Here is a 142016-nt window from a genome sequence, read left to right as displayed (position 1 = left end):
ACCTCTGGGCATTCAAAAGGAACAACAGAAAACTCCAACCTCTTACCTCCCACCACACACTGGGGACAGAGTTTCATGGCGTACAGTCTCTGAAAGAGACCAGGAGGGTCCAGAGCCGGCTGGGCCTCTGGCTGGTAAACCAAGCCCACGGTGGTCCTGGCAGGCGGTGGGTCAGCTGCTGTCACCTCCCCCACCTGCTGCAGCATCATGACACCCGCTGGATCCAGAGGATGAGTTTTCCCTAGTCTTCAAACACTGCTCAGTAGCTTAGACCAGATGCTAGGCTGCCTCCTTTCATCTCTCTATGTCTGTCTCATTTTCTATTTTATTTATTTATTTTTGGCTTTTGGAGGCAGGGTTTCATGTAGCCCAGGTTCACAGTGGACAGCGGGTGACAAGGCCGACTCAGAGGCTGGTTCTGGGGTTGGGTAAGAGGCCCAGGTGTCAGGAGCAGACCCAGAAGGGAAGCAGGAAGGAGGCAGAGAAGGGGAGCCGGCCCTTTCACAAGACACTGGTGTAGCAGTCACGAGAGAGGTATGGGTGGGGGCGCAGGAGATGCTGGAACCCACAGAACCTGCAGGACCAGAGGTGTCTCCTTGATAGGGAGGAAACAGCGCTGGCCCCATCTAGTGGCGAGTGGGGCTTTGGAGGAAGGCAGTGGGGGCGTTCCTGGGGCCACAGGTGGAGAGAGCATCGCATTCCCAGGCTCAGTCTGCCCCCTGCTGGCCATGTTTGGGGGACGTGGAAAATGAGCCTCCACCAAAGGTGGTCGTGGGAGGTTCACAGACTGCTTGAGACCCACACTCGTAAACCAGGAGGGGCAACTTGAAAAATCACTAGCAGGGTGCCTCATGAACCCGTGGCATCCATTGTGGCTACTCATTGAAACAGAGGACTTTATTTTCCTGTCACAAAGTCACTGCATGTCTGGAATAAAGTCACAGCTGGAGTCAGGGAGGGAAGTGTCAGGGACAGGAAATGAACAAACTGGAGTCCAGGTCCACCATCCAAGTATCGTCAGAAGGCAGGTCCCTTGACCATACTCCAGCAGCACCACAGTGGGGTCCTGTGGTGTGGAATGGGGTTCAGGGTCCAGATACAGAGGACATGCCATTTGGAATCTGACACTCAAAAAGACTAGGTGCCCAAAACTTTTGACTGAACAATTCAGAACAGAGTGCCTCAGCCTGTTCTCTAAGAACATTTGGCTAATTTAACTGGAATGTTCCCCTTCTGTTAGCTTCATTAAGTCCACCCAGGTATTTTTTTTAATTATTAGTTTTTGAGAAAAAAAATATTATTTTTATTTTGAGAGAGAATGGGTGTGCCAGGGCCTTCACCCTGCTGCAAACTCCAAATGCACGGCCCCCCTTGTGTGCATGTGTGACATTGCATGCTTGTGTCACTGTGTGTCTGCCTGTGTGGGGCCTGGAGATTGGAACATGAGTTCTTGGGCTTCACAGACAAGTGCCTTAATAGCTAAGCCATTTCTCCAGGTCCACCACCCAGGTGTTTTTCAATGCTCTTTCACAGTTACTGTGAAACACACTCTCCAATTCCTTAGGATAGCTGGCAGACCGCAAGGCCAGCTGTTGTGTATCTTTTAAGTGACCCTGGCATAATACCACTGAAGCCCCAGGCTGGTCCCACTGCTAATGTCTAGCATGGGCAGTGGAACGTGTGATGTAGTTAGACCTTGGCCAGGACTCTGGGCTCACCCCCACCCTGGGCTGGAATCTAAAGGAATGAATGTCCAGGCTACACGGACATTATATTCCTCTACCCAGACTTATGTGGAAGTCAAGCCTGCATTAACCTAATGGCAGTGCTATCATTTGATGTGCAGCGTCCCCTGAGAGGTCTGTGTTGATGTGGAAATTGGGGGTCAAGTGGGCAGAGTTCATCTCAGCCCTTGGGTGGGCAATAACCTAAGAGCCAGGATGCCAGGAGCTCACCGCCACACAAGACCTCCACTGAGTCACTGGCCTCCAGGTTCTTGTCTTATGAAACCAACAAGTGACATTCACAGATCATAGAGGGTAAAATTTAGGAACACTTTATCATAGAGGTTATAGAGATAGAGCTTAAAAGAAAGAATGAAGACAGGGAGTTCCCAGAAAGCCCACCTAGAGACCCGGAGTGGAATCTTTGACGGGCGTACGCTAGGTGGGGCTGAGTTGGTCAGTCCAGCCCCCAGCTGAGGTGTCCCACGCCACCAGGCTTCCAGGAAAGGGGATGATCTCCCTCACACACAAACATACACAGTCATAAACATATCCACCCACAAACCCACAATCATGAACACATCTACACACATTACCCCCCACACAATATTATCATGCATCCACACAGATATACATGAACTACACACAAACACGCAGCCACAAATATCCACGCAGTCACAAAACATCCATAAACAGCCACCACCTCCCCCCCACGTCCACGCACACAATCGTGTACACACGAACATGCACACCACAAAGACAGCCATACACAGACACCTCCCCCCCACGCATTCACATACCAACACACCATCACACACACACACACACACACACACACACAGAAAAACAGGCAGTCCCAAACATCCACACACGTCCCCACAGCTCCCAGGGTTCAAGCTCTTCCTTTCCCTACCCCATCCCACTCCTTCCTGAGAGCTAAGAGGTGCCCAGGAGAAGCTGGGTAGTGTCCCCCCTACTGGGTGTGTTGGTGAGGACTGACTGATTCAGGAGATAACAACTTTTCCTTTTCTCCTGAATTCCAGCTGCCTGGTCTCCCTGGGGTCCACAGGGCACCAGCGCCCCTGGAGGAGGAGCTTGCGCTGCATTCAGCACTCCAGGGGGGAACCTGTGTCAACCGTGCTTTCATGTCTGGCTTCCCACAGGTGTGTGAGATGAAAAGTTTCCTCATGTTCTGGGTGGCCAAATCACTTGTGGTTTGTGGTTTTTTGTTTTGTTCTTTTGAAAGAGAATGGGCAGGCCAGGGCCTTCAGCCACTGCAAACGAACTCCAGAGGCGTGCGCCCCCTTGTGTTGCATGTGTGACATTGCGTGCTCGCGTCACTGGCTCACATGGGACCTGGAGATCCGAACAGGAGTTCCAAGACTTTACAGGCAGGTGCCTTAACCACTTAGTCATGTCTCCAGCCCTTGCGCTATTTTTATTTTTATTTTTTTGATGTTCCAATATGAACACTCTGATTCCCAGACCAGGAATCAGCCTTTGCTTCTGGTGACCCCCAAACCACCTCAAATTGGGACACACTTAGAACCACGGTGCGGGGGTCGTGCAGGTTCTCCACCACCAAATGCAACTGAGAGGGTCGTGGAGTGAGGACTATCTCTGCCCTGCAGTTCCCTTTCGACTGGCATTTGATATCAAGTTCTTGTTCCTTTGAATACACTCAGTGTCAAACAGTTTTTCCTCCAGGTGGCAGCAAGTAACAAGATAGAATCAATCTCTCTCTCTCTCTCTCTCTCTCTCTCTCTCTCTCTCTCTCTCTCTCTCTCTCTGTGTGTGTGTGTGTGTGTCTTTCAGAATCCAAGGTCCTTTGTAGCTACCAACCATTAGGCAACTGTGGGAGATTTCTCAGTGGCCTACGACCCTGTTCCGAGCCCCCACAGCTGAGGGGAGCAGACCCCAGCTAAGGCAAGACTGGGAGGAGGCCTGGATGCCATTCTCTTGCTTGGCTTCCAACAAGGGTGACCTAGCCTGATGGAACGTTCTGGAGTGAGGAACTTCAGGGCTGAAATCGCAAAACTGCTGGGCCAACCACCCTTTGCACTGAAAGTGGTCATCCAACAGTATTAGCCCCCCGAGGGCTGGCCTCCTTGGAGGAAGGGTCACCTTCTCCCCCTCTCCCTTTCATGAGAGTGCAAAGCTTAATCTGTCTCCTTCATGCTTCAAGTGTCTGCACTTGGACTTGGCGTGCACCCCGGCGTCAGGCAGGCCTTGGATTCTTGCACGCCCAGTGTCGCCGTGACGCCCTTCGAGAGCAGCGAGCTCCCACTCGGTTGCTGACACCAGTCCTACTCAAGGCTGGAAGTTCAAGGCTCTGCAGACACCGCAAGATAATGAAGCGTGTCTTCCTAGGTTTCTGGAACCCTATGCCTCTTTAAAAATTTTTTGTTCATTTTTATTTATTTATTTGAGAGTGACAGAGAGAGAAGGAGGGAGATAGAGAGAAAGAGAGAATGGGCGCACCAGGGCTTCCAGCCACTGCACACGAACTCCAGACACGTGCGCCCCCTTGTGCATCTGGCTAACGTGGGTCCTGGAGAATCGAGCCTCAAACCAGGTTCCTTAGGATTCACAGGCAAGCGCTTAACCGTTAAGCCATCTCTCCAGCCCTGACCTGTGCCTCTCTGAGTAGACTGAGTCTTATGTCTCATGGGTCCTCTGGTTTCCCTGTTTTCAGCTCCTTCCTTTGCTGATGCTCCTGGAGATGCGGGGGGCTGAGTTCCCGAGCCCACCGTTCCTTTGTGCCATGCTGGGCTGCTCCACGCTCAGCTGTGCCATTGCCTCCCACCCTCTCCTCTTAGGATGCCCAGCCTGCTCCTTGCCATCCGCATCGGCCTGACTCAGAAAGGGAAGTGAGGGCGGCTGGGGAGTTGGCTGACTGAGTAAGGCACTCGCTGCACAGGCATGAGGACCTGATTTTTATTCTCAGCACCTACATAAAAAAAAAAAACAAACATGTGGCTGCACACGTCTTGTGCCCCCAGTGCTGAGGGGAGCTGGAGATACGGGGATTGCTGGGGCATGCTGGTCAGCCAATCTAACTGAAAAAATGGTGCAAGGTGCAAGTCCCAAGTTCAGGTTCCTCCGGCCCAAGGAAATAAAGTGATGAGTGGCAGAGGATACCCAGCGTCCTCCTCTGGCCTCTGCACATGTGTGCACAGAGCACATGCACTGCCCACAGAGGTTCACATGCACAAGCACGCACACGTGAAAGAAAATGAAGTGACTTGAAAAAGGGGGAAATTTCACACACCTTTCTAAATCTCTCACATATTTCTAGGCTGAGATTCATGAAGTTAATATCCAGGAGCATGCTGCATTTCACTTTATTATTTCTTAGTATTGATTTATACCAGAGTGAAGGTAGTGTGGTCTCCTAACTCCCAACTCAATAGAAGGCTTTGGGGGAATTAGCCTACCTGCCAAGTTTGCCATGTCATCATGATGGGTGACACATGTGAGCTCTGTCTGGCTTGCTTTCCTAGGCTATTCCTGGCTGGGGAATCTTTTGGAAGCAGACCATGTGCAGCAAGACCTGGCTTCATCCCTGACACTTCAGTGCCCTCTTGCTGGGGAGTGGGGGTCTACTCCAGCCCTTGGCCCCACGGGACTTGCTTTGGTCAATGGGATGTCAGCACACCGGCTACCAGAGAAGCTCGAGGAAGCTAGCTCTCTTCCCTCCTCCCTTGCTCCTGGCACTTGGCAGTGATGACAGGGGCATCCTCCCGGAGGACAAGAGACCTCTGCATGCAGCAGTCAGGTCACCCCATCATTCCTGCTGCATCCACCCCATGCCAGCCCACCCATGGCTCACTGGCGGACAGGCGGACAAGCCCAGACAAGCCCAGAAGAACTGCTCAGCAAAGTCTGCCTTAGTCTCCAGCCCACTGATTCCTGGTCACAGTTAGGGGTGAGGTTTTGTGGATGTTTGGTAACAGCACTGTTGTGGAGACTGATCATTTTCCAGCTTCCAAGGGGAGTATTCACGTCCTCTGCTGTCCCAGGTGCTGTTAGGGACAGTTAGAGGTTCAGTAGAAAGAACCTGGTGTCAAGTCGAGCAGAATGGGCACGGGGTCCGCAGCCCACAGCAGTGCTGTGGCCATGGGCAAGTTGGTAAAGTCCCTTCACACTGAGTCACCTCTGAAATGAGGGTGTGGTTACCGCTACAGCTTGTAAGTCTAATGGCTACAGCTGATCATGCCCTTGTGCCTCAGGAATGATGTTAAGAACCTCCTCTATGTGTAGCTCAGTAAGTCTTGATCACAGCTCGGTAAAATGCAGATGTCTTATTAATGAGGAAAACTGATGTAGAGTGCCACGGGCTGAATAGGGCAGGGTATGTGGCCTATGCAAAGTTTTATGTGTGTTTTTCTTTAAGCTGAATATAGAATTGTCAATATGACATGATGATATGATATGAACTAGGAAAAATATATAGAAATAAGACTAGAAAGAAGTGATGATATATAAAATAGTACTTTTCTATATGTACTAGGTTTGAATTATTTTTCTTTAAAAAAAATATGTATATTTATTTATTTGAGAGACAGAGAAAGAAAGAGGCAGAGAGAGAAAGAGTGGAAGGGATAAAATAGGCGCATCAGGGCTTCTAGCCATGGTAAATGAACTCCAGAGACATGTGCCACCCTGTGCATCTGGCTTACATGGATACTTTTCTATATGTGATAGATTTGAATTATTTTTCTTTTTCAAAAAATATGTATTTTTATTTATTTATTTGAGAGACAGGAAAGCCACAAGCGATTCATCTGTTGGACTTAGCTGACAAAGGCTTAAAGAACCATGAGCAATATGGTAGAGAACAGAGAATAACACAGATGAGAAAAAAACAGAGAATTTCATCAGAGAATTTCAAAGCTCTGAAAGGTAATAAGTAGACATTTTGAGAGCTAAAAATGTAAGCACAAAAATTAAAACTTTAGTAGGTGGACTTATTACTAGTATAATCCATTCTTACTAATTATTATTAACAGAGTAGAACCAGCAAGAAAAGATTAGTGAATTCAAATTAGATTAATATTTTTAAAAATTCAGGCAGAAGCACAGAAAAGAAAACAGTACAGAAAAGAGCATAAAGGGATATATTGAACAAGATGCAGAGCTCAGGGAGACAGGGAGAAGATGCCAGGGTGGGTAAGTGCTTGAAGAAATATGCATATTATATATATAATATATGCATACTAGAAAATCTCTGCTGCCTAGTCATCTGATGGGGGATTAATATCTAGAATACAGTACTCAAAAATTGAACACCAGTCGATAAATGGGCAAATGAATTGAACAGCTTTCAAAATAAGTACAAATGAAAAAAAAATGTTCAGCACCCTTAGCCACCAGCAAAATGTAAATCACAGCTGAGTTTCGATCTCACGGAGTCAGAATGGCCATCAAGGGGGAGGGGAGGGGCAGCTACACATTGCTCGTGGGGATACGAATTAATGAATGCAGCCACTGTGGAGATCAATATGGGCTTTCCTCACAAAACTAAAACTGGAAATACGACATGACCCAGCACCACCACCTCTGGGTGTGTACGCAAGGGAACCGAAATCAGCATACCGCAGGGAAATACACAGCCACGTTATGACTGCGGTCACGATCGAGAGTGAGCCTGCACGCCCACCAACAGATAAGTGGAGAAAATGTGCTACACACGCAGGGAGTTTTACTCAGCCACAAAGAAGGATGAAGTTATATAATTTTCAGGAAAATGGATGGAAATAAGTGAAACAAACCAGACTCAAAAATACAAATATCACACAAATACACACACAGCCATATGTGTGTTTGCATATATATATTTTCCATAATATATAGGGGACTATTTAAGGAGGAGGTGAGGGACCAGTGGGAGAGGGAGGGGAAACTAGAAACCAAGAGGAGGAACTGGTGGAATGAATATGAGCAAAGGGCATGTAGGAAAATGTCATAAGGAAACCTATTATTTTGTACACTACTTTTTAACATTTAAAGAATAAATAAGAAATTAATAACTGGTAATTTTCCAAACTGAGGAAAGACATTAATCCATAGCCTTAAAATTACTACAACCAGCTGGGTGTGGTGGCACACGCCTATAATACCAGCAATCGGAAGGCAGAGATAGGAGGACCACTGTGAGTTTGGGGCCAGCTTGAAATTACATAGTGCATTACAGGTCAGCCTGGGATAAAATGAAACCCTTCTTGGAAAAAAAAAAATCACTGAGCAGGAAGATGGCTTAGCAGTTAAGTCACTTGCCTGTGAAGCCTAAGAACTCATGTCTGCATCTCCAGGTCCCATGTAGCCAGAGGCACAGTGGCACAAATGTGCAATGCAATCGGTGTACACAAGGGGGCGCATGCCTCTGGAGTTCTTCACGGTGGTTAAAGGCCCTGCTGCGCCCATTCTCTCCCTCTCTCTCTATCGCTTAAAATAAATAATAATAATAAAATCACCACATATTCTAAGTGAGAGAAATTAAAAAGAAGCCATACCTTGTTGTAACTACACTGCTAAAAAAAAATTTTTTAAGAGAGAGAAAAATAAAAACAGGGCTGGATCAGTGGTTAAGGTGCTTGTTTACAAAGCCAAATGACTTGGGTTCACTTCCCCAGTATCCATGTAAAGCCAGATGCACAAAGTGGTGCATGCATCTGGAATTTGTCTGCAGGAGCTAGAGGTCCTGGTGAGCTCATCCTCCCCCTTCCCCACTCTCCATGTTTCTGTTTCTCTCTGCCTCCAAATAAATAAATAATATATTTTTAAAAAATTAAATCAAGCCGGGCGTGGTGGCGCACACCTTTAATCCCAGCACTCGGGAGGCAGAGGTAGGAGGATCCCTATGAGTTCGAGGCCACCCTGAGACTACAGAGTGAATTCCAGGTCAGCCTGGGCTAGAGTAAGACCCTGCCTCAGAAAAAAATAAAATAAAATAAATCATAAAAGTAGGCACAGAGAGGACACAATGGAGCAAGAACGAAATGTGCTTTCCAAAGGCAGCAACATCCTGAACATGCTAGAAAGAAGGGACTAACCTAGGATCCTGTGTACGGTGAAAACAGCCTTCAAAACTCGCAACATGGTTTGGTCAGACTCTCACGACTGTGACAAATACCTCAGAAAAATGACTCACGGGAAGAAAGTTTGATTTAGTGCGTCTGTAACACATGGGGTCTGTGTATATATATGCATGTATGGGATTGCGTGTGTGTTCAAGTATGTATGCAGATGCCCCCCACCCCCGAGCACCCATGTGAAGACTGTAAGGGGACGTTGGGTCCCTGCTCTATCCCTCCTCCTCCTCATTTCTGGAGATGGGGATCCCTCTCAAAGCCTGGCGTGGCTGACCAGTGAGCCCTAGTGGTCCTTCTGTCTGACCCGCCTCTGAAGGGGGGGTACAGGCGTGCACACCTTGCCTACTCTCCTTGTTTCCTTCCTTCAAGCCTTAATTTTTTTTATTTATTTTATTTTTTATTGTTAATTTTTATTTATTTATTTGGGAGTGACAGAGAGAAAGAGGCAGATAGAGGGAGAGAGAATGGGTGCACCAGGGTCTCCAGCCACTGTAAACGAACTCCAGACATGTGTGCCCCTTATGCATCTGGCTAACGTGGGTCCTGGAGAATCGAGCCTCGAACCAGGGTCCTCAGGCTTCACAGGCAAGCGCTTAACCGCTAAGCCATCTCTCCAGCCCTAATTAAGTCTTAATTATAACAAGAACTCTACCTCAACAGAGAAACCATGTTCTCAAGTTACAAGCATAGCATTTAGGAAAATGAGCTGGATTCTGGGTAATATATAAAACTACAAATCCAATGGGTTCTGACCATTCAGAGGTAAGTCCTCAGCTCACTGTGAATTAAGCTAGGACTTAGTAACAAAAAAAGCCAAGTTTCAAATTCCATTCTCGGTTTTATGATCTAGCTTCGCCATGGACTCTGTCCTTCTCTGGACTGTACTCTAATGTCCACAAGGAAAAAGGTTTTGAACTTCATGAGGCAGAGATGAACTGAAACTCTGGATAAAGTGGGACCCCTACAACTTCTTCCTATAGAAAAAAACTGGAAAAGGCCATAGGAAGTGTCCAGAACTAACCTGATTCTGATCCAAAAAGGGACAGGAAAGTCTCCCATTAAAAATGGAACCCCCAACAGGGCGTGGTGGCTCACACCTTTAATTCCAGCACTTGGGAGGCTGAGGTAGGAGGATCGCCATCGTGAGTTCGAGGCCACCTTGAGAATACAGAGTGAATTCCAGGTCAGCCTGAATTAGAGTGAAACCCTACCCCAAAAAGCCAAAAAGAAAAAGTAAAAAGAAGAAGCCCCTGACCTCCACCAAATACAAACATTCATGTTTACTTTCCACGAAGTAAGTAAGCTCAATAATAATAATATCAGACCTAATAATGATGATGATGATGATACAGCCACTGTAAAATTTGGTTTCAGCAATGTGAGTCCTTGGATCCAAGCTAGAGATGAATTCTCTCCCAGGGACATTTCCACAGCAGGGGGGGGAGGGTGTCAACACCACTGCAGAAAACCCCAACTTCACAGGGGAATGGCTCACTAGGGAAAGAGAGTGGGTACAAAGAAGCAGGGTAATTGGGTCCCCAGGCACCTGCTCACAGAACAGTCCAGATCAAATTAGAAACCCAACAGTTAAATGATTAGACACATAAAAAGGGGAAAATCATCCTGAAAGAACAATCTTCTATGAAAGCAAAATGACAGCCACACTTGAAAATGAGTGACATCATAGCTTTAGGACTGAAAATGATTCCAAAGCTGTCATCGCTGCATTGATAGCAGGATTGGTGGTGCAGACCAGGTCAAGGGTCAGTGAGCTGGGAGGCACATGCGCGGGCGAGACCATGCAGATGTGGGAGCCGGCGAGCCACCGAGGACGCATGCGTGGAGAAGAGGAGAAGAGCCAGCCAGAGCCCAGAGCAACCTTGAGCACAGTGGGGACTCACACAAGTGCTCCCCAGTACCAGGACCGACATAATCTATTCATTTGACACCTCCCCAGTCACGTGTCTACCTCAGGTCACTGCAATGAGTAGACTGAATAAGTCACTTTTCACTGAAGCCATCAGAGTTCCTTCCTTTCTTTCTTTGAGCATGTGTGTGTGTGTAATGTGTATGTGAGGGTGTACGTGTGCCACAGTGTGTGTAAGGGGTCAGAGGTCAAATTTCAGGGGTTGACCTTCCCCCTCATATGAGTTACAGTAGAGTTTGCCAGGCAACCTGGACTGAAGGCTTTGGGAAAGTCTGGCATCTCCGCTTGCCATCCCATCATGGGTATGTTAGGCTAACAGAAACCGCAAGGGTTTTCATGTGGATTTGGGGATCTGAACATTTGCACAGCAAGCACTTTATCCACCGAGTCGTGGCCCCAGCCCCAAGGTTCCATTCTGATGCTCGATTCAGCATCCTTGGCTCCGAAGGGTGCCAGCAAGTGCCAGGGGATGAGGGCTGGAGATGAAAGGCCTATGCCAGGGGAGCTACGAAGAAGCTAAGGAGTGAAGCTCAGGGTCACAAACCGAACCTTGCAAAAATTATCTTTCAGGAGATGAAAAAAATATATAATCCTTTTGTGTGAGGATTGGACACTGTTCCTTCAGCATCCTGGCCCAGCTTGGCTTCTTAGGGAGTCTGTGGGTGCACTAGATCTACACTGGAGCAGCGTTTCCAGTGCCCCCTTCACCCCTCAGTACCCCAACACCAGCTGCCGTGGTCAGTCTTGGCTGTCAACCTGGGAGGGTGAAGAGGCACCTAGATCAGTAGCAAAGCGCACCTCTGGGCCTTCAGGGGTAAGTCAGGAGGCCCTGCCCTGAAGGTGGCTGGGCAGCGCCATCCAAGCAGGCTGGGGTGTGGATGGAAGGAAAGGTGAGAAAAGGAGGGAGAAAGGAAGAGCACTACAGTCTCTCTCCTTTCCCATCTCGGGAGTAGCAGGGCACGTCCGTCCGTAAGGACTGAGGGGACGGGGGATGAAGGAAGTGGCCGGCAGCCAGGTGGCCATTCTGCAGGGAGGCAGGGGAAGCTGGAGAAAGGTCAGGGTTAGATCAGGACTGGGAGTGACTGAAGGGGGGCTGCTGGGACTGCAGGGAGAACCTCTCTCCAGCACCCTCGCCTCAAAGCCCCCTGGTGGGAGACACTCTCTGGGCCTCCTCGGTCCTGGTATGGTGCTAGAGGCCGAGCAAGGCAGAGCGTGGGGGGTGGGACGCGTCTCAGCCACCACCCGCTCCAAAGATGCTGGGGAGGGAAGTGTTCCTCAGCCCAAGTGCAGCTGCGCTCTGGGGCCAAGATGGCCTGCTGTGGTAGTTTGAAGGGGTGTCCCCCACCAAGAGACTCGGGAGTTTATTGAAGCTGGTAACTTAGATCTCCAGCTGCCCGGCTGGAGGAGGCGTCACTGTGGAAGGAGTCTAGGGTCCAGCTCATAGGTGTTACTGAGAGCAGATCTGAATTCCAGCCTAAGGTACTCAGAAGGCTTGCGGTCTGCCTGGGGTTCCTGGAGAGGGCTTCTGCTTGTGGTGCTGGCAATGGTATGTCTCCCTATGTGGACCTGTGACAGGGGGCCACCACTGTGACACTCCCCCCGCCCCCGATCTGCAAGCTTCAATAAATCCTGTTCCTCCCATAAGCTGTGCCTGGTTCGGAGGGTCATCCCAGCAACGTGACCACGACAATTTCCAGTGCGGCATCAACGCGCTGCCTTCCAGTCTCTCTTCCCCAATAACACTGCTACGTGGTCTGACAGTCCTGCAGGACCACGACGAGCCTCTACTGAGACAACACGTGGCAAGTAGCTCATAGGACATTTTGCTGGGGAGGGGTCCCCACCATCACCATCAGGCCTCTTCAGGAGCATGTCCCGGAGGATGAACGTGGACTTTAGACCTTTAGGGACACACTTTTGCTGAGGTTAATTTGGATCCAGATCAGAGGTGATGGACAGTTAGGGATGGTCTAGCCTTGGCAAAGTTGCTGGGGATCTGAAAGACTGATGAAAAGGGCTTCCTGCATGCAGTACCTGTATGTGGCAGAGGAGGGCAGCACAGGGCTGCCTCTCAGGGCCTCCTGGTCTGAGCAGATGGATGGTGTGCGGAATCATTCCCAGGGTCATCGACACAAGTCCTCTGCAAGAACACTACACGCTTAAGCAGCTTGGGCAAGTGAAGAAATGGATCTGAAAGGGCTCCTTGAACGCCTCCTGACTCCCACCCCCTTTGAAGTTAGGAAACGGAAGCTCAGAGAGCTTGAATCGCTTGCCTAAGGTCATCCAGCTCTTTCCCTACCCCTAAATTTGCTTCCTCTTAGAAACACGGCTGCACTGCTGGATGCCGGGGAGTGGGGTGGGGCAATCCAGGCAGCCCTTGTGAAGGAAGCAGCTGCACTTGAACTTGAACTTGGGGTGAGAGAACATGCTGACTCCAGAGGGGGAGCTGGAGTCAGTGTTCCGGAGCGTGGGTGAGGGGAAGGAGGTGAAGGTTGCCTGAACCGAGTCCTTGCAGGCTGTCTGGGTTTTCAGAACTGTTGCTGGCTTGCAAAGGAAATTTCCAGAATTCCATTTTGCTGAAAGTGCTGACGGAGTTCCCCGGATTAGCTCATGTGAAGGTGGAAGTAAACAACTGGTCACAGCGGCCACTGGACAGGTCCAGGGCGCTTCCAAGGCCCAGAGGCCAGTTCTGAAAGGAAGAAGTCTTACCCCATCCCTCGAACCTACAACAGCCCAGGCAGCTCGTCACAGGGTCTCCACACGGACTTCAGAACTGGCTGGCTGTGGCAGCCCAGGGCTCCAGGTCTCTGAGATGGCCTCCTCTGGGAGGTGTGAGGGCCATGCCCAGCCACGCCTCAAAGTCAACGAGCTCCTCTCTAGGGTCAGCCATATTCTTACAGGTTCTTGCTGTCCAGAGGGAGAGGGGACACGGAGGGAGGCAGTGGAGGCACAATACAGTCTCCATGAATATAGGAACAAGGGAAACCCCAATGATCAGCTCAGCCGCTATGAGAAAATGGCCCAGAAGATGCCACTTGGCCTGACCCCAGCTTTCACTCTCTGTGGGACCTCGCCTGGTCTGCCAGTCCAGACAGTTCAGAAGGCTCCACCTGCCTCCTTGGAAACCTTCCCATGGACTCTGATTTGAGAAGCCAGGGTTAGGGTGCTGTCCCTGAACACCAACAGAGCTGAGCTTGAGGCCCACCGCATCTCGCCAACGTGCTCTGGACATATTCTTTGGCCCCTCTGAGCACCGGTCCCCTTGCCTTTCTACTGGAATCCGATCGGAGACAGATGTGCTCTGAGGGCTGTGGGGAAGGTCCAGTGAGAGACACACCGCTGCCCTTTGAGGAGCCTGGCATGTACGACTTCCACAGCGACACCTGTCCCCATGGTGACTGTTTTCATCTCTTTTACCACAGGAGCCTCGCATCTGGCCTCAGTGACAAGACTTTACCATGACTGAGAACATCCTACCTGATGCTCAGAGCATGCTTGGCTCCCCAGGTTTGGGCCATGCTGCAAAATGCTCCCATCAGTTTTATATTTAACCACGAGTCAAACGTATTGGTTCCTATGCCTTTTCATGCGAGTTGTTTTGAATAGTATCAAGGCCCTAGTTAGCCATATATATATAACATAAATCACCCGCTTTCTTATTTCATATGGGAATGCCTTGCAGTCGTGCCATTACGGAAAGTACCCGGCAGCTCTTACTGTGTTGATCTTCACCGCACTGGAAATCAAAGCGGGGAGATGGTGATGTCCAGGAACCCCCATCCTCACACCCTATCAGAGGCGAGAGTGGCCCAGGGCCTCTGCAGGCCTCCACTTGTATGGTGTGAGAAAAGGAGAGTGGAATGGGCGAACCACGCTGTGCTCATGGAGAGAGCTCAGACTTGCAGATTCTCCCAGAGGCCCTGGAGACCCCGTGACCACCTCGAGATCTGCTGATGAAGATACAGAAGCAGGCTAGATGCTTCGGGGAGATCTGCATAGATAAGGGGGACGCGGAGGGCGGAGACAACTCCACAGATAATGAAGCTCTCTGCCTGCTTTGCCAAAGGCCCCCAGCCCACCTCCTACCCTTGGAGAAACCGAAACCAGGAATGGGAAACCGGAAATGGGTGCCGATGCACTGTGCCAACCTGTGCTGAGAAAAAGTCCTGGCCCGGCACCCAAGACATGTGCTTTAAATGCGTTACGTTGGGCACTGCAGGGGTGGCTCTGTGGTCAAGAGCACTTCCCACATAAGCGGAAGGCCTGAAACCACCTGGTAGCACCTGAGTTTGATTCCCAGCACCCACAGAAACAGCTGGCATGGTCAGGAGCACCCACGGAAGCAGCTGGCATGGTCACATATGCCTGTAACTCCAGTACTGCTATGGGGAGTAGAGGCAGAAGAATCACAAGGACGCACTAATCAGCCAGTCTAATGAAACGGGGTTCAGTGAGTCTTTGTCTTCTGGGAGCACATGGATGAGTGACAGAGGACACCGTCCCTCCGACGTCCGGCTCGGGTCTGTGCACTAGTGCCCAGGGTTCAGGCATGTGCACACACATATACAGACCACACACACCACCACCACCACACATGACGCACACACACACACACACACACACATACAAAATGTAATGCAAAAAGGAAATGTCTGATAGGTTATGCAAGGCCCTGTGTTCAATCTCCAGTTCCACAAAATAAAATATGTTTTAAAAAGTGCATGTGTGGTTCAGTAGGATTGACCCAGTTTGCCCACCTAACTTCTATGGGATGCACCCACCCCAGACCCCTCCCACTATGGCAAGTGCCCCTCCTCCGCTGGACGCTGGACACTAGCTCCAAGCCTGCTGTCCCTCCAACAGGCTGTACTAACTTGAGTCCCAATTAAGCCCAATGTCACCCACCCCAAAAGGAATTCCTTTCTCTCCAAGAGCAGACCTCCTACCAAGAAATTCTGCATTATTGTACACTGAGTTTCATCAGTGATATTGGAATTTTCTCTATTTTAAATCAGGACTTAACAGCTTCTGGGCTGTTTCTGGGGTCCACAGTCTGGTATATTTAACATGTGCTGCTTCAGACAGGCAGGTGAAGGACACCTCCTGAGGGCAGACGAGCGGGCCTTGAGGCCTACAGAACTCAAAACATAGATGCAGTGGCTCCCATGGGGCATAAAGTATGGGGGGCCCAGAGCAGAAACCAAGGTCTTGAGGTGACCTGGCCAGTGTGGGCTCCAGTAAGTAGGGCCTGGGCATGTGGCGATACGTCCTCATGCTGCCTGAAGAAAGCCAGACCACCAGGTCCATCCTAGCCCTTGAGTTTGGTCTTAAGGTTAGGCAGAACACAGAAGGAAGTGGGGCGCCCCTTGAGGTACCTCTAGCCCCAGCACCTCTCCTCACGGCCGCCACAGTCCCGCATCACTTTGGGTAGTGCTGGGATCAATAATCTGTCCATTTCTTTTTCTTTCTTTCATTTATAATATTTTATTTATTTGAGAGAGAAAGAGGGAGAGAGAGAGAAAGGGAGAGAGAATGGACACACCAGGACCTTTTGCCACTGCAAGCAAACTCCAGACACATGTGCTATCTTGTGCATCTGGCTTTATGTGGGTACTGAAGAACTGAACCTTGGCCAGTAGGCTTTGTAAGAGATCCCTTTGGCCACTGAGCCATCTCCCCAGTCCAATCTCTGTCCCCTTCTGATGGGTCCTTGCTCTCAGCTGTGTGGAGTGGGGTCCAGTTCTGCTCTCCCTCCACCCTCAGGCGCACGTTGGTAACCCACCAGCTTCTGCTTGAAAACCATAGCAGAGATCAGCGAACAGACAAGCAAACCACCACCCAACCGCGCAGCAGGGCCCGGCCCCATGCCCTGTGCAAAGTGGCTGTTCAGAAGATATTTACTGAGAAAATGAAATGTTGTTTGAATAAGTTCTAGCTAGGGCGTGGACCTCAGAGCCACTGGGCAGGGCTGGGGCCCACAGGGTGGGGCTGTCCATTTTGGCTATGGCCCTGGTCCCAGGGGGATACCAAAGTACAGCCATCCCCCACCCAAAGCCCTCCTGTATGAGAGGGTTAGCCCCTGGGCTGGCCAACTTGGGTGAGTAAGGATGGGCACCTCTGTCAACCACCAGGACTCTCAGCACAAGGAGCCTTTGGGACTTGTGTTTAATGTCCTTTGGTTTCCCCATGGATGTCCCAGCCACATTTAGACCCCTCCCTGCAGGTCTGGAGGAAGCCCTGTTCCAGGTGACCCCAGAAGCTGCTCTTCCCCAAGGGCATTTGAACTGGAAAGTGAAGGGACAGGGCATTCTGAAACAGAATGCGGACATGTTGCTAAGGATGGGGCACCAGGATGCTAAGGGTGTAAGCACAGCTCTGGGTTAAAAGCATTGACCTTGAAGTGAAAGAGGGGCTGAACACTGGAGCTGACATTGAGCCACTCCTTCCCCGGCACCTGAGCTATGACCTCAGGGTGGGCGGCCTCCCTTGTACCGAGCTTGTTCACTCTGACACACTCATGTGCATGAGACGACAGCTGTCCTGGCCCTCCTCTGGGGCACTGGGCCTTGAATCTAGCTTATCGGAGCTCCAGACCCAAGGCTGGCCCCCCACTGTGCTGTCCACAGAGCTGGGGAAGTGGAGATTGGTGGGTGCCGATCAGGCTGACCTTCATGGTGAACAGCTGAGGTCAGGGGTGGTGGCATACCCCCGACCCCTGTTCCCAAAACTCAGCCCTTGCTCAGCGAGGAAGCCCTCAGGGACCTGCTCGGTCCACACTGTCACCTCACTGTGCAACTGCCTTGGTAAGTCACAAGTGTCCAGAAGGCTTGTGTTCTGAACCTTGACCGACACCCACAGCTTCTAGATCTGACTAGGGCCTGATTCCATGGGACTTTTCAGAGAGCAAAGAGTTAGATGTGTACCCTAAAAGCCCAATGACCTCTGTACTCACCAGAGTCCCAAGGGGACCCAGCCTTCACCAGAGCGTTGTCCTCGCTAGGGAGGCCATGGGGTGGGACAGCCAGTCCCCTTCACATCTTTTCTGTGTCCCATCACAGGACAGCCAGCTCTTCCTGTTCTGCCACTGGAGCAGGTCTGAGCTGGTCCTGTAGGCCAAGTGCCAAAGGACATGCCCACTTGCAGGTGGTAGTTGAGGTCCACTATTGCTCCTCCCCCCCACTACCTGCCCAGTCACCTGAGGGTCTCCTATCATCACCCCTGGGTTCACTCCTTACCACACAGGTTTGGTGGTTTGATTCAGGTGACCCCCATAAACTTAGGTGTTGTGAATACTAGATCCCCAGTGGATGGCAATCTGGGAATTAACGCCTCCAGGAGGCAGTGTATTGCTGGGGGTGGGCTTATGGGTGTCATAGCTAGCTTCCTCTGGCTGGTGCTTGGCACACTCTCCTGTTGCTGTTGTTCCCCTGATGTTGGCCAAGTGGTGATGTCCCCTCTGCTCATGCCATCGTTTTTCTCTGCCATCACAGAGCTTCTCCCAGTAAACACTTTCCTCCCACAGGCTGCTCTTGGTTGAATGTTTTCTGCCAACAATGTGAGCCTGACTGCGATGCCCTGGGATAGTAACTTATAGCTCCAAGGACCCCAGGACCGTCTGTGAGCTTTCAACCTTCCTTCCCAGCCATACTCAACAACAAAGGAAGAGAAAGAAGAGGAGCAAGGCAGTTGGCCAGGGTGGGGGGCCAGGACAGGCCTTGGGGCCAATGAGACAGAGCAGAGCTCATGGAGGCAAGACCAGTGTGGGACCGTCACGCACAAGGAGGCCAGTGAGGACTGAGTCAGCCTTGTAGAGGCTGTGGCCAGGGACGCTATGGGCCCATAGCTCTCTCGGTCCCTGAGAGACAAGATATTTTCCCACGTTTCACAAGCTGTTCCATTTGAAGCATGCTAACCTCAACAACAGCCAGACTTCAGAAACTCAAAACTGCAGGGGTGACTGTGTAGGGATTCTTGGAGCACCACAAGCATTAAAAAGCAAATGAAGCCAAGGGCCCTCAAATGGCACTTTTCACTAAGCCAGATGACTTCTTTGGGGACAGTGACATATCCCACAGGACTTGTAATTGGAAGTCTGTCCCCACCTCCATCATAGGACAGAAGGACACTGTCTCAGGGCCTCTGCTGAGCTGCTGCCCACTCAACCCTATTAGGGCCTCACAAAGTAGAACCCAAAGGACCAGCCACTAGGCACCCACACCATCCTGTGTGCTCTGCCCAGCTAGCTCCTGGTGCCACCCTCCCAGAGTCAGCTGCATGGCGGTAGGTCTCAGAACCTGTGGGTGCGGCCCCTGACATGATGAGAGGGACTCCACAGATGAGGCCTGGAGATGGAGAGACATCCCAGGTGAGCTCCTGGAACCCTGGGGTCCTCACAAGAGGCAGGAAGGTGCATGGAGTAAGCCAGGAAAGCAGAGGAACTCAGAAGTCTCTAGAAACTGGGAAAGGCCCTGCCAAAGACTGCTTTGGAGACCCAGAAGGTCACACGGCCCTATGCACATAGCCTGCTTTCAGCCCAGAAGGCTGATTAGGGACCAGTGCTCTCGAGGACTGTAGGATGAAGACTCAGTGACCATAGTGGCTAACTGGAAGGGAAAGAGGTCATGGGGACAAGACCATCCTCGGGCCCTCACGGGCTGGGTGCCAGCGTCAGTTGTACAGAAGGCTGGGCCAGGGAGGCTGCAGATGGCAAAGCTCTTGGGGATGCCTAGGAGCCTGGTTGTGGGAGTCTGCAGTGGCAGTGGATGTAAACTCAGTCAGACCTGGTGGACCAGGGCTCTCCTGCACATGCAGTCCCTACCCTACTCCGCCCGTATTCCTTCTTGGTGCCCTGCAGAGCAGCTGGCCCAGAAGTTCTGGGAAAACCCAACTCCTCAAAGTAATGTTTTCTTATAAGTCACCACATGATCAGCCTCACCCGTGGGCCCAGGCCACCCGCAGCTTGCAATTCCTGGAGCGAAAGATTAAACAGCAGCAGGAAAAGCACCACCCTTTGATCAGGGCCAAGTTCCCGTCTCCTGAGCAGGGAGTGGTGGCACGCCACACGGAGGGCTTGCGGGGAGGACGAGGGAGACACGGCCATGGCACCAGCCCTCCACAGCGAGCCCTAACCTGCTCTGCTCCCTGACTTCCGCCTCTCACTTCCAGACACGTGCGTTCCTGCTGAGCAGTCAGTTGTGGCCTGTGAAGAACCCGCGTGATTCTCTTCCAGCTGAGCCACAGCAGCCCTCACACTCAGGGCACCAAAGGACAGTGCTGTTGAAACAGGCTTTCTAAGGGGCATCTCCCCAGTGATGGGCCAAAGCAGGGTCAACACTGTGCCCAGGACAGCCCACACTCCCAGAGCTGCGAGACTGAGTCAACTTCCATGTGGACTAAGTTGTGTTTTCCTTTCGGAATTCACATGTTGAAGTTCTGACTCCTGGTGCCTCGTAATATGACTTCATTTGGAATTTTTTTTTAAGTGTTTTGAGGTAAGGTCTCACTGTAGCCCAGGCTGGACCTGGAACTCTCTACGTAGTCCCAGGCTGACCTCGAACTCACAGTGATCCTCCTATCTCTGTCTCCCAAGTGCTGGATTAATGCATGCGCCACCATCCCCAGCTTGGAGAAATCTTTGAAGAGGTGATGAAGGTACCAGGAGCCTCTTGGGGGCTTACAGGTGCCTGCGTGAAAAGAGAAGCCCCGGGAATCTAGAGGGAGGACGTGTACAGAGGTGGCAAGGGGAAATTAACCTGCAAGACCTTGTTCTCGACTCCCAACTCCGAGCCAAGGAAATGAACATGGCCTGTATGAGGCGCCCTCGTCTGAGGTTCAGCGTCACGGGCGATGACCAGCACGGACAGCACATCCTCTCCTTCCTCAGCCTTGCCTCACCCTCCGGTCTCAACAAGACACTGATTGCTGAGCGAAATGGACATGCACTCAGTCTGAAACCCACACCCATGAGAGCCACGCAGGCCACAGGAGCAAAGTCTATAGCTACCTTACCTTCATTTCCTAGGTCTCTAGACAATGGCAGCCCCCCCACCCTAACTCTCAACCACAGTGGGACCCCACAGGGAGTTCCCAGGAGCACGGGAGTTCTCGTCTCCGTTCTTGGGTTTTCTTCATAGCCCATCTCGGTAGCACAGCCCTGGCCGCCCTGGCCCTTGGTGAAGGCTTGCAGAGAGCAAAACAGACAGCGAACTTCCTTCCCTGAGCCTCGGTCACATGCACGGGACCAGCGTGCCATGGCAGAGGGACACACACTCTACAGGCCCCAGCTGTGTGGGTCCACCTTTAATCATGTTAAATATGAATAAAAGTATAGCATACATGTGATTCGCGTGGCATACCTCATAGGACTAAGGGAGTAACAGTTTAATACAATCCCGCACGTGGCCTTTCAGAATACAGTGTCTTCAGTACCGGGTTGTGAGAAATGGCCCGCTTCACTTTGGCTTGGGGTGACAGACTAGAAAGCCACCACCCGAAATGCTACCTGTGCTGTCAGCGGGAGGGGCCTCCGTTGGGAGCAAAGGCAATGTGGGTGTTCTCGGAGAGGCCCCTGGAAAACCCAGCCTGGATGGCATGATGTGGCACAGCGGGTGCGGGCTGCGTATATCAAAAGATCAACAATGGACCAAATAATATTGGAAATAACACCTTCGGTAATACTTCTGTAAGAAGCAGAATTATGTTACATGTTGTTCACATGCCGAGTGCGTGAGAGAGATCAGTGTCAGTAAGGAGTCGTAAACTACCCGCTGGAAATGACAAGTTAACTGGCAGAGGAATTAATCGATAAAGGCATCGTGTCCACAGTGGAGGGAGAAGCCTGGTCCGTGGCAGGGCTGAGGGGAACCCACTCAGGAAGTGCTCTCACACGCACACACACACTCTGTGCTCCGAATAAATACCCAATCTCACACACGCTGAAGCGCCCCCTCCCCAAAGCATGCTTGTGCTCGGGCCAGATGTCCCCGCCGGCCGCTGCACTGGGCGCTGGCTGTGAGGGGTTGTCCCCGCACGTGGGTGCGCAGGACACACAGCTCCTTCAGCAGCAGAACCAGCCCAGGCTATACCAGCGCCCAGAGCCTTCCACACATTCTAATGGACCCAGCGTCCCCTCGCCCATGGCAGAGATAGGGCAGAAGGAGCCAGCTGCTGGCGGCACACCCTCACGTCATCAAACCCCAGGCGCCCTCACACGCGGGCGGCAGCAGGTGTGTCCCGTGTGCACGTGTGTCCCGTGTGCACGTGTGTCCCGTGTGCACTGGAACCAGTGGCCACAGTGCTCTCAAGCGTTCTTCCCGGGTCTCCTCGGGACTTCCACGCAACGACAAGACCTCCAGCTCAGCCTTTGCAAACCAAGCTGCCGAGAAGCCTCGAACATTCCATGAAGAGCACAGCTCCTAGGAATCTCTTCCCGAGTCAACGCATACTACATGTGGCCCATGTGGGCTTGTTATCTTGAAGATCCTTAGTGAGTCAGGACCGTCGACCAACCTCAACAGAGAACGTGCGGGACGCAGCCCGTAACGACCTCCGGCCGGAATAAGATACTGACATCCTCTCGCTTTCCCGCGCCCCTGCGTGTGTGACGAGGCTTCACGCAGATTTTCCACAAAGCATTCAAATCCTTGAGGCAGTTCTGCTCTTGCATTAACAGCAAGAAGTCCTCTTCCAAATCTAAAGTAAATTTCTTGGGGAAAACATCTACTGAAGAAGAAAGGAGAACTAGGGCTAGTCAAATGCAGGGAATGGATTTGTTTTCAATGAAGTCGTTTTCTGTTCAACATGAATTGCGCCTAAGGGGCAGAACCAGAGGAGGTCAGAGAGAACAGTGTGCTGCCAAAAGTCGCCCCCCCACCAACCCCCTTGGAAACAGTGAAGTGAACAGGGCTTCTTGGAAGTAAGAATTTAAACAAATGAGAACCTGCTTCTTCACTGAGACTCCGTTCTGGGCCCTGATGAAGTTAGCAGTCTATACAAAGTGCTCAGCGAAAGCAGCGTGTGGAGAGCGGCTCTGGGGAGCTTAATCAGACCCCGGAGTTGTCAAAGCCTGCACTGGGCTCCCCTGAACGCTGGCCAGCAGGGCTGCGCAGTGGCCTTCCGAGGCCAACTCTTCCCACGTGAAGTGTGCTCAGCTCCAGACCAGACCAACCTCTCTCCCCAGTGCATTTTCCCAAGGCCTCAGGAGGAGGAGCTCAGCAGGGTGTCAAGTACAGAGCTGCTGAACTGAACTCACAGGGGACCCAAAATGGTTACAGTTAACAGGGGCCTTGGGAGGAGAGGCTGGGCCCCAGGCTCGTCTTTACAGTGAGTCAACAGCTCTCCAGCAAGACACTTAAAGTCATGACAATGATAGTCGGGAAGCCCAATGCCTGGAGGGTGGGCTCAGTCCTCAGGGTGTCTTCCAGGCAAATGCTTCATCGTTGAGGACCTGCGCCAGTCTGGTATTGAACGGCCCATAGAAGTCCCTCAGGATCTTCTGTGTCACTGGCCACATGGGCCCCAGGTTGCGGTCCTCAGGACGCCGTGCGTTGGATGCGGGGCTCTTGGTCATCAGAGCTTCTTGCTTTGCACTCAGGGGCCCTGGAATGAAAGGAAAAAACGCCCTGTAAGGCTGTAGGCATGGCGACAGGTAAAAGGCACTCTGCCAGAATCGCAGCATGTCATGCAGGGATGGGAGTCTCTTTAAGAAGAGCCTGTTGGAAGAGAGATGGCTCAGCAGTTAAGGCACTTGCCTGCAAAGCCTAACAACCTGGGTTTGACTCCCCAGGACCCAGGTAAAGCCAGATGCACACAGTGGTGAATGTGTCTGGAGTTCATTTGTAGTGGTTGGAGGCCCTGGCATATTCTCTCTCTCTATCTCCTTGCAAATAAATAGATAAATATATGTTTTTTAAAAATCTGGCTGGATCCACAGGGAGGGAATACTATTATGAAACTGCAAAGAAATTTCAGACTTGTCTCTCAAGCCCACCCTGAATGGAGCCCTGATGGAAGGGTGGGATCATGCCACTTTCACCCGTGGGTTATGTCAGGTTCCTTCCCAGGTTCCCAGAATGAGCTTCGGGGCTGTTGGCCAGTCCTGCTAACTGTGACCTGCAGGCTAGTAAAGGGATCCCCAATGGCTTAACAAACCTGATCACCGCACCTCCTTACCCCAGTATTCTACATCCCCACTGGCTTAACAAACCTGATCACTGCCCCTCCCTACCCCAGTCTTCCAGATCCACACTGGCTTAACAAACCTGATCACTGCCCCTCCCTACCCCAGTCTTCCAGATCCACACTGGCTTAACAAACCTGATCACTGCACCTCCTTACCCCAGTCTTCCAGATCCCCACTGGCTTGTCAAACCTGATCACTGCACCTCCTTACCCCAGTCTTCCAGATCCCCACTGGCTTGTCAAACCAGATCACTGCACCTCCCTACCCCAGTCTCTCAGATCCCCACTGGCTTAACAAAGCTGACCACTGCCCGAGGTCTCTGGACTCAGTCTTTAGGGACCTTGCCTATATCCTCAGCATACCCCACTGTCCCAGACAGCAAACTGACCTTTATGTCCCTCTTAGGAAGAAAAGGTTACCTCATTAATGCAACAGTCTATAAGCAGCCAAGTTATAAACAAATGGCTCTAGGCTTTACACGAGAAAAGCCTGTCCACTCTCCAGCCAACTGCCAGCTCTCCAAAAATGGCAAAATTTATATGGCTAAAGAGTCCCAAGTCCCATTGGTGGGCAGATACATTTCCAGAAATATTTAGTGATCGGGCATGGTGGCTCATGCTTTTAATCCCAGTGCTGGGGACGCTGAAGTAGAAAGATGACTGTGAGTTCAAGATCAGCCTAGGCCACAGAGTGAGTTTCAGGTCAGCCTTAGCTACAGTGGATCTCTGCCAAAGAGAGGAGGGAGTGGAGGAGAAAGGAAAGGAAGGGAGGAGAAGAGAATGGAAGAGTGAGGAGAGAAGAGGAGAGAGGAAAGGGAGGAGAGAGGGAAAAGAGGAGGGAGAGCGGGAGGGAGAAGAGAAAGTTTGAGAAGAAAAGAAAGTTAGTTTGGCTGGCTGGTTCAGTGGAAACAAAATTCCTAGGCAAGGCCATCAGACAGGGCTGCCGAGATGTCGTGTGAAAAGAAGCGGCTTGTTCTGACCTGCCTTCAGACTCCGCAGCTGTCCTTGGGTGATCCGTGCACACAGGTAGCACTGTTCCCCTACTGTGTGACTCTGCCAGCCAGTGGTAGGGCCTGTCAGCACAGATTGCCCTGGAGACCATGGCTGGTACCGCTGAGCTAAAGGCAGATCTCCCTCCTCGGAGCTGGGACCAGCAGCCAAAACCCATCCATAGGGCCCTGACTCCAGGGGTCTCTCACAACACCTGAGATGATGTGGTGGCCAGTCCCCTCTTCATGTGCCCTGCCCTGTACCTGACTAGTTCAGCCACCCATGGTGACCACACGGCCCCTGCAAAACTTTTCTTTCATGGAACCCCAATGACCCATCAGCAGCTGGGTGTCCGGGCATCAGCAGACCTCCCATGTCAACACCCACTTCCCCCACGGCTTGTCCCCAGTCATTCACCGAGCCGAGCACCCCCCTCTCCTGCTAGGCTGAAGGCTCCCATGGGGGAGGCCACCTCCTCCTCCCTCCCCACCCTGTGCCCCACGTTCAGCTGATGCCAGATCTGCAGGTGCTGAGTTGGCCTCCCTTTTGGGAGTCCCCGGGCACCCCAGTAGCCTATCCTTGCCCAGGAGCATTTGGCCCCCCGAGTCTCACACTGTACCCCACTGGCCTGAAGCGTGACACGGACCCAGGTTCAGGAACTGGAAGACCTTGTGCATAGTGTCCTTGACGTTGGAAGCGTGGTCTTCCAGCCGCAGAATGAGGAACTGCTCCTTTTTAAAAACCGTGAGCCAGTCCAGAAGGTACACGGCATACAGCCCAACCTGGAGCCTCACCTAGGACAGAGGAGGAAGGTGTCACTGCAGGAGAAACGATGACCCAAGGCGCCCCGGACGTCTCACTATAAACCAACCCGGGAGGGCTGTCCCAGCAAGCGATTCCTTCCAGCACCGTGTTAACGCACCGCGCTCCTCGGTCTTCGCGGGGAGTCCTGGGCGACGCGTGCGAGGAAGCCCTACACTGAGGGTTGCGCCTAATCAAGACCCAGTGGCCCCATGCCTCTGTGCCACAGGGGAGGGCCGCGGTACAGAAGACCAATGGCACGTGGCCGTCTTCCTGTGCCCAGCGCCTCAGAGATGGCTTAGGTGCCCGAGGGACAGCCCTGACGGTGAGGGCGCTGGCATGGCTGGCACTGTGGCAGAGCCTCCATGGAATGAGGCTGGGCAGGGCAGGGGGGGAGTTCAATTCTGTCTCCTTCCTGCCTGCTAATGTCCTGGGTCCCTGTCTTTTTGTTCCCCCTTTCACGTCAAAGTGCAAGTTAGAGAGCGAAGAGCCCATCCACCCAAAGACAGACATGGTCTTTGTCCCTCTGCCTTGGAAGGAGATACAAGCCCATGGAATGCTCTGAAAGGAGTGATTTGATTTGCTCAGGGCTTTGGCCTCAGACAGTCTAAGCTGCCACAGCTCTGACCTCCCCAGGGACTGGAGACAACAGTTCTGGCCCCAGGTGGTAAGTGACACAGCCTAAGAACTCTGACACCAAGACTTAGGGCTGACAGTGCTCCTCAGTGTGGTCACGTGCTCATCATGGCTAGGAGGTGCCTTGGGGAGAGGGGGATTGGAGGCTCCGCTCCACTCACTTCTTTCTTTGGCTCCTTTCTCTACCATAGGTTATAATAAATGGTCACAGAAGCCTTAAGTATCCTGTGAGGACTCCTACAGCATTGCTGAACTTGGCGGGGATTTGAGAACTCTGCTCCGGAACTCACGGTTCGTGTCAGAAGAGGAAGTGCTAAGGAATGACTTTGCCCCTTCCCCACCTCCTTACTTATGTTCCCGCTCCTTGTCTGCTCCCATGAACACCCACTAGATGCCCACAGGGCTCCCGACCACCTCGGGTCTCTGCACTCCTGCCCCTCAGCATGCGCTCTGCAAGCGGCCGGTGGGATCTGGGACTTCCAACTTATCCTGGGTGTTAGGGGCTCGGGAATAGAGTCCTTGAACCCAAGCCCTAGGTTCATGTTTGCATTTAACCAAAGAACTGGGCAAACCGGACTGAAAAGGGGAAGTATTATGTCTTTAGGAAAGTACAAAACCAAGGGAAGGAAAATGAGTACACCCATGTCTAAGAGCCCCTGTAGGCCTAAAAGAAATGTGAAAAAAGATTTAGAGGGGGGGGAAAAAGAGAAATTACAGAGAGTTCCTGCCATGTGGAAGACAGAGGGGGTACAGAGGGGTCAAGGGGAGATTCGCCAGAACCTAGAGGGTCAGGAGAACCAGCAGTTAAGAGAGCTTGCCCTCCCCTGGTAAACGTATTTATAACCTTACTGTAGTGGGCCTGACTTGTGGCTCAGGTGAGCCAGAGTGAGGGTTGATGGGACTGGCCTAGGAGCTGGCGCATGAAGAGGCCAACATGATGCTGAGCTGGGGGCTGCATTTGACCAAGCACCATATGAGGATTAGATTTAAATTCTAGGAAAGGGGATCTCCCTCCCAGGAGGGGCTCAGGTTGTTTGTAAGTTCCTTTAGGCAAGAGATAAGAAGCCAGGCTCCTCTGATCTCTAGCAAAGCCCACAGACATTCCTGCTCTTCATTTTCAGGGGCCCAGTCACCCCAACTGTCTGACAAAGCTACCTGACTCCCTCTCATTCCCTTTCCTCATAAAGCCTTCCAGTCCTAAGCTCCTCTTTGGGGGTCCTCATTTCTTCAGATACTTTCTTTTCTTTAATATTTTTGGTTTATTTTTATTTATTTATTTGAGAATGACAGGCAGAGAGAGATTAAAAATGGGTGTACCAGGGCTTCCAGCCACTGTAAACGAACTCCAGACACATGCACCACCTTGTGCATCTGGCTTACATAGGTACTGGGGAATTGAGCTTCAAACCAGGGTCCTTAGGTTTCACAGGCAAGCGCTGAACCACTAAGCCATCTCTCCAGCCCCCAGAGAGGCACTTTCTTGCCATTTTCCCTGCCCAGCTTGACCTTGAGCTCCCTGAAAGCAGAGGCCAGGGTTCTGTCATCAAGCCACCTTCCACAACACCTTGTGCCTGCGCTCAATGGGGCTCTTGATGGAACCACCACCAAGCCATTAGCAGTACGATGGTGAAACATTCCACAAAACATCTCTCACTGTTCTCTTTCCATTTCATTATTTTTCTAAGGGCACAGGAAAAATGGGGAGGAAGGAAAACAATTAGAGGGAATAGATCAGTTGTCTCCAAAATTCATTAGCTGCCTCCAACCCACGCTTTGGTGCTGCAGAATACACCAGCTCATTAAAAAAAAAAAAAAAGAAAGAAAGAAAGAAAGGCCTCAAGCTGGGCCAAAGCTGTGGAGAAAAGGAGTGTCTGCCTCTCTCCAAAACAGATACGTACGCAGCCTCTAGTGCAGTGGGGCTAAGAACGGTGTGCTTGCTAGTGCAAGGCCGCACCGGCTTCGCCATCTTGCAGACTGCCCCTCGGATAGACCAGCTGCAGCGAGATTCCTCTCTCCCAGAAACACTGTCTTCGGAAGGCCACTGTGTCCTGTCCTTGTACCTGCCCCGCTGACAGACATTCTGTGGGGCTCATCTTGGGGCAAAGCTGTGAGCTCCCCAGCTGCCTGCTCTGGACCCCACCCACTGCTCTCCCCTCACCCACTGCCACGGAGAGCTCTGGGCTGCTGGGGAGAGCCTGTGAATACAGCAGGGACCACGGAGACACCCCAGAAGGCAGCCCCGTGGCATCCCATTTTCCTCGCCTTCGCCCAGCATAGGGTGAGAATCAAAATAGAACAGGGATCAAAATAGAACCAAAGTGGAGAGGATATTCAGGACGAGGGCCCAATACATTTAAAATTAGGAAACGCCAGAGCTCAGGGAAGTCTTTGAGGTTACGAGTGCCAGGTGACTGATCAGCAAGGCCAGGATGAGAGAAGCTGGGGTTAGCAGTTATGTTCACTAACGCCAGGTCATGAGGGCACGCCCTTCGTGCATGTGTGGTTTTGTCCTACCACAGAGGATTCCTGGTGAGGAGGGAGCACCACAGGAACACGTGGGGAGCACTTCAAGGGATCCAATGTTGACTGACTCTGGCCCCACGACTTCACCACATCAAGCAGCTATTCCTTATTCTAGATTTCAATTGAGATTTCCCTGGGGCTGGAGAGATGGATTTATGGTTAAGGCATTTGCCTGAGAAGCCTAAGAACTCATGTTCAAATCTCTAGATACCATGTAAGCCAGACAGAAAAAGTGATGCAAGCATGCAATGTCACACATGTGCCACAAGGGGGCGCATGCATCTGGAGTTCATTCACAGCAGCTGAAAGGCTCTGGCATGTCCATTCTCTCTCTCTCTCTCTCTCTTTCTCTCTCTCTCTCTCTGCCTCTTTCTTTCTCTCAAAAAAAATAAAAATAAAGTAACAAAAAAGTTTCAACTGACACTTCCCACTCGGCTTCCCTACTCTCTTCCCAAACTCCTTAGTCATTTATCCATCATTCATCTATTAATTCACACATTCAGTAATTAATCTGAATTCACACCATGTGCCAGGGACCCCACTAGGCAATGGAGATGTGAGGCCTCATAAGAGGTGAAGCCCTGACTGCACGGAACCTGCTGCTTGGTCGTGGGTGAACGGACATCAGCCATCACCAATTGCAATACATGCTATTAAAAACTAAAGCTGGGGAACAGGTCAGAGTAAAGAAAAACCTGGATGATAAGGCCTTCGTCAAGCACAACCAGAGAAAGGTAGAAGAAAGAACCGGTGAAAAGTCTCTAGAGCTGTGGTTCCAAAGCCAAGCAGCAGGGCGCGTGCATACCCACGGCAGGGCGTGTCGCATGCCCGCAGCAGGGCAGTTAGGCAGATGGGTATCCCCTCCTGCACCTGAGCGTCTGATTCAGGAGGGGCAGAGAGTTTGTATTTTTGACCAGTTCTCAGGGACCCGAGACCCCTGGGCCACCATGAGACCCCTGCTCAGAAGCCATCTGAGGACCTGAACTAGGCGTGTGTGGCTGTGACCCCCTAACAGGTAAGGGACGGTGGTGAGGAGGGAAGAGGCCATGGAGTATGAGGTAACACAGGAAGGCAGTGCAGTCCTACTTGGGGGGCATGCGAAGCAAGCACACCTGTCATCCTGGCACTCAGGACGCTGAGACGCACCCCAACCTCCACCACGCTGTAGCTGGGCTGGAATAGCCACTGAAGGGCAATTTTCCTCCCACCCTGGAAGTGAGGGGCCATCTCCAAGAGATGGATCCTCATCGTCCCTAACTGCACTCCTTCCTTCCCGGGGGCTGGAAGGAGATTAGTCACCCACCGTCGTCACCCAGTCCACTGCCAACAGATGCCAGCCACGGCGCTGTCATTCTCGGCCCGTCACAGACGGAATCTGGAGTCATGCCTCCCCGCTGGCTCAGACTGGCTATTAGCAGCTAAGAAGGGAGGGTGAAAACGCCCTGGCTTTCAACAGTCACCAGACCCAGGACTCAGCCTTGAACCTGTTGCTGTCTACAGGCAAAACAGTACCTACAGGGAGCCTCGGTGTTCCTAATCTGTGAACTGCAAAGGGACTTCAGGGGTCTGTGAGGACTGAAGGCTTAGGACCAGGCCCAGTCAGCCATGAACAAAGGTTACATCCTTCCTGTCCCTTAGCAATAAACTTTTATTAGGATGTTTCCAGACACCCAGAGGTGAAGAGGATCTGCAGCTGCCCATGAACTTCCCCTTCACACCCCCAATCTCAGTGGTGTTCCCATGCTCCCGGGCACATGCAGACCAGAAACAAAGGATAAACAGGGAAGGACACACCCTCTCCTCTCTGTGGCAGGAAGTGGTGGAGGAAATCCTGTCTCCAGGAAACCTATTTAAAGATCTCCTGAAGCACATCCAGCTTGCTTGGCCCAGGCACTGCCTGGCATAGAGTTGGTGCTGGACGGAGCCTGTCAACATTCCATCGTGGGTGGGGAAAGGGCTCGGGGGACCCCACTCCTCACAGGGGAGCGACTGGCAGCTCTCATGGCTTCTGAAGAGGAGGGGGAGTCATGTTCTTCAGTGGGAGAGCGACTAGTAAGTCGCCCACATTCCAGTAAATGACCCATGCTCATGCAAGCAACCCTAGCCTAAGTTTTCAGTAGGTTACACACACCTGTGTGCACATGCGCGCATGCAACATGAAAAGAGGAAGGAAGTAATTGGGAGGAAGAAAGGGTACAGCAGGAGTGGGGGGTTAACAGAGGGAAGTAGGGGGGCTGGAGAGATGGCTCAGTAGTTAGGGAGCTTGCCTGCCAAGCCTCAGGACCCATGTTTGATGCCCCAGTGCCCACGTAAGTCAGATGCACAAGATGGCACATGCATCTGGAGTTGTGGCTAGAGGCCCTGGCATGCCCATTCTCTCTTTTCTGCCTCATTCTCTCTCTCTTAAATAAATAAATAAAATATGTTTAAAGAGAGAGTAAAAGGTATATACAATGAAAATACATTATATACACTAAAAAATTCCCCAAAATAAAAATTTAAAAAAAAAATTAAAAAGAAGGGCCTAGAGGGTCTGGCTGCTCGGAGCAATACAAAATGCCTCTGACATTCAGATCCACCTATGTCAGACATTCAACTTCCATGAAGCGAAACACAACTCACAGCTATTAAACTAAATGAACTATGCTTGGGTCAAAAGTCCTACAGCCTGCCTCTTCTTAAGCCAGTTTAGGTCACTTATTAATCTGTCTGATGTGGGCCTGAACCTGTCCCTCCCACTGAGTCATTCTCAAGAAGTCTTCCCAAGTGAAAAGCTAGTGACAGATAACAGGACCCAAGAGAAAAGGGTTTGAACCCTACCATGAACCACACCAGACACCTCACCTCTCACTACGCTGGTCTGTTTCCTTTCCGTTCCTCTATCCATTCCTGTCATACTGCAGCCCTGCAGAAAACCAGGTCATAAGACCTAGAGTTGGACTCCAGAGCCTGAATTTATTAGGTGAGTGACTCCAGGAGAAGGCAGCCAGCCAGTCAGAGCCTCAGTTTCCCCAGCTGTAAACAGCAAGCCCCTTCCATGGGAGCCCCTGCACCAAGGCCCGGTCTAAGACCCAGCACCATAGATTCATTCGCGTGAAAGAACCATTGCTTTCTCATTCCGGCAACAACAGCCTGACAGCGTCGTGAAGAAATGACTGATTTCAGGGAAGCTGAGACATCTGCGCAGACACACATCCAGGCAATGCCAGCGCAGGGAACGGAACCCACACTGCTGCCCGCCTGCAAAGCCCCAGCCTGCCACCTGATAATGTGATTGTCACATGTCACACCTTCCTTGACAATCTACAAAGTCCCAGGAAGGCATCCTAGAGTCCTACCAGCTGTCACCATGTATGCCAGAGGCCTGAGGAGCCTTCCCTCTCAACCTCACCACCCCAGAGGGACCACTGAGCCTCCCGAACAGTCAATTTGTGCCCTTGTGTGTCATGGGCACATGTGGGGCAGGTGGCAGTGATGGTCCACTGTGGGAGTCTGCCCTTTAGAGATCCCTGCCAAGAGGAAGTGCTTAGATTCCGATCAAGAAGCAAGGTCAGTGAAAATGCTGAATTCATTACCAGCAGTTGTTTTTGCATAAGGCTGGAAAGTTACAGATATATTCCTTAAGAGAAAAACAGATAACATGGAAAACAAACAAACAAACAAACAAAAATCCATTTTTCCATGGAGACACTGTGGGAGCATTCAAAGTCACTTTAAAGCCCACAGAACAATCCATGCCCCACATGCTCTTAGGACTGCCCAGAGCCAGTGCCCCCTCTTGTGCCAACTGCGATGGCAGCGTGTGCTCTTGGAGCCTCACTAAATGGCAGTCTTCCTAAGTGCGCCTGGTGTGCGGGTACAGGAGAGGATGCGCGGTGCAGAGCAGTTGGGTGATGGACAAGGAAGCAAACAGGAAACCGGCTGGAAGGGCCCGCCCGCTTCCACAGTTCTCGCAGCCCGGAATTGAGAATATGGGTTTCCACAATAGCCCGCGCTCAAAGGCGCTGAGTGGCATTTGCACATGAAAACACTTCTTTCTGTGTTTCTGCACCAAACCAAACTTCCACTCCGTAACGCCCCTGGCACACAATAGCTTCAAAGTGGCCCATTCTGTAGGGCTGGCTGGCTGAATACGCACGGGCATGGCATTGTTGAGGGTGTTGTTGTAGACGCAGGCGCGCAGGGAGCAATCCAGCATGCAGTTCTCAAACAGCTGCAGAGCTTCTGCCACCTTGTCGTGGAAGTCATCTGCAGATTTATTTGAACTTGCGAAGTAGAGATAGTCTGAGTACAACCTGGGAAGAAAATAAGGGGATCATTTCACCATCCACGGATGTGCAATCACGCCATTTGGGTGACAATGAAAATAAATGTGCAATTAAGTTATCTAGTTCAGTTCATTAAAATACATCCATTTCTCTTCCTTTTAATGCAAATGGGCTCCCTCCCCACCTCACCCCTCCCACACTCAGGCATGTCTGCACCAGTCCCAAACAACCACCACTGCTTGTTGTTTTCTTGTCTCATTTTTATTTTGTTTTGCTTGTAATTCTTCCCAGTTACCTCAGACTGAGGCTCTTTCCACAACCACATTATGAAAACTTAAAAAGGGGAAGAGATAGAGGGATGGCTTAGCGTTTAAGGTGTTTGCCTGCAAAGCCAAAGGACCCAGGTTCAATTCCTCAGGACCCACATTAGCCAGATGTACAAGGTGGCACATGCATCTGGAGTTCATCTGCAGAGGGCTGGAGGCCATGGCGCACCCATTCTCTCTCTCTCTTTCTCCCTCCCTCTTTCTCTGTCAAAGAATAAATAAATATAAAATATTTTTTTTAAAAAAAAGGATCATGAAAACGTTCTGCTCCTTACCTCTCCTTTCCTCTCTGGAGTGAATAAACCTAGAATATTACAATCCATGTGAGAGTCTTACTTTCCTACATTCCTAACGTTAACATATGGGGCTGGGGACACGGCTAGTGGGTAAAATGCCTGCTGTGTAAGCAGGAGGGGCCTGAGGACCGACACTCAGACGCTGAGACTGACACCCACATAAAAAGCTGGGCATGGGGGCTGGAGAGACGTCTCGGTGGGTAAAGGCACTTGTCTGACAGCCTGGGGTTCAACTCCCTAGTCCCCACATAAAGCCAGAGGCACAAGGCGGCCATATGGCGTCTGCAGTTCATTTGCAATGGGAAGAGGTTCTGGTGTGCTCATTCGTTCTTTTTCTCGCTTTCCTTGCGCAAAAAAAAAAAAAAAAAAAAAAAAAAAACCTTTTTTTTTTAATGCTCAAAGTGGTTGCGCAAGTCTGTCGTCCCAGCACTGGGGAGGTGGAGACAGAAGGACCTCCTGCACTGGCTTGTCGGGCGGAATTGGTGTGTTACGAGTTTGGTGAGAGACGCTGTCTCAAAACTATAAGGTGGAAAAGTGATAGAGGACATTGACCTCTTGGGTTCCACACACAGGTGCACATTGGACACTTGAGCCCACATGCATGCAAACATCCATACACACATGCACATACACTCCACAACAATCAGAAGCTAGGCATGGTGGCTTGTGACTGTAATCCCAGCACTCAGGAGGTCAGTTAGAGTCTTAGACTAAAATCTGTTGAAATCTTGGTTTTAGCGCTGGAGAGATAGCTTAGCAGTTAAAGGGGCTTGCTTGCAAAGCCTGTTGGTATGGGTTTGATTCCCCAGTCCCCTTGTAAATCCAGATATACAAAAGGGCCCATGTATCTGGAATCCATTTGTAGTGGTAAAAAGCCCTGGCATGCCCATCTTCTCTCTCTGACCTGTCTCTCTTTGTCCCTTAAATAAATATTTTAATTTGTTTTTGGTATTAGACACTGCTAAGCTGATTTAATTCAAATCTTGACCTCACCTGGTGGGCTTCTCCTGGCCTGCCTTCGGCAAGAACCCTGTTACAGAGAGGTTCAGCCAGATTACCCTAACCCCATCTCCCTGTTCCTTGGCTATAAAATCACTTCCTGAATTCCCAGCTGAACCCAGTTTCTCTTCCATCTCGCAAAGCCCATCACGGCACTGCCAGACCGACAGCAGCAGGAAGCGAAGTCTGTTTTATCATCGCGGCAGATGTCACGATCATCATTTTCATTGACAAAACTTCTGGGATGTGCTTCCTACTCTTTATTTCTTCTCCATTTCCGCTTGCAGACGAGGTAAGAATTTCTTCTGTGGCTTTGGAGAATCCCCCTGGTTTTCTTTCCCAGATGCCCCCTCCTCTCATCTTGCACACACCTGCCCCTGTTCCCACAGCACACAAGCCCCAGCCACACCAGCTGCCTAGGGCGATACTGGCCAGGTGTCAGACATGGCCATGGCCGTACGGCATGCTCCTCTCTCTTCCCAGTTCTGCCCTCCATCTCCCTGTGCCTCCAGCCCGGTGCCCTCTGTCCAACGAAGACCACCCTGGTGTCTAAACCAGGTACCAAGCATCTGGGGGTTGTACCTGCTCGTCACCCGGTATTACTGCACACGCTGGAATGGAACGCCTTATGGTCTCAGCTTGGCCAGCTAAACACTCCCAAAGGGAGGATGTGTCATGAAAGGAGCCCAGGCCATGAGAAGAGTGGCCCAGGGCTCATGCATCCACCCATGGTCTTAGTCCACAGCTGTCTTCAAAATCAGCTTGCTACTTTCCTTCCTCAACATCAGGACAAGCACTAGGACTGGAACATGACGGAAAAGCACTCCATCATAGATAGTGGGCCTAAAGGCTGATGGGTAAATGCCAAAATCAATACACAAGAGTTCAGCTGCATGCACTGTAGGTTTGCATCTGAGATGAACTCCAAACCTCACTTTCTGTGAGTCAAGCACACAACTGTTACATCAGTTGATGTGAATTCCTTGGCAAGGTGAGAGGAGACTTCTAGGGTCCCTGGTCACCTCCAAAATCCCTGTATCTGGCCACAGCTCAGGTAGTTTACGGAACTCACTGGACCCCCTCCTCCAATAAGTGCCCAAACTAGGGGTCCTTCGCACTCTGCCTGGTCAGCAGACATTTGAGCAGGGGCAAGATTCACCTTAACAATGGCCAACAACCACCTGGACCCTGTACTTGGTTAAGCGGTGCCCCCACCCCTAGAATATCTGCAAGTCCAAATCCTGGACTGTGACCTTATTTGGAAATGGAACACTTGCACTTGCAATTAAGATGATGAGAAGAGATCGCCCTAGGTTTAGTGTGAGTCCTCAGCCCAGCGATAGGCACCCTTATTCAAAAGGGACAGGACACAGACAGACACACAGGAGAACACCGTGTGAAGACAGATACAAAGACTGGACTCTATAGCTACGAGCTGTGCAATGCCGAGGGTTACTGAAAGCCACCAGAAGCTGGGAGCCAGAGCCAGGCAGGGGACAGAGTCAGCTCCAACAGAGGGAGTCAACCTATGACATCCTGATTTCAGACTCTGCCCTCCAGACTGGGCGGGAAGAAATGTCTGTTTTCAAAGGCACCAAGTGTATGTGATTTAGTTGAATAGCCCTAGGAAACAGATCCAGACTCCAAATTCCAAGGGAGGCTAAGGGGTTATTTTGGTCAAGCCCACTCTCCCAACCAGACACCCTGCATCAGTGGCCCAGGTGTACAGAAAGGCCCTGGCCGTGGGGCCAGACCTTCCATAAGCAAACAAGGGAGTGGGGGCAAAACGTGGTAAGAGCTCTTCCTTCAGGGAGGGCTGCCGGATCCTCCCCAAGGATGAGACTAGAGTCTCACGGGAGCGTCCAGTCAGCTCTCTGGGAAGATGATGACTAACGGGCGCTAGGACGGGCGGAAGCCCCAGACGACGTTGAGAAAGGTAGCAAATGCATCAACAGCACGTGCCCCGGGGACTCCGAAGAACCACAGCAGGCACGGGCCTGCAACAAAGTGAGAAGGAGCTGGGAGAGGTTCTGATGGTAAAGTGACTGCTGCGCTGGCGTGAGGACCAGAGTTCAGATCCCCAGCGCCCACATACAATTAATCCCAACACTCGGGAGGCGGAGGGAGGAGGAGCGACATGAGTTCGAGGCCACCCTGAGATTACATAGTGAATTCCAGGTCAGCCTGGGCTAGAGTGAGACCCTACCTCAAAACAAACAAACAAAAAACAAAAACCAGGTAAGCATGGTAGTCACCTACAATCCCAAAACTTGGGGGGCAGAAACAGGGACTCACTGGGCAAGCTGCCTAGCTAGACTAGGTGAATCGGTGAGCTCTGCGCTCAAGCAAGAACCCCACCTCACTGAGACTAAGAGAACATTCAAGGAAGGCTATTTGGTCTCTACATGCAACACACATGTGAACATACACCCACACACGAGTCCGTACATATGAACCCACATATGCACACAACACACACATGTAAAGCAAAGTAAAATGGTAATGATGAAGAGTAGAATATGTAAAGAAACAGATGTAGGGCTGGAGAGATGGCTTAGTGGTTAAAGGCACTTGCCTGCGAAGCTTAAGGACCCAGGTTCGATTCCCCAGTACCCACCTAAGCCAGCTGTACAAGGTGGCACATGTGTCTGGAGTTCATTTGCACTGGCTAGCAGCCCTGGGGTGCCCATTCTCTCTCTACCTGCCTCTTTCTCTCTCATAAATAAATGAATAAAAATTATTTTTTAAAAAAGACATATGTAAATGTCAGAGTTTAGTCTTTAAAATCAATTGCAACTGTGATGAAGTACAAAAGAGAAAGGAACATGGAAATTACAAGTCAGTGGTTGACACAAGGCTGTGTGAGTCATCACCGAACTGGAGGAAACCAGATGAAACCTCAGGATGAATGAACAGAGATGCAGGACTAAGAGCGTGGGGAGCGGGCTGAGGAGATAACTGAGCTGGGAAAGTGCTTGTCGCAGGACCTTGAGAACCTGAGTTCAGATCCTCAGCACGCACAGAAGCCAGGCGTGGTGCTAAGTGCCTGTCCTCTGTCACTGGGGAGATGGAGACAGGAGGCTCCCTGAGGCGTGGTCTAGGCGAACTCCACATTCAGTGAGAGACTCTGCCTCAAAAAATAAGGTGGACAGCAACCGAGGAAGACATCTGACCCTGCCTTCTGACCTCCATACACACGTGTGCCCACGCATGTACAAACATACACATACCTACACACACACAAAGACATAGAAGAAAAGAAAGAATGGAGGACAGTACAGCAAGGCAACCAGCAGGCCGGGCCTAAAGGAGCCCTTGCTTTGAGTGCTGTGTGTCAGCAGATGGAGAGAGGGAGGGAGTGCCCTCCCCACCTAGGGAAGGGGGACTCAGGGAGGGACTGCTCTTTTGTACTCCTGAGGGATCAGCCAGTGGATAAAAAGTTCTGGAAGATCAGCTGCATAAAGGGAAACATTTCTCAATGAGTTTAGTAGTCGGAGCAGCAGGAATGGCTTAAAGTGGAGGGGCTGGAGGCTCTGCACGAGCATGAGAGCCAGGGAGCCTGACACCCCCCAGCCCCAGAATCCAGGCTGCCCATCCCCCACTCGAGATCACCTCATTTTCTCACTCTCAAACCACCCTGAACAGATGGGTGTTACATTTGGCCAAGACTGTTTCCAATGGCAATTCCAAATATAAGCCCAAGCACATTCCAGGCCTTCTGTGCTGCGGTTATTTTAGACCCCGGCTGGTGTGGATCTGCAACCGTGGGCCTGTGTGCTTGCTGGCGATGTCTACCCAGGTCCTGTAGAGTACGTACCAACAAGGGGATTGTGGCACCCCAACAGGAGTGGTAGATGGGGTATGTGTTTGGTGGGGGGAGAAAGCTTCCTCTGAAAGTGACCACTCTCCCCATGGGGATTTAGCAATATCTGGAAGGGGGCCCCAAGGTTTCATCACATAAAACCTGGGTGGATACCCCAAAGCCACTGCTAAAGGCACTGGATGCCACTGAAGGGGCACAGCGCTGATCTAACACAAGCAGAGAGCAGCCACATGCTGATGATGGAAACAGGAGCTGGGGCTGGGCCTCCCTCCACGCTTGAGACCCCTCAGTTCCATCCCAGCAACACAGGGAAGAAAAAATACAGCAAAAGGAATAGTAAGCCCAAAGGGCTCCGTGCAAAGGCTAACAGGTTAGCCCCTGACATCCCCTCCATTTCCAGCCTGGTGGAAACTGAAAGATCCGCTGAGGCCCCGGGCTAGAAACTTCAACGCTGCTCTTATTCCATCCTTACAACCACCAGGATTCAGAAGAGACTGCCATTTAGACAGGTCACATGAGCCAGGAACAATGCCAGACCAAACCCCAAAGCCCACTGAGCGTGTGGCCGGGGTAGGTTTTGGGAGGGCAGCAGATCAGTGGCTGACTAGGTGGGCGCTGACCATCTGAGACGCTGGCCTGGAGGTTTTGTCTGATGTTCCTGTCACTGCGGGTAAGCAGCCAGTGGGCAGCAAAAGTCAATTTTGTTCTGGAACTTCTTAATAAATAAGCCACAGGAGGCTGGGAGAGAATGACAAGTAACAGAGACACAGCAAACACTGGGGCTGACCTGAGGAGTGCCACTGCAGTGGTCCAGAGCAGCAAATGTGTTTATGGGGCATCCCGCTGGACACCTAGAAAACGCAGCAACGGCAAACGGGCACTGGGGTACTCGCACAGCGTGGCACATGCTGTGTGACGGACTGGACAAGCTAATGCCCGTGGCGCCTGCATCCCCTCAAGATGTTGGCAGCGTTTGTCACTGGGGACAGGCTGTTTCGCCCTCACCTTCCCTCCATGCGGAGAGACAGAGAGAAAGTCCGTGGCTGTTTCTGGAGGGGTGGATACGGGCATAACTGGTCTCTTCTGGGAGGGCTCACGCTGCCCTGTGTTCCTCAAGCCCCCGCCCACCAGCTCCCCAGAACAGTCCAGTGAACAGCCACACTGCCCCCCCAGGAGCCCCCCGAAGGCGAACACACTGTGTCCTCCAACTCTCCACCCCATCTTGCAATCCCGCAGCCACAGAGAGACGAGCACAGGAGCAGCTGGCCTCATTATTCTCCATTTGCCAGCTTCCACATTCAAATCACGGATCAATAGCTTCCCAGCCTCGGTTAGGGTGCCATCAATAATGATTATAGATATTTTTTCCTACAAGAATAAAACAAAAGCTATTTCATGTAGCTGGCAAGGAGTCCTTTTGTCCCCCTGAATTACAAACCATAACTATCTTATCACAGGGTATAATGAGGTAGGAATAGCCAGGCCAGGTGGATTAGGAAATGTCTAGGGTGACTGTAGGTCATTCGGATGGCGGTGACAAGGCAGAGGCTCTACCAGCTGAGAATATACAAACTGAGATCCAAATGCAGCTAAAGGATGCAGTTTCCTGTCGTCGTGGGCCACTGAGTAGGGGTCTTCTGTCCCCAAGAGGACCAGAGGTCCCTGACTGTCCATCTCGATCTCTTCCTGCATCTGATCACAGGGTATCTCGGTGCTTTGTGGAGTAGGGTTGGGACCTCTGTGGGCATGTCAAGCACCCCTGGCCTCCTGAAGCCCACTTGGCCTGCATATACCTTCTCAGCATTTGCCAGGATTCCTGAAGGTAGCAGCCCACACAGGTGACAGAATCAGGGGGCTCTAAGCCATCCTGTGTATAGCAGGGTGGGACCCTCCAGGAGAGGCAGCCACTTCGCATGATGGCTGGCCAGCGAGTAGAATGCGCTGACCCTCCTCTGCAGCGTCCCAGACCTCTGCACGTGACAAGTCTGGAAGGTCTCCTGGACTGCCCAGGGTTCGCTCCCTGATCCCCGACCGTCAGGACACTTCTCACCTTCAGAAATGACACGCTCCTTGCCCAGGATGCCTCCTCACTGTCCCCACGGAACTGCCCTTTCCAAACAGTCCCTGTGGGAATGCGCAGGGCTGCCAATGGCTTGGCAGACATATCCCCAAAATAAACAGTGTGGGAGGTGAAGAATTGCCAACCCGAAGGTTTTCCTCCCAATCACAAGACGTGGTACCTCACCAGGTGGTCACCCCACATGGTCTTCAGACAAGCACATGGACAGAGATGCTGTTTTGTGACTTGGCTGCTGCAGCTGAACCTCCCTGCCCGGTGGTCTGAGGACAGCGACCTGGCTGTCGGACGGGTGGCAGGATGGCAAAGCTCTATTCTTGGGCCCCAGGGCCACTTCTAGGGCCCATGGGAAGGCACCATGAACACACCAAAGGGGAGGCTTCTGAGGAGGAAATGCCTGAATTCACCAGGAAATGATGGGCGATTTTAAATAAAAGACTGTACTCTGCCTCCTAAATCCTCCCAAGTTCAGAATCAAAGAGAGGAAGTGGAAGCAAGGGAGGGAAGGGTCTATTCCTAACTATGTACCCCAGTGTCTCGTCCCTAATTTTCTCACCTGTGTGGGCATCTGCCTGATTCAGGAACTCCGGCAAGTGCTCAGAAAGCGTAGGGAGGCCATATAGGTTGAGGATGCCCCATGTCTCCCTAGGGCTGCATGGCTCTTGCAGCGCCACGGGCAGGCCAGGCTTGCCCGGCTGAACATATCTGCCACACTTACTCTGTTTCCAGGCCTGGAGAGGCAGAGCTGGGGGGAAGTTTCAGCACCGAGAGACCCTCGTTTTAGCACGGTCTGCAGCTCTTCCAAGATATCCCTCAGCTAACTCCCTTCCACCAGTTCCAACCCCAGGTCTGCCCCCGACTCCCTCAGAAGCAGAGGTAAGTGGCTGAGTGGAGTCCAGGCTCAGCCCCACAAAAGACTGGTGTCCTTACTGCTCAGAGAACTTTGTGAAACTGGAAGCCGTCCCCCATGCTAAAAGTGCCTCCCAGCGGATGAAAGACCTGCCCCCACCCAGGGGAACCCCCATGCCTTCAGGAGTCTACATCCAGTGGCTGATGCGTGAGAGATTCACCAACTAGGGAGACCACTAAAAGACCATCCCAGTCCCCCCCCCCAGTTCCATGGAATTAGCTGATACCCCAGGCTGGGGGGACTGAACCGGAGCCCCACCCTTCCTCTGCCGGCCCCATCCCCCACCCCCACCTGAGCACGGACCATGACGGCTAAGCTCAGGAGAGGCCCTGTCCCTGCTGGGTGTCACAGAGTGGGTACAATGACTTCACTGGGGCCTGGGCCCACCCTGTCACTAGAGCGGGTGGATGGCCTTGCACGTTGCACGCGCAACGCCCCAAGGCTGCTCAACAGCAGCCAGCGCCCAACACCAGGTAAACACGCGGACGCACGCAGTTGCCTAAGTCCCAGGGTCCTAAAGACAGACGAGCCCCCCTTCTACTGGTGAAGAAAGAAGACCCAGAAGTTAAGCTACTTGCCCCAGGTCGCAAAGCCGACTGGTGACAGAGCTGAGGCTCTAGAGCTGACAGTGCACCCAGGGGTGGTCTCTGACATTAGCACACCTTCCCCTGCACACGCTCAGCGGGAGAAGCCACTCCCACCACACGGCCTCCACCCGCTCTGAAGAGCAAGGGAAGTGGATGAAACCCAAGTCCCCGTCTACACTTGGCCTCGCCACCACTCTGGCCCGTGAGCAGCTGCATGCGAGTGGCCACATTTCATTAAGAGTCTCATTCCCTTTCTAGCCTATCGTCATACGTGGATTAATTATTTAACCAGCCTCGGGGGCTGTTAAAAACCAGTTTATAGAAGCAGAGGAAGGCAACAGCGACCCAGGCTCCAAGGCTCAAGGGAATCGGGTCAAATTGAATTTTACTTAACTGAGCCGAGCGCCCCTTCCCTGCAGCCCCATTACGGTCGTTGTGAAAAGCAACGACGCTGTGACGGGAGTTCCTGGGCGTCGCGCTCTGACTACTCGCAGAATCAAAAGCAAAATGCAGACGACCGTACAAGACCCCCTCTCCAAATGTCCCTTGAATGGAAGAGGAATGTGACAGGGTCAAAGAGGCCAGCACCTTCCAGCCATTTGTCAAACTGAATGAGGGCTGGAGAGGAGAGGCCCGAATGTGGAAGCAAACTCTGTCAGCCATCTCCAGCATGAAGAGGCAGGAGGCTAATGATGTGAGAGACGTTTGAAAAGAAGACCATTTGAGACTGGGATTAAATGAAGAAAAATCCTGCTTGTCTGTTGGTAGCTTCTCAAGTGGACAATTTAACGCAGGACCACAGACATAGACTTGCAGCATGAAATCTCAGCTGGCCTTGGCGACGTGAACCATTCCACCCCCTTCTTCCCACTATTTTTCTATTTCCCCCGATGGGGGGGGAGTAGGGGGCGTGAGCAGACTTGCTGTTGGCATCTTTCTCTGGAAACCTGAAAGCAATATGGGTTGGCTCTAAATCCCACCATTTTAACCCTTCAGCCTTTGATCAATTATAGAAATAGAGGTTAAATATGAATCTCAAAGTCGAACCATCCCCCCAGCCCCAGCTAATTGGCAGAAGGAAAAGAACAATCGGGACCCATCTAAGCAGCGCTGAGCAGCCCAGAGAATCTCCCACATGCAGAAGTCAAGGTCATGGAACAACCCAAGTGGGCCAGGGGCCAGTTAGACTAATGGGGACTTGGGCCTCGAGTGTCTGTTTCTCCGAGGGGGATCTAAACACGCAATATTTATCATTCTTTCTGGCTGGGATGGAGAGGAAGCCAGCCATTCCGGATGGGACATGAGCTGAGGGTTTCAAAAGGAGAAATTCCTGTTGCTGCTGCATTTTTTGTAAATGCTTAAGGAAAACAAAACAGCTGCTGCTGTCAGCGATGCCAGAGCAAGGGTGCGTGAGACATGGAGCATGCGCGAGACGCCCTCCTGCTGTCACGGGGCTGGCCCCGGGTTCCCAGGCGCCAGGTGGGGAGCGCGGAGCACGCGGGCCAGCCGTCTGCCTTCAGAGGCATGGTATTGGCATGGTACTCACACCTATACACTCATCCCACAGACAGTGGCTGGACAGACTCTGGCTGTAGTGTTGGGGTGTCACAGCTGCAATGAGATGTAAATCACGGGCCAGCTGACTCCCCCGTAGTCATCAGCCATGAAGGAGGAGGCTAGTGGCCAGCGGATCCCTCAACTATGGCCTTAAGACACGAGGGAGTAGAGAACATCGTGAAGAAGCACGGGAATTCCAGACCCCCAGGATGTGAGATAATAACATCTTGGGGCAATCTGGTAGGGAGCACCAGGTAACTAGTACAGGGGGATCACCCCACCTTGCGCACGGTGCTTCCTGCCCTCCCCTTCTCTGAACGGATGTGACACAGTCAGTGTCTTCTCTGCTCCCAAAGAGCAGATCCCGGACCACTCCAGCTCACCACTGCACAGGAGGGCCCAGCACAGCGCCCAGCACGCGGCAGGGGCTCAGAACGCGCAGACGCCGATGAACCGCCTCTGTTATGCCGAGGACCAGAAACGCGGTTCACTGCAGGCAAGTCCTAGCCAAGGGTGAGTGTTCCTGAAGAGAGGCAAGAGGGCCAGCACTCAGGAGGGATGGTGGCACACGCCTTTAATCCCAGCACTCGAGGCAGAGGTGGGAGGATCATCACCCGTCACCATGAGTTCAAGGCCACCCTGAGACTCCATAATGAATTCCAGGCCAGGCTTAGCTACAGCCAGACCCTACCTCAGAAAACCAAAAAGAAGAAGAAGAAGATTATGATATGTATGGAAGTTGTCAATAAAATGATTTTTTCCTTTTTGGTTTCTCAAAGTAGGGTCTCACTGTGGTCTAGGCTGACCTGGGATTCACTATGTAGTCTCAGGATGACCTCAAACTCACAGCAATCCTCCTAAGCCTCCTGAGTGCTGGGATTAAAGGTATGTGCCACGCCCAGCTTTATTATTATCATTATTATTATTATTATTATTTGGGTTTTTTCGAGGTAGGGTTACACTCTAGCTCAGGCTGACCTGGAATCACTATGTAGTCTCACGGTGGCCTCAAACTCATGACGATCCTCCTACCCTATGCTTCCCAAGTGCTGGGATCAAAGGCGTGCGCCACCATGCCTGGCTGCCATCATTATTATTATTATTATTATCATTATCATTATTATTATTATTTTGGTCACTAAAAAAAAGGCAAGCAGCGAGATGGGGAGTGACCTTAATGGCTCACGTACTTGCCATGCAAGCATGAAGCTCAGATTTCAGATTCCCGGAACCCACATAACACCAGGCATGGTGGTGTGTGTCCATAATCCCAGAGCTCCTACAGTGAGAAGGGAGGCAGAGACAGGAGAACCCCTGGGAGCTTGTGGGCGAGCTCACCTGGCCTATGTGGCAGCAAACAAGACCCTACCTAAAATGAAGTAGAAGGTGAGGATGAGCAACCAAGAATGCCCTCTGACCACCACATGCATGCCCTGGCACACCCGTACCCACACTTACACACATGAACATACACAGGTACTTTTAAAAAGCAAGAACAAGGGCTGGAGAGAAAGCTCACAGTGAAGGCACTTACCTGTGAAGCCTAAGAACTCATGTTCGAATCTCCAGGTCTCACCTAAGCCAGACACACAGTGATGCCTTGGTGCACCCATTTTCTCTTTTTCTGCTTCTCTCTCTCTGTCTCTCTTGCTCAGATAAAATTTGTTTAAAAAGCAAGAAGAGGGTCTGGAGAGATTGCTTAGTGGTTCAGGTACTTGTCAGCAAAGCCAAAGGACCCAGGTTCAATTCTCCAGTGTCCATGCAAAGCCAGATACACAAAGTGACACATGCATCCAGAGTCCATTTGCAATGGCTAGAAGGCCCTGGTGCCCTACTGCCTCTAAATAAATAGATAGATAGATAGATAGATAGATAGATAGATAGATAGATAGATAGATAGATAAGCAAGAAGAAAACATGGGGGGGCCTGAGAGGCCCAGGCGTGAACAAGAGCCCCTGGCAAGATGGCCGACAACTGCAGGCCCAGCTCCACTCACAGCAAGAGCACACATACTGTCTCTCTGCTCAGGCCCACTGTCCTTGTCTGCATGGTGAACTGTAACCCACCCTTTAAAACCCGCCCGGCAGCAGATCCTCCAGTTCAGGGGTCCTCACCTGGAGCTCTTTCCCTTTCCAGCCCCTATAGCTCTTGCTGAGTCTCCAGGACCAATGGTGGCCACACCTGTGCCCACAAGTAGCCTGGAAAATCCCATCTCCCCAGGGCTGGCACACACAGAAGCCAGGCAAGACTGTCCAGCACCCTCCTCTGCCCAGAGAGCTACTTGAAGGTCCTGAAGCTGGGAACAGCCTGTCTTTCCTCCAGCGAGACATCAGGAAGTAGTGACAGAGGTGTGTGATGGTCAGAAACCATCCTGGGAGTTGGGGCTAGGGTGGTGTGGGGGGGATGAGGAGCAGCTGTGCAAACTTCTCAGTGGGTGGTGAAGTCAGTTTTCTCAAGTGCACCTTTGGCAGTGACGCAGCCATGAAGCGGGCCTCTGGCCGGGGTCAGCTGTTCCAGGCCAGCAAAGCAGCCCAGTCCATGAGGTAAGGGGGTTGAGTTCCCACCAGGAGGTGAGAGAGCCGGCGGGTAGAATGTGGCTGGCTGCATCCTGAGGTGGACGGGGGGGGGGGGGGGGGGGGGGGCACAGGCAAAGGCTGCCTCGTGGCATGAACCCAGGAGGGCTCACGTGACTCTCTTCTGACCAGTCAAAATAAGAGGAACGGAATGGATGTGGAACTGGAGTTAGCAAGCAGGATGTTCAAACACATCCTCAAGGGGTGGCCATGACACACTAAGGCAGCAAGCAGCTCCACTGCATGTTCACGCACCCACGCGTGTGCGCACATGCACATATACTCAAAGACACACATATACACAGTGAACTTAATCAGCACAGGAAATAATTCTAGAAGCAACATACACCAAAACTTAAAAGTAGTCATCTGGGGGCTGGAGAGATGGCTTAGCAGTTAAGCGCTTGCCTGTGAAGCCTAAGGACCCCGGTTTGAGGCTTGATTCCCCAGGTCCCACGTTAGCCAGATGCACAAGGGGGCGCACGCGTCTGGAGTTCACCAGCAGTGGCTGGAGGCCCTGGTGCGCCCATTCTCTCTATCTCTCTGCCTGTTTCTTTCTCTGTCTGTCACTCTCAAATAAATAAATAAAACTAAACAAAAGTAGTCATCTGGACAGAAGATTAGAGATGTTTTTGAAGTCACCTTCCCTGAACAGTTTTCTAATGCATTCTCTATCACTTCCACACACAGCAAATGTGGCCTCTGTTACAACTGGGGCCAAGCAGGCATGCCATCTGAGGAAGGAATGGGAGTGTCTGTCTCAGGGCTGCTGGCACAACCACCCTGCAGTGCTGACATGTCACAAGAAGTCACCCTAGCACTGTTCAGGAAACTGCAAGTGTGAACTGCAGAGACTGGCAAGGCTGGTTCCTTCTGGGACACTATGCCTCTCACTCTCTCAGTCTTGGCAGATGCCAGTCACCCTCAGCATACCTTGGCTTGTGGCCACACTCCTCAATCACGTCGCATGGTAAATTCCCTAATTCACTTACAAAGGCTCCATTTCTAAATAAAGCCACAGTCACAGAGCCAGAGCTTAGAATTTTAGCCTAGCGTTTTTGGGGGACATGGAGGAAGGCATAAGCCAACCCATAATGAATCATAGTCAGCCTAAAGGAAAATAAGGCACAAAAGGCTGTGGCCCCTGTCTTTAAATATCTATCAAACTCTTCCAGTGCGAAGAGGTTAGACTTGGACTATATGCCTTAAAGGAGAAGAAACAGACCACAGTGTGCAGAGAAGACAGAGCTGGTCTGAAAGCAAGGAGCTGAGCTGTCCTCACCCAGACTGGCCTTCTCGGGTGGGGAGCCCTTGTCTCAGAGGACTCTGGACGGACCAGAGGCCTCCTGGCTTCTGATGTGGTCATATGTGACGGTAACACCAGACTAAGTATTACAAAGGTCCTAGCAGCCCATGATCAACACAGCCTCATCAATGCACCCCCTGGAGCTGCCTGATCAACATCACACTGGCTTTGCCTCATCCAACCCCGGGTGACCCCTGACCTTGGAGACAAAGCATCTCTGTCCATCATTTGTCTTCCCTCTGGTCTCCAGGACAGTTGGAGAATGCACATTTGGAGCTGACCAAGAAAAAGGCATCAAGCAAGTTGGGACACAAAAAATTCTGGGAATAAGACCACACAGAGAACCCCAACACAACTGGCCCCAAGGCTGTCCCCAAGCTGTGACAGCACCCAAGGAACTATCATGTGTCCCTAAGTCAAACCACTGACCAGAGGCCAAGATCCACAGAGCGGGGTTAGAACTGCTGAGAAATCACGTCTACGGTTTGTTTAAATACAGGAAGGATTGCCCTAAGAATAACATTTACAAAAGGGATAGCAGAAACATTGCAAGTTAAGCTTGTTTATTTTTTTTTAAGAGGCAAAATCTTGCCGGCGATGAGAAGGAACGCTGGGCTCCACAGCACCTTTCTCTGTCACCCCAGTGCAGAGCCTGACAGCCACCCTCACCTCTCCACGGGGTCCCGGAGCATGACGATGAGCTTGGCCTCGGGCTGGAAGGCGTGGATGAAGTCCTGTGTCAGGAAGGGCGGCTCGCCGTCGGTGCTGTTGTCATAGAAGAAGGTCCAGGCATTGTTGTCCCACATGGTGGAGGCGCTGGCCTCCCCTGCAAACAAACAGAGGGCCCTGCAGTGAGCGTTGCTGAGGCCTGGGGTGTGAGCTCCCACTGTGAGAGGAGAGCCAAGCCTGACTCCTGTGTCGTCCTCTTAAATAGCCGTGACGGGCAAGCTGGTAGCCATGGTTGGCAGATGGGACTCTGGGGAGAGGAGGACCAGTGGCCACTCCTGCCCCAGCAAGCCCTCCCCCACCCCAAGTAGTTCTAGGCAACAGCGAGTATTTCTCCCCCAACCCCTGCTTCTTCCTCCAGCATGAACAAAAGTCAGATCTTTACTGGTGTCCAGGCCCTTCATTTCACAGTATTTTACTCTGCTGGTAGCTCATAGCTCATAGCTCATAGCATTTTAAGGGCCCATTGAGAATGTATTAGATGGTTTCCTTCAAAAAGTGTCAGGGAGAAAGGAGTTGCCTAGGAAAGTAGCTAGTAGAAAGCTGGATGCAATTTGAATTTGTCTTTCCTTGGAACCATAGCAGTTAGTCACGGGGCACACTCTAAGACCGACCAACATGAAGGCTTTTCAAAAGTGCAGGGGGCCTTGAATTGGCCACGGGGGTCTCTCCTGCATGACCAGCTGTCACAGCCCAGCCTCTCACTGCTCTGCACACAGCTGGCACTCAGTGCTGGCTGGACAAAGAGGTTCCATCCCTGTTTTCTCAGAGTCCACAGGATGGATGGGCAGCAATGGGGACAAAGACAAGACAAAGATACAGGCCCTTCAAAATCAGCCTCTCTGATTTAAAATAGTAAGAAGAAGAAGAATTCCCTGATCTGACTCTGTCTTCTCTCATGTTATCATCTCATTTGGCATGATCTTCAGAAATTTAGAAGGCAAAGCAATCAATCAGTTCTCTGTGAGATTTATGGGCATTGTACACAGAACTGTATGATACATGTCAAAGTCACTTATTCAAGGAAGATCTGAACCTCAGGACTGAGTCTGTTCAGTCAGTGGTGACCACCTCATCACAGTCATGTGTGACAGGAGCAGGGTCCCATTTGTTCTGCTGGATGTGTGATCTTGTCAGGGGAACAATTCTGTGCTAGCTTTTTTTCCCTTCTGTTTTTTTTTAAAAAAAAAAAAACAGATGATAAAATGTAGAAAAGACAACTCAATCAGAAGCCCTTTGAAAAATAATCTTACAGTGAATAAGAGAAGATGAAAGACAAGAGATGAAGCTAAACAGAAATTGGCACAAATCCTGTCAGTTAGCAGAAAGGAGCCAGTTCTAGAACCACAAGGGGCATCTGTCCATTTTCCCATCCGTCTGTCCACCCATCCACCCTCTAGCCTTCACCCACCTAGATAGCATCCATCTGGTGTCTAGTCTGTGCCCCACATGGTCTTGGCACTGGGAATTGAGGGGAAGAATGCAAGGCATGGGCCATTCCTCTGAGAGGAAGACCGAAGTTCAGAAAGCTTCCCACTACCCAGTGAGGGTGCTGAGCGGACAGGGCAGGGTGTGGCACGTGCAGGGCAGGGCCTTTCAACAGGCCCAAGCACCCCCCAACCTCGCTGCTTTAGTACCTGGCTTCCCCCGAGTGCCTCTCCCACTACACGCTGCTCACGAGAGACCCTCTGAGTCATGGTCTGTCGCCTACGGTGCTGAGACCAGAGCCCATGGCCGCGATCGAGGCCCTGACTGCATGGACCCGCTGAAGCAGAACTCAGTCCCATTTCATGGCTGAGGGGAGCCTGGAACCACTGTGGTCAAACAACCCCACTTTACAGACGTGTAGACTGTAGTAAAGGCCTGACTTGTCACGTGGCAGGGTGGCTGGTGACAGGCAGGACCACATGCCAGGCTCCTCATCCGCCCCCCCACCCTGCCTAAATTACCATGAGGTTCCCATAAGACACAGCACCAAACCCGGCTGAGAGTAAACATCAGTGTGCGGTATTTTTATTTCTTGTTCTTTTAAAAATCTAGCAGTAACTAAAATTAAGAAACGAAGCCTGTCCCTTTTCATTCATTTTCTAAGTCTGTCTCCTAGCCCTGGGAGGAATGTTTTTAGTTCTTTCATAGAACCTGAGATTTCCCCAGAGGCATATGGTATGGGAGTCACAGCAAAATTATTAATTAGACTTATTATTTGGGCTTTTACCCAAACTTGAAATAGAATAACAACTGATTCACACTGCAGGTGTGTGTGCGTGTGAGCACACACGCGTGGCGGGAGTTGCATGCCCACCGACTCCCCGGGTCTTCACTTCTGAATTTCAAATAGAAATGAATCAATCAGGGCTTGGGCACATAGTCATGTGGCTCTGGACAGGGTCATAAAGAAAGAGTCCCCAAGTCCCTATCAAGTGGCTGATTACAATTCATCCTGCCCACTAAGAAATTCATTTGATTTGGAGAATCAAAATATAATAGATCTCGGAACACAAAATAGATCACTGCCTCAGGTAACCAATTTAAGTAAAATGTGTGATTCAATTCTCTCTTTCAGAAGGCATCAGTGGGTAAATGCTCCAGCCTAAGCTGAATCCAATGAAAAGAGTTCTGTAGGATAAAACAAGGCTAGAGGTCCACTGCACAGCATGGTGCCCGTGGGTAATAATATTGTGCAATATACTGTAATTTGCTAAGTGGAATTTCAGGCACTGTCATCAGGAGGAAGGGAGAGAAGAAGGAACAAATGAGGGGCGAAGGAAGGCAAGAATAGTACAGGGAGACAAACGGGCTAACTTGAATAGCTGCAACGATCATTTTATTATATATAATAAAATATGTGTATACTTAATTTTTTAGATAGATAAGTGAATAGATAATTTTTTGTTAAGAAAGGGTCTCTAGAGCCGGGCGTGGTGGCGCATGCTTTTAATCGCAGCACTCGGGAGGTAGGAGGATCGCCATGAGTTCAAGGCCACCCTGAGACTACATAGTGAATTCCAGGTCAGCCTGAGATAGAGTAAGACCTTATTTTGAAAAGAAAGAAAGAAAGAAAGAAAGAAAGAAAGAAAGAAAGAAGGAAAGAAGGAAAGAAGGAAAGAAGGAAAGAAGGAAAGAAGGAAAGAAGGAAAGAAGGAAAGAAGGAAAGAAGGAAAGAAGGAAAGAAGGAAAGAAGGAAAGAAGGAAAGAAGGAAAGAAGGAAAGAAGGAAAGAAGGAAAGAAGGAAAGAAGGAAAGAAGGAAAGAAGGAAAGAAGGAAAGAAGGAAAGAAAGAAAGAAAGAAAGAAAGAAAGAAAGAAAGAAAGAAAGAAAGGAAGGAAGGAAGGAAGGAAGAAGGGGGGTCTCTAGCCTAGCCCAGGCTGGCCTCAAACGTATTACATAACTATGGATGACCTTGATCTTCTGATCCTCTTGTTTCTACTCCCAGGTTGTGAGAGAACAGGTTTGGGCCACTGCTCCCTATTTATGAGGTCCTAGGCATCTAACCCAGGCTTTGTACATGCTAGGCAGGTGGCTGAACTATATCAATACCCAATCAGAATTTAGTCCATACGTGTGTATATATTAAGTATATCATTAGGCTTTTTAGGAAAGTGAATGATTTAATTTTTATTTATTGGCATGTGTGTATATGCATGTATATGCGCATGGATGCATGTGCGCACGCACACACACACACACACACACACACACACACACACGCCTGGGTCTCTTGTCACTGCAAACAAATGCCAGACGCATGGGTCACATTTTGCTTTCTGTTTTATGTGGCTCGAAGGTCAGCAGGCTTTGCAAGCAAGTGCCTTTAACCACTGAGCTATCTCCCCAACCCCTCGGTACATTTTTAATAAAGCATGCTGAAGATGGATTTTTAAAGCAAATGATCAATTTAACATTTTATTTTGTTGTTTTGTTTGAGACAGGTCTTGTTATTTTATAGCCCCAGCTGGCCTCAAACTCCAGATTCTCCTAACTCTGCCTTCCAAGTGCTGGGATTACAGGCATGTGCCACTCAAAGACCCTAGGTTGAGGGCTGGAGAGATGGCTTAGCGGTTAAGGTGCTTGCCTGTGAAGCCAAAGGACCCAGGTTCAATTCCCCAGGACCCATGCAAGCCATATGCACAAGGTCGTGCATGTGTCTGGAGTTCATCTACAGTGGCTGAAGGCCCTGGAACACTCATTTTCTCTCTCTCTTTCTCAAATAAATTAAATAAACAAGTAAATATTTTAAAAAACTATGTTGAATATTCACAGGCACAAGGTTGAAGCCTTTACAGGGATTGGTTTAAAATGGTGTGCAGGGCTCTGCCTGGACTGTGAGAAAAGATGTTACTTCCTCCTTCATCCACCTGGGAGACAACTCCCAATTACTCAATAGCTAGTCAGTAGCATTACAGGATTGTGAAAAGAACTCAAGTCAAAACAACAGTACTGATAAAAGGAATCTTTTTTTTTAAAGCCATTTCCGCCATCATTGAGTCTACTCGGGATGAGAGTGACTAAACGCTCTGCTTTACAATCAGCACCACAAATGATGTGATCATTTTATCTAGGGGTGAAAGTGACAGCCAGGTGGGGAAGGGAGACACCTGCAAAGCGTTCTTCTGGTAAAGCAAAGCTAGACCAGGCCCCAAGCTCCCTCCAGAACCCCCCAGCCCCACCCCACAGCTGCACAAGGCCATTACCAATAATGATTTTATTCATCTTGTTCGGCTCCTTTGCAGAGGCGGCCTGTAGTCCTTGATGGATTTGGTGTGCTGCTAAGTCAAAGAGGTCCAGATAATCTTCCACAGGGTAGCGGTCTCGCAGTCCATCCCTCAGGCGGACGATGCCTACAGGAACCAAAGAGCAGGTTACTGAGGACAACGTTGCCACCGGCAAAGGGCTCAGGCGGGTAGGGGTCAGGAGGAGGCACCTGGGAGTGGTGCAGGGAGATCTCGGAGCCAGCAGCTTGCAGACAGGCATGCCTCACCGGGTGGAAGACAGCACCACCGAGGGATGCCACACTTGCCCAAGAGCTAGGAAATGGCTTCCCAGGAGGCCTGAGGTAACCACCAAGAGAGACGGAAGCCATGGAGCAGTGCTGAGCTTGGTGCATCAAACAGAAAGAGGAACAAAGGCAGCCAACCAGGAGGCGACAGTCTATCGCTCTCATAGTTCCTCCTTCTTCAGGGTCCTGCTTGGAGACTTCCTTGTTTTGGTAAGTTTGCAGTGTGTGTATGCGTGTCCACGTATGAGTGTGTTGCGCATGGAGGTTGACCTCAGGGGTCTCTAATCACTTTCCACCTTCTCTTACCGCCTGCCTGCAGAAGGCTGCATCCACTGAGCCACCTCCCCAACCCCTATCTACCTGCTATTCCATCTGTGGACGCAGTCCATCAAGGAACCTGCTGCTTGATCAAACAGTAGGGGAACTAACTGTCCCCTGGGTGGTCACAGAGTCTGGCCTTGAATTTGCCCCTTGCCTTAAAGAGAATGACCTGTAAACATTTAACGACACACACTACCTCAAGCCACAGCTCCCAGAGTTACTGAAAAGTGAGAAAAACGCGTCTATAGCCAAAGCAACAAGAGGTTAACGATGACGCTGCACACGAGTGGCAAGGTGTGCCCTGTTCTAACCCTCCCTCCTGCCAGTGGGAAACGGGTTTGCTTTAAGGGAGACAGGGAGCCCCGGAGGGAAAAGCGGCCTGGAGGAGGGCGTGTGTTCAGACACTTCTGGCAAATGTGTTTGGACAAGAAACTTTGGCTACCTCAGCAGCTGCGGCTAAGCCACAAAAGAAACACACTTTTGTTCACTCCAGGATGAACATCAAAAGGATGGAAATCAAAGGTTTGTCAGGAAGCGCATTAAGTTGTTCTAAGGAAAATGCTTGAGCTCCTCACCCTGCAACCTAGGTCCTTTATGTGGAAACGCCCTGGTGGCCCGCCCAAGCTTTGGCAGACAACAGGCCATGTGTCACCTCCTTAGCTCCAGTGACCAAATGTCTGCTGGCAGAGGGAAAAGGTCATGGAGAGGAAACAGTGACCTGAGGGCCACAGGGTGCCTAGAGCTGGGTGGAGCAGAAACCAGCCCACAAGAGGGATAGATAGGTGGCGTCCACGGTCAACCTCTTGCAGAGGAACAACACCGTGTCGAACTGAAAACCACGAGGCAGACGTGGCAGGTCACACGAGCTGGAGCCCAAAGCAGCTGTGTCTCCTCCAGATGTGGGGGGCATCTGTGAAATGGCATGGAGCTGGGTACCAGCCACCCCACCTCAGTAAGCTGCACCTTCCTGGTCCATTGCCTCACCAATAGGGATCCTTACTGGGGTCATGTGCCAAGGCACTTCAGGACAAACAGAAGAACTGTGGGCGGGGGTGGCTTAGAGGTAGAGTAACTTACATAGCATATGCAGGGTCCTGGGGTTGATGGCCAGAACAAAGAAAGAGAGCTAGAAAGGGAGGGAGGAAGGGAGAGAGGGAGGGAGGGAGGGAGGGAGGGAGGGAGGGAGGGAGGGAGGGATGGATGGAGGGGGAAGATGGATGCTCATTCTGCACCTTCTGTGCCTGTCCCTTTGCCTGGCGGTGGCTGGACACTAAGTTCCAGCCCTTGGTGAACCTTTGCCTGTGAAACGCTGCTGCGGTGTGGAAATGGTTTGCCTGTCTCCCCCAGAGGCTCATGTGTTCCAAGCTTGGTACCCAGGGTGGCGATGCGGAGGGCGCCTGAAGAGGAGGAGCCTGATGGGGATGTGGTTAGGTCATGGCCCTGAGAGGGACCAGTGTTCTTCTGTGAGAGTCGGTGACTATGAAGCCAGGCCCTTGACCTGCGCTGCTCCTTTCCCTTCCTCTGCCGTGCTGCCCTTCAGCCAACAGGCTCAGGCCAGGACGCTAACAACACCCTGCCCGGACACTTCAGCCCTCAGCAACATGAGCCAGATGCACCTTTCCCTTTACATAGGCAGCCTCCGGTGTTCATTGTTACAGCACAGAGAGACGAACAAAGGAAAGTGTCTGGTCTCTGGATCTCAATGCCTCTCTTTTAAAATTAATTAATTAATTTATTTATTTATTAGAGAGAGAGAGAGATAAAGCAGATGCACCAAGGCCTGTAGCCACTGCAAATGAACTCCAGATGCATGCGCCACCACGTGCATCCGGCCTACGTGGGACCTGGAGAACCGAACCTGGGTCCTTAGGCTTCACAGGCATGTGCCTGCCTTTAACCGCTAAGCCACCTCTGCAGCCCCCGGTGCATCTTTTAACGCACGCGTCCTCCCTCCCCGCTCCAAGAAGCCTGGCTGGCAAGGCTCACCCCGGCCCTGGCGCGCACGAGTCACAGGCGGGGGCGCGGCCCCCAGCTCACCGAAGCGCTTCCGCGTCCACCAGTGCGGCTCCTTGATGGCCGAGAACTGCACGTCGGGGTGCAGCCGCAGGCGGTCGTAGAGGTCGGTGGTGCCGCACTTGGGCTGCCCGATGATGTAGAAGTGCGGCAGGCAGCGCAGGCGGAAGCGCTTCCCGCGCGCCAGCCGCAGGTGGCCCCAGAAGGCCCGGCGCAGCGCGTCGAAGGTGGAGCGGAAGCGCCGCGAGTACAGCACGTAGGAGTTGGTCAGGTACGGGTCGGTGGTGTTCCTGCCCGAGAACTCCTCGTACCAGCAGGGGCTCCTGCTGTTTGGGAGGAATTTGTGCGGGATTACGGAGAACATCTGCAAGGAGAAGGAAGAGGGCAGGGGAAAACACGTGAGAGAAGGGAAAAGAAAATTTAAAATAAAAAAAAAAGCAGCAGGGGGCTGCGGAGATGGCTTAGCGGGTTAAGGCGATTGACTGCAAAGCCAAAGGACCCAGGTTCGATTCCCCAGGACCCACGAAAGCCAGATGCACAAGGGGGCGCATGCATCTGGAGTTCGTTTGCAGTGGCTGGAGGCCCTGGCGCGCCCATTCTCTCTCTCTCGACCTCTTACCTTCTCTCAAATAAATAAATAAATAATAGCCAAAAAGAAATCCTAAACCAGGAATGGGGCCCCACTGGGGACGTGGAGGCTGGAGGATCAGGTGTTCAAGCCCAGCACCTGTTACATAGTGAGTCTGAGGTCAGCCTGGATTCATGAGCTCTTGTCTCAATCATCATCATCATCATCACTGTATTATCACGCCCTAATACTGGTTACAGTAATCAAATTTGAACTATATTCAACAAAAGATAAAGCTAAACAGGGGAGAGTTATACTCTCAAGTTACTCCAAAATGAAATTTTTGGAGAGAACTAAGCAAAAATTCAGTCAGAATTCGTTCTGTCATGATCCATCTTTCCTATACCACAGACATTAACCAGTTCAGAATCTTTGCTACTCATATATTTAAGTAGCCATTAGAGACCAAAGTAAAAATTACACCAGCATAAAAACATATCAAATTAAATCCAGCTTCAACATTCCAAATAATGGTAATCTGCAAAAGCACATTTAAACCCCATGACACCACTCCAAGCAAGAAGCCCTGGAATGCAATTCTGAGCCGAGGTGGTCCTTAAACACGGCTAAGACAGGCCATTCAGAACGGCAAATCCCCTTCACGGTGTCCCATGACGTGAGCAGACTTCAAGCTGCACAGCTGCTTCATCTGAGAAATTTTTCTGTCACACGACTTCTGTGTTCCCAAAGATGGGGACAGGAAAGGAGGACCCACTTTTTTTAAACTCAGCCAGTGGAGGTTAACCTGAGGCTACTCACATGCAGCTCCTGCCTCTTGAGATCCTGCAGGTCTGGGAGCTGTCTGGTGGTGAACTCAATCCTGGCCGTAATGCTGCGGATAATGACTCTAATGCTTGGGTAGTCCTTTGCGTAGGAAATATTGCTTATAGAGGGCTGGTAATGATGCTCTTTCGTGTCACTTGGGTTCTCACTGTCCATCATGCTGGGGTTACTGGGAAAGCCCTCGTAGTGGAAAGGAGATGAAATTAGAAGTTCCTGGTGAGCCCCAGAAAGGATATAAGAAACCATCACTAACGTCATTATGATTAATCCAAACACCAGGCTACATCGCTTCCCCTTCTTAAAGCGTAAAAATCCAGGCCAGTTCTCATTCCCCTCCGTCCTCACTTCGAGAACAGCAAGCAGGTTCATCTGCTTACTGTCTACACGGAACAGAATTTTGTTTTCTCCCTTGCACGTGGGGCACACCTGATGCTTGGGATGGGGGCCTCCTTGGCAGCCAATTTGCTGTGTGTAGGTATCTTTGGGGCACAACTGTATGCAGGAATTAATGCAGTGCCTCATGGTAGGGGCCTTGGGCGGCTGTCTTACTGAGCCATAGGCAAGACCCGGAGGAGTCCCTGTGTGCGCAAGTCCGGCTGGGAAGCTGTAAGGGCGTCCTATGATTACAGAAGATGGTCAGAAGTCAGGAGCAACAGAAGTACACTAGAGAATGAGGAGGTATGTTCTTTGGTTCCGTTCCGAAAGACAGTGTGAGGACGTGCTCTCCAATGGTCATGTTCTGTACCAGCTCCTGCCACACAGAAGTGGTCACAGGTACGGTGACTCTCCGTGTTTGTTTCAGGTTTTTCCCATGGCACCAAGAAAGGTAGACGTGGTATGGCTGGAGACCATGGAGCCACACGGGAGATTAGAAGATGTCATGGTCCTCTCATTGTCCCGCAGGCTGGCATTCCTCCACAGTGTTTCCTCTTGCTGCGAGTAGACTCAAAATGCCAGATTACCTGAACATAAAGAAAATGAGTTTTGTCACATTACGTGGTAACCGTGAAGTCATAGGGATCAGACTGTGGGGAGGAACAGATGTTCATTTCCCTTTGTTTCACCTAAATCCCAGGAAATCAGACAAGATAAAGGGAGTGGCTCGGGGCCCTTGTGCTTGGTTTTAAGGTCCATTTTCTGCCACCAGATGTGGCCCCAAATACCAGCAATCACTCCACATCATGCATAACCCAGACAGACCCTTCAGCACCCTGGTCTTCATATATGGTTACAACAACACAGAGTCCCCAGATTTTACACACCTATTCTCAGATTCACGCCCAATCAATGACTGTGAATTTGAAGAGTGAATTGAAATTATCAATGCTTTTTTAAGAGGATTTATTTATCTATTTGAGAGAGAGAGAGAATGGATGTACCAGGGCCTCTAGCCACTACAAACAAACTCCAGATGCATGTGCCACCATGTGCATCTGGCTAACATGGGACCTAGAGAATTGAACCTAGGACCTCTGGTTTCTTAGGCAAGCGCCTTGACCACTAAGCCATCTCTCCAGCCAAAAAAATCTGAAGAATTTTAAGGAAAAGGATCATTTGGGTGGGAATCAACAGAAGAAAGGGTGTTCCATTCCCCATGGCCTCAGTAGTTACTTAGCTACCTACAGCTAACTTTTGCTATCAGTTTAGGAAGAAAAAGTTAATGAAAATTTAGCAACAATGAAATGATTCTCTTCTTCAGGAAAGTATATTATATAAAAAATGGTTTAAGTTATTAAGCAATTAAATCCAATATATGGTTTTCCCCTAAGCAAAATAAGACTTTAGACCCTAAAGTCATTTTTCACTTTTATCATCCTAGGTAAGACATGATTCTTAAAACCCATTAACATAACACTGTGGTTGGTTCTAAAGTGTGTTGTCTAGATGAAACTTCTTTGTAGGCATCATAAAAGGAGCATTAGGGGCCTTTAGAGATGGCTCAGCAGTTAAGGCACCTGCCTGCAAGGCCTAATGAGCCAGGTACAGATCCCAGTACCCACATAAGCCAGACTCACAAAATGGTGCATGCCTCTGCAGTTTGCAGTGGCAAGAGGCCCTGCTGTGCCCATTCTCTTTCCCTCTCTGCTTGATAATAAATAAATAAAATAAAATACTTTAAAAGGAGCATTATATGGGCAAAACTGAAAAAAGGCAGCCAACTTGGTTCCTGCCTGTAGTAGACACCCACCAGTGACTATGTGACCTTAACCAAGCCATTCAACCTCTCTGAACCTTGGTTTCCTCACTAGTTAAATTAAAAATAATAAGTATTTCTCATACTTTTTAAAAAAAGAACTATATTTGTTAATATATGTAATATATGTTAAAAATTATGCAATATATATTAGCATGATCTGGGCTGGGGAGATGGCTTAGTTGGTAAAGTGCTTACCATGCAATCATGAAGGTCTGAGTTCAGATCCCCAGGGCTCACCTAAAAGCAGGTGTGATGGCATGCACCGATAATCCTGCTGCTGGGAAGGTGGAGGCCAGAAGATCTTTGGGGTTTTCTGTCTAGCTAGTCCAGCTGAGCTGGTGCGCCCCATGTTTAATATGAGACCCCCGTCTCAAACTAATGAAGTGGAGAGTGGCTGAGGATGACACGTGACACTGGACTCTGCCCTCCCCACACATGTACATGTGTGCCCACATACATAAACATGCATGTACAACACACATATGCAAAAAAAAATTTACCTCATTCATGACAACTATTATAGTTTTTAACTGTCACTGAATTGCAAGAGCACTTGAAACGCAGTCCCAGGTGGGAGATCTAATCACATTCTTTTTTATTCACCAATGACAATTACCCAAGAACAGTAAATTCATCTCCAGTTGTACTCACATATGCTTCAAAAATCCTCTGTCCCCAGAGGGGTGGCATTAACTAACCTTCATTACAGTCTCTCCTCATACTGGCTGAGCATTCACAACTCAGCAGTAGAACCCTTCACTTCCCTTAGACCAAAAACCCAAGTTTTCTTGAACTATGTTGGCCAATACATAGCAATGCAATATTTCCCAAAACACCCCCCATGCTCCACAAAATGTGTAGCATACTGTCAGTATTTGTGCCTAAAGTATTTAGGAAAAGGGTAGGATGGACAAAATTACAGAGAATTCTTTGCAGCAAGACTCTCAAGAACTGCAATACACTAATGAGCCCTGTGAATCCATAGCCAGGAATATAATCAACAAAAAAACTACAAAACAGGGCTGGAGAAATGGCTCAGCGGTTAAGGCATTTGAATGCGAAGCCTAACACCCTGAGTTCAATTTCCCAGTACCCATGTAAAGCCAGATGCACAAAGTGGCACATGCATCTGGAGTTTGTCTGCAGTGACTAGACATCTCTCTCTTTCTCTCCTTGCAAAATAAATGAATCAAATTGTAAAAATATTTTAAGCCCCCTACAAAACAGAATAGCTGAGGCATTCTCACAATGTCTGATCATCTTCAGCCTGGGAAGAGCTGGTCAGCGGGCCGAGAGCCAGGCGGGGCCTGGACAGCTGGAAGAGCAGAGTTGGTCCGGTGGGAGGAGCCGCGCTGCGCCAGGCGGGGTCCCTTTCTCCTCCCTTGGGGCAGCTGGCAGGCATGTGAGGAATCTTCAGGCTCAGACCTCTGTTTCCAGCTTGCTCAGTGGCCCCTGACCTATCACTTGGTACAAACAATCCTTCCAAACCAAAGAAACAAAAGTGCAAGATCCCTGCTTGGAAACTCATCCCCGAAGCCAAGAAAACATTTTTTCACAAGTCGAAGACAAGGCCAAGGCGGGTTGGAGGGAAAGCTCAGCGGGAGGGCATTGGCACCCCTTCTCCCTCACTGCTGCAGGGGTCTGATTCGACTCCTGGTTTTAAAAGGACAACAAGCAGGCAGGGACTCCCAGAGCCCAAGAGCTTACGTTGTCTGGACCCGAACAGATCCTGCAAAACACTCCTAACGAGGACAAAGAAATCCTGGTTGCGGGGCTTACTGACAGTCTCAGCAGGGGGAGCCGAGGGCTGCCACCAACCTGCCAGGCCCAGTGCTGTCCTGCCTGGCAGCTGCACCTCCAGGTGGACAGGGCAAAGAGGGGGAGAGTCTGCCTCAGGTCTTGGTGTTTTCTAATCTCGTTTATGCCTCCTTTCACTTAGGCATTCTTTCACCCGTTAAGCACCTTTTTTAGTGTATGCACGTGTTTGTGTGTGTTGTGTACAGGTGTGTGTGAGTATGCATACTTATGTGCACACATGTGTGAATGCGTGTGTGGAGGCCAGAAGTTAGCCTCGGTTGTCTTCCTCAAACATGTCCTGCTTTATTTATTTATTTTTTTAATTTTTTATTTTATTTATTTGGGAGCGACAGACACAGAGAGAAAGACAGATAGAGGAAGAGAGAAAGAATGGGCGCGCCAGGGCTTCCAGCCTCTGCAAACAAACTCCAGACGTGTGCACCCCCTTGTGCATCTGGCTAACGTGGGACCTGGGGAACCGAGCCTTGAACCGGGGTCCTTAGGCTTCACAGGCAAGCGCTTAACCGCTAAGCCATCTCTCCAGCCCCCGCTTTATTTTTTGAGACGCAGGTTTCTCACTAAATCTGAGTTCACCAATCATCAAAACCCACAGATCCTCCTGTCTGTGCCTCTCCAGTGGTGGGATTACAGGTATGTGCCACCATAGTGTAATCGGGGTGTTCGGGGTTCAGGAAAGGCTAGGCTTCTGAAGTCTAGGTTCAGGAACTCTAGGTTCATGCCCAATTTTAATCAAAGAATTGATAAAATAAGGCTGAGAAGGATAATTATTAAATTATTACTATATTTATTGAGGGAAATACAGAGCCAAGGAAAGACACCTATGTGGCTAGACATCCCACATGGAGGGCCAGGAAAAACCGTGGAGGAACAAGGAAGAAAAGAGAGTTCAAAGAGCTCCTGCCATGTGGGGAGCTGGGGGATAAAGAGCCCATGTGGAGAGAGGGGGCCTCCCCTCCCCTCAGAGGGGAAAGTCGCCAGAAGCTGGAAGTTCTCAAGTAGCCAGACAGCTCAGAGACCTTATTCTCCCTTTGTAAACATATTTATAACCTTATGGTGGTGGGCCCTCTCTTCCAGCTCAGCTCACCTGAGGGACAGCTGATTGGTTTGGGCTAGGGGCTGCCTCAAGAAGAGGCTAGCCATGACACCAAATACTGGGGGTTGAACTTTGACCAATGACAATTTTAAGGCTAGATTTAAATCCTAGGAGAGACCTCCCTCCTAGGGGGAGCCCAGGTTGTCTGCAGAAAAACAGACCTAGGTAAGAGATAAGAAGTCAGATCCTGGCCCAAAGACATGCCTGGTTTTTGTTGTTTGTTATTTTTACTTTCAGGGGTCACCCTAACTGCTTAAGAGAAATACCTGACTCCCTCTCAACAGGCAGCTTTTAAAATTTTTTTTTTAATTTTTATTTATTTATTTGAGAGCAACAGACACAGAGAGAAAGACAGATAGAGGGAGAGAGATAATGGGCGCGCCAGGGCTTCCAGCCTCTGCAAACGAACTCCAGATGCGTGCGCCCCCTTGTGCATCTGGCTAACGTGGGACCTGGGGAACCGAGCCTCGAACCGGGGTCCTTAGGCTTCACAGGCAAGCGCTTAACCGCTAAGCCATCTCTCCAGCCCTAAAATTTTTTTTAACATGGGTGCTAAGGACCCAAACTCAGGTACATGGGCTTGCATGGGAGACACTTTATCCACAAGCCATTATCCTAGCCCCCAAACCACAATCTGAAGGCCAACCATTTGCTGGACACATACAGGGCCCAAGATAACACATGCACATGTGTGCACAGATATATAGGTGTACAGATGTGTGAATAGACGTGTAGATTTGGTCTTCATCCTTTGTTCCTGGCACACAGCTTCTAAATCTTAGAAGGTTCTAGAGCGCTAGGACCAGCCCCTTTCAACCACCGTACTTGAGTGTAAGCTAATGAGGTGACCCTAGGTGAGCCAGTAGGGGGATTCAAGAGGTCCTCAGAAAGATCTTGAACTCTTAGTAGGAATAAATGGAGCTGGAGACTAAATTAATCATTAGTGGCCAATGATATAATCAATGGGACCTCCACCCACGCCAGAAACCCCAGGGATATGCAAACTTCAGGGGTGCTGGGCACATCAAAGTATAGGCATGGGGTTGAGGGGACAGAAGCCCTGATTAGTCCCCCTCCCTTACCCCCTGACTGGTTGTCCTCCTGCTGGACATCCTGAACCACGTCCTCCTGATGAAGCGCTGACAGAAAAACACTTCCCCGAGAGCAGGACTTTGGTCCAGGAAGCTGAGGAAACCCTCACCTCTGTGACCAATGCAGACAGAGTGTGATGTCCTTGAGACCCAGTACTCAGGACTGGTGGGTGAACTGGAGATGTCTCATGGGACTGAGCCTTCAAATCGCCCATGGATGGTGTCAGCACTGACTAGTAGGACCCCAGGTTGGTGTCAGAGATGGAGAACTTGTCATTGAACACTGTCCACCCAAGTGTGGGAGTCCAACTTCTTTGAGGAAAAAAAATAAAACTGCCTTACAAGTTTTACCAAAACCATATCATCGCTGTTTCTATGTAAAGTACACCTCAATAAAGTTGATTAAGAACAATCTTGTGGGCTGAAGAGATGGCTTAGTGATTAAGGCGCTTGCCCACAAAGCCAAAGGACCTCAGATCAATTCCACAGGACCCACGTAAGCCAGCTGCACAAGGTGGTGCATGTGTCAGAGTTTGTTTGCAGGGGCTAGAGGGCCTGGCATGCCCATTCTCTCTTATCTCTGCTTCTCTCTCTATCTCTCTCTCTGTGTGTCTTTCTCAAATAAATAAAAATAAAAAGTATTTTTTAAAAAAGAACAATCTTATATCTTGTGTCCAGGAGATGAGGTGGCTGGTAGAGGGTGTGGAGCATGAGGCCCTCTGGACAAGCCTTCCCCTAAAAGGGTTCCATGCTGAGAAGGGGACGCTGAGGGGCCTCTCTGCACCTGAGCTGGCTTCCGTTCCACCAGGGCTGGGAGCTGCAGGTTAACAGGCTATGAAGAAGTCATGTGCACACAAGATAACCTCAGGTACTGATAGAGGTCCAATCAGGGAAGCAGACTGCTTGGTGCTGCAACGCGGGACTTGGGCTGGGTACTTCTTTGTTGTGGAAGCTGTGCCCTGACTTGTAGGCCACGGCAGAGCATCCCTGGCCCTCACAACTAGGTGCCAGGAGCACCCATCCCCTGAGATATGGCAACCAGAAGCATGTCAAAGGCTCTTGGGGTGGGCATGACCACACTCACTCCCAGGTGCGAACTACTGTCTTAGAAGAAGGAACTCGAATACAGAGAAGAGGAACCAAGTTCAGAGGAGCCATCTGAGCTAAAGCCAGAGGGACAGGAAGAAAGCCAGTCCCACAGAGACGGGGAAGGAAGCCAGACCCATGGGAGTCTAACCCCAAGAGCTCCCTGCGGGCAGATCCTTGATGGCACGGGCTGGTTGGGGCAGCAACCAGGTAAGTGAGGAGGCAAGGACAAGACTGTAGGGCCTTAAGGGCAGAGTCAGGGCTGGGATCACCCCAACTATAGAAAGAGAGGCACACCACATATTCTTTCCCCAGGATCTTCGTAATGTGCATAAACTCTCAACTCGAAGAAAAATCCAGGTTGTGTGACTATGAGAATGAATGGCTATCATGTTCCGTATGCCACAGGTGATCCCAGGAACAGAGGCCCACACTGAAGGGTTCTTCCTTCAGACATAGGTAATACACACCGCCTGCACCCCATGGCTGGAATGCCCGCACTTGGTGCCCTTCAGCTCAGATTAGATAGCACCCTTGGCTCTCCCGTTCACAGATTAAAACCAAAGTGCTCATGGATAAATTTCAGTACAATTGCTTCCCAGTCACAGCTCCATGCTGTGCCCTATGGAGACAGACCCTAACTGTGGGGACCCAGTGCTACTGTGAGGGATCAGATAACTGGTCCCCAAATACAGCATTCAATTACCCAGCCTTTGCTTGGATGCCCCCTATTAACCTGTGTACCCTGGGCATCATTAGCAAGCCATTTATAACAGAACTGTAATTGAGAGACCCAGAAATACCACTGTAGATTAAGTAATTGAATGCCCCCTCAGTGGAAGATCGATAAAGGGCATCCAATTTCACCCTAGGAAAACTTATTAAATTATTGTAGCCAGAAGCTGATAGAGCAAAAGAAAAATGTATGAAACTTCAAAAGAAATCTGGATGGATTTCAACAAATAGCTTCATTTAGGTGAAACATTTACATCTGCCCTCTGGGGGAGTGAGGGAAAAATAGTTCATTACATTATTTTACTTTTATGTTTTAAAGGGGAAAAAAATGACTGATCTTAATTAACCTTTACTAAAACACAAGCCTTCTTCTCACTAGTATGTCTGCACACTGACTATGGGCTATATATATGGAAATACTTTTCTCCAGGGAATATTAATCAACACGTAGGGGAAGGAGTAGCTGTTACATTCAACTTGAGGGTATCAAGGGCTGCAGCACAGACCAAGAAGAAAGCTGGCAGACAGGAGTGTGGCGCACTCAGTAAACGAGCAGCATCAGCCTCCCCGACACCTGGACAGTCACAGCTTCCATAGCATCAAGTCAATTAACAAAACAAGGCCATACGTCCCAGTGCACTCAGCAGTTCCCAGCATCATGGCCTGTGGCATTTGCAGAGAGCACACAGTGGGTCATGCAGGTCAGAATCCCAAACTCCTGCCCACCGAGGGACCTCCGACAAATGTCTTATCCGGTTCTCTGTTCTCAAATGACATCCCCGTTGGCAACAGATCACACACCGCCTCACAGCGCCTCAAAGCTAAGAACATGAATGTGAGCGCCAAATTACCTGGGTTTGACCTTGAACAGGACATTAAACCTCTCTTCTTTATTTCCTCGAATATAAAGTGGGAACGACCAGAGAACCTAATGCATAGCAATGCTGTGAGCATTCAGTGAATGAATTCATATGAAGCACTTAAAAGAGCTGCCCGTGGGCTGGAGGGATGGCTTAGCGGTTAAGCGCTTGCCTGTGAAGCCTAAGGACCCCGGTTCGAGGCTCGGTTCCCCAGGACCCACGTTAGCCAGATGCACAAGGGGGCGCACAAGTCTGGAGCTCCTTTGCAGAGGCTGGATGCCCTGACGCGCCCATTCTCTCTCTCAATCTGTCTCTCTAACTGCCTCTTTCTCTCTCTGTCTGTTACTCTCAAATAAATAAATAAAAATAAACAACAACAAAAAAAGAGCTGCCCATGGTAAACAGTAAATGTTAGCTAGCATTGCATATGAATATTCCAGGCCCCCAGTGAGCATTTTTTACTAATCATTATTGATAAATACCACTTCTGGTAGATTACATTACTGGCCCCAATTCATTATTCCTCCCTACATTCGTACTCTGCTACCTGAAGGACTGCGTCTCTCTGCTGAGGAGGAAAGGATTTCTTTACGCTTCAGCTCGAGGGAGACAGAAGAGGCCACGCACCAGTCCTTGAAGCAAAGCGCGTGTCGTCGACTCATGCTCTGGCATCTTGGCTGTCCCACTGGGCCGAGAAGGGCAATGAAGTAGAGCCACTTGGATGAACCCAGCACAGAGCAAAGGAAACCCCGTAGCCCCAGCCCATCCCCCCAGAGTGGCAGAAAGAATAAAGGGCGCTGTTCTCAGCCACTGAGTCCATTACCACCCAGTATGTGGAGGAAGCGAACCGGTGGGCGCTCCTCAAGGTTATGAGCCGCAGGCATTACAAAGTTCAGCCGTAGGCTGGAGAGATGGCTTAGCGGTTAAGCGCTTGCCTGTGAAGCCTAAGGACCCCGGTTCGAGGCTCGGTTCCCCAGGACCCACGTTAGCCAGATGCACAAGGGGGCGCACGCGTCTGGAGTTCAGTTGCAGTGGCTGGAGGCCCTGGTGAGCCCATTCTTTCTCTCTCATTCTTCCTCTCTCTCTCTCTCTCTCATTCTCTCTCTCTCTCTCTCAAATAAATAAATTAAATAAAAATAATTAACAAAGTTCAGCCGTAAGCAGCGTGTGTCTGGGTAAAGTGAACCAGGGGCAATTCAGACCACAGCAACTCAGCGAGGATGCAGTGAGGCTACTGAACCAGACCCTGCAAGGGTTGCTGCACGGACACCAGAAGCAGATGCTCTAACATGAGGCTGGAAACCAGACGGGGGCTGCTCCTGAATTAGCACACAACTGCCCCAAAAACCACATCCCACGTTATCTTCTGGCCAATGGGTATTTATCACAGCCGTGGCTGGTTTGTTTCGGTTAGCCCAGATAGCTGACCCCACTCCCCGGAGCCATGCTGGCCAGGCCTTGTGCCTGGCCTCTTCAGAGGTACTGTCCTTCGCTCGGGTCCTCTCCCTCCGCAAGCCCTTTCTGTAATCTGGCCCTTATGGGTTCCTTGCCAAATTCCTCTTTCCTGATGCCTGAGACATCCATGTTCTGTCTGACCACAATAGGCAGGATCTTGCTAGCCAGCCCCAAGCAAATTTTTTGTTAATTTTTTTTTTTTTTTATGAGCGAGAGAGAAAGAGAGAGAGAACTGGTGGCTGGGGCTCCAGCCACTGCAGTTGAATTCCAGACGTGTGCGCCACCTTGTGGGCATGTGCGACCTTGCACGCTTGCGTCACCTTTGTGCACCTGGCCTACGTGGGACCTGGAGAGTCGAACATGGGTCCTTAGGCTTCGCAGGCAGGCACCTTAACCTCTAAGCCATCTCTCGAGCCCAATCTTTGAGTGATTTTTAAAGCATCCTTGACTCTGTAATAAGTTTGTCATCGATATCATGTGTGTTGGTAACAAGCGCTGTACATGTCTTAAGCATGGAGAGAATCATCTATGTTATATGTGTGTGAACCATCTATGACCCATATCTACAAGAAACGGGTATTTCAGAGATCAAAGCTCTTCACTGGGGGCTGGGGCAGTAGCTCAGTTGGTAAAGTGCTTCCCTTTCATGCATGAGGACCCCAGTCTCATCTACGGTACCTATGTAGAAATGCCAGGCGTGGTGGCCTGTGTTTGTGACCCCAGTGCTAGGAAGACACAGACAGGAGGGTCCCTAGGCTCACCAGCTGGTCTGGCCTAATGGGTGAACTGCAGGCCCCTGAGAGACTCTGCCTCAAAAAGGGTGGATGGTACCTGAGGCTGTCCTCTGGCTTCTTGCAAGTCTGCACATGCACATGAAGACACACGGGCTCACACACCCATAAGCACATGTGTAAAAAGCCCTACAGTAAGCCAGTGTGGCGGCTCAGGTCTTTAATCCTAGCATTTGGGAAGGTGAGGAAGGAGGTCCACTATAAATTTGAGGCCAGTCTGGACTACAAAGTGAGTTCCAGGTCAACCTGGGCTAGAGTAAGACCCTCCTTGAAAGAAAACAATCTCCACAGTATACAACCTCCCCCCTTCTTTTGCACCCTCCCACTGAGCCTCCATATGATAGAACATGATAGAAAGATAGGACGAAGCAAAAAAATGGTTTACGTACCATCAAAGTACAGTAATTGAGTGATTGAGTGGGCAGCTTGAAAGTCACTACATAGTCTCAAGATGGCCTCGAACTCAAGTGACCCTTCCACCTCTGGCTCCCAGGTGTGTATAAGCCACCACGCCCAGCCAGGCCTGCCTTTCTGTTTAGCTCAACTGTTACGAGTTTTATGGACCCAGGCAACACTGCTGGAGAGATGACTCAGAAGTTAGAGTGCTTGCCTGCAAAGCAAAAGGACCCAGGTTTGATTCTCCAGGTTCACATAAGCCAGATGCACAAGATGGCACATGCATCTGGAGTTTGTTTGCAGCAGCTGAAGGCCCTGGTGTGCTCAGTCTCATTCATTCTCTTTCTGTCTCTGTCTGTCTCTCTCTCATAAATAAAAATAAACCCAGGCAACAAACTGGGCCATCCTATGACTCGGGTACTCATCTGTAAGATGGGACTAAAACTACTGCAGATTCCCAGCATTAATGTGAAGCGGCCACCTGCATGACACTTACTATCCTGGAACCTTGCACACAGCAAGCTTCCGCAAGTGAAACGCATTCCTCACTGTTGGAGAAGTACTCCATAGGAACTTGCTTTCAATGTACATATATTTCTAGTTCTAGGTGACCAACTGTGCCATCTGCAACTGATGTGAAGTCATAAATTCTAGGAAGAAGTAGGTGGCAACTCAGAAAGGGCACCCAGATGCAGGACACAACACTGACTTTGATCACAGAAACAAGATATCAAAAAGCAGAGCTGACTGGGACACTGGGAGCCTTGGCCAGCAGGGACAGTAGCTTAAAGAGCACGGTACAGGCTGGGGACAACTCAGGAAAAGTCCTCCCTGCAGGGTGACAGCCCCTACCCAGTGCTAAACAGAGAGGGCCAGGTCTCCAGAAATGTGCCTGTTCTGCAAAGGTCTAGGGAAGGGCTGCAGAGATGGTTTAGTGGTTAAGGTGTTTGCCTGCAAAGCCAAAGGACCCAGGTTCAATTCTCCAGGACCCACATAAACTGGATGCAGAAGGTAGAGCATGCATCAGGAGTTCATTTGCAGTGGCTGAAGACCCTGGTACACCCATTCTCTCCCTCCCTCCCTCTCTTTCTCTCCCTGCCCCTGTTTCACTCTCTCTCAAAAATAATTTCAAAAAGCTAAAATAATTTTTTAAAAAAAGGTCTGGGGGCCGGGCGTGGTGGCGCACACCTTTAATCCCAGCACTCGGGAGGCAGAGGTAGGAGGATCGCCATGAGTTCGAGGCCACCCTGAGACTGTATAGTGAATTCCAGGTCAGCCTGGGCTAGAGTGAGTGAGATCCTGCCTTGAAAAAAAAAAGGTCTGGGGAAGAGGCAACAGAGAGCTCATAGGGGATGCCATTCACAACCTGAAAGCTCTGGCACGTCTCCCAGATGATGGTGGGCACAGCCTGAGCCCAGGTGACTCAAATCAGGCTCTGAAGAGTCATGAACTTTGTGGCACAAGGCTGCAGGCACCTGCCCATTCTGTCTTGCCTTCTGTAGGGGGAAACTGAGGCCCAGTATGGTTTTGTACTTCCAAGAACACATGTCTCTTAAGAGATAGATAGAGAGACCCAGGGGCCTGGAACTCCGCCTTCCCCTGCCGCACCTAACCTGTGCCAATGACCTTGGCTGGGCCTCAGGAAGTCCAGCAACTCATCCAGGACCAGACAACCCTGGTCTCGGTGAACCTTCCTCTCTTGGTCCCTTTAAGACTTCTCAAAGAACAGCTTCTGCTCCTTAATGGGGCTCAGCATAGGGAGGGCAGGGACGCCCAACCAAAGGTAACAGGCATGCTTTGATCCAGTCTCCAAGTGCCTTGTTATATCCTTGGGCAGAGTCTCAGGCTTTCTCGATTCCCACTCGGGCTTATCTCCTCCACCTTCAGAGGGGATGGGTGACGGGTTCACACCCAGACAGAGACAAGGGACCAGGAACTCAGGCTGGCCTGGTGCCAAGTGCAGGGCAGGGAGGAGGGAGGACAAAAGCAAAGAGGAGCTAGGGCCACGGCGCAGAGGAGAAAGAAAGGGACAGGGCTGGGCACCAGCTGTCGCCGAGAGCACAGAGGAGAATGAGTAGCGGGGGGTTCCAAGGCGAGCTTCCTTACTCTTGTGAGTCGAGGGGCTCGGCCTGTGCCCGGTGTGACTGCTGAGAGGCCCGGCAGGCTGAGCACCAGTGAGGGGCTGCTTCGAAAGGATGTGTTTTGAAGCTTGAGAGACTTAAAGGTGGTGCCTTCCCAGCCAGGCAGGTTAGGCAAGCTTCCTTACCTCTCAAGCCAGACGTAATCACTTCCAGTCACCCTTGGAGAAGCCACGGCCTCTAGCCTCAGCTTCCCCATGTGGAAGTCACGGGTTTGGAAGTAGCCTTTTTAGCCCTAACACTCTTGGACAGAGAATTTGAAATTAATTTCTCTGTCCAACTATGACTTGAAATGGATTTCTCCTTTGCAAAACCCCCTCCGTCACCACCCTTCTACCTTCCCGGCTGCTTAGCCCCCTCGGTTTGTAGCAAAGACTGTATGAGCCTGAGTGTACCGGCGTCCAGAGGAGCTGGGCAGCCAGTCCCGATGAGTGGCCACCCCTTCAGCACCCATCCATCATTCACAGGGGACCAGCCACGTGCACCACACAGACTGTGTTTGCTGGGACTAGGGTTATGAAGACAGCACAGCGCATATCTTAGGAGCATCCAGCTACCTCCCGAGCAAGACTCCTGGGGCTCCAGGACAAGGACTCCAACAGCCAGGGCGGGTTGCGGGGGGGGGGGGTCTTTCCATCTGTTCCACTTAGAGCCCTGCTCCAACTTTGAGGACCAGTCCAAACACAGCCAGATGCCTACTCTGTCCAAACGCACGGCACAGTGGCTTGCTCTGCAAGGGCATCAAGACGCTTAGGCCACAGTTGTCACCCAGGAATGTGCACAAAAGACTGCAAGGGTCTTTGTGACATCACGGGTAATTTTCCTTTTCTGAACTCAGTGGAGAAGAAAAACTGCTTCAGAGCACTCATTTCATTATTGCCAGTGGTAATTCAAATGGTTGTGGGCACTAGATTTTCTACTCACACCTGTCTGTCCACTGGCTGTGGTATTCCACTCCGATGGAACCTACTCAAGTTGAGTGTTGGGGACAGCTATGGAGCCTGCCCACCAAAATGGCTCTGGGCAATAAAGTGACCGGGGTATTAGAAGAGGAAGCGTTCCAAGAGGGTGCATGGGCTCGGGGTTTTCAATGAACCCAGAAACAGTGACAGATAAAAAGAATACCCTTATAGAATCGGCCATGGCAGACGCTTATAAATATCCCAGGTAAGAACAGGGGTTTCCCCAAGGCATATGTGGGAAACTGAGGCACACAGGGCTAAATACTGCCCACGGTCATAAAGTTTGCCAGTGGCAGAGCCAAACCCAACAAGTTATGTTTGGCTGCAAAGCCTGTGACCTTTGTCCTATGTCACATAAACAAAACGGTCACCAGCAGAGGCTGGCAGAGTAGCAAGTCAGCCTTCACCTAGCTGGCTGGCCTAGACTGGGAGCCGCCCAGGCAAGGAGGCCAGGCCAGACTCTGAGGCCCATGCACACACATGGCCAAAGACATTCAGCTTTGAAGAGCCCATGCCTCACTCTGGGTGGGCACTCAGTAAATATGTCCAACTTAATGAGTGGAGGACTGAAATCTAGTGAACTCTGGGAGTCCCCAGCCACTCTCCAGAACAGAGCTCTTGCAGCTCAGTCCCAAGAATGACTGACATCAACTAATACCAGCTTGTGTCCAGATTGACTGTCCTGCGCCTATATACGCTGATAAAGCCAGTCTTGAAACGGCCTGGGTTTCTATGGACAACTGTTTAGACATCATGATGACACGGGAGGGAAAAGCAATCCCTGCCCCCACTGTACAGCAGGGGCCCAGAGAATTCCGCATCAATCACTTCTTGCCTGGTATGGCTTGTGGAGATGGGAGCCAGTGGGGGTGGGCTAGGAACACTAGAACCTAAACTGAGCAGCAGCCACAGCCCTTCACCAGCCACATGACACAAATAAACCCTTGTCACCACGGAGACCCCAATCCCTTCCTCCCAAGGTCATCATAGAAGACTACATGGGTCTAATGTGCATCAAAGGACTTCTGTTATCTTTTTCTTTTTCTTTTTTTTTTTGTGTGTGTGCTTGCAATGGTTGAAACATCTACAACAGCAAACCTTCACAGTAATAGTACATGTTCAGACACGGGCCATTTCCCTCTCTTGCAGCACCTAGACCAGTAACTGGTCCAAGTCATAGAGTTCCGCTGCCTGCCAACATCCCCCCCCATACACACACACCCCAAAACTGAGGAAAATAAGTGAAAAGAGATGCAGAGACCACATATTAGACCCATACGGGACAGGGCAGCTCGGTCTAGGTTCGTGTCCCTAAGACCCTTTCTGCCTGCTGTGACTGGCCTTAGAGAAAGGAGGAAAGGTTCCCAGTAGCGGAGGCGGCCAGTCCATCCCGTGTCGTTCAGGATGGAGGTGACGAGGGGAAAGGCCTCGCATGGGCCACAGCTCTCGCGCTGAGCACGAACTGCCAGTACTGACCGCACACCCGTGCCAGCGCCCGCGAATGAATAAACTAGCCACGGCACAATGGAACAGCCGCAGCTGCATGCTCCCCGCCAGCTGGCCTCGCCCGTCTGAATAGCTTTAAACACTGTTCCATTTCCAAAGATAAGCAAAGTAAGAATCTGGTTAACCCTTGAATAAGGAGACCCGTCTGAGTAACACACTTTGTTGTAAGTTATTTCTTTGGTGAGCCACCTACCAGACTGTGTCCCCTGGAGGGCTTTAGAACAAGAGAAAGTAGAACTGAGCATGTGCTACCCATGCCCAAGCAAACCACCCCTCACCACGAGTGCAGAAGAGCGCCTGCCCCAGTGTGGGCACAGAGACTTCGAGGGGTGTGCAGAGGTGCCAGTGGGCTGCAGGAAAATGGCACGATATACAGAATCTTCCATGTTCAAAAGCTTTAATTTCAAACATTAGTAACATGGTGTTAAAAGTAGGTAAGAGCCAGGTACAATGCAAAACAGGAGGATGTACCTCTGCCTGCAGAGACACATGGCCGGAAGCCAAGCAGGACAGGCGGGAACGGAATGCCTGGTTGGTGGCAGGTCCTGTGCTGAACACTCACGAAGGTCCTCAGTGACCCCGACACTGACAACAGTCAAGGTGGATATGGTTGCCATAGTGCCAGCAGGACCAAGGCTCTGGGCAGGACCTGCTCTAAATCACAGTCCCTGGAAGAGGAGAGCTGGACTGAGACTGCCCTGAAGGAAGCCCAAGCAGACCTTCGACCACTGAGCCCAGGAACACATCAATCCCTCCACTGAGCGCGGGAACACGTGTGCCCACGTCCCACGTCAATCCCTAGGCTTCTTCCTAGCCTGCCTAGACAGATGCAACTATAATGACAATAGCAAAGGAATAATAAAAATCTGACCAAATGAGGTATAGCAACCAGAAATGGATGGGACCAAGGACTCCAGGATATGGGTTTGTGTCATAACTGATATTTGTGACTCTGGACCTGTTCCCATACCTGTTGAAAAGGTATGAGCTCTTGGTCACCCTCATCAGACCACGCAGAATGGGAGACGGGAATGAGGCGGCGGGACTGCCTAAGGCCGGAGCTGACCACGGCGAAGGGCCGGGTGTCCTGTGTTAATAGCATCCCCCTCCAGCCACAATTTATACTGTCATAATAAAAGTGACGATAATGCCCATTTTATTTTCATATGACTGAGAATAATGCACCTGGCAGCCAGCCTGGACAGGAAATATCTCTTACCTTCTCGGTTACAATGACGAAAATCTGATAAGACCACAGATTTCTCAGAATGGATGTAGACCTTTGTAAATACACACAGGTCAAAAAGCACCAGGCCCAAGAGCAAAAGGGCCAACTGATCCTCAAGAATGCAGCTTTGTGAGTCCAAAGGGCCTTTGACACAAATGTCCTAGTATGTGGCTCCACATACTGTGTGTGTATGTGTGTGTGTGTGTGTGTGTGTGTGTGTGTGTGTGTGTGTGTGTGTGTGTAGTTTTTGCAAGAAGAGAGAGGTAGAGAGAATAGACACACCAGAGCCTTTAGCCACTGCAAACAAACTCAGAGATGCATGAGCTACTTTGTGCATCTGGCTTTCTGTGGGTGCTAGGGAATCTAACCAGGGTCATTAGGCTCTGCAAGCAAGCACCTTAACTACTGGGCCATCTCTCCAACCCCTGGTGTCAGAATCCTTTTTTAAAAAAATATATTTTATTTATTGGAGAGAAAGAAGCAGAGAGAAGGAGAGAGAGCTCTAGAGCATCTAGCCACTGCAAACAAACTAGGAGATGCATGCACCCCCTTGTGCATCTGGCTTACGTGGGTCCTGGAGAATCAAACCAGGATCCTTTGGCTTTGCAGGCAAACGCCTTAACCACTGGGCCATCTCTCCAGCCCCTGGTGTCAGAATTCTTAAGGCAGTACAAAGGCAGCAGACCAGCAGGGTCAGAAGGAGGCCACACAGAGCACCCTCCTGCCCCACAGAGCAATGAGGTCCACCTAGAGCTTCAGGATGCCGGAGACAAGAGATGCCTGGGGCTAGAAAGAGCGGCCTGGGGTGGAAACCCACCTCCATCAGACCCAGTTTCTGGAATACCATTCAAACCTGGAATCTAGATTCCCAACCTCAGTAAACTAGGTCAACCCAACACTTACTTATTTATAGACACATCACCTAAGACACCAGTCAAGGATGTGCCGGTCTGTTAAGAGAGGGGGTTTTCATTTTGCTTTGCTTTGTTCTCGGTTCCCCTGTTCTCTGTTAGTCAAAACAACGTGAAAATCTTTGGCGGAGCGTGTTTTGTTGTTTTGTTGCTTTGTTCAGGATCTTGCCAAGTCTCAGCATTTGAAGCTGTAGGTAGAGGTGAACCACAGTGAGTGACCGTTACAGCAAGAGTCAGAGAATCCCAGGGTCTGTTTTCTGTCCTGCAAGCATGGCTGTCTGTGCCCGATGCGTCAAGGACACCACCGAGCTTGGGGGGAAGCCACCGCTGGCAGCTAGGCCAGGTGAGGAAGGGAGAAGTCTTGACAAAGCGTATGACACCAGCCAGCCCAGCTCTAAGAGCTGCTCTGTGACCTCAGCTCCATGTAAACAAGTTAATTAAAAAATAAAACTTGTTTGAAAAAATAATCAGTAGATCTTGGCTCAGGCACAGTGACTCCCACAAAGCAAATGATGTGTGATATGAGAAATCTGTAACCACAGAAGAGCGGAAACGTGCGCAGACACCTGGGAGGCCTCCCTACGAAGGTTGGGACTTGCTCTCACAGAGGAGACTTCCTCCTGGGCTAAAAGCAAGCTTCAAATACAAGTTTAAAAAACATTAAGTGTTAAAAAATGAAATCCAGCCCTCGTAGTTAACTTCCTATCAAGAGCTGCTCACCTGTCTTGGAAAAATAAACATTTAACCAAAATACACATTCTCCACCCTCTGGTCAGCTCAGTGTCAGTACCAGATCTTGTCAAGGGCTACGTGGTGCTGGTTCCTCGCAAAGGCACAACCGAGGCTGCAGGCACGTCTAGGGCCTGAACTTTGGGTCCTCGACAATTCTGGGTGAGCAGAGGAGCATTCCTGGCTTGACGACACTTAAGAGTTCAGTGGACACACAAGGTCATGGGGCATCCACACCAAAGCTGTGGCTTTGTAGAAAGCAGCTGCCTTCAACAAGCCCTTCCTCCACTGCCAGGATGCCGGATGCTCCCTTACACACTCGTGGGGAGAATTAGTGGAAGAGCAAATCTCCACTGCCCGTCTGCCACGGCCACTTACCTGTCTGTATCCCACTGCCTACCAGTCTCTGCCTTGGCCAGCCTCCTCAGCTGGCACCTGCTTCCCTAACAATCACTGGCCCTGTGGACTCAGCACGGCCATCCACACTGCAAACTTGAGCCAAAGCTTCGCTGATCTCCCCCTGAGCCCCTGAACCATCAGACCCCACCCTTGTCCCCCAAGCCAGTTGTGTTTTGCATTTTTGTGGGTGCCTAACAGAGCCTGACTTAACCACTGGAGGAGGAGCTCTGCAGAGGCGAGCAAGGCTCTATTCATTTCTACAGAAATGTCTGGAAGGAAGAAAACAAAAAAGAAAGGCAAGACATAGGCACTGCATATCAAAACCCAGCATAACCATAAACAGAAAACTGCTTTTATCTCTAAAATATTATTTAAAATGTTACCTGTCAAGGATTAATCTCTGTCACTGAAAACCCCTGGTTTTTTCATTTGTTTGTTTTGGGGTCTTGGTTTGTTTATTTTTCAAGGTAAGTTCTCACTCTAGCTCAGGCTGACATAGAATTCACTATGTAGTTTCAGGGCGGCCTCGAACTCATGGCGATCCTCCTACCTCTGCCTCCCAAGTGCTGGGATTGAAGGCATGTGCCACCTCGCCTGGCTTGAAAACCCCTTTCTTGCAGGCTGGATGCTGTCATGTGGATGTGGGGCCGCGTGGGAGGCTATCCCTGGCTTCACTGGCTTGAGGGTTCCTGAGGTCCACAAATACACCCCCCCACATACACACACCCACTTTGCTCAGTTCTGCTGGGAGCAGGAACATGGTGCCCCCGAGGGCCTTATGATGCGTCTCACTGTTGCCAACCCAAGTACACCTCCCTGGATTTTCTAAATTGGCTCTCACACTCAAGAAAACACCAAAATAATATGTCTTGGTAAATTATATGATCTTATCTGCGGGCAGAAGTTTTGTTTTCTCCATTTTGTTTCAGTTCTTACAACATTTTCAGGAAAATTTCTGGATGCATTCAGACAACATCCATTTTTCACCACGTCACAAAATAAAATCCCAGGTACTGAGATCAAGACAAAAGAAGGGGGAAAAGCCCTCCCCCTTGTGGACCATTTTCATTTCTTTCCCATAAAGGAAATCTGGAAGTGTTTCAAAAGCATCATGTACTTACCTCGTTGCTTCTCTTTTTTCCTTGCCCTGGTTCCCGCAGCCCACTTCTACACTTCAGAAAAGATGCATGTCACTTAATGAGCTCGTCTGCCGAGCTACAGACATTTGCTGGGTTTTAAAAGGGGTCTGTATTTGGGGTTCCATCATTACTCATCCTGCTAGAGAGCGCTGAGGCTGGGAACCTTTCCAGCAAGGAAAGAAGGCGGGGTGGGGGGGGGGGACAGATGGGAGAAAGACACTAGTGTTTCTCAGTCATTGTAGTAGCCTCTCCCCCATGACCACAACACGATTTCGGCTGCTTTTGCACCTGTTTCTACCCCATCCCACTCAGCTTATGAAAGTGCTTGCAATATACATACATATATATATAGCTCTGCTCCCCAGTTTTTGGGCAGTGTGTATATATATATATATATATATATATACTGCCCAAAAACAATTTGAGGTGACTTTGTCTCACTGTTCCTCAGCTGGGATATCTTCTCTCTCTGATGATACACTTGGCTGACACCCTCACCAGAAATATTTGATTATTTTTCTAATGTTTTCACGCTCAAAAGCTTGAATAACAAACAACAACAACAAAAAAAAATGACCTAGGGCTGGAGAGATGGTTTAGTGGTTAAGTACTGGCCTATGAAGCCTAAGGACACTGGTTTGAGGCTCAATTCCCCAGGACCCACATTAGTCAGATGCACCAGGGGCCACACACATCTGGAGTTCGTTTGCAGTGGCTGGAAGCCCTGGTGTGTCCATTCTCTCTTTCTGTCTCTCTGCCTCTCTCTGTCTGTTTCTCTCTCTGTCTATTGCTCTCAAATAAATAAGAATAAACAAAAAAATTAAATAAAAATAAAAAAGACCTAAATATGGCATCAAAGCACTCATTTTACAATTTTAAAAAAAGATGGAGACAGATCCTCTTAGGGGAGGGAACCCCAACCTAGGCCAAGCATCTCCCTGCTTGAGGGGTGGGCCCATGCTTAGGGCCTGCTCCTTCTTAGGGCTGCTGTCTCCCTGTGGCCCTCTTGCACCCCCACCAAAACTCACCAGAGCTCTCTGAGACTATGCTGGGCTTTTTGATGCCAGCAGGACGGTGTTGATGTTTGCCACGGGCTTGGCCTCCTCCTCTGTCACATTCACTGCTCTCTTTTTGGATCTGCAGTAGAGGGACTGCCTGTAGTTCCAACATAACTGGCTAGCCTCCTCACAGCACTGCTAGCCTCATGGCCTCCAGCCCCAGGTAATGAGGTACCCTCCTGACTTTGCATGCCACAAGCACATAGACACTTACTGAAGTGCCAGGACTTACAAGCAATGTACTTCAAGTCTCCTTAACATTATCTTTGGTGGGAGCTGGAGAGATGGCTCATTGGTTAAAGGTGCTTGTTTGCAAAGCCTAAGGCCTGGGGTTCAGTTCTCTAGAACCCATATAGAGATGCATAAAGTGGCATATGCATCTGGAATTCATTTGCAGCTGGATACCCTAGTGTGCCCATTCTTTCTCCCTCTCTCTCTCTCTCTCAAATAAATAAATAAATTTAAATTTTATCTTTGGAGACCAAAAGAGATTAGAAATGCCTTCGGAGGTGGCAATGAAGCACTTGCATATTTAGCTTCTCTGGTTAGTTCCTGGCTAGTGATTCACAGCATTATGTCATCCACTGAAATCACAGGCTCCTTTAGACATATTCTGCCCAAGCTGCTCAGTCATGGGTGCTAGTCCTTGATGATGAGGGAAGCGAAGGAAGGCAGGCTTCTGTCCTGGGTCCTAAACTGTGCAGTCCACCCAGCACAGAGGCCACTGGAACAGGTCAGAGGCAGGGGGAGGCCATGGAGAGATGGTCTGAAGGCTCTCACTTCCCAGATGAGGAACAGAGTTAGACAAGGCCAACACTGACTTTCACATCCGAGCAACAGACCCAGTTGGAGCATTTTATGTTGGGCATTTAAATAGCCACTCAATTCTCTGAGAAAGTTAGAGGTGAAAGTTAATGTCGTTTCCTCCAGGTGAAATTAGGTTTTCGGATTCCATGAACGGTTGTCTCTAAGCATGTAAAGTGAAAACGACGCATTGAGCAATTACCCGGAATCTTCATGTCACAACTCCCAGCACCCCTGCCTCAACTGGTAAAATAACTGAAGCAAAAAACAGTAAGCATATGGCCAGCTGCCACCTTCTCTGGGGGTCGGAGGCAGAGGCAGGGGACGGCAGTGCCTCATCTCCGCTTAGCTGTGGGTTGAGCACTGGGGAGCAGAGCAACGACTCACTGAGCCAATTTCAATTCCTCAGCTTAGAAACTGGGGAGGTGGCTCTGTGGATAAAATACCTGCCATGCACATGTGAGTACCTGAGTTCAAATCCACAGACCCTCCCCCCCATGAAGGCCAAATGCTATGGCAGGCCTCTCTCATCCCAGCATGTTTATTTATGACCCTGTAAAGACCAGACAATTTGCCTTAAGCTCACGTTGTCGTCACCATGATTCCCGTTAGCATGTGCTGTTTGCTTTGTTCAGGTGGCGTACACTTGGCGTGCCTATGGTCTAGTCTCGACTGAATCATGCACGTTCGTGTTTTCTTCTGGTCTCCTCTAGAAGCCTGACTTGATGAAAAGGCATCAGAAATGTACTACTATCTATTGGTGATAGCTGATCCTTCAGATTCTAAGCCAGAAAAAAAGATCAAAACACATACATTTTAATGCCTTCCGAATTGGTTGTGAAAATCATTGCTATGCTCTTGAAAAAAAAGTCTCTGCCTTAATATCCTTACTTTCAAAAGAAAAAAAACCAAACTGAAGAAACACACTTTTAAAATGAGACCTTTTGTTATGAATAGCTAAAAAGTATTTGATTTTAATATGAAACACAAACTCAAACGATAAAATCGGGCCTACTTTTGTATTTTAAGATGCTGCATCTTATGATATTTTGGGCCCAGAGCACACAAAGTAAAGCAAAGCAAGGTGATCCAATCTGGGAAGAAAAGTATCAAAATCTGAGCATGTGCAGGTAGAGCGAGACAGAATCGGGTAGAGCCAGCGCTGGTCTCTGGGCTGCAGAGATGGTGGCTCCTTGTTACAACACAGACAGCCCTGAGCTTGGCATCAACACACCCCCATCGAGGGCCAAGTTGTAAACTCACACAAACCAACATCCCATTGAGTTCCCACATCTTGTTCAATCCCCAGTGGAAGTTCAGGCTCAAATCAACTCTGCAGGTTTGGCTCTAGTACATATACAGCGGTGATGGTTTGATTCAGGTGGTCCCCATAAATGGGTGGTCTGAATGCTTAGGTCTCCAGCTGATGGCCATTTGGGAATTGAATCCTCCTAGAGGGAGTGTATTGTTGGGGATGGGCTTATGGGTGCTATAACCAGCTTCCTCTTGCTAGTGTTTGGCACACTCTCCTGCTGCTGTTGTTCACCTGATGTTGGCCAGAAGGTGATGTCCACCCTCTGCTCATGCCATTGTTTCCCCTGCCCTCATGGAGCTTCCCTTCGAGTCTGTAAGCCAAAATAACATTTTTTCCCCATAAGCTGCTCTTGGTTGGCTGTTTTCTATCAGCAGTGCAAACCTGACTGCAATAAAATCCATACCTCATAACCAGTCAACACTGGAGTCTTGTAGCTCAAGTTTGCTCCTCATGTTTTCAGGATCCCTCCCCAACTCGCACCACTGCATGGGTGACCACTGGGACCCCATGGCAGGGTAACAGAAGAATCCATCAGGACGACCCTGAGAGGTTGGGAAGGGGGAGGTAAGGGTCTCTGGAAAGTCAAAGGTGTCCCAGACCACACTATGATGCCAGAGAAGATCATTGACTGTCCAAGGGGTACAGAGGAGAAATATGACCAAACAGCACCATGCAGGATCTGTAGCCTGGGGAAGGCTGAAAGTGGGTCAGGGATCCAAGCTGACAGTTCCGGTTGGAAAAATCTGAATCACTGATTAAACCATAGGTGGAGCTAGGGATCTCCACATAGGCACAGGGGCTACCTACTCCACAAGCTCCTTAAGAGGGATGCCTGGACCCAGAGACCAGTGTCTCCCAGAATGGCCAGCTTTTCCCTGATGGAACAGACCTCAATCTTCCCAGGATGGGAGACAGGTCTCTTCTCAGGACCTCATACCTCAGCTTAGCATTTCCTGCCCCTGGAACCTGAAAAGCGGAGATTTCACATTGGAGTGCTTTAAATGTGGAATACAACCAGGGCAAGAAAATCACTCAGGATGGGCGCCCTGCTGAACTGAAGGTCCAGATGTGCCCACTTTTGTTGTATGCATTGGGCAAGCAGTCATACCTCCTTCCTGGAGGCACACGAAAATGGTGGCATTGCCACCACGCTCCGGCAGCAAAAGACTAAGATGACTGGGCAAGGCTTTGTAAAAGAAAAGGCTAATTAGATTAAGTGAATTAAGCCGGTCTCAGAATGACAAATATTGTGTGTTTTTTTTTCTGGTATGCGATACCTAGATTTTATAGACACATAAAATCATGTTAGTATTTAAGACATGAAAGAAGAGAAACTGGCTAGGAAACAAAGGGGAGTGGGAAAGGAAAGGGTGGGAGGGAATGAGGCAGTGAGAGAATGTGTTCACCTTGCAACATCGCTTCGGAAATGTGCTTACGTGCCCTATCTGGGGGCACAACCCTGAAATTACAGACTCTAACCCTTGGAGTTTTCTTATCCAAGAGGGGGCTAACTGCTAGTTAGGGCAGTGTCTGGACAGGAGAACTAGCTCAGAGTTCTCCAGCCGCAGCACGGGGGAGAGAGGCTGAGCCTTGAAGTTCTGTCCAAGCCGAGGGCGAAGCCAGCGCCGTCGCCGCTGCTCTGACCGCGCCGTGGCCACAGTTCGCACACACGCAGGTACTCGTGGCCATTTTAGTGAACAGCCAAAAGCCAGTAACACGTAAACAAATAGTACACTGCATGAGCAACGGGTAAGCCACGCTTGACTGTGGATAATCCTTAGATGTTTGTTAAAGGAAGGGGCTGTTAGGGGTACGGCATGTTGAAGTTGGCTGACCCAGAGCACGCGTGCACTCTGGTCACAAATGTAATCGCATTAAGCCTAGCTGCTGTCAACAGATCCGTGACCCTCCGTTACTGACCTCGTCGTCTTCAACGCTATGGTCAGCACTTTTTACCATAAGAGTCAAGAGTCCAACCAGGCCACTGAGAAAAGCTGGGCAGAGCACTGACTAAGCCCAGTCAGCATCTCTAGACGTGGCTTGTCAGTACGGCTCGTCTGAGATGTTCAGGCCAAAGGTACACCAAGGCACAGGAAACCTGGTCATGTTGCTTTAAGCGGCTAGATTACACACTTGTAAGATTAACTTTAGGGCAAGTTTCAAGTAAGGAATTTAGCATCTCACAGCAATAATATTACGAAAGGTTTTTGCAAGGTCCATAAAAAATATTCCCACAGTTCTTTCCCATACTTTATTTCCATAATCCATTCTTATAGCTCATTTCCAATCTGTTCTTATAATTCATTCACACATTTATGTAACACAGTACAGTGTATGGCTAATTAATGTAATTTTTTACACAAAATAAAAGTAAACACACTGCAAGAGAGAGAGAGAGAATACAAATGAGAAGATCTCTCTGCCACGTTTAACAGTCACCATGTTGCCCAAGAAAAAAGTTTGCAGAAGAAAAGAAAACCTTGCACTGGGATTTTTCAGAATGAAGTCCCAAGTGATCTAAGGTTCCTAACCAAACCCAAGTCTCACCCATCTGGGGATCTCTCCCAAGAAAAACAAGCATGTCACCTGCTAGGGGGTGATGACAGGAAGACCACTCTCCTCACCCACCAGGCCATATCTGACACCTAAATCAAGACCAAAAATTAATCCACTCCACATAACAGGCAGCAGAGTATCCCAAGCCCAGTGAAGACAGGATTCATGTCACATGGGCAGACTACAGGATGAGACAGTCTTCTAAGATAGAAATCTGCTCACCCTGGAGGCCTGGCCCACCAAGTTCCACAGGGTGCCCTCCTCGGGAGGCCACGCAGGACTCCACTGTAACTCCGGAAATGAGGCAGAAGTAGGAGGCAGATGTGAGCTCAGGTTACGTTCTGGGTCCCATTTCTATAACTTAGCATGTGGCGTTCCCCACCTCCCTGATGCACAGAATATAATTAAAACTGAATTGAAAGGGAGAGTTTGCTTCCTGACTGGGGACTGGGCAAGGGCCACATGTGGGAGACTTCAGCTGGCGCAGCTGAGATCCACTCCACTCTCTTCCTGGCATGTGGTACTGAGAAGACACCTGTTCATAAGGGCACGGAAGGGGGGGGCAGGAAGGATTTTGAGGACTTCCCTGTTTTAGACAAAGTACCCAATGGGGAGCACTACCATGTGCCAACCAGAGCTTGGCACACCTGTCACAGGTCTCTGGAGGCCATCTGCAATGGATAGTCCAACCCAAACCCCATTCCTAGGGGAAAAGACAATGGGAAACAGAATGCTCCCCTCACCTCCCTCCAACGCCTTGCTCAAATTCCAAGAGAAATGGAGAATCCTTACAGCAGCTCTATCAAAAAAAACAGAGCTGCACACCTGAGGAGCAAGGTTCCAGGCAAAGTTAATTTTCATGGTTTATGCAACCCTACCTATTCCAAACTTACCAATTTCCACATGTCTTCGGTTACAAAAAGTTGTTAATGAAAATGTCACATTTTTCACACTGAGTTTCAAGACCCAGCGTGTCTTTTACACTTACATACATCTCAATTTAGACGCTAGGTTTCCATCGGAAGTAACTGATCTGTACTTAAAATGTCACCTGAGTTATGTGCTCAGGTTACTCCAAACACTCTTGAAAGTCTTCCAGCGATTAAACTGGCAGCCTGCATTTTAACTTAAGAGAAACAAAATTTGATTTCCTCAGAATGTTCTAGTCATAGTGTGTTTTTGGCATGATAAGTGACTGGCATCACCAAGTGGACAGTGCAAGTAGACAGGGCAGGTGGCCAGCATGCCCAGAATCACAGAATTGTCTGCTGCTCAAGACTGCAGGAACTGAAAGCCATGGAGGACAAGGTCTGATTCTCATTGCCTTACTCCCTTCTGCCAGAAAGCCGGGGGAAGTCAGCTTCCCAAAGCTGTTGTGAGACCCTGGGGCGCTTGCTTGGACCTACTGAACCTGTGGGGTAGGAGGTTGAATAGGGCAGAGAGACAGTAGCCAGAAGGGACAGTGTGGAGTCCTCTCTTCTTTAGTTTCCTAAAGACTTTTTACGACTTAGCCACTGGGTGCGTAGGTGGCAGTGGCAACCTCAGGCTCTCCTCTCCTTCCAGATCAGCCCCCCTTTCATCAGAGATCAACCTGGGGGCTTTCCTTTCCACATACCCAAGAGCAGGGGACTGAGCTTCTGGTCCAGGGCTCTTCTCAGAGACCAGTCAATCCCCATTCCCAGTTTAGACATAAACTGCTTTCCAGTGAAGTATGAGAGTGAGGTGCAGAACCCTAGGAGGGACAGAAGTATTTTGGGGGTCACCATGGAGACTCTCTCCCCTCCCTAGTTCACCCATTCAGTGGTCATTCCTGAGGGTCTTTTTGGAGGGGATTTGGTTAGCAGACAAGGAGCCCTCCATCTCACTTCCGCTGTCTGACAGGCTCTTAGTTCATCTTTCAGAGAGTCTCACACTGCTGGTGGGACTACTTCACGCTATGGTCACTTGAAGGGCAGGCAGGGTCTCCTGAGCGAAGCTTGCTCATCCCCAGACCAGCCACCGGCTGCTGCAAATGCACATCAAGAATGCATCCCAGGCTTATCAGAAGACATCAGCCGCAACATCCTTAGTTCTCTCTGTAACACCCCAAACGGTAAATCTCATGGTGTCACCCCAATACACAGCTACGAAAACAAACAAGCAACATCAGGGGAAACTCTCACAGCCGTGGAGTTGAGCAAGAGAAACTGGCTGCGAAGGAAGTGGGCTGTGGAGCCCACTGCCATAGAACCCAAACCCCAAGCCAAACAAACCACGGCTGTGCACGTAAAGGAAAGAGGTTTCCCCAGACAGAACGGGACAGCAGTTAGTGACCTGTAAGGGACCAGGGAATTTGGGGTTCACATGCCTGGTCATGAATACTCTTCAAGCTATACATATGCTTGAAGATGTATTTTAACTTAAGTATGTTATGCTCCAGTTTAAAGATAGTTTTAAAATAAGTCAGCGGGGCATGACGGCACACACCTTTAATCCCAGCACTCTGGAGGCTGAAGTAAGAGGATCGCTGTGAGTTTGAGGTCAGCCTGAGATTACATAGTGAATTCCGGGTCAGTCTGAGCTAGAGTGAGACCTTACATCAGAAAAAAAAAGATTTAAAAAGTTCATAAGCCAAGAGCATTGGCGAACATCTCTAATCCTAGCCCTCTGGAGGTGGAGGTTGAGGGATGAAGAGTTCAAGAGCAGCCTTATCTACACTGGGAGCCGGACAGCAGGTCAGGTCTTGCCTCAAAAAACAAACCACACAAAAGAAGAGCTGCAGAGGCGGCTCAGTCAAGTGCTTGTCTGTGCAAGCATGGGGATCTGAGTTTGGGTTCATGGCACTCGTGTGAAAGCCAGATGTGGGGCACACCTATAATGCCAATGCTGCACAGGTGGAGAGTGGCTGGCTTAGCTAGCCTAGCCAGATTGGAGAGCTCCAGGTCCAGTGAGAGACCCTGTCTCAAAAAAAAAAAAAAATGTGAATAGCAATTAAAGAAGAGACTTGACCACGACCTCTGCTTCCATGTGCACACGCAGACACACAGGAACACATATACACATACTCATGCACATGCAAATAGTAAAAACAGTTCATAAGTAGACTGCCCCGGGTTTCTTCTCTGTGAGAAAGCAAGGGAGGAGCAAAGGACCCACGGGCAACTCAACAAGAGCATGAACGGCCGGCGCGGTGCACACAGTGGGGCTCTCGCCACCTTGACCTTGAAGGTGAGTGTTCTCTCATCACACCAATGCCCGTTTCCTTTCAGAGGTGCCAAAGCAAACTTCCTCTGTCCATACATTTTTAAATGGTTAGCAGAGCTCATAACCACTTAGGGTTTATTTTATAACCCAGTTTGCAGTCAGACAGCTAATGACCTCCGGGTGCCAGATTTGATGGGTTTCCAGGGCCTAAATGGTTTCTCTCCCATGAGCTCAGCCGGGAGACCACAGGTCCTGCTCCACTCAGTGGTCATCTGCTGGTTTAGACACGGAAGCCTGTGAGGCAAGGGGGGAAGGGGAGGGCGGGGGAGGACCCAGGTGGGGCTTTAAAAGGAATGCCATCCACATACTCCTTCCAGCCCCTTTCGATAGGAAGGTTTTTCTGGAACAGAAACACAAGTCAATCTTGTCACACACACACACACACACACACACACACACACACACACACAGAAGCTGACTTTCTGTTTCATCTCGGGATCTTCTGGTCACTCTACAGAGCCAGTGTACCCAAAGACCAGGGAGGCTTCTAGTCCTTACGCTGTCACCACTGGAAGTTTCCACTCTGCAAATTGCTTCCACAGACTATCTTAAATCTCCCCCAAATACCAGGAAAACAAATCCCTGGGGCCATCGGTGCTGGCTAAGGAAGCCCAGCTCCGCTGGGAGGGGTGGATGGGCAGGAAGTACAGGACAGTGTCACTGCACTGAAGGAGGGATGACACTGGAGCAGGCAGGAGAGGCTGCGGGGTGGGGGAAAACGGCCAGCTAGGAAAATCAATCCAGTCTCCAGGAACACAGATTCTAGCTCATTCTCCACCTCTGCAAGAGAACCAGAGATCCATGTGCCACTGCGGAGCTTGTGTGACCTGTGCCTTGTTGTTCCCTGTGCACCGAATCCCTGCAGGTCCTCTCGTGTTGAGAAGGGGGAGGCTCTTCCAGGATCTCCCCTTCCTGCCCCTGGGCTCAGAACTCCAGGTGGCCTGTGCTCTCCTCTCAGATTCCTCTACCAGGGCTACTGCGGTCAGGATCGCATTGCTGGTAGAAATCACCCAACCAAGAGCAGCTTGTGGGAAAAAGAGGTTATTTTGGCTTACGGGCTCGAGGGGGAAACTCCACGATGGCAGGGAAAATGATGGCATGAGCAGAGGGTGGACATCACCCCCTGGCCAACATCAGGTGAACAATAGCAAAAGGAGAGTGTGCCAAATACTGGCTTGGGGAAACTGGCTATAACACCCATAAGCCCGCCCCCAACAATACACTGCCTCCAGGAGGTGTTAATTCCCAAATCTCCATCAGCTGGGAATCTAGCATTCAGAACACCTACATTTATAGGGGCACCTGAATAAAACCACCACATTCTGCCCTTGGCCCCCATAAACTGATAGCCATACATGATATAAAATGGAAAGCATTCATCCAACTTTAAAATTCCCCATAGTTTTTATCAATTCCAATGATGTTCAAACATCCCCCTAGTCCAAGATCTTTTAACTGAGCCATAATACCAAAAAATCCCCCCAAAACCCATAATGGCACAGAATAAACATTCACACTGCAAAAGATGGCACCGGGCATAGCAAAGAAATATTTAATCAATACAAGATTTAAAACAACCAGGGCAAACATCAAACTCTGTAGCTTCAAGATAAACAAGTGACAAATCTCCAAGTCCAATAATTCTGACCAGCAACAAGTCTCTGGCATTCCAATTCTGCCCCTCCAGCTAGGCTACTCACAGTCCTGGAAACCTTCATCGGGACCAGCAGCTCTCCTTAACAGCCATCTCGTGGTCCTGGCATCTCCACTGGGTCTCCATTGCAATCCACGGTTCATCCTCATGGCCCCATGGGGTCTCCATGCAGGCGTCCAGCAAACCTGCTTCACACTGTCCATGGCCATTTCCAAAACACAAGACCATGTTTCAAACTCAATGACCCTCTCTTTTCTGCACTTTTATATTCCATAATACCAGGTACAGTGCCAGTTTGTTAATCCAGGTGGGAGCAAAGCAAATTTTGAAGAACAGGACACTCCTTGAGCACTCAGACCCCTTCAAAATAGTCTACATTCTTTCTGTTGCCCCATTGCAGGCCAGCTGGCCCAATCTCAACGGTTGTAATCTCTCAAACAATTTGCAGATGAACAGGCAGCAGTTTAGGTTCAAAGATTTCATTTTTTCTGTGCCATATCCCTCTGCTCACACCAGTTCATTTCTATGCAGAACTTCTCAGGAGACAGGCATAACAGCAAGCTTCACATACAGGTCTTTGAACTCTGACCAGAATAGTCTGTCAAGCTGTACTTACAGCACTGCAAGGCATCTCTTAGGCCAAGGTTTCAAATCCTTCCACATTCCTCTTGAAAATCAGCTCCAAAAGGCCAAAGCCACTTAGTCAGGTGTCTAGCAGCAACCCCACTTCTGGTACCACTTTACTGTTGTGGTCAGGTTGGCATTGTTGGTAGAAATCACCCAATCAAGAGCAGCTTGTGGAAAAAAAGAGGTTTATTTTGGCTAACAGGCTTGAGGGGGAAGCTCCATGATGGCAGGGAAAGCGATGGCATGAGCAGAGGGTAGACATCACCCCCTGGCCAACATCAGGTAGACAATAGCAACAGGAAAGTGTGCCAAATACTGGCATGGAGAAACTGGCTATAAAGCCCTTAAGCCCACCTCCAACAATACACTCCCTCCAGGAGGCATTAATTCTCAAATCTCTATCAGCTGGGAATCTAGCATTCATAACACCTACATTTGTGGGGAACTCCTGAATCAAACCACCACAGTGGTCTTGAGTTCTGTGACACCACCCAGCACCCTCTCCACTGTGGGCTCACTGCACTCACTAAACACCACACTCACATGTCAGGCACAGTTAAGTGACCCAGTCCTCAGGAGGCTGCAGCAGGCCTAGACCCCAATAACCTCCCCTGGAGACCAGCAGGAGTGAGGCTGCTCCCTCCCCCTGCCTGGGGCACCTGGATGTCCAGATAAGACCTGGCTTTTGGGTTTCTGGTGGCCATGTGACCCGTACCCCCAACATAACCCTGTTATGTTAATGTATGTTAATGAGGTATCAGCCAGCAGCCTTCACACAGCCAATCCCCCTGCGATCTGTACTTCATACCTTTTCCGGACACTACATGAATGCTTATAAGCCCATTCCCCTAACAAATAAACGCACTTACTCTGACACATCCTCCTGGGTGTTTCTTCCTGTCGCACTCCCAGACACTCAAGACCTTCTCTGCAGCTTCCTGGACACCCCTGGGAAACCAATGCACAGTGGCCCCAAGGCAGCCAGGAGCCACACTCACAGCCTACCATGCCCTAACCACTACTAAACTTGGATGGCCACCTGACTAAGTCCTTCCCCTGGCCCATTCCACATCTCTAAGCTCCACAAGGCAGGGTCCAGACAAGTCTGTTCACCTCTGTAAACAGCTCCCACGCCACCTGCCTTCCAGGGATAGAGAGGTAGACTTATGTTGAGCTCTGTAAAACATAGGCCACAAAGTCCAAACGCAATAGCTTGACTTTCTTGCACGGCTACAGTTTTCTTCCATTTGAGGCCACTGTCCAAGAACGCTAAGTACCAGTACCTGGTCCAGTCATTCACTAACAGAGTACCCTGTGTGCCACCGTACCAGGCCCAGAGCCCAGTGGGTGGACATGACAACAGAATTCCTCCCCATTCAAGCTTGGCAGTGCTCTGCAGAGGGCAGACATCTTTCCTGGCCTCCCTCTTATTCTCTTTCTCCTCTGTGACTTGTACATCGAGACTCGGCCCCTGCCTACAGTTTTACACTAGACGTGTTATCTAAGTCCTTTTACGACTCCCACGTCAGGAAATAAAGAGGATCATGGGTTTTAATCCTATTATTCTCCCTTTTAAAGTGAAAACAGTGATGGTGGATGTCTTAACAGGAAAGATAAAATGAAACGCGCTTTTGCTGGCACACACCAGTGCTGTCTAGCTATTTCTTGAACACGTTGAGCGTGCTACGGTTGCGAGCATTCAAGCCCAAACAAGCAGGTACAACACAGACTTCCCCTCACTGCACCCGGAATGCCTGGCTGCCTGCCCTGCTTTCTCTCCATAGCTAGGGGGCATAAAAGACAGCTTCTTTCTTTCAAGTGTCAAAGCCCCTTTCAGGGCCATCCACTGGGGCTGGGGACAATGTGAGGAGAAAACACTGTCCTGGCCGGCTGGGAGCTCACACGTACAGTGTGGCCAGGGTACAAACCAAGGACAAAAGGAGAAACTGGTAGAGGCTGTGCGTGGCAGCGCCCCATGACTCTGCTCTGAAGCGACTTGGCACGGGCAGCCCTCCCTCTCTTCCCCCCACCAAGGTCAAGGGTAAGTTTAATCCTCCTTCATGATTCCCATTCCAACTGAAACTACGAAGTCTAGGCTCTCGGGCTAGGAGCTCCCCTCTCTGGCAGGCAGCCTTGGACACTGCTCTGGCTTCTCCCAGGCACCCACTGCGCCTCCTGGCCCAGACTACCCATGCTGCGAGGAGAACAAAGCCTCGACCCAAAGGACCAGTTCCTCCCAAGCCCCTGCTCCCATGTGCTCCAGAAAGAGATCTCTGGCTGGCTTCTGTTTCCTCTCCAAGATGCATTGTCCTCCCGTCCGCCTCCGTCCCCTAGACTCCAGAAGTTGGCATGCTTCATGGCTGCCACCTATGATGGCCTCTGAAATCCTGGGCTCTCTCCATGAACTGTCCTACGAAGCTGGGAAGAATAGAGTCCAGGCAAAAATAAAAAAATAAATACCAGAGTTGAAAAGCCAAGAAGAAATAAGCGGTGGGCACCACTCCTGGGACTGAGCCATGAGCAGAAGCTCACATCAGCACTAAAGAATCATGGGTATCGGCCTTCCCCATTTTGCAAGGGAAAGGTGCAAGGACTTAAGCACACGCACACGCGCACACACACCCATAGAAAAGCAGTGTGCTCAGGTTTTGTCTTCAGGGTAAAGCTGTGAAGACTGAGCTCCCCTGGATGGTTTGAGTCCCTGGCCCTGTGCATACTGAACAGAGTTTAAGATCTTGTATTGGTTGAATATTTCTTTGCTATGACCAATGCCGTGTTTTGCAGTATGAATGTGCATTCCGTGTCATTATGGGTTTGGGGGGGATTTTTGGTATTATGGCTCAGTTAAAAGTCCTTAGACTATGGGGATATATGGACATCATTGAAATTGGTAACAACCATGGGGATTTTAAAGTTGGACTGAATGCATTGTATTTTATATCATGTATGGATATCAGTTTATGGGGGCCAGGAGCAAAGTGTGGTGCTTTGATTCAGGTGTCCCCCATAAACTTAGGTGTTCCGAACGCTGGGTTCCAAGCTATGGAGATTTGGGATTAACACCTCCTGGAGGGAGTGTATTGTTGGGGGCGGGCTTATGGGTATTACAGCCAGTTTCCCCATGCCAGTGTTTGGCACACTCTCCTGTTGCTGCTGTCCACCTTATGTGGGCCAGGGGGTGACGCCATCATTTTTCCTGTCATCATGGGGCTTCCCCTCGAGCCTGTAAACCAAAATAAACCTCTTTCTCCCACAAGCAAAAAAAAAAAGGAACCTGACAGTGCCATGTGAAACTCTATGTCTGACCAAGGATTCAGCTCCGTAAGCATTTCCAAAGTGCACATTCAACCCAGTACCCCGCCACACTCCTCAAACATAACATGCCACAGAACAAAGCACACCTCTGCCTCAGGACGTTGAGTCTGCTCTCTCAACGTGCCCTCTATCAACTCCTTCCAGACTCGGGGTCACGCTCACTCCCAGAGCCAGCTGCAGGACCAGGGACCAGCAGCCCCACAGCGACAGCGCCACCATGCACCATGCACAAGCCTTGCACACACTTGGATTAATGCGCTCCTGGTCCCATTGTGAAATTATTTTTTTTAAATTGTGTGTGTGTGTGAGCGCGCGCACACGTGCACGCACGCACATCCCCAGGAATGTCATCCACACTTTGTTAAGACAGGATCTCTCACTGGTCTGAAGGTCACCAATTAAGTTAGATGGGCTTGACCAGCAAGCCCCAGAGATCCAATGCTGGAATTACAAGACTACACCATCACGCCCAGCATTTTTAGGTGGGATCTCGGGATTGAAAGCAGGTCCTTGTGTTTGTGAGGCAAGCGCTGATGAAGTGAGCCATCCCCACAGCCTCCTGTCTTGAGATTCTTAACAATTTTTTTTAATAAGGGGCTCACAGGCTGGAGAGATGGCTTAGCAGTTAAGTGCTTGCCTGTGAAGCCTAAGGACCCCGGTTCGAGGCTCAGTTCCCCAGGTCCCACGTTAACCAGATGCACAAGGGGGCGTTTGTTTGCAGAGGCTGGAAGCCCTGGCGCACCCATTCGCTCTCTCTCCCTCTATCTGTCTTTCTCTCTGTGTCTGTCGCTCTCAAATAAATAAATAAATAAATAAATATATTTAAAAAAAATAATAAGGAGCTCACATGATCATGTTGCACTGGGCCCTGGAAATTATATGGTTAATCCTGGAGTTACATAAGGAGTTGATAACCAGGGCTGGGGATGTAGCTCAATTGTTAAGAGGGCTTGCCTATCATACACAAAGACCTTGATTCCATCCTCAGCACCACATAAACCTTGGGAGGGGGGCACACACCTATAATCCCAACACTTGGGAGGGGGAGGCAGGAGATTCAGAAGTTTAAGGTCATCTTCATCTACGCAGCAATTTCAAGGCCAACCTGGAATACATGAGCCCTGTCTCCAAAACAAACAACAAAAAAGAAAGATTGAATAATGAAGATTGAAAAGAAAGGAAATCACACCCAGGAAGTTCTTCTCACATATTACACTGAACGCACAAATGGTCAGAAAAATTCCATTCTGTCTCAGGTTTAGGCTCGCCACTGGGAGAATTCTAGGACCATTTGGGGATGAGAGCCAGAATCTTCCACTCTGCTGAGGAGGCTAGCTGGAGCCTGTTTACCACAACTCCCATCTCTAACAGTAGCTCGTCAAACACAGCTCTGCCTGACAATTTAAAACACACTGGGCCCTTTAATTTATGGCACTAATGTGATTAGACATTCATCCCCAGAGTTAGGCCATCTCACGGGCACCCAGGCGAAGAGGCACGGGGGAAATTTATGAGCTGAGGCTAACCCCCGCAACCCCTGCAAACGGGAAGATCTTTACCTTCGTGGAGTGATGCGCTCAGCCCCCAACCTGAAGAGAAAATTAAACCCTCCACCCACCGCCCTGCTCTGTTGGCTTTCTACAGCTCACCCCCAAGCCTGCGCAGTTCAAACGCCATTCACAAAACAGACTTCGCTTTAACCTTCCTTGGTAGAGAATGTAAAAGCCACTGGGTGCAAGCAGATAAACGCCCCCCCAGCCCGCATCCCATTCCAGCAGCATGTCACAGGATGGACACACACACACACACACACACACACACACACACCCTCTGGTCAGAGTACGCATTATTTCAGTCCAGATCTGAGCTGAGTGTCCAGGTGTTGGCCCAGCCAACTACTCGATATTAAGCATCTTGAAGAAATCAGTGTTTCGGTGGTTTAATTAAAATACACCACAGTATAATTCGGGTGGAATTAAGGCTCTCATGACACCTGATTAGACTACAGAAATGTCCCCACCTTCAAAGCACCTGTAAGTCAAAGTCAGGGAATTCTGCTTGTTTTTGTGAGGACGTCCACTTCCACAAAACATTTCACCAGAGCCGGGCGTGGTGGCGCACGCCTTTAATCCCAGCATTCGGGAGGCAGAGGTAGGAGGATCACCGTGAGTTTGAGGCTACCCTGAGACTACAAAGTGAATTCCAGGTCAGCCTGAGCCAGAGTGAGACCTTATCTCAAAAAACAAAAACAAAACTCCATGCAAAATGAAGAGACGAGACAGCTCCTCCAACGAGCCCCTCCCAGGGCAGGAAGGCCACAGACTCTCAGAGAAGTCGGGCAAGCAGCTGCAGGACACGGAGCAGCCCCGAGAACCAGGGCAGAAGTGTGTGACCTGAGCCAGGGACAGAGCCTACCAGGTCGCCAGCCATCTCCGACTTCAGCCCACCTGGGTTCAAGTCCTGACTTGACTGGCGAGTGGCAACAACCTGACTCCGTTACTTGCTTCTGTGAAATGGGGCTGTTAACTGTACGCACTGCTGGGAGTATTAAATGGAGCGAGCTCACTTTTGGCACCCCATGCAAGCTTGGTTACGGTGACCAGAAGACAAGCCCACCAGCTCCTTCCTATCCCCCTTTCTACTATACCCAACTGCTCTCCACTGGTGCCTGTCTCCAAAAATACATTGGACTTGGGGAAGAGAGCGCCCTGTGGGCACACGCCAGGTGGATGCCCACACAAAGCGCTACGCGGGTCACCGGAGTACGTGGAAAGCATCGAGCACAGCTCTCCTGCTACGGACTGGCTGCCGGAAACTGATTTCATTGACCGCCAATTGGAAGAGATCCAAATATAATCTAAACGATAAACAACACAACTGAAATTTATGAAATTCTAAAACGCTTCCAAAGTGCTGTGGATCCCTAGATTTAATAGCATTAGAGGGCAGCAGAACCCAGCCTGCAGCCTGGTTAATGGGATAGCACCAGCCTCAATTTCCTGGTTTCCATAAGGTCCCAGAGTCACAGGAGATGCTATCCTGGTGGGAAGCTAGTTGAGGGACACACAGGAACTCTGCAACTCTATGTAAGTCTAAAATCATTTCAGAATGCAAAGTTAAAGAATAGGCAGCATCTGGAGGTGTCAGAGGACGAAGGGTCCCCTCAGCAGGTGCTCAGCATGTCGGTTCATCCAGGTGCGAAGGTATACCTCACACGGATTTGGGAAGAAGAATGCTGGGCAATTGTATGGAATGATTCCAAATTAAACTGTTCAGGGGAGGAAAAAAAAAGAAACCTATTTCTTTTATCTCTCCATTGATTAAATGCACGGGAGATGTATGTATTGTCTGCAGATTGAAAAATTCATCACAATCAACATGAAATGGAGCTGTATGCATTAATACAACTACTGATAAATATTTACTGGGGAAACTTTGTAATGTGATGACCTTACTGATGCCCAAGAGGACCAGAAAGAGACCTAATGTGTGAAGTGAAAGTCAAGATAATCAGCTGCGGACCTGCTCATGTGATCTCCATAGTAGAAAACCTGGTTTTAACATGTCATTGACATAGACCAACTGCATGTTGTCGGGAGCAGCCCAGGCAGGGGGGACAAGGACTGAGGGGGACAGAGATACCGTTGGGCGGGGGGGCAGGACATGGGATGGGAAGCAGTCAGGAGTCAGCAGCAACAAAAGAACAACCATGTCAGGACCCTCAAGGGGCTTAAGTGCCTGACGATGAGAGAAATATCTAGAAACAGCAGTGAGAGGAAGCAAAGACTTCCATCTGCAGAGGTTCAAGGGGAATCAAGGCCTGAGGGAGAGAAGTTCAAGGGAGAAGCCAGGCCAATGTAAACAGTTTCTGTTTACTCCTTCTGCAAAAGGTCCCCAGTCCCTCACTCAGGTGACTTAGAATTGTCACCGCATTCAAGTTAACAGGACATGCTTACTCTTGGGATGATATGGTACGTTTCAGTCTTGTTTTTAAGAATTTAGTTTCAGTTGCTGACCCTGAGACTTCCCCCTCAAGCACAAGTAAACCTAAAAATAACCTCTGCTCACAAACCCACAAAGCCGGGGGAGGGGGTGGTCTTTGTCTCAGAAACCCAACAGCAGCTGTGAGCCAGCTGTTCCTCACCCAGAGGGGAACAGTGAGAGGTGGAACTGCAAATGACACTTTGGGGTCAGACTCCCAAGTACTGTTCACGAAGGAAGCCACTCACCTCTGCAGGGCTCTCTAGCTACACAAGCAGTGAGCACGGTGGTGCCAGAATAGACTAGAACCATCACTGGGGAAGCCAAGGTTCTCAATTTCCCAAGACACTCCTACCTTTCCTTTCAGCCATCTGCTGTCTACCCATCCTCCCAGTCCTCTCTCCCACGGCCTATGCCCAGGGGACACAATTATTTTAATTGATTTTTTAATTGACAACTTCTAAACCTACAGACAATCAACGGTGATATTTCCCTCCCCTCCCCCATCTTCCCCTTCACAACTCTGCTCTCCATCACATCCCCTCCCTCCCTCCGTTAGTCTTTCTTTTATTTTGATGTCATCATCTTTTTCTCCTGCTATGAGGGTCTTGTGAAGGCATGGCTAGGCATTGCAAGGTCATGGATAGCGAGGCCAGTTTCTGTCTGGGCAGTTGCATTGTAAGGAGTGGTGCCCTTCCTTTGAATCTTACATTCTTTCCTCCACCTTTTCCGCAATGGACCCTGAGCCTTGGAGGGTGTGATAGAGATGTGTCAGTGCTGAGCACTCCTCTGTCACTTCTCAGCACAGTTTTTAATGAGACACATTTCCCGCTTCAAAGGAATTAAGAACATTCTAGTGGCAGAGAGAGGATGGGAGCACTTCTGCCCTGCCAGCTGACTGTCACGGGAGATGCCTATGCCTCCGGCCTGACTGCTGTGAGGACATGGAGTCGGACTATTAAGGAAAACGCATCTAAACGCCCCACCTCCTGCAGAGTGAGGGAAAGTGTATTATGAGTTACATCCAGGGACTCTGGACACAGACCCAAAGACAAGCACAGCGGAAGTCTCCACACAGGCTGAGGACAAATGAGGCTTGTTCCCAAGGTCACTGTGCTGATTATCTGTCTCTTGTCTTCCCCATGGAAACACTCTTCAGAGAAAGATTGCAATCACTGCCAAGTTCCAAAAGTGCTTCCTTGCTGAAGAGTTTACTGAGTAGGCTTCACATACGTGCACATGCGCATGCACACGCATGCCTGGCACCCATCACCAACAATCTGATGCAGTAGAGGAGCCAATGTGGAACCAGGGCAGGTGCCTACCTTCCAAAAGCCTCATGGGGTTCCAATACAGCACCCTAGTGAAAGCCCTAAGTTTCCTCCAAAATTTACTTCTTTGTACAGCTGCGGAGGCCCACGTGGATGTCAATGACAGCATGGGACATCGACAAGTAGATTTTTAAAGAGATTGTTCTTTTAACTTATCTTCCTCTTCTCTCCACCCCCTCCATCCATCCTTTTCTCTTTTTTATGTGTGTACTGTGTCTGTATGTGTGTGTGTGCATTTTGGGTGGTAACCATTGCACGTGTATGTGTGTGTGTGTGTGTGTGTGTGTGTGTGTGTGTGTGGTGTCATTTCTTTAAATTTTTTTTAATTTATTTGACAGCAGCAGACACAGAGAGAAAGACAGATAGAGGGAGAGAGAGAGAATGGGCACGCCAGGGCTTCCAGCCTCTGCAAACGAACTCCAGACGCATGCGCCCCCTTGTGCATCTGGCTAACGTGGGGCCTGGGGAACCGAGCCTCGAACCGGGGTCCTTAGGCTTCACAGGCAAGCGCTTAACTGCTAAGCCATCTCTCCAGCCCTCATTTCTTTAAAATGCCATATAAGCCTTCTTTAAGACAAGGCCTCTCATTGGCCTAAAGCTCGCCCATTAGGCTAAAATGGCTAGTGAGTAGCAACCCAGGGACCTCCTGTGCTGCCTCCCTGACTCTAGGATGCCAGGCATGAACTGCCATTCTAGGTATTTTTACACAAATGTTGGGAATCCAATTCAGGCCCTTGTGTTTGCATGGCAAGCACTTTACCCAATGAGCCTCCTCGTCTGCTCCCAATCACCTATTTCTAGTGGACTTTAGATGGCCTCTTGGCACCACCAAACTTCAGTTTGCACAGGTTGTGAGCTCAGCTGCCCCGTCTTAAGTGACAGAGGACTACTAGTCACCGTCTCTGCGTCACTTCACAGCCCCGTTGCTCTTCACAACATCCCCAGGGGAGATTTCAGGTTCTGTGGCTTGGTGTTGAGTGTGACTCTGAAAAGAGCAGGAAGAAGCCAGGGGGCTTCTCTGGAGAGCCGCGCGTCGCTCTGGTCTCGCTGGGCTGACCCACAGTCCCCTGCTGCTCTATCATGGTGGTCTTGTAGGCAAAGCTACTTCATTAAATTCACACTTTTCTTTCCAGACACTGTCTCTTGCCACTCCGTGCTCTTGGAAATTTCTTTCTTTTTATAATATTTTTTGGTTTATTTATTTATTTGAGAGTGACAGAGAGAGATAGATAAAGAGAGAATGGGCACGCTAGGGCTTCCAGCCACTGTAAATGAGCTCCAGATGCGTGTGTCCCCTTGTGCATCTGGCTAACGTGGGTCCTGGGGAATCAAGCCTCGAACCGGTATCCTTAGCCTTCACAGGCAAGTGCTTACCCGCTAAGCCATCTCTCCAGCCCCTCTTGGAAATTTCTGCAAAACTGACAGGGGTTGGGTGTGTCTTCTCGGTTCTTTGAACATCACAGGAGACAAAAAAGACATCTGGCCCTTCTGGCTTCCTGTGGCCAGCTTCAGCCACCCTAACTGTCTGTTCACTGGACTGAGCAGCACCGGGCAGGATGTACGTGCAGTGTGCCGCCCCAGTTCTTCGTGAGAGCCACTCAGTGAGGATGACAGAGTTACAACCCTGAGCAGAGGGACCAGTCCAGCCACAAACCACGCACAACCCCTTCACTGGGGCTCAAGAAGGGCTTGGAGACAAAGCATCTAAAAGGCTGGTTTGGGGACACATCCAAATCCCTAAAGCTGTACCCGCCCCCACTGGCAGTGGAGGTCCCCAGACTAGCCCCAGTGGAGTTCTTTACATGCGTTAGCCCAGCACCATTCTTTGAAACACAACTTCCTAATGTCTCCTGGAGTCACAATAACAGCCCCTTGTTTATGGCCTTGGCCAGATCAGATAAAATTTCATTCTCTGAATTGGTTCCTAATTTAATTACTCCCCGGATAAGCAAGGCCTCTCCTTGCTGCAGGGGGAAAGGACTGGAAAGATGCTGGCGCCACAAGTTGCAGCTCTTGGTGGCAGCTGGCAAAGGATGCGACATTCTCAGGCTCTGCCAGGTCGGAGAGGCGCTGGGGCGGGGTGGCCACCAGCTGTCCAACCACCTTGACCTATTGCCCCAGGCCCCGTCAAGAAGACAGCCTGGGGTTTTGTCAAGAATGCAAGAGAACATTCCGTGTGACTGAACTGGGGCTCTAAAACCAGGCTTCATTCTGACTCGCCCTGTCTGGAGCCTCAGTTTCCCCTTCTATGAAGACATGTGTACTATGTTCATCAAATCCTTTCACCTCGAAAATTCAGATGATTCAGTGTCTTACTCAACATCACGACAAGCAGAGTAAGCCCTCATGCTCCAGGGAAAGAAAAATAAATGAATCTTACTAACAGAAAAAAGTTAAATATGTATATTCTTTTTTAAAATCTTTTTATTTATTTATTTATTTATTTGAGAGCGACAGAGAAAGAGACAGAGAGAGAGAGAGAGAATGGACATGCTAGGGCCTCTAGCCACTGCAGACGAACTCCAGACATGTGCGCCCCCTTGTGCATCTGGCTAACGTGGGTCCTGGGGAATTGAGCCTCAAACCGGGGTCCTTAGGCTTCACAGTCAAGTGCTTAACCACTAAGCCATGTCTCTAGCCCAAATATGTAGATTCTTAAAAATGGAAACATGTTCACATGAAAAAGCCTGTACACAGATGTTCACAGTGGCATTATTTATGAGAGCCAAAATGTGGAGAAAACACAAATATCTATGGATGGACACATGCATAAATAGAATGGTGGCTGACCCACACTATTCATTCTTATCTGGCTATAAAAAGGAATGGGGCTGGAGAGATGGCTTAGCGGTTAAGCACTCGCCTGTGAAGCCTAAGGACCCCAGTTCGAGGCTCGGTTCCCCAGGTCCCACGTTAGCCAGATGCACAAGGGGGCGCACGCGTCTGGAGTTCGTTTGCAGAGGCTGGAAGCCCTGGCGCGCCCATTCTCTCTCTCTCCCTCTATCTGTCTTTCTCTCTGTGTCTGTCGCTCTCAAATAAATAAATAAATAAAATATTTAAAAAAAAAAAAAGGAATGGACTATACAGACTACCACAGAAAAAAATGCAGACTGAGGGCTGGAGAGATGGCTTAGCAGTTAAGCGCTTGCCTGTGAAGCCTAAGGAACCCGGTTCAAGGCTCGATTCCCCAGGTCCCACGTTAGTCAGATGCACAAGGGGGCGCACGCGTCTGGAGCTTGTTTACAGTGGCTAGAGGCCCTGGCGTGCCCATTCTCTCTCTCTCTCTTTCTCTCTCTCTCTCTCTCTCTCTCTCTCTCTCTCTCTCTCTCAATCTCTCTCTCTCTCCCTCTCTCTCTATCTGCCTCTTTCTCTCTTTCTCTGTCTGTCACTCTCAAATAAATAAACAAAATTTTTAAACAATGCAGACTGAAAGAAGCAGTATCAAAAGACTAAAGTGCACATGATTCTGTCCATACACAAGTCCAGAGAAACTGGGACCTGAGGCAGAGATCTAAAGAAGAATGGCGGCTGCTCAGGAATAGGATGTGGCAGTCAGGGAACGTGCAGCTAGGGCAGAATACTACAGAGAACGGGGGAGGGGGACTTTCTTTTTGAGGCGATGAAATGATTTATCATTGGCTGACATGATATACTGCAAGTATCTATGAATATACTAAAACAGTAAGTTGTAAATCTCTGGCAAGTGTGATGGTCAATTTTCAACCTTCACTGAAACATGACTTTATTTAGAATCACCATGGAAACATACCTCTGAGTGCTCTTTGAGGGTATTTCCAGAAAGGTTTAACTACGGAGGGAAGAGGCACCCTGAATATAGGCAACACATCCTGTGGACTGGGGTCCAGATCTTTGAAAGGAGAAAGAAAGGAAAATGACGGCGTCATCACTGTTTCCCAAGTGCAGATGTAACGTGACCGGCCGCCTCATGCTCCTGCTCCCATTATACCACCATGCGCTGAGCTCTCAAGCTGTGAGCCAAAATAAACCTTTCCTTCTTAAGTTGCTGCTTTTTTGTGTTGTTATGTTTTGTTGTTGTTTTTGAGGTAGGGTCTTTCTCTAGCCCACGCTGACTTAGAATTCACTATGTAGTCCCAGTCTGGCCTTGAACTCACAGCAAGCCTCCTACCTTTGCCTCCAGAGTACAGGGATTAAAAGCATGTGCCATCACGCCCAGCTTAAAGTTAATTTTGTTGGCTATTTTTCATCACAGCAATGAGAAGAATACCATATAGCATTTGATTCGCATCTCTCTAAAGCTGCTTGTAAAAGAACATGTTGAAAGCATCAAGGCCATAGGGGCTGGAGAGATTGCTTAGTGGTTAAGGTATTTGGCTGCAAAGCCAAAGGATCCAGGTTCAATTCCGCAGAACCCATGTAAGCCAGATACACAAGGGGCACATGCATCTGGAGTTTGTTTGCAGTGGCTGGAGACCCTGGTGTGCCCATTCTCTCTGTCTGCCTCTCTTCTATCTCTCTGCTTGCAAATAAATAAATAAAATTCACACACACACACACACACACACATACACACACACACACACACACACACAAAAAGGCCTTAGTGGTAGTTTTGACTGTAAAATCTCCCTCCATAGCCTCCTGGGTTTGTAGTTAGGCCTCATACTCAATCCCCTGCTGGAGGCCTGGCGTTAGAGCCCTGCCCTGCTTGCCACACTCAGCTTTCTCCTGCCACGACCTTCCTGCTGCTGAGAAAATGTGAGTCAGGCAGCCTACTTCTTCTGTGCCTTCCTCGCCATGATGAAACGTCCCCTCAAAACCATGAGCTGAAATGAATCCTTTCTTTCATGGGCTGCTTCTGGCCAGGTGTTTTGTCCTAGCAGCGAGACAGTCACTGCTTTGGTCTGTTGTGTAACTGTTCAAAATTAGCCTGACAAGAGCTGTGTTTTATATACAAGGACAAAGAAGCTGACCAGTCTCTTGGCCATCTGAAGGGGGCGACCGGTGAGTGCGCAGAGCTTCCTCCTGCACACTGAGAACCTGCTGACTCAAGTGTGGGCAGGTCTGCTTCGTTCTATTGATTTGTTTCTGTTGTAACGGCTAATAGGAAATTTATTTTCCACCACGCCAACATCAAGGAGGTTTCATCTGCTTTTTAATACATCGTTTTTATTCAGAGCCAAATTGGGTGCAATGCAAAGGACTTGTGGACTTCCCAGTGCTGGTCACAGAGCAAATCACTGCTCCTTTGGTCCAGAAGACACTTGTGAGGAGGTGGTCCTAGCTGCTAACTCCTCTCTCCTTGCTCATCAAGGCTGCTGTCGCGTGGTATAAATAGCTCCTCAGAGTCAGGGTGACACCAAATGTCAGGCTGGTACGGTTCTCATTAATTGGCATGTCCTTTCATCCCTCTTGGAGTCCTCCTGACAACTTTTTTTAGGTGAGATCAGCACGTCCTGAAAGCAGCTACTCTCTGACTTCCAATACCACTGACTTCTGTTACTGGCCGGGGAAGCATTGGACCGGCCCTTTCCGGAATATACTGTCTTAATCAAAAACTGTGACAGCTAACGACGAGGGACTTGCGGTGTGAATCCAGCTAAAGATGTGCACAGAAAAGCTGGTGTGTGTTTCCACAGTTCAACACCACCCAGGAAGTGCAAATGACAACCTTCCCTAAGCCCACACAGCATACCCTTCACACGGCTGGGTTCACTCGTTGGACAAAGGGCCAAACAGCAAGTTCCATGCTAGACGGTGAATGGCGCTCCTCTCCCCTGGACCACCTTCTCTGTCACTTCTGCTTTTGTTTGGAGCTTAGCATCCTGGGAGCCCATGAAAGAAAGGCTTCCAGGCAGGACACTAGACGCTTCTGTTCTCAGGAATCTGTGCCCTTTGTGAGACAGAGCTGACAAGGGAAGATCGATCCTGATGCACCAGGCAGGCCCACTGTAAGCCATCTGCGTTGGGTGAATGGAAGAGGAGGTGGCCTCACCCAAGAGAAGGGGTTGTGGGCTGGCTGGGAACCAACAATAATGGAGGCCTTTGGTTCCAGCTGCAAAGGGACCCAATGGCTGGGGTCAAAAGCCCTGCAACTCCCTTGCCAGGAAGGACCCTTGTTAGGAGCAGTAGTTAGAAGTAAAAATGGGGCACTCAGTAGGGACAACATCATCGTGGCAACCAGGGGCCACGACCAGAGGCTGACCAGAGACTGGCTGAGTGCTCATATGCAAATGAGCTAACCACCCTAAGGTGGCTATCAGCAGCCAGGTTGACTGAGGGAAAAGTGGGCATATAAAAACCCCAGCAAAAGCTCAGAACAGTGTCACTCAACTCAGAGAGGCAGCTCACGTCCCTCTCTGTGTTGACGCAGCCTGTGGGACTGCTCCGCAGCCCAGCAGAGTGGACACCGCAGGACCCAGAACCTGGATGCCACTCTTGGGCCAAGTGACATCGCAAGTGAGCGCCTGGGGGTTGGGGAGGTTAGGCTAGTGGAGAGGATAAGGAAGAAAAGGGACCTGGCTTAATTAGCATGTGAGAAGAGTGAGCAAAGTGTGGCAACTGAATTAACACAATCCACCTCTTGACTACCAAGTTCAGCCCTGATTCTTCTCTCATCTGTCCCACACACTGCAGTGAGTAGGAGGCTGTCAGAAGGACAACTGTTCATGAACTTGGCCTAGTGTCCCAGCCAGCAACTGACCTCTCCTTCCCTGGCCTTCCTCACTGGAGCCTCATGGCCAGAGAGGTTGGTGCTGATTGTTGGTGTTGTTTGAGATTGAGGCCTCAATGACTCTACCCAGTCTGGTTTTGAGCTCCTGGGTTGAAATGATCCACCCACCTTGTCCTCCTGAGTAGTGGAGACAAGAGTGTTGAAGAAACGAAGAAACATCACCTGTGCGCATTAGCTTTTCTATCGCTGTCAGCAGATGCACCAGAAGCAACTGCAGGGAGGAAGGACTGTCCTGCCTCCGTTTCCCGGACACCGTCCATCGTGGCGGGGGAGGCGTGGCGGCAGGCAGCTCCATCTGTGGTAGCACAGGCTTGCAGCATAGCTTGCTCACAGGCCAGTGATCAACGGGCAAGCACAGAACTCAAGCCAGAAACCATCAGGCTACAATCCTCTGGCGCTGTCCCTGTGGCCCCACATCTGCCAGCCAGGCCTGGCCTCTAAAAGTTTCACAACTTCCCCAAACACTGCCACCAGCTGGGGACCAAGTGTTCAAACACATCAGCCAGGGTGGAACATTTCAGACTCAAGTAATAAACACACACACACGCACACACACAAAATGTGCTCTCCATAGACTCTTGACCATCAGCATACAATGACACAGACTAAACCTTCCCCTTCCAAAAGGGAAGAATGGAGCCACCCTAAAGACCAGACCAAACCAAGTCCAAAAACTAACAGGACAAACAAGAAATCATACAGCTCCATGTCCAGCATCCAACGTTGCTGAAGGCATTATCTGGGCTCCAAAAGGACTGGGTAACCCCATGCCTACAGCCCTGTCACCTGAAGCACATGTAACCTCTTGTACGGTCATATTCCACTCAGTGTCTGGACCTTATCCTAGCAGATAATGCCTCCTTGCTTGCCTGCCCAGCTTCCTAGTATCTCTACTGCAATTTAGCCTCAGCCCTGCACACAGCCCACTTGGGAGCTCCTAACAGGCAGCATTACCCTGCTCCACATTGCCTGGCCTTGGCAACTTTTGTTCTCGAGCCTTGTTATAAGCCTTCTTGACGCTGCAGCTCTAGAATTCTAAGACCTGCAAAACCAGCGCACACACACAGCCTCACCCGCCCCCCAGTGGAAGATGCCAAACTCCGCTACAAGTTCAAGATCTAGTCTGGCCGCCTGGACCTTGGCCACAGTGGCTCCAGAGCATCTGGTTGGCTGGCCCTGGGAAAACTCCTCCCTAGGCAATCCTGGTGGAAGGGCAGGGTCTTTTGTTTGTTTGTTTTAATGAGTTTATATTGTTACACCCAGGAGCTTTCCAAGAGTAAAGCCTTGCCCTCAAGGCAGTTTCACTTTAATGGCAGTAACCTCTTTAAAAATTACAGACAACTTCCTCTAGATCTGCCTTATCTACAGCCTTAAACTTGTTCCCACTCCTTTTCTGGCCAAACCATATATTTTTTTCAACTCTACTTCATTTTCTGGTCTTTATCACTGCAAGTCTGGCTAAAAGCAGTGAGCAGTAACTATGCCACAGCCTGAATGCTATGCTGTCCTGAAATCTCCTCCAACCCAGTTAATTAGCCCATTTCTTTGTGCGGTCATTCAGCCACACACAACGTTCACAACATGGGCAAGAACACAGCCAGATTCTTTGCATGGATGTCATATTAATGGCCCCTAGCCCAGTTTCCCATAAGTTCTCTGGCTCCCCTCTGAAAAGTCATGAGCCTGGCTTTACCATCTGCACGCTTTCCAGCTCCCACCAGAATGGCCTCTTCAGCTGTTCACAGCATTCCAGACTTCCCTAGCTTGCAGCTCCAAAATCTTTTGCGTTCCTTCTGCAGGCTGATCACAGCAACAACCCCACTCTCAATACTAATTTTCTGTGTTAGCTAGCTTTTCTCACTGCTGGGACAGAATGCCAGGCAGCTTAAGTGAGGAAGGGTTGTATCTGGCTCATAGTTCAGGACATAGAGCTGTCACAGCTGGAAGGGCCCAGTGACAAGCAGCACCACTCAGGGCAGTGGGAGCATGGCGCATCTCAATGACCGACCAGCAAGAAGGGAATTCAGGCCAGAAGCAGAGATAGCCTGGAACCCACAAACACTGCCTATAGCCTATGTCTGCCAGCTAGGCCCATCTCCAGAAGGTTCTACAACCTTCCAAAACAGCACCACTAGCTTGAGACCAAGTATTCACATACATGAACCTGTGAGGGGCATTTTACACCTGAACCAAGATCGGAATGATACAGAGATTAGCACGGCCCCTGTGCAAGGGTGACATGCAAAATACGCTGCTTGGTGATATGCTAGTTCCTTTAACCGGAGAGCACCTGGGAAAGATGACACAGAGGCCGGGGGTTGGGCTGGAGATTGACATCCACCCAGACTGACCTGACTCTTCTTCTTTTGGACCCGAGAGACTTCAGCTGCACAAGGCCATCTTTGTTCACTGTGCACTGGCTCCCTCGGCCTCTGTGACTTGTGTGGCCAGCCCAGTGCCTCAAGCCCAAGTGCATCGTCTAGCTCAGGGCAACCTGCAATCCTCCCGCCCCTCTTCCCCATCTTCCACTGTATGGGGCTGCGATGTATATATAATTAAGTATGGTTTCCCCTGTTCATCTGTCTTATGTCAATTTAATTTGGAACCCAGCCAAGAATCTACAGGAGAAGAGGGAAGACATTCTTCCCCCTGCGGCAGTTCCCATCCCAGCTGGCCCAAGGAGAATCTCAGGAATGGCCTTCCCCCGTGCACAGCAGGGGGTCTGGCTCAGTTCCCATCAGCCCCTGGCCTTGAACCCAGAGAACAGGGCAGGCCACAGAAGAAGGCAAGCATTTGACAGCTCTGGGCTGGTCTCCACAGGAAGAGCTTAACTGCCCCCTGAGAACCTGACGGGGAAGATGTCACACAGACCCACGCAGTTCAACATTTAACCTAGCTAGGAGAGCTTCCTGCATCAGGCTGCACAGGCACCAACGCCACTCTCCTGGACGTCTTCCTATAGCCACAAGTGGCAATGACACCGGGCTCCTGGTTGGAAGACCCAAAGGCCAGCCAACACTGCCAGCCCAGCCCCCTCTTGGACATCGAGGAAACAGGATGGAAAGCTGGGCTGAACAATCCCATGGGGCCCAAGCCCTGCCACCGCTTCCTATTCCTCTGCAACTCAAAAGACAGGGGACACAACACACTGGCCCAGATTCCCCAGGGCCATGGCGTTCCTGCAGCCCCACGGGTCCCTCATGCGCATAAAACCAACACGGCTTGGTGTGTGTACATTTGGAAGTCTCTTTATATAAACAGGTTCACAAATCGGAGGAGAATAATCCTCCGAAGGCCAAGAGTCTGATTTGGGTTTAAAAATTCAGTTGCTAAAAAGACACACCAGGACACACTTTATATTTTTAATGCAAATATTTACATTCCAAACAAAGGAGGCTGGGACTTAATGACAAGCTATATATTTCAGGCACATAAAATGTTAGCAGCCCTTGGCTCTTGCCTGAGTAGAGGGCTCCTAGTAAGTCTTGAAACACCAGTGAAATTGCCATAGCATTCTCCCAACACACACATATATACACACAAACTGTAATGATTATGGGTTTTTTCTTTTTTTTTTTTTTTTCAAATTAGGGTCTCGCTCTAGCCCAGACTGACCTGCAGTTCGCTATGAAGTCTCAGGCTGGCCTCGCGCTCACAGCAAACCTCCTAACTCTGCTTCCCAAGTGCTGAAAAGCATCTCTTAATAGCAACCAAATTTGCCACCAGAAGTCCAAGGTCATTGCACTAGACTTTTGACTCTTCCGGAAGGCCAGTGGCAAGTGTCCACTTTCCAGCGCCATGCTGCCAAACCCAGGAATCCTTTCCGACTCCTGGGTGCACACCAGAATCTCCATGGGAGAGCAGCATATAACAAGAAGCTTTGTATTGCTGTTGTTTTTTGTTTTGTTTTTCGAGGTAGGGTCTTGCTCTAGCCCCAGGCTGACCTGGAATTCACGATGTAGTCTCAGGCTGACCTTGAACTTACAGAGATGCCCCTAGTTCTGCCTCCTGAGGGTCGGGATTAAAGGTGTGCGCCACTACACCCAGCCTTTTAAATCAGTGCATGAGCTCCACAAATGGCAATCACTCTCAACTTGGAAAGAGGGTCCAGCTGGGTGGCTGTGCCCCAGTCACCTTCTTTGCTGCTGGGGAGCCCACCAGGCCTGACAAGCACCCAGGAGACCAGGAGACGGAAACACAGTTCCACACGGGCAGGGTTCAAGTTGAGAACTACAACAGGACGGAAGTACAGCAGTTCCGAGCAGGAAGCCAGTGGGGTGGGAAAGAGACACGCGCGAGCGAGGTGCCAGGAGGAGGAGCGCCACGGCTCTGGAGGGGATCCCACGGGGGCCAGGCAGATGCAGGAGCTCCCCTTCTCCATGGGCAAGGGACCTGAGAGCAGCCCTGGCCAGGCCTGGCAGCTAGGAATCTGACTGCAAAGTCAGAGCCCTCCCTAGTAAATTTACAAGCCACTGCAGGAGTGTCGCTTGAGTCCAGGAGTTTGAGAGCAACCTGGGCCACACAGCAAGACAAAGAGGACGATGAGGAAGAGGAGGAGGAGGAGGAGGAGGAGGAGGAAGTCAGACAAGGGGCCAAGGCAGAAAAGCTTCCCAGCTAGCGGTCAGCCACCACCTCCACTGCAACTGTGTTCAGGTTAGAAGGAGGCCTTGCGGTCCCTGGTCACTCCTCCAGCCGCCAGGTTGGAGCAGCATTCTTCTTGAACTGAAAGTCAGGTGACTTCCTATGGCAGATGACAACATGGACTTCACACACTGTGGCCACCCAACCCACTACATGCCCAAGAGATGCCATGTATCAACCTCCCAATGCAAGCCTGGCACTTTTGTTCGGGACTCTGTTTCCTGTCAGAGGGCGAAAGCACCACATGGGACCTCTCAGGTATCAAGTGCTGGTGCTTTATAGAAACCCATGAATGCAAGGGCCCACAAACCTGCCCTGCCTGGCCCACAGCGGGTAGACATTTGCCCTGCTGGCTGCCCCAAAGAGGAAGAGGGCTACCCAGGAGAGGCCAACGCTTCCCAGCTCTGCCAGCGACTAGTGAGTGGGCCAAACCACTCATTTCTCTGCATGCGTCTGTCTTGTAGGATTACTTAGCACTTGGGAAGTAGAGGAAAGAAAACCCCCTGGAACAAGCTGGTGAGCTACACTCACTGAACTGGTGACCTCTGGCTTCAAGGGATAAACCTTGCCCCAGTAAATAGAGTGGAAGGTAGTTGAGGATTACACCCCACGTCAACCTCTGGCTTCTACACACACTCACACGCAGACATAGACATAGGCATGTGCCCACACACATGAACACGCATACTCATAAGCACGTACATCACACACATACATAGAATAGACCTGAGCCACAATCAGCATCGAGCCCGGGCTCTTCCCAGACCTAGGAAGCCCCTCTGAGTGGCTATAGACTCCAACCCCTTGCACTGTGGGTCCCCCAAATTTGCTAACCAGAAACCAGGAGTCCTGGATCTCCTTCCTCCCATCAGCTGAGCTCCGTCCCAGGCATGAGAAGCGGCAGCATGTCCTCTCCCGACCCCTTGCAACAGGGACCCAAGACTAACAGTGCATCTTCCCTGTCCTCCGAACACACACCGAGAAAAATGCAGGGTTGGACCTCGTAGCAAAGGTGTTATAGGCCCAGTCCCCGAAGATGGCTAGCGACATGGACACAGAAAAGCGGGGCCATCCTGCTGTGGCCTGTCTTCCTTATCAGTGGTCACACTACTATCTTTTTCCTGACCACAGGGTGCCAAACAGCCTAACAGGCACACATGCCGTTTCAAGAGAAAATGTGAAACCACCGGGCCCAAGCACCCTGTAGGAAAAACGTGATTGTGTCTGGCCTGTATCGAATTATTTCTTCATGCTGGGGCACTTTCCAGGCACTTGGGTGAGTAGGCTTGCCTATTTCAATATTTCTACCACAAACACACTTCTGGACCATATTCAAGTCTCCGTTACAAGGACACCTTCTGCTTTTGAGGCCCTGTCAGCCTCACTTTCCTCAGAAGCCCGAGAGCACTGGACCAGGATGAGGTCTAGAAAGGTAAATAGATGTCAGGGAGCGCCTGTCTCAGGCCAGAGGCAGCTTTGCAGAGCAGGATCCCGTTAAGATTCCAGAAGAGCTCAAGATGGGACATTCAAAGGTGAGCGACACCAGCCCATTTCCCCAACAGTAGTCAGGACTCCCTCCCTGCCCAGCGAAGGTGACACGCAGGCTATCCACAAAGTCAACTGAAAGGGGCCTGAAGGACAGCGGTGACCTTGTGCCCTCCCTACACAGAAGGAAAAACCACCCAGACAGGTGAAGCACCTAGCCCCGGGCAATCCAAGGCAACCCGGGGCTCCTGGCTTGGAGCTCTGTGCGCGTCTCTTTTCTTTCCTATGCACACACTGGGAGAAGCCTCTACCACTGCGCTGGCTCCCTAGCTATGGCCCTGAGATTTGTGAGGTAAAGTATCAAGACACCGCCAAGAAATGTACACATGTGCATAAAAACTCCAGTGCAGTCTCGAGACTTCAAAACTCCCCTATCGCCAGTTATGAGCTTAAAAAAAAAAAAAAAAAAAAAAAAGCCACACCAGCCAATGCTCGGAGCGATCACTGTTCACTAGGCACTGTTCCAAGCACCTGGCAGGGCTTACCTCTCATGTAGGACACCTGGGTGAAATCATCCCAGAACACTCCGATCTCCGAAGTCACTGACTAAACAGGTTTCCATAGCACTTTCCCGAGGCCCCTGGAAGGCGCCTGTCAGCAGCATTATGTAATTTTGACTTGCACAAGTTCTGCCTCGCCCTCGCCCGCTAATCTCAGTGCAGAGCGCTGACTCTGCCTCCCCACCCCCGCCCAGCACCTGGCCGGCAGATAGCTGCTAGGGATGACAGAGGCGGCCAGCCACCCCTCCGCACCCCTGTGAAGTCTGGGAGCGCAGAAAGTGCTCTGTATTTGCCACCCCGCCCCAACCACTTGCTGATTCAAGCCTGCCGGCTCCTTCTGGAATAAGGTTGTTACTCTCCCACCCTCCCCATTTTCCTCCTTCCTCTGCTCTCCTCCATCCTGCCTCCTCACATCTGAGTGACCAAAATCATGGGGAGATATCCAGGGGGCCTCCCCACCAAGGGCAGCCTTCTAAGGGAGACCACAGAATACACCTGCAGGGCCACAGGGCCAGCTGTGAATTTGTAGGGACACTAAGGACAGCTCTCGCGAACAACTGACTTGCCCTTCAATTCTGATATTTAAAAAGAAAAAAAAAGAAAAGATCTGTACTGTCCCAGGTGGACCCAATCCTTTTTTTTTTTTTTTCCTAAATAGTAGGCTAGACATGGTCAGCATGTGACTGGCACCTTGATGCTTACCTCCTAATGTGGAGACCCAGGTCTTCACACGCATCCTTTGACTAGGTTGGCGCTTGGTTTCAAGAGCAAAGGGGTCTCAGTGAACAACCCAGACTGTGGTACTCAAGAACAGTAAAGAAATACACTGTGCACTCAGTCTCCTCACACTTAGCCAACTCAGTGCAAAAAGATCTCCTCAGTCTCAATCAGGGAACCAAACTCCCCTTTGAAGTAACTTAATATGGTATCTGAGTTCCCAGTTCACAGAGCAGAAGGGGTGGCATTTGTGCTCCCAGTGACTCCAGAGTCATGTCGAAATAGCACACTGCTGAAGACGCACCCCTCTGGGTGATGGTTCACATGTATAACCACTCTCAAGCCAGCCACAACTTTACAAAACAGTTTCTGGTTTTAGAATGGAAGACTACTCCTCTCTCAAGCGAGCGGTCTTCAGATGGCGTCTCTGCGCCTGGCTTGGGCTCTAGGGGAGCGTACAGGCTCAAGGAGCTGTGGACAGGAAAAATTCCAGCCGTAGACTCCATTCCTCTGGGAGTTTGTTGGGGCGGAGCTGGAGCTCAGAAGCTGGGGCTGTTTGCACTGCCAGCTGTGGGACCTTGGGCACACTGCTCTGAGCCTCCATGTCTACTTCTAGAAAAGAGGGTCCTCCCCTCTACCCCCCCAACCCCCCGTCACTTGCAGCTTTGCCCCAGGTCTAGCTGCAGCTTAGGGAGCATTCCTGGCATTTCTCTGTGCCCCTCCTATGACAGCTGGGACCTTGTCTGTCTACACCCCCCCCCCAGTGGGATCTATTCAGTGAATAGTTACATGAGAAGTTGTGCAGAATCTCATTGGCCACACTATGGGATGCATGGATTGGCTAGTGAACACACAAGCAACGCATAGGCATGGGGAGAAGTCTTGGTCAACTCATCTCCAGCTCTCCAGCCCACGTGGCACCAATTCTTAGTCCATAGAATTCATCTCATCTCTCCACCAGCGTGACGTTTTCTCTGACATATAAACGCACAGGCAGATGTCAAGCTTCAGGGGCCTGGAAGGACACTCCTCCACCTATCTACCACCCTTCTCCAATTCCAGACCACACCTCTACATCCAAGCTTGAAAATTGCCTGGAAATTAACACGACCTGTTGTTTTCCCCCCAGCTGGGTGGAGTTGGGTGGAGGCTGCCCCTGTGAACAGGCATGGGTTAACCTGTTCAAGTCAGTTCCCATCTTCCTCCTCTCCCCAGCCCCCTGCAGTAGTAGGGCACCCCCGCACTGACCTGCAGGTCCAAGAGACGGGGCTCCTGGGGTCTAACTGGTTAATTTTGGGACTATTCCTCTACCACTTCCCAAGGGGCTGAGTAAGCAGTCTGTCACCTCCTTCAACCTTTCTTGCAGTGTGCCTTTTTCTTGGTGCACAGACTGATCTCTCAATCACACAGGTGGAAAAGCAGACACCTCCCCCTCCCCATTTCCCACACAGAGGAGGAGAAAGTGTACTGGAAGGAAAAGGTGGCCACCATAGCAGTCACCCACCAGGGACAGCGCTGGATCCCTGGCCAGCACGGTGGTCCAGGTACTGCAAACTCCAAGCATCAAAGAGAACATGGCGGGCCGCCTCCCACTGCCTCACAACCCCCTGGGTAAGCGAAGGAGTGCTGTGGGGTTGGCTGCAGTCGGGCAATGCCCTCATGGAGTGAGATACAAACACTGTTGGGTTTCCGTTAGAGGCCCCTGATACAGGTTTCCCTGGACAGTTAGTCCTCAGAGGGGAGGCTGGCCCTTAAGAGACACTTCCTGTTTACCTTTGCCCTAGTAGAAAGCCACTTCCCAATTCAATTTCAGGAGGTAGCAAATAAAACAAAAAGTTGCTGGGGACGGGATATGGTGGCTTTAATCCCAGCACTCAGGAGGCAAAGGTGGGAGGATCACGGTGATTTCGAGGCCACCCTGAGACTACAGAGTGAATTCCAGGTCAGCCTGAGCTAGAGTGAGACCCTACCTCGAAAAACCAAAAATAAATAAGTAAACAAACAAAAAGTCATTCTCAATGGAATGGGGGCAGGGACAAGGGAAAGGAGGGTATCAACACATGATGTATCCATATGAAATGTTATTATCAATAATAATAATTTTTAAAAGGATTAAAATTAAAAAGTCGTTCTCATTAATTTGGGGGTAAATCAGACTTGTATGGTCTAAACTAACCTCCTAATTACAAGGCATTTTAATTCCCAGGCTATTTTGAACAAAGCCATATGGTATCTGTCTTCATGTATCAATCAACAGATCTGGGTTATAAAAGTACTTATAAAACAAGGGCCATAGTCTGGAAGAAGGTATCTTGGTTTTACAACACTGTAGTCACGAGTGGGGGAGAGCTGGTAGGAAAACTTCAGACCAAGCATGGCAGGGCGTCCAAGAGAAACTTGGGGCAAATCTTTAGGCCTCGGTTTCCTCCTGGGCAGCCTCAGGGGGTTGCAGATGCCCTCGGAGAGCCTTCTGGTTGGCAAGCCACCATTCAGGAACTGCAGAGGCCAGCTGGGAGCAGCTAGCCCCATTCACTGAAACATCCACCTGTCAGAAATAGCCGCGGATAACGGGGTCACAGCACTGGCGGGGCCCTCTACTTGAGCTGTCTACTAGGAGGGCCACAAGCCTTCCCAAGGCTTCACAGAGCCACAGGTTCATTCCTGAAAACTGTTCACTTAACTTACCCAACGTTGGGAAAGGAACCCAGCGGGTCCGCCAAGAAGACCCCCCCCCCACACACACACACACCCGGCGCGCGCGCGCGCCCCAAAGCTGGTCCCAACCCCCAGCCTTTCCGCCTCCGGGAACTGCTTTACAGGAGGCACCGACGTCCAGCGGCCAGCAGCCGGCCGGCCATCCAGCCCCAGGCTCGGGCGGCCACGAGCGCCGCTCCAGCAGCGCCCGCTGCCCCCATCCTCCGCCCCGGGCGTTGGACGGGCCGGCAACGTGAGCCCCGCGACCGCGATGGGGCAATCCGTGATGTCCGGCTGGGGATCCTAAACACGCACAAACACGCGCGCACGCCTGCCAATGGTTTCGCCGGGAGGAAACGGAAGGCGCTTCCCCAGCTCTTCATTCATTCCCCCGCGAGAGGCCAGACTCGCTTCGCTCCGGCGCCTCCATCCGCGATCCCCGGGGAGCTCCGCCGGGCCAAGTGCGCCATGACCCGCCACCAGCCACCCACGGCCGCCGCTCCCTCTTCCCCCGGCACACGCAGCCCCACGGACTCGCGCACCATCGGGATCGCCCGCGCCGGGGGCCACGATCTCCCCGGCTCCCGCCGCCCTCAGCCCCACGGCGCGGCTCAGACCTGCTTCGCTCGGCTCGCCCGCGCCCAGGCTGGCCGGGGACGCCGCGGAGAGAATCGCCGGCAACTCCCGAGTCACGCCGCTGCCGCGCGGCGCGGTGCGGCTCGGGGAGGAGACGGGGGCGGGCGCCCTCAGCGGGAGGAAAAGGCGGGGAGCAAAAGTTCAGGCCGCAGGGGGCCCCCGATTCGTCCCACGCCCGTCCCCCACGGTCCCCTCTCCAACACCAGGGACTCACAGGCGTGGGTGCCTGAGCCCGCCTCCTGCGCCCTGCGCGCTCTTTCCAGCCCCGAGCGGCTGGAGCCGAGGTTCTGGGGATGATGCTCCGAGCCGTGCCCGGGTAGAGGAGCGGAAGCCTACCGACCTGGCCCGGGTCGCGGCGGGAAACTTCCCCAAAGTGCGCGAGGTGTCAGGGAGGGGCGGCGAGCCCGGCTTAGGGGAGTTCCCGTCCCCAAGTCTGCCGGAGGTGCGCTCGTCCCCAGCAAGTCCTGCTCGGTCTGTCCATCCGCCCTAGGCTGCCCAGGGTCGCCCAGGATTTCAACTCCGGGAACGGTTCTGCGGGACAGCCAGCCGGTGCCGGCCCCTCGGCGTGCGTCCTCCGCTGGCCTTCCAGCTGTCCACAGCGCCACCACGCCACCACCCGGTCCCCCGGTCTCGGTGCTCCGACCACATTCTCTCCTTGTGGCTAGGGAGGGGGGCGTGTGAGCCAGGGCGCCACCACCCGGCAGTCCTTCCTTCCTCCCTTCCCACAGGGTCCCCCAAGCGCTCAGGGCTTCAGGAGCGCGGCGAGGGGACGCCGCCCGCCGGGAATCAAAGGCTCGAGGAGACCGGACCTTGGGGCTCGGGGCCCAAACCTGCCTGGGCTCCGCGCGCTCGCAAGTTCATTGTCTGCCGGGGCCTTGGAAGCGCCGTGGGCAGTGAGGCTGCGCGCAGCATCCTCCGCCCGGACTCACAGCGCCCGGCCCGGGCCGCCGCCACCGGTGCTGCCCGACCGGAACCTTCAGAGGAACGCTGGAGCCCGGAGCCCGACCCCCGCCCAGTGCTTATCGCCGCCCCCTGGCACCTGGCACCCAACTTGTACCTGAAAATCCCGAGATCTGCCCGCGAAGCCTTTGCAGCTCCGATTCGGCGGGAGCGCGCTCAGCCCCGCGCCGGGAGCCCCGCATCCAGGACGCGTCAACCTGACTCCCCGAGTGCGGAGAGGAAAAGTTTGGGAGTGACGTGCGGATGGCGAATGAAACATCCGCACGGAGCCCTGCCCCCGCCCCATGTCGCGCTGACACACATCGGCTCGAGTCTGGAATGTGAGATCAAGGCGTGCGCGCCCCGAGCGGGGGGCTCGCTCTCCGCCCCCGCCCCTTCCAAGTCAACACGGTGTGTGTGGGACGCTGTGGGGCCGAGGAGACTAACAGAACCGCCGAAAGTCTGGCGGTGACCCCCTGACGGAAACATTTTTAAGAAACATTGATATTCCAGGCCATGGCGCTGGTGGGTTCGGCGCCCTCTGTTGAATTTTTGCATCCTGGCCCAGCGTATTTGCAGCTTCCGGGAGGTAAGGCTCTGCAGGACCCCAGCACCGAGGCCTGCCGCAGTGGCCCGTGGCGACAGCTCCACGGAGCCCTCTGGGCAGCCCCCTGGGCAAGGAAGGGCTCCGGTGGGCCATTACCCGGCCATGGGCTGAAGGTTTCATCGGTTAATGAAAAGACAGTTTAAACTCTGAAGGCTCGCTCAGAAGGGCCCTTGGAACAGCAAGTCCAGCCTCTCAAGGAGCGCCAAGAGACAGGGTAGAAACAGCAGTTTTTGAGCTGCTGACGGACCCATGGCCAGAAGCCGGTGTCCAGTTTGTCAAAGAACAGGGCTACCTAAACTGTAGAGTGCCAGCACACGTGTGATTCTTGACGATGCCAGCTCCCCCCACCCCCGTTTCTCTTCCTGGAGGCTTCATGTCACCCCCTAGAAGCCATTATCACCCTGAGGTTGTAAACTTCTGCTCGGCATCCATGGCAACTGATTCAGTGGTCACAACCAGAGGATTAGAGCCGCATGGCTGGGGAGTTATTTAACACCCTTGTCTTGTTTTCCTACAAATACTGCCCCATACAGAAAATGTGCAACTAAAGATTAATGCAGCAATAGATCTCCCCCCCACCCCCCACCCACACCCACCACCACCACCTCCCAATCACAGACTGGATTGCTTTTTCCATGTTGACTCTGCTGGGTGATTTGGGCTCTTTTATTATTATTATTTTTAAACAAAAACCTTTTTCTGAAAATACAATGAGCTGGTTTTTTGCAGGGTTCACAATTCCCAGTAGACGGTGATGCCATTTTTCAAGGTCTTACTCACGTTGTGGCTTTGGGGTTTATTTATTAGCTCCCGAGAAAAGCCTGCCTTTCAGCGAGGTTTATATATGCGAGTAATTGCATCGGGACACAGTGCAGGTTGCTGTTTAAGAGCGCGAGCTGTGCAGGCGGGAGCAAGGAAGGGCCTGGGCCGGGCAGCTGTCAGACCAGGGTGTGCAGTGGGCTTAAGCAAACACAGGGAAGGTTCTATGGAAACAGCAAGGAGGAAATCCCCTCCTGTAAGGGTGGGGAACACGATGCCAGGGCCACACATACAGGGTCTTTCCTCTCCTCCCTCCTAATGAACACATGCCCTGGTACAGGGATGGCGCCGGGCCCACCCAGATGACTTTCAGATTCAGGTGTCAGAAATCACAGCTGACATGCAGCAAATTGTTTTTAAGTAAAATCACCGTACCACTTTGATATGAGTCCACCAGGGACTTTCCAAAGGTATTTATACACGTGCCTGAGATTAACTGGAGAAGGACTTTTTTCCCCCTTCAAAAAAAATATTCAAGAATTGCACTTGGGACTGTTGTTCTGGAGTGTTCTAAATGTCCAGTGTGTGTAGATGGATGGGACTGAGAGAGATTAGTATTGACAGAGCATTAGTAACTCGTGGCTAAAAACCAAATGCAGCAATTTTATGAAAATAAACATGCCCATTTCAGACACACACACACACACTGGCTTCTGTGAACATGGAATTACAGTCCCTGGATTCAAACCATACTTCTAACACCTACTGAGTAACCTTGGATAAGTCCCTTCTTGCTGAGCCTCTGGAGATACACTGAACTGTTAATCCAACCTCTTTCCCGATATGGTTGCCTTAGTTCACTTTGTGCTACTATAACAAAATATCTGAGGCTGGATAGCTCTATCAAAAGAAGTTTAGTTAGCACTCAGTTCTGGGGGCTCAGATCATCACATTGCAAGAAACCAAGAGTGTGCATGCTTCTGATCTCCTCCTGCCCCTTTTTATAAGGCACAAATATCCAATCTTGGGCTTCCAACTGTGATGACCTTATTTAATTCAAACCACCCCAAGAAGTCCCATCTCTAAACACTCTAGTTGAATAAATTTCCCAGAAGCCCCATCTCTAAGCACTACAGTTGAATAAACTTCCACCTTTTAATAGATCACAATAGGGATTAAGTATCAACCTATGTGTTCTTGAAGACGTATTCAAACCACATCCAAACTCTACAAGTGCCATAGACCGACACACTTGGCCACAGCCTCATAGTGTGGGAATTGTACTTGACATTGAACTTGCTTTACTTACACAATGAGATGCTGGGGAACACCAGAAGCTTCACGTGTGCGTGCAAGGCTGGGCCTGTTGGCTGTCCTAGCAGTCCACTGTGAGGCGGAGACGTCTTGAGGAGCAGCTTCCCCTTTCAGCAAGGCAGCCAGGAATGAACTCCCATGAAGCAGCCTGGAGCCAAGTCATGCTACGTGCAGCTGCACTCAAAGCCACTTCCCCTGACCTAGAGACACATACGCAAGAGAGTAAAGGAAAGGGCTTGTGTGGCAGCAGCTGACTAACACAGTACCTCAACGGGCTGCTCTGCAGATAAGTAGCAAATGGTTGAAAAATGCTCAGCATAATCCATAGGCCATAACAAAAGATCAAAATATGAGTTATTCTGGCTAGAGAGATGGCTTAGCGGTTAAGACGCTTGCCCGCAAAGCCAAAGGATCCTGGTTCGACTCTCCAGTACCCACGTAAGCCAGATGCACAAGGGGGCGCGTGCATCTGGAGTTCATTTGCAGTGGCTAGAGGCCCTGGCACGCCCATTCATTCTCTCATTCTCTCTCTCTCCCCCTCTTTCCCTCTCTCAAATAAATAAATAAAATACTTTTTAAAATATGAGTTCTTCTTAGTAATCATTGTTCTTGGAAATAATTTTGCATGTAATAGTCACATTGCTGTTTGTCAATGAATTGAAGGAGTGCACGATTATAACATGAATAAAGTTTTTATATGTCAGCGGTAGAACATCAGGAAACAATAACATCGAGGGCCCACCAGGATCCTTTAAAGCACACTCACTCATTCGTTCTGCAGACGTTGAACTGCCACGTGGTAAGCCATAGGCTGGGCTGTGCGGCTGCTAAATTGCCAGCCCCACCATGTGGCCGGCACTTTTCTATGCTGCGTCATCAGGCCTTTGCAATAGTCAGTGTTACTTATCCCCATCCTAAAGGCTAGAAGACTGAGGCCTAGAAACCAAGCACGTAGGAACAGATCACAGTCTACTCCCATACTATTAGTCTGCACTAACGCCGGCAAGTTCAGGCTACTGGTGGGCAAACTTACTGGGAGTGCAGACGTGGGCCTGAGGGAAGGAATGAACTCAGTTCCTGTCCCTTTCTGTGCCTCACACGTGCAGCCACTCAATAAACACAAGCTGCCCCACCCCCCCCCACCCCCGACACAGGTTCTGCTTCTGTCATGAAAGGGAAGACGCCTAGGTGTGAGGAGGCCCTGGAGGTCATCGTAGAGGCTCTCGCATTCATTTTGGCAGGCCTGCCTTCAGATTTCTGCCACCAGCAAACGACCTGCCACCCACCCTGTGACTTAGACAAATTTAGACTGCTCAGTAGCCCTGAAGTGCATGTCAATTTCATAAATTTAGAAATACTCTGGTTAGGCGGATCCCTCCCGCAGTAATGCATCCATTAAGTGCACTTTAAGCCAATTTTGGTATGCTAATCCATCACAAATCGACGTGAAACTTGGGTTCTTGTGAATATTTCCTAGGCGCGATCCAAAACCTCTCCAGGATGTAGGACAGTATGGAGCCGTTCCTTAAAGTGGCAGGCCTGACTCCTGTTCAGCCTTCAGGGAAGAAGCACATGCCCGCACGTGTATACTCGCCTGAGAGCAATCTAATGAGTTGCCCCAGAGGGGTAGTTTGTTTGTTCCAAAAATGTTGTGATGCCAAACCTCTCTTAGAGCAATGGAGTCATGTATATTGATGCATTCCCAACCCCTGCCTCTTGCCTGGTAGGTGCTTGGCAAGGGCCCTGTTGTAGTCAACTGCCTTGAATATACCTTGTCCATCAGGCTTAGCTCCCCGTGATGGCCCCTGTTTCTGAAATGTCAAATCTTCTCCCTGCCAATGGAGCTTGGGAATAGTAAACTCACAGGGAGAACCAGCTACGAGGAAAGCAGGGGAGGACCGGAGCGCAGCCGGAGCGACACCCAGACGTAGGGCCAAGAGGGAACGCACACCCAGTAATTGGCTGCCTAAAGAACCACTGGTGATGAAGGAGACATAATGACATTGTTATCGCTGCCTCAGACTGCTGATACCGGTTGTTGAAGGGCAGTTCCTATTAACTAGATGTTTTTAGCTGCATAATAGACATTTTGCCAATAAGATAAAAGTTTACAGCCCGGAGTGCTTCATTTACTTACTTGCTTCTGTCACAAGATCTACACTACCTAGCTAACAACAAAAATGAGCTGTTGACTTGGGAAGTGTAGAGCGTCCTCACCTGCCCCGAATGTGGAATACGTGCACCTTCTAAATATATTCCGTTCTTCTGGTTCAGGGTTTAATGCAGTCGAACATTGCAGAGTGGTGCTTGGGAGGATAATGGAAAAGACACCCACAAGCAGATGCTGGGAGCTGACTGTGATGTGTGCTCCTAGTCTGCCTCTCTTCTGTGGGACAACCTGCACCACATTGGTCCGTGACCCTACCGCAGATGATGCCCCTCTGCAGGAGAGCCACCCTTAGCTCCTTTATCCCAACCCAGTTCACCCAGATCCCAAGTCTGGATCATCTTTGAAGCATATCAGTAGTTTTAAAGTGCAGATCCCAATGGGCTGAAGAGATGGCTTTGCAGTTAAAGCACTTGCTTACAAAGTTAAAGGACCCAGGTTCAATTCCCCAGAACCCCCCTAAGCCAGATGGTGATACATGGTGGCACATGTATCTGGAGTTCATTTGCAGTGGCTGGAGGCCCTGGTGCGCCCATTCTCTCTCTCTCTCTCTCTCTCTCTCTCTCTCTCTCTCTCTCTCTCTCTCTCATAAATAAATAAAATATCTTTTAAAATGCAGATTCCAAGGCCCCAGAACCAGAGATTCCATTTCAGTCCATCTGGAGTGGAGCCAGGACAGACTGCTTCAGATACCTGTCCTTTTTCCTTGGGGCCATGAGTTTAATACTGGCCTGCTACTCTATCTTCCTCCTTGGACTACCACTGACTGGTTCTTCCTGAATGCATACAAGAACCTTCCCTAAACACTGTCTGGCTCTTTCAGCATTCTAGTTAAAACCTTCGACACCCGGTCTCCATAGGACTGATAAAGTGCTTGGAATCTGTGTAGCCAGGCAGGGTACGAGGCGCTGCTGCCGTGGTCATATCTCTTCTCTGACCCATGTGCCTCACGAGCTCTCATCTCAACTCCATCCACACTGATCCCCAGGTGATTCCAAGTCAGCAGACATAGTGGAGGAAGGAGGTATCACACTCATAAAAGCCTGCCATCCATTTCCAGGAACCACTTGCTCTTGCCATGTGGGCTAACTAGAGGAAAGATGGCTCCTTCTAGGCTGTTTTGATGGCCAGGCGTGGTGGTGAGCACCTTTAATCCCAACTCTCAGGAGGCAGAGGTAGGAGGATCGCAGAGAGTTCGAGGCCACCCTGAGACTACATAGTGAACTCCAGGTCAGCCTGGGCTAGAGTGAGACCCTACCCCCCCCCGAAAAAAAAAGTTGTTTTGATGAATGTCTGAAGAAATGGACCAGCAGCAGGTAAAAGCCACACAATTATGAGGGCCTAGGGGGGCCTGAATCTGAGCCCCAGCTCTCACATCAAAAGCCAGACATGACCGCATGTACACTTGTCACCCCAGTCTTGGTATGGTGGGGGAGGGGAGTTAAGACGGCAGAATCTTTCAGGCTTGCAAGTCAGTCAGTCTGATTGGAAAAAAAAAGGCAGCTCTTTTATGATCATGGTATATTGTTTATATTTATAGATGTTGTCAATAAAAAGGTTTGTAAAAATAGCAGTTCTAATTCAGTAAGAGACTACTTCTCATGGAAACAACGTGAAAGATCAATTGAGGAATGGCCCTGATGTCCTCCTCTGGCCTCCATATGTATGCACACAAGGACATGCACATCTGCATGCACATGTGCCAACACTATACACACACACACCACAACACACATACTACATAGCAAGATTTTCTCTAAGTTGCTTTGATGACTTCCCGTGTGTGTGTGTGTGTGTGTGTGTGTGTGTGTGTTTTCAGGGGAGAGGATCACCCAGATCAAGACTCCATCCCCAACACACCAGAGCCTTGCCAAAGCAGTTGCCTTTTCAGAAAATGTCTACAAGCCCCCAGCCCGTGGTTGGGACTTCATTTTCTGTGAAACTCGCATCCTTCCATGTGGCGTGACAGGTGGGGCTGGGTGGTCTCTGGGCTGTCTGCAATGTGTCATAAAAAATCTTCTGTTTCCCAAGACGAGCAATGGACAGAATGGGACTTGCTCACATCTCTGTCGGTTTCTATTAGCAACACTCACCATACCTCCTTTCCATCTCTTCAGTGTGTCACTGGCCTCACTTAGCCCCGGGAAGGAAACTTCTAGAGGCAAGAGTCTGAGGCCCAAGCAATGGAGGAGAAACTTTGTGATCCCAGAAGCCTCCAGAGGACGTAGCAGCTCTCGCAGGGCCAGGCCCTGTCTAGAACCAGAAGGATTCCCTGCTACTTTGCTCCACAAGGAAGGCAGTGCCTTGTCCCCTCTAAAGCTGGGCCCTTGCCTCCTCCCAAAGTGTCCTCCGGCATGAAGGACACTAGAGATGACATCACAGCAGCCCTCAACATCCATCTGCTTGGACTGCTGGGCATCCTGGGAATTAAGTACTTCCCCTTCCAGTTAAGGAGCACAGCTGAGGCTAGCCTCCATGTGAGGCTCCTCAAGTGCTGATATCACAAAGTCTGCTTTTGCCACCTAAGGACTTCCTCTCCCTTCAGGACCCACCCACACTTACACATGCCTCACACTTCTTTCCTTAACCAGGCAAACTAAGTCATTCCTTCTGAAGCTAGAATGGGACCCCTTAGCTCCCTGCCTGCAATGGTGGCTATAACACAGTCATTGGTTCTCCTGATTTGGTCATATAACTGAAGAATCAAAGAATTAAATAATCATAAAAAGCCAGGCATGGTGGCGCACACCTTTAATCTCAGCACTAGGGAGGCAGAGGTAGGAGGATCACTGTGAGTTTGAGGCCACCCTGAGACTACATAGTGAATTCCAGGTCAGCCTGAGCTAGAGTGAGACCCTACCATGGAAAACCAAAACAACAACAACAAATATATATATATATATATATATATATATATATATATATATATGAATGTATTACATCTTGACTTTCTTTGCAGCTTTGTAATTTGCAAACACTTTCATCTTGGTCTGATCCTTTAGACTGGGTCCATAAGTCTAAACATTCATGGAGGAAAAGACTAATGTCCTGCTTCATCGATTGGAACAGTAGGGTGAGGAAGGGGAGTCCTCTGCTTAGGTAACCATGGTTACCAACACTACAATGTGGAAGATTTAATCCATGTATAGGGCTGGGGTATAGCTCAGAGTAAGACATTTGCCTAGCACACTCAAGGTTAGGGTTCAATCCCCAGTGTGGCAAATGAATAAATACATCAATAAAAAAGTAAATCTTTCCAGGTGTGGTGCACACCTTTAATCCCAGCACTTGGAAGGCAGAGGTAGGAGGATCGCTTTGAGTTCAAGGCCACCCTGAGACTACCTAGTGAATTCCAGGTCAGCCTTGGCTAGAGTGAGACCCACCTCAAATAACAAAAAAAAAAAAAAAAAAAAAAAAACAGCGAATCCAAGTCTAACACTGGCCCTTCACAAATCCCTAGACGTGGAAAATCCCAAGCTGCCACAGCTCTGAGGAGGGTACATTTTCCAACCCATCTCATAAGTGAGGAAACTGACTGGGGATTGTTGCTTTGATCCCATCCCAAAGTCACTGGAACATCCATGCATCCACTCACCCTTCACAGCTGTAGCAATCTAGGACCCATGAGGGTGGCATGGCATGTCTACACATTTGTCCGTCTTTAGGCTTCCCAGACCTGTATTTTTAAAATTTTGTATATTTTTATTTATTTATTTGAAAGTGATAGACAGAGAAAGAGGCAGAGAGAGAGAGAGAGAATGGGCAGACCAGGGCCTCCAGCCACTGCAAACGAACTCCAGACGCATTCGCCCCCTTGTGCATCTGGCTAATGTGGGTCCTGGGGAATCGAGCCTTGAACCAGGGTCCTTAGGCTTCACAGGCAAGTGCCTGTGCTCAGCCATCTCTCCAGCCCCCCAGACCTGTATTTTAAAAGTATCAACACACTGAATCCATAGAACACAAAGCTTTCCACACCTTGGCGGATTTCCTGCTGACTCAGCCTGGCTGGGAAGGAGCCAATCGTGGTAACTTCTCTGGCTGCATAAGGCATTTTTATTGTTCAATGGTCTTCTGTTTAATCAAAGGCGCTGGGGCCTCTCTCCTGGGCAGGGGGCTCCATGGGCACGGCTCTGCGGTCTTGGGCTTGCCACTTCTCCTGCAGGATTGCTCAGGGGGTGCATGTCATTTGCCATGACTCTGTCCGGCTTGTCTTGGCCCCCACAGAAGACAGCCAGCCTTCACACGAGCCCTGTCTCCTCTCCTAACCCTCGCCTCGCTTTGCTCAATGACTCAGCCCTCAGCCTCTCCTGCGCCATCTGGGCAGCGGCTGGAGTGAAATTCAGGTACTGGGGCATTTCTGAAGAATGCTCCTCTGACTTGTCCCCAAGTAACCTGATTCATCCCCGAAGTGGAGTCCCACTTGGGATTGTGGGGCTTGTTCCTGAGGGCCGAACAGTGCATCCGAAGTGACTTTTTAGATATCAGGGCTCAGAACACACAGATGACTACTCAATAATGCTCATGGTGTTCCCTATCCCCAGGGGGGCACTGATGAAAGTGGCACTCTCACAACAGAGTGGTTTACGACATACTCAATTTGAAATCTCCAGGAAAAAAGACTAGAGGGTTAATTGTGCTTTGATGACCTCTGCAATCAGAGCAAGGTATTTACATAATGTGTCCTGGTATTCCACATGCCAAGCATATACCACTTACCATAGTGCCCCCCCGGGTATCTGGGCCCCAGCCAAGATGCCAGTCCCCAGGTTGTGTTTGCTCATATTGAACTTCAGCTGCTGAGATAATATGCAGGCTTTTAACTCTGTCTACCTCTGCTCTATCAAGACTGGCTGATTTCCTCTAGGGACAGACCCGCAGGCACCTGGGGGAATGAGGTGGGGCCTACAGCGGGCGCTGAGGTTGGTGGGCTAGGAGGCACACAGTGGGCAGAGAACCTTGCACTCAGTCCTCACCCTTGAGCCTTCAATGATCTTCAAAGACCCACCACCCAGCTCCTTGTCCTGCAGAGCTCTTTCAGCCTCGCTGACTCCTAGCTCAGGAATGACAGTCACTCAGGTGAGGAGTCTGGGACTTTCTCTTGTCCCTAATCTGATTACACTATCGATGACTCAAGGACCTGTCTCCTCTCCAATCCACTTACCATGGTCCCAATTCAGGCTTCTGCTCCCTTTGCCCACATCCCTAGAACAGCCTCCCAAGGGTCTCCTTGCCTCCGCCTCTGCCCTCCGATCCATCATCTTCACTCATCAAAGTTCACTAGCCCACCTGGCCTCTGTCTCAACCTGGCCACCATTCTGTCCGAAACCCAGTCCTCCCTCTTACTCTCATGTTGCAGGCCTCCCTGAGACACTCAGAGCTTCCCGAACACTGTCTCCTTCTTGTCACTGCTCCCACAAACTCGAAGGCACTCCGTCCCACCCTGTGTGTACACAGCAGTGCCCGCTGAGAACGCGCGTGCTCTCCTGCATCACACAGCCACCCTTGTACTGAGATGGGGTCACGTGATAAGCTCTGTGCAAGGCACCAGGAGCTACGTGGACAGCGTCGTTTCTGGCTGAAGTGTGGAAGGGCCAGTGGGAGCTGTTAAGCCTCCTGGAAGCTGAGATGCTGCACTCCTGAGGACACAGCGTCCTTGATGAGATGCTGAGCCCCCGGACACCAGCAGCAGCTTGCACGTGGCACACCAAGAAACAAATGGAGGACTGGAGAGATGGTTTAGTGGTTAAGGCACTAGCCTGCAAAAGCCAAAGGACGCAGGTTCTGTTCCCCAGGACCCACATAAGCCAGATGCACAAAGTGGCACATGCATCTGGAGTTCATTCACAGTGGCTGGAGGCCTTGGCATGCCCATTCTTTCTCTGTGTCTCTCAGATAAATAAAAAGAATTTTTTTTCTCTTAAAGAAAGAGAGAAATGAATGGATGTGTCAAAACACTGCAGTCTGAGGGTTGCTAGTGATTTTATCCAAGACCCAGCCCATACACCTAAGTCACATTCTATCAGCCCTACAGTGCATTACAGAATCCTGTGAGTTTTCACAAGGAAGGGGCTGGGTATTGCCTAATGCTTCTAAGAGTTTGCACATGCCGCACCGCATGATCGCCCTCTGAGTTACAAGTATTTACTCTCCCCATTTTACAAAGGAGGAAAGTGTGGCTCAGAGGTTGTGGCTGAGGGACCATCTGCCCAAGTTCATGGTCAACATGCCTTGCTGCTGCGAGACCCTTCCTTGCCCACTTAGAAATCCTCAGTGCTCAGCACAGGATCAGCTCCCAGTAGTTTGGGGGACATTTGATGAATGACCACCTCGCAATGCTTTGCGTTCTTACATTCTTTTTATGTGATGCCACTTCCAGGGAGAGGTGGGTGCCTGCTAGGTGCTGGGGACAGAGACAGAGCATGCTCACCACAGTCCCTCATAGCTCTCCTTTCGGGGCAGTCAGCCCCAGGCATTTCCCCTTAACTCCATTTGCAGAAGACTCGTGAAGAAGGGTGGATTTCCACAGTCTCCATCGCTGGCTTCCACCAGGACACTCAGCGCTTTCTGGTGGACCAAGGGTCCTCTGGGGTAAGAGTGCACATGACTGACCGTCACACCTCTGTTTGCTAGAGTAGAAGAGGTTTGCTGGGCCAGGGAGGAGAGAGGAGCAGGCAGTCCTGGCAGGCTTGCCTGTGGGGTCACGTGGAACACAAGGCAGCCATTATGCTGTCTGTCTTCCTTCCTGGGTAAGAAGAAAAATGACCCCAAGCTAACAAGCGAGAAGACTGTTTGGAGGCTGTGGAAGGTCAGCTCCTGGAGGGGACAGGGGCAATGGGCGGAGGCCTGGGAGGTGAGCAGACAGTGCATTTTGTCTTTGATCCAGTGGCTGCTGCTGATGCCCAGCTCGGTCCTGGGACAGGGGTTTGCATCCTACCCCCACACCCCCAGTCCTGGAATGTGCTGAAGGTAGTTGTTTGTTTATGCATTTCCACTGGGCCTGGCTTGATTTAAGACCCACTGAGATAGCCAGTGGATTTGAGTCTACACTTTAGGATCAGTGCCAAGGTTTCCCTAGGGATTAGAAAACACAAATCCAAAGCCTATCTCCCAGCAGCCCTGCCCCATCCTGCCATCGGCAAGAAGGAGGCACAGGCAGAGAGAAGACAGAGTGTCATGCCCGTCCCTGGCCATGTTGGTGCCAACCTGAGGGTGAAGTCAGTCAACAGGAATGGGCAGAGCCAATGGCATCAAGGAGAAGTGACATCAGAGACTTGACATCCTTCCTAGAGATGGCCTGCTCTCAATTTCTGGTCTGTGAGATGACAAATGTCTGACAACTTAAGCCAGTTTAAATTGGTGGCTTCTATTGCTTACAGCAAAGTCATCCTGAGTTGATAGATCAGGAGCCCCTGCCTTTATCCTGGAAGCGATATAAATATTGGTGGATGCATGGTTGGTTGGAAGGATGGATGGAGGGATGGAAGGAGAGAGGGAGAGATGGGTGGATGGATGGATGGATGGATGGATGGATGGATGGATGGATGGTTGGTTGGAGGGATAGATGGATGAAGGGAGGGAAGGAGGGGTGGGTGGGTGGATAGATGGATGGGTGGGTAGGTGGATGGATGGATGACAACAGCCTGAGCAAAAGTACAATGTCACTTTAAAGGAGATAGGCTCATCAGAAAGAGGCGTGGGAGCCAAGAGCAGGACAGATGGAAAACAGGTACAAGCTGGGGGTCACTGACCCATGCAACCCCCATCCTTACAAGGAAGTTTCGCCCGTGGAGCAGCCCACCCACTGCACAGTGACCTAGGAGCACATGAAACGCCGACAACACCCATCCAGGCTGTCATGTTGCCACAAGTAACGACTCCCCAGCGGCACAACGCGCATTGACCCTCGCGCTCCGAGAACAGCACGGACCCTGTGTCAACGTGCAGTCACTGCAAGCATGACTATTGAAAACACAGCCACAGAACTGCAGGCACCACCTTCGTTCTTTCACCAAGAAACAACGCAGGACGTCTCAAACCTGGAGCCCCGGAAACGTCAGCGTGGGGCTTGGGAACAGGGAACAGATCACAGAACCAGGGTGTGGAGAAACTTCTGCACTGCCGGAATAAGCCATTCTGCCTCAGGCAGCTGCCTAATGCTTTCTAAATGCCCATTAGATGTTTGGTAAATGGACTGCAGACCGGATGCTGGGGCACTTAAGGGACATTTGTGTGAAGTTAATCCAAACCCTCTTGGGAGCCCCGTTGTGGAGGGCACATGGAGTCACAGGCTTGGCTTTTACCCTGCCCTGTCACCTCCAGGCTGATGAGATGCAGGCTGTCCCCTTACCATTTCTGCGCTTCAGTTTCCCCAAGTGTGGCATGACTGGGGGGGAGACTGGATCCCTGCTGGGCATGGGGGAGGAGCTTGGCTCTGTGAAAAATGGAAGGCAGAGAATTAAGATGAGAGAGAGAGAGAGAGGAAGGGAATGTAAGAGATCAGAAGGGCTGGAGGAGCTGGCAACCTTAGTCTATGATCAGAAATGACTGCTCGCTTGCTGGATTTTAGCTTCCTAAAATTCACTCTTTCATAGAGTAAATAGTTGGGTCCTGCTTAAGTAGATTGTTAAAATTAAGTGGACTTTCTCTGGGAAGTGAGACTGGCTGAGATTCTCCTCAGTTGTGAAAATTCATGAAAATTTTTTCTCTAATGGTTTAGATTTAGTGGCATCCTCCCAAATCCATTACCACACCCAAAAAGATCTGTGAGTTTATAAGCTTCGTCTCATAGAACATTCTCTGATCTCCTCAATGACCTGATAGACCTCTGATCTGCTTTACCCTGCTATTCATGTTGATGACTTGCTCATGACCTCCCTCCTTCCTAAAGGATAATCTCTCTGAAAGCAGAGATTCAGCCTGGTTTACTCATGGCTACAACCTTAATACCTACCTCAGTGCTGGTGTCAATAAGGGATAACTAAACAAATCTAAACAATGAGAAAGGACAGTGGGGTCTTCCAAGGAGGACTCTCCAGTCGTCACAGTGGCAAGGAGAGTGAGGCAGAGGTCAGCCTTAGTTCTGGGCCCGCACAGTGGAGGGCAGGGAAGATGCCAACAGTGGCTCGGAGGCGCTTCTCAGAGGATGGGGGCGGGGGCATTGGCTTTGGGACAAACCACCCTGTGGCAAGATAAATGTTCTCTTTGCTCAGCTTCCCTTCAAGGGGTCCATGGTAAGGAGACTTTTCATGGCTACAACTCATGTTCTTAATGATACAACCATCCCTCCTCTCCTTCCAACTGGCAGATGAGTACATGGACCCTGCCATGCAGCCAGACAGTGGGAAAAGGCCACATGGAGTCCTGGCCAGCTTAAAGATTGTAGGAGAGGACGTGGGCAGGGGCTTCTCACAAAGAAGGAAACAGAATCTCCCTCCCCCCACCCTCTCTCTCTCTTCAGAAGGACCAGAAAGGAAAACTCTGCTGTACACAGAGGAATGCCCATCTGGGTAATATTGATTATCTTTGGGGCCAGAAATTGTTTTGCAATTGTTGCTGATTGAAAGGTTTTCTATTAATTCCTACTGGCAGACAGAATAAGAAATATTGAATACCTAATTGCCTTTGAATTAATTACACCCCAAAACATAATACCCTAACCAGCATCTTGCAATCAATGTCTTGCCCAATGATGGCAGTTCAGGAGGCCATGGAAGGTCAGCGTGGGTCTGGGAGGACAGCGCTAAGGCACTGAGTTGTGGGGTTCATGCAGGCTGCCTCCTTCTTCAGTCCTGGTTCTGTTTATGCTCGCTATTGAGCCATTAATAAAGTTAGCGAATGTGGTTCCCCTGTCATGATGATCCTAAAAAAAAAAGACAAAAACAACTAGCAAGTGAGGACCTTTGCTGGAGACAGCTGTTGAAGAAAGGACGGAACCTGGACTCAGAGTCAGAGGCATGACCTCAGAGATTAGACCTAGCACTGCCCTAGCCCAGGGCCCATGGAGATGTGAACAGCTTCTCATGCTTACGTCCTCTTGTGTGCACAGAACTCACTGGGACCCACCTAATGTCTTGTTCATGTAAGTGAAGGTATTGCATAGTCTATGAACTCATCTTCTCATTGTTTAACTTTTTTGTTTGTTTGTTTTTGGTTTTTCAAGATAGGGTTTCACTCTGGTCCAGGCTGACCTGGAATTCACTATGTAGTCTCAGGGTAGCCTCGAACTCTCAGTGATCCTCCTACCTCTGCCTCCCAAGTGCTGGTATTAAAGGCATGTGCCACCACGCCTGGCTATTAAATTGTTTTATTTAGTCCTTATTGACATCAGTACTGATCTATGTGTTAAGGTTGTAGCCATGAGTAACCCGGATTGAATCTCTATTCTCAGAGAGATTACCCTTTAGGAAGGAAGGAAGTGATGTGAAAATTATATAAATCTAGTCATTCCCACACATCCTATAGTTTTATATGCAAGGACTCAACCAGCCACAGAGTGCAAATATTTGAAAAATATTGCATCTGTACGGAACATGTACAGACATTTTTATTGTCATTACTCCCTAAACAATAAAGGACAACAATATTTACATAGCATTTACATTAAATTAAGCAATATAAGTAATCTAGAGATGACTTCAAATATCTGGGAGAGTATGTGTAGGTTACATGCAAATACCGCACTATTTTGTATACCGGGCCTGAGTACATATAGTTTTGATTATCTGAACAGGGTCCTAGTGCCAACTTCCTATGGAACCAAAGGACAATTATAAAATGAGTATTGTGCTAATACCAAGGGTACGGAGGAAAAACAATCAGAAGAAGGTGAATTTAAAAGTTAGGAGCAGGGCTGGAGAGATGGCTTAGCAGTTAAGCGTTTGCCTGTGAAGCCTAAGGATACCGGTTCAAGGCTCGATTCCCCAGGACCCATGTTAGCCAGATGCACAAGGGGGCACATGCTTCTGGAGTTTGTTTGCAGTGGCTGGAGGCCACCCTGGCATGCCCATTCTCCCCCTCTCTGTATCTGCCTCTTTCTCTGTCACTCTCAAATAAATAAATAAATGATTTTTTTTTTAAGTTATGAGCATAAAGATTGATGGCAGCTGAGTCTAATGTTCTCGAGGAGTTTAGCTGTGACAGAAAGCAGATGAGTAGAAAGGGGAAGAGGAACCCAAAGGCAAAGTGGGGTCATGAGATGAATTTGGTTTTCTGAGGAAAACCATACATTTGGATAGTGATGGGTATTACCCAGGAAGAAGAAAACTGTTGATTCAGAGAAGGTGAATAAGCAAAGATGGGACCTGGTGCCCCAGTTTGGCCTCAGCTGAATGCAGAGTTCTTTGTCACAGTGAGAGGAGACAAGAGACCTGATCAAGGGAGAACAGGGAGAGAGAAAGAAAGGGGAATCATGGGCTGCATGACCTCACTTAAGTGGATACAAGGCCGTCAGAGAGTTGGGCTCAGGACAGAAGGACTGGAACTTTTCAGAGGACAGGAAAGTGGAAGTATGATCAGATTCACAGAGTTGTGGTCCAGAGCTCTAGGAGCAGCTGGGCAGTTTAGGTTTGTTTTTATTGTTTTTAGTCACAGTCAACTTCCAGGGCACAGACCTGACTGTGGGACGGAAAGTTGGGATCTTCAGGAGGGCTGTGATTTGTCACAAAAGCATGACGCATAGAAAGAAGTTACATGTGGAGCGTGAATGGGAGCAGGGGCCATCCCGACAGCCCAGGGAGCTCATGCTGAGGGAAAGAATGGGAGTGGGCACAGTGAGGAAGTGGAAGAGCCCGGGAACAGCTCTTCTCACAGGTCAACAGATCACTGTCTGCAAGAAACCAAGGGTGGCGGATCAGACGTCAGCTTTAGCTTCGAGCAGGCAAACAAACTTCACTGAATATTTGCTGAGATAGCCTGTGATGCCAAGATTCTGTAAGTAGGCATGCGGGAGGGGGTGTCTCCATCCTCCAGGCCCCAATAGTTCCATTAGGAGAAGCCGCCTGCAGGCCCTTTTCAAACCCCCATATGTCCCAGGAGAGTGTGGCGAGTAGTGTGCAGGGATCGGGCTCCTTCTTACGCTCCCGGCTTCTGTCCATGGATTGTCCCTCTTGGTTCTAATACCCAGAGAGACAGTTGGCGTTTCCAATGCGTAGATTCTGCAGTAACGTACATGTGCCCCTGGGGAGGTTAAGTAATGTGCTTCTGGCTATGGGGGGCGGGATGCGGGTCTCGGGGCAGGCTTTGTGCTCAGTGCCAGACTCATGAGCCACCTACTGCCTGTTTCCTCACATGAGAACACACGCCCTGTTGGAGACACAGATCCATGTTTACAAAGCACTCACTCAACACACAAGCCCCCCGCCAAGCACCCAAGAAACCTGTTTTACAGATAGCAAAAGTGTGAGTCGACAAGAAGGAAGGCTTCTGATAGCCTGCCTATGGCCCATAGGAGAAAAGCCCCTGTGAGCTAAAGCCACAAGTTCAGGTTCCTACTCTAGTTTTACATTTCTTTTTCCTTTTCTTTTAATGTTTTATTTTATTTATTTACTTGAGAGAGAGAAAGAGAATGGGCCCGCTAGGGCCTCCAGCCATTGCAAACAGACTCCACTTGCATGCACCACCTTGTACATCTGGCTTACATGGGTCCTGGAGAATCAAACCTGGGTCCTTTGGCTATGCAGGCAAGTGCCTTAACCACTAAGGCATCTCTCCAGCCCTGGATTTACATTTCTTAACTGAGACACCTCTCTCAACACCACTGACCTTTAGTTGACACTGTCAAGTTGACAGGGTTCTGCAGTCTGACCTTCAGGCTGTCCACTGAAGGGTCCGAGGCCTCTCCTCAGCCTGGAAAGCCTTGCCTCACTGAGGGCCGTCACTATCTCCTTCCCAGCCACTGCCAGGGGTACCCAGATGCCTACCTCTCCGCTAGCTCTGAAATGTCTCCACAGGCAGCTGGGGTCAGGGCGCCATTATCCCTGCGGTTCCAACGTGCAGACCCGGAGCACCCCTCAGCCAAGCTTTCTTTCCTCCTTCCAGCCGGAGCCCAGCTTGCATTTATAACTTGATCACCATTAGCACACCACTTTCAGAGCACTTTGGGGATTTTAAAGTGACTGCTCTAATTGCCCTTGGATCAGCCCCCTGATTACTTTTTTTAAAAAATGATAATTGTCACACATTCAACGGAGAATTTGGTAAAAGAAAAGAAAATGAAAAAAAAAAAAACTTTTATAAAAATTACTCACTGTTACCCTAAAAACACATTCCATCTGAAATTTCATTTCAGCCTAAAGACAAGGCTGAGGGGGCTGGCAGCATGGGTTGGAGTTTGGGTCGGGCCTGCCGCACAAGGAAAGCACAGAGGGAGGCTGTTTCCCAGGTGATGTGGACTTCTAAGGAACCCAATCAGGCCTCCCTTCAGATAACAGACTTGGCTCTGATCCATACCTGATAAAATCAGGCCCTTTTATAAAGTTGCTTCAGAGCGCCTCTGTGACTGAGAATGGAGTAATCACAGAAGAGATCCATTTTCCTCTCAATCCCACTGAGGCCCTTTCAGAAAGAGCCTCAGGACCCCAACCCAGGGCAGCACAGACCGGACAGTGACCGGGGCTCCATCTGTATCCAAGGCCTCACCTTAGGAGGGTGGAAGCTGGGAAGAAGCCGGTCTTTCCGAAAACACGCCTGGCCCCAGGTCCCCCAGTGCCGTCTGCTGAACGGGAATCTAGGGCATGGTTTCAGGAATCCTGTGGGACGCACCTGATACAAAGGCTTCAGAAGGACAGGAATGTAGCCGGAAACTGAACTGGAACCTGAGAAAACCAGGCCAAATCCCCAGAACATGGCTCCACCAGCTCTTAGCCTACAAGGCTCTGACCATGTCTGAGACTCCCGTTCACTTTCAGTCTCTGTTTTGACCTCCAAGCAGCACTTGTCACTGGTGGCCACTCTCCCTCTCTGCCTTGGCTTGCTCCATTCAGTTCCAGCCTCCAGCCCCTCTCTACTTTAGAAATCTTCCTGCAGTTCCCCTCCATGAGCCCCCTGTAAGATGCCACCCCTTCACACCTCTCCTCCAGTTCTACATGTCTGAGCTACTATGTGCCTGGAATTGACAGAACTGACCAGATCCGCAGTCAACTCAGAAATGGAGGCAGATAGGAAGGAAGGAGGTATGTGGGTCCAGGAAGTCCAGTGTTAAAAGCCCAAATTCTGTCCTCCCAGGTCCTCCAAAGGGAGGATTCCTACATGAAGTGCCAGGATCCTGGGACTCTCAGGCTCACCTAGATCTGAGACTGTAAGGAAGCCACTGGACTCTTGGGCCTCAGTTTTCCCATCTACAAAAATGTCAAATTTGGACTGTAGTCCAGACTAGCACTGTCCAGTAGAACTTTCTGTGATGATGGCACTGTGGTTACCTGTGCTGTCCAAGTTATGGTCCCTGGTCACCTGTGGGTGCTGAGGCACTTGAAGAACCAGAATTTTCATTGTGGTTAACTTTGCCAATTTAGTTAACTAAATAGGTACCTATGGCTGGTGGTGACCATCCTGGATGGGACAGGTAGCCGCCCTGTCCTGAGTCAGGCACTTCATCTCCATGAAGGCCAACTTTCATCTGACTTTTGAGTGAGTCAACATAAGCTGTGAGTTGATCTGCAAATTAGAGAACTAGAAAAAGGTTGGGAGATGGCTCAATACTTAAAAGCACTTTCTGTGCAAGCCTGATGACTGGAGTATGATCCCAGGAACCCACATAAAGCCAGATATAGGTAGCACATATATGGAGGCAAAGGCAGGGGAGCCTTGAAGTTCACCGGCCAAATAGTCTGGTGTTGGCAGGAGTAAAAACCAATGGACCCTGTCCCAAGGTTCTTCTGGGATCTCAACACATACACCATGGCACTCAGGACCAACCCCCCCAACACACACATGGAAAGGAAAATAATTTTGACTTTTAAGTATTTGATATCTCCTTCCAAAGCAAAAGCACCATTGCCTCCCATGAGCTCTGGAATAGAGTGGGTGGCCATCCTGTCCCTAGCTGAGTGTTAGACTCTGATGGTAACATTTTCTTATTGACAATTTTCTCTCTCACACACACACGTGCGTGCAAGCATGAGTGAACAAGAGAGAGAAAAAGAGAGGGAGAGAGAGATAGAGAGAGAGAGAGAATTGCTGCTCTAGGGCCTCAGCCACTGAAATCAAACACCAGATGTTTGCACCACCTAGTGGCCATGTGTGACCATACATTTGCCTCACCTTTGTGCGTTTGGCTAACTGGGATCTGGAGAGTCAAACATGGGTCCTTAGGCTTTGCAGGCAGGTGCCCTAACCACTAAGCCATCTCTCCAGCCCTATAATCAGAATCCCTTCTTGTTACCTTCTCTTGCCCCTTCCCCATCACCCTTTCTCTGAACCACTTCTTTCTAACTAGTCCCTCTTCTACTTTGATGTCGTGGGGTTTTGTTGGTTGCTTTTTTTTTTTTTGTTGTTTCATTTTGCTCTCCTCCACCATCCATGATGGGATGCCGATGGGCCCAATATTATGGAGACCGTGTGCAGATTAAGACAGCCACTGTGCGGTCACAAAAGTAACAGTCACTTCATATCCAGAACACAGCATTCCACAGCACTCCCATCCTCTGGCTCTTATGTGCCGTGTTCTCCCTCCCCTGAAGGGTTTCCTGAGCCCTGGAGGGGATGGGAGAGAAGCCCCAACAGGGCTACCCGGGCTCTCTGCCCCATTATGCCCTAAGCATTCAGCCGTCACGTATTATCAGCACTCTGATGAGTGAAAAAGGAGTTTCACTGACCCAAGGTGGGAGCAGCAGTCATCTGTGGCTTAACATTAATATTTGGAGGGAAATCCGCTGGTAACAACACACCCATTTAGTCAAACAACAGTAGTTGCTTCCGTCTTAGAGCCTCCAACCTCCCCAGCCATTGACTTCTTGACTAGGTTTTCTGTGTCGGGCATGAATTCCCTCTGCGGGGCAGGACTCAGATCCAATCAGAAAGCAACTGGCTACCCCTTCTGGGGAAATATTTAATGGTACTGATTACCAGGTCCTACCCCAAACAAGTGAAGTCAAGGGTTCAGGGGTTGGAGCTCGACCTCTGTCATGCATTTAAAGCTCTTCAGTGATTCACTATTCACAGCCAGTATTTCATCCGATGGTCTCACTGAGCTGGTGGGAAAGCGAGGAGAAGCAAAGCAGGCAGGACAGATCATCTAGGCCTCGTGTTGAGTCTCATCTCTGAGCCTCAGCTGGGCCCCAGATCCCTGACGTACTTAGTCCAGGCTGGGTTTTATGCAGAGCTGGTGGGACCAGATGGGGAGCAGTGAGTGGACTCTGCAGGAAGACCTCCTGCCCCTTCTCAGTAACTGGGCTGTGGCCCAAGCTGGGATTCCATCCACCTGTGTCCTTTTAATTTCCCATCAGCCACCAATCAACTATGACTTGCCAGCAGGCACCCTGAAGGCTGCTACAGAGCAATTGGACTGTATTATTAAGACCAGGCTCCATAAACTTGAGAAAGATAGCTCTCCTCTTGTCACTCCTTAAAGAAGCAGTTTCCTGAGGAAACCTGACTCAGAGAGCCAGCCGTCACACTCACCCACCAGATTTGCTTGAGAATGTAAAGGGGAGGGGAGCAGAGGGGAGGAGAGGGGACGGGGGGGGGGGGGGAGGTAAGGGAGTCAAGGGCAATCATGTGTGCTGGATCAAAAGTCCCTCTGGACAGGGAAGGAAAGTCCCTAGCCAGAGCTGGTTTCATAATTTCCAATCCTGAGCAGGGACTGTTCACTGGGAGCAGCCTGGTTGGCATTCTTTCCTGGGCCCCCAGCCTCCTCCTAGAACTCCGAGCAGCCACTCCGCCATCTCCCCCAGTCAGCCCTCACGCCAGCAGCCTGTCTTTCCAGCTGTCTTCTGTCGCCTTGTACCCAGCTGAAGTCTGGTGGGAACTAATAAGATTCCCCCCTGGCTTGGTTTATTCCCAAAGTCAACCTAGCCTGGTGACTGGTGCAGCAGACATAGGTTCAAGCCACAGCTTTTCTCTCTCATATCAGCACCACGTTCCAGCAGAGGCTCCCTTTTCACCTCCAAGATAAGGATGGAATGGAGCCTAGCTCCCGGGCTGAGCTAGCTACACCGTCTCAAGCCAGAGGGCCTCAACTTGGACTGGTCTTTCTCATTCTCCTTTGACACCTCCCACGGATGCAGTAAGCAGTGAGCATTTATGTCCTGAAGCCACAGAAAAGAACTAGATGAGAGGACCTGTATTCGTCTCCTCCCAGAAGTTAGCATGAAAAGCTGTCAACATGTTCCTGACCAGCACTGGCCATCTTCTGGCCCTTTCCTTCTCACAAACACCCAGCTTCCAACACATCTACTGGAACAATAGGAGGAAATGAGGGGGACTGGGAATGTGGCCTGAATATTGCTGAATAGCTCAGAAGCTTGTGCTTAGCATGCTGGTGCTGTGAAGAGAAGGAAGAGGGTAGTCGCTCTATGATGACAGAACAGGAAGTGGTGAAGGGTATGTCTACATGTGTGTGCTTGTGGTGTATATGTGCTGTGTGGTAATATGTGTTGTATGGTGGGTGTGTGAGTGAGAGGGAGAGATGTGTCTGTGGCATATGGGTATGAATGTGGTACAAGGGGTGTGTGTGGTGTGTGATATAAATGTGCTGGGTCTGTGTGCAGTAGACAGCCTGTGGGAGTAACACCACCCATTAGTGGAAATAAGACCAGGAATATCAAAGAACATGCTGTGTGGGTGTGGGTGTGTGTGTTGCATGTGTATATATGTACTGTGTGTGTGTGTGTGTGTGAGAGAGAGAGAGAGGGAAGTTCCAATGTCAGTGGAGATAGGACCAGGGACACTGTAGCTGGGCACTTCCTGCCTCCCAGGAGTTTTCCAGGCAGAAGTGGTCCCAGACTAGGAAAATGGCCTCCAGGAAAGTACAAGGCCTTATGAACATAGTGGAAGGTACAAAGCGCCAAGCTTGAGAAGGTGCTCAGCTCAGAGAAGTCCAGGCTTTGGGATACGGTCACTGCTAAACCCAGGAAGTGCTGAATGGCTGGCCGGACCCTGGGGTGCAGCTCTGAAGGCCTGGACCCGAGCGCTGCTGCTGCTGGAGGCTGGGAATGCTCAGAGAAAGGGTATTTGTTTATTTGAAAGGTCAAGAGAACTCAGATAGAGGTGGAACGTCACTGAGATGCCACTTTTCCTATCTCTACCTGAGAACCTGTTCCTCTCTGTCTCCATGTCCTGTCTCTCTGTCTCTCTAGCTTTTCTCTGGACCACTTATGCTCACCAGCTCTCTCCGTGGTCCGCCACAGTGCATCTGATGCTACAGTGTTGTGTTGATTGGTGAGTGTATCTCAGATCACCTGCTCTGCCCCCACCCCCCGCCTCTCACAAGCACTTACAGGGTGGCACCAGGAGCCCAGTGCTAAGAGGCCAAGGGGACACAAGGACAGCAGGACAGGTTGATCCTCAGAGGCTGACTTTGTATTTCCAGTTCCACAAGAAAAGAATTTGAATGGCCATGGGCCGAAGGACTTGCAGGCCTTGTGTCTTGTCATTCTGGCCCAGTCAGTCCCAGAGGGAAGAGTCACAGAGTCACGGCACCACGTGACACCCAAGCTTTAGCTGCAGGCAGGCCGAATCTGAAATGCTTCCTGCTTTTAGGAATACTTCAGCAGAATGTGGCCAAGCTCACTCATCTATATGCTGCCTGGGCTCATTTCCACACTAAGCTGCAGGGCCTTACATTTGTGACAGACGCTGTATAGCCTGGGACTCCAAAGTTTGCCGAATCCCCAACTGGGACATCAGATGTCAAAAACCCATGAGTAACACAGAGTTCTACAGAAACATAAGTAGCAATGCTGTCCCTCCTTCAGCCGGAACATCACAAGACTCAGCAGGGCCCCCGGAGAAAGTGTCAGACATTCTAGATGCTATTTTCCACAAGGACAAATTTCCAGGCCATTCGCAGATACAAAACGAGATCTGATCCGTCCTGAACCCCCTGGTTGTGAGCAGGGCCTCTGCTGGGGAAATGTCAAGACAATGCAGACCCATGCGAAGACAGACAGAGATCCAATTCTCTGCCCAGATGCTGTGCTCAGCATGTCATCACTGTTATGTCATTAATCCTTCCAGCAGCCTAATGAGTTGGTTCTATTGTTGCCTAAATTTACTGAAACCAAGACTTGGGGAGGGCTTCACGGTAAGAGACGGAGCCAGGATGGGACCTGGGTACACACACACCAGCCTCCAGCCATTCTTCCCTGAGCTAAGGGCTTTCATGCCAATCGTGCATGCTGAGCCATTCACTCAGGTAACATCTGAGTCCGTAATCTGTGCAAAGTAGTGTGCTGGATTCCTTGGGGAATAGGAGAGCGATGCTGAGGACGTCGCCTTTGCTTATGGAGACACCATCTGGGCTACATACGAGGCAGAGAGATGCGTGCATGCTAGACGGAAGAAACCAGACCCACACAGGCATTTTGAATGAGATCTGCGCTGCAAAACAGATGAACATTCAGGACCACTGCTGCTGGAGTCTTAGAATTCATAACCCGAGCTGCAGTAGACTGCCAGCTGTCACCCAACCCATCTTGTAGTCTGCTGGAGGGTGACCTGTCCCAGCTGCCCTGAGGGAGGCGTGGCTTTGTTCTCATCCAGGGAAGAAGGCAGAGGTGAGGTAGGCTGCTTTCCACCTGGCCCATCAGAACTTTCCACACACTTGCCCCTGCTCCTCTCCTGCCTGCTCACAAAAACGGACAGCCCTGTGAGAGCCCAGAGCTGGTGGAAGATAGCATCAAAGATGACAGAGAAACATGACAGAAGGAGCCAGAGTAACCCGGTGGTCCCTTGCAGAATGGCTGCTGGGTTGTTTCACGGATTGATACAAAAATGAGAACAAACATTAATCACGCTGCACCAGTGAAATTTGAGGTATTATTTTAAGACAGCTAGCATTAGCTAACAACTCCTTCCCAACTTTGGATGATGGTTAAAATCACATGTGGAACTTACTGGATATCTAGGTCCCAAAAACTCAGCCCAGGTGTCGCGAACTCAGTAGATCTGGTGTGTGGTTTGGACTTGTATACCTTGAAAAAGTGTCCTTGGTGACTTTAACATAGGCTCTGCTGGCCACCTGTGTTTGTCATTTTCTCACTGTGGGGACAAAAATACCTGATCAGGAGCAACTTAAGGAAGGAAACGTTTACTTTCGCTTATAGTTGGAGGCCATAGTGCATCACAGCAAAGAAGGTGTGGCGGCAGGAAGTTGAGGCAGCGGGTCACACCGTGTCCACAGTGAGGAAGCAGAGACAGATGAACGCTGGTGACCAGCCAGGTCCCTCCCTCTTACACAGTCCAGGACCCCAGACAGTGGAATGGTGCCACCCGCAGTGAAGGTGAGTCTTCCCACCTCAATTAACCTGGCCAAGATAATTCCTTGAAGGCATGCCCATGGGCTGGTTTCCTAGGTGATTCTAGGTCCTGTGGAGTTGACCATCAGCATAGACTGTCATACAACCTTCCAGTGTCTGGACAAACTCCTTAATTTTACAGATATTACAGACAATGAAACCCCAAGAAAGGTCATTATTGGAGTCAGGTTTGCATTGCTGGTAGAAATCACCCAACCAAGAGCAGATTCTGGGAAAAAGAGGTTTATTTGGGCTTTCAGGCTTGAGGGGGAAGCTCCACGATTGCAGGGGAAAATGATGGCATGAGCAGAGGGTGGACATCACCCCCTGGCCAACATAAGGTGGACAATAGCAACAGGAGAGTGTGCCAAACACTAGCATGGGGAAACTGGCTATAACACTAATAAGCCCGCCCCCAACAATACACTGCCTCCAGGAGGCGTTAATTCCCAAATCTCCATCAGCTGGGAACCTGGCATTCAGAGCACCTGAATTTATGGGGGACACCTGAATCAAACCGCCACAGTCATTGTGCCAAGTCACACTGCTCTTCCAGAGGAAAGGTGAACACAAGATGGGTCCCACAGCACCTAATGGATGAGGCAGGGTACACACCAACAAGTTCTGGTGCCATCCTTATCGACCCTCGGGCACCAGTGCTGGCAGGTCTGCCCAGGAATTGTCTGTGTCTTGATAAGGCTTAGATACAACAGGGTGTGTGAAAATGTTTTGTGAGACTGCTATCTGACTTTGGGGGTTAGACAGAGTGCTCATTTTCTTTCCCCACAGGCACTTTTGTGGTCAGCCCATGCCCCCCCCCGCCCCCCAGCACCAAGCTGTAGCTTCCCGGCGCC

At 50.3% G+C, this 142016-nt stretch overlaps 1 protein-coding gene across 6 annotated transcripts; it reads right to left on the bottom strand.

The window, feature by feature from the left end:
• Positions 1–21029: 21029 nt before the first annotated feature.
• On the bottom strand, positions 21030–116318 carry Chst15 (carbohydrate sulfotransferase 15). Of its 6 annotated transcripts, none has more exons than XM_045146636.1 (8): positions 115984–116315; positions 57040–58025; positions 55626–56016; positions 53014–53160; positions 48267–48423; positions 33013–33169; positions 25561–25708; positions 21030–23342 (listed from the first exon to the last, which is right to left on the bottom strand). In XM_045146636.1, exons 2-8 carry the CDS (start codon positions 57583–57585, stop codon positions 23152–23154), a joined length of 1737 nt encoding a protein of 578 aa, XP_045002571.1. In that variant the 5' UTR covers positions 57586–58025; positions 115984–116315; the 3' UTR covers positions 21030–23151. The 6 variants fall into 6 exon arrangements, with proteins under 6 accessions (XP_045002571.1, XP_045002576.1, XP_045002572.1 ...); XM_045146641.1 differs by having other exon boundaries at positions 55677–56016; positions 115984–116312; XM_045146637.1 differs by lacking the exon at positions 115984–116315 and adding an exon at positions 115267–115540.
• Positions 116319–142016: the final 25698 nt, after the last annotated feature.

The sequence above is a fragment of the Jaculus jaculus genome, chromosome 1 (assembly GCF_020740685.1).
Source record: "Jaculus jaculus isolate mJacJac1 chromosome 1, mJacJac1.mat.Y.cur, whole genome shotgun sequence".
In the NCBI taxonomy this organism is placed as follows: domain Eukaryota; kingdom Metazoa; phylum Chordata; class Mammalia; order Rodentia; family Dipodidae; genus Jaculus; species Jaculus jaculus.
The sequence above is the reverse complement of the archived record's forward strand: the minus strand, read 5'-3'. Positions and strand labels throughout refer to the sequence as shown.

Excerpts from the sequence above, each read along its gene's own strand:
- Chst15 (XM_045146636.1), bottom strand. The coding sequence starts at position 57,585 with ATGAGGCACTGCATTAATTCCTGCATACAGTTGTGCCCCAAAGATACC. Across the intron at positions 56,017-57,039 it reads TCAAGAGGCAGGAGCTGCAT|ATGTTCTCCGTAATCCCGCA; the intron begins GTGAGTAGCCTC and ends TTCTCCTTGCAG. Across the intron at positions 25,709-33,012 it reads CCCTCAACAATGCCATGCCC|GTGAGGCTCCAGGTTGGGCT; the intron begins GTGCGTATTCAG and ends CCTCTGTCCTAG.